The sequence below is a fragment of the Tachypleus tridentatus genome, chromosome 6 (assembly GCF_004210375.1).
Source record: "Tachypleus tridentatus isolate NWPU-2018 chromosome 6, ASM421037v1, whole genome shotgun sequence".
In the NCBI taxonomy this organism is placed as follows: domain Eukaryota; kingdom Metazoa; phylum Arthropoda; class Merostomata; order Xiphosura; family Limulidae; genus Tachypleus; species Tachypleus tridentatus.
The window spans coordinates 64,683,230-64,805,125 of NC_134830.1; the positions used below are offsets into that span (position 1 = coordinate 64,683,230).

General features: G+C 31.2%; 1 protein-coding gene across 11 annotated transcripts; it reads right to left on the reverse strand.

Annotated features, from left to right (window-relative positions):
- Nucleotides 1-1,541: 1,541 nt before the first annotated feature.
- LOC143252697 (uncharacterized) lies at nt 1,542-121,407 on the reverse strand. 11 transcript variants are annotated; one of them, XM_076505243.1, is made up of 29 exons: nt 120,726-121,407; nt 98,335-98,486; nt 94,371-94,456; nt 87,706-87,864; nt 71,590-71,646; nt 62,296-62,462; nt 60,546-60,660; nt 59,459-59,509; nt 58,764-58,954; nt 57,462-57,537; nt 52,794-52,832; nt 51,526-51,579; nt 48,594-48,702; nt 47,675-47,798; nt 44,628-44,651; nt 41,857-41,903; nt 37,298-37,434; nt 29,009-34,555; nt 21,125-21,201; nt 20,350-20,429; nt 19,832-19,966; nt 18,311-18,425; nt 17,615-17,725; nt 16,065-16,185; nt 10,338-10,389; nt 9,052-9,151; nt 6,253-6,350; nt 5,260-5,427; nt 1,542-3,617 (listed from the first exon to the last, which is right to left on the reverse strand). In XM_076505243.1, coding segments are annotated over exons 1-29 (8,292 nt in total). In that variant the 5' UTR covers nt 120,825-121,407; the 3' UTR covers nt 1,542-3,616. The 11 variants fall into 11 exon arrangements, with proteins under 11 accessions (XP_076361358.1, XP_076361352.1, XP_076361360.1 ...); XM_076505237.1 differs by having other exon boundaries at nt 60,423-60,660; XM_076505245.1 differs by lacking the exon at nt 120,726-121,407 and adding an exon at nt 106,812-107,126 and having other exon boundaries at nt 60,423-60,660.
- Between the last annotated feature and the right edge of the window lie 489 nt (nt 121,408-121,896).

The following is a 121,896-nucleotide window of genomic DNA, read 5'->3' on the forward strand; positions in this document are numbered from 1 at the left end:
CCTGCTATCAGGGTTCATCAATCTAGTACACAACAGATGCTAGTTTACCCTAGCAAATTGAAACTGTTTCTTCAGAACTTTTACACTGTTAACAGGAGTGAGTTGGTTGATTAAATTTTTCATCAATATTATTTAGGCTTCAGTACTCAGAACTAGGATAAGGTTTTTACAATTATATCATTTGTTTATCTTAGACCCATATATTATTAAGTATTGCACAGAATTAACATGGTTATTATTCAGTAAATCAGGCAAACAAATGAACCAACAAATCAGTGCACGTGATACTAACAGAATATTTATCCACAAAAATGTGAAAGGCGACTTGACTTTCTATATAGTAAATTATTTTAACTAAAATATTAAATTGAACTGTTTAAACCATATAAAACAAATATGATTAGATAACTACTGGTTTTCTCTGTTGTAAAAATGTGTAACTTTACAAAAAACTTTTGTTATGTTTCAGAAAAGTACATATAGTCAGAAATTGCTGTGAGGGTAGTTTTGTATTTTATTTTGATATTAAAACAAATGGATCCTATTTTTGATGTTTTTGTTTAAGGTTAAAATATATAATAGTGTAGTAGGACTGAAAATGGTCTTTAATTAATGCAATATTAGTTTAAATTGCAAAGTATTTCAAGTAGTGATTATTACACTAATAGTTTTAGTGCAAAGTGAGTGTTATATTGTAAACTGCTCGATCCTGTGGTATTTAAGAACACTAAGAATTTTGTGTGTCTTTATTTCAATACAGCATTTTTCTGAATGTCAAAGGTAGGTCAAGTGGTATCTTAAGATTACACTGCGTCTATCTCTGAATGAGAATGTAGTATCACAAGTTACCCAGAATAAATCCGATATTTACAGTTAAGTAATAAACATTAAAATCTGGTTTATGATCTCAAAGACGATAATAAGGTAGCTGAATCAGGGAATGTGTGTACATTATGTATCTTAAGTCCTGTTATTCTGCAGATATCTTATTGATGGAAACAAAATAAGCTTGACCTGAATATACAAAGATGATACTTATTTTGTTGTACATGAAAAACATTGTATGTATTAGTAAAATTAAAAAGATATATGTTTTAATTGGATTAAGTAGTTGATATTAGGTTTACAATCCCAATTGCCTTTTGTATCACTACATATAGGTATAATATAATTTTTTTTTTACTTTTACTGGTTTATTTAGTTTTGAAACACCAATATACATTTATAATGAAACACAAATAATAATGTATTCCCAATCTTGTGATAAAATATGCAAACAAAAGAAATAATTTTGTGAAGGTTTTACACTACCATGTCATAGAAAAAAAAACACTCAGAGAAGAATATTTAAAATCACTATTTTTAACTTAACTGTTTAATAACACAAACTTGGAAAACTTAACACACAAAATTGAACATGAATAAAATTAAAAACACTCTCCAAAAAGGTTATTTCAGACTATAAAAATCAATGTATTTCTTAATGCTACATTAATTATTAAGAGCTTTGTAATACTTACTAAATAAGAAAGAAAAACTTCTTTGCCAGTGTGTTATTGCATTCTTTATTGACAAACCTCTAAAACAATAAATCAACTTTTAAGGCCTTTTAATTAATTCACATGATTCAAACTGACATTCTGATAAAACATTTTACTCTTACAAAAGTGTGTTAATAATCAAAATAGTGACTTAAGTCCATTAAATTCTACTGTACAGTTTACACAAATGATTTATTACTAAAGCAAACTTAATATAATCAAATTTTAAAATTAAGCTTCACTCCTATGCATACAATTTGAGACAAGTAGCATGCCTCACTTACGAGAATAACATTGGTTGTTTATTTCATTTAGCTTAACGATAATTAATCATTCAAAGTACTCACAGTATTTTATAACAAAAAATCAACAAATACATATTAAAATCTCTTGAAAAGTACATCAGTGGCAGTTCATGATTTGTTTCTACTTTATTTTTGATTCTTAATGTTGGTATTGAAACATTTTTATTTTAAAACATTACTGGTTTTACTAGCTCACCAGCTACATATCATAAAGGCACAGAGTAAAACATGAATATACATTATATTTGTATTTATGCAAAAGGTAGTTTAATTTAGACGAGGTTCAATTAATTATATAGCAAATTTTAATAGTAAATCAAACAGAATTAGAATGGTATAGCTATCTAAATGATATGATTAGCAACTAATAAACCAATACAGTACTATTTTCATTTAAGTGCTTGCAATATTGAAAACTTAGTTTTTGATCATAATAACTTGAGATTTACAAATATTTTTGTAGTGGTGTTATTAATTTGCTGACCATGTTTTTAAGGTGACTTGGTACTTTTGATACAGACAAAAAGCTTGTTTAGAAGACGTATAGGTTGAACTTTTATTACTAACTATGCAAAAAACTTTGCAACACACTAAACAAGACACAATGTAACAAACTGTCATGCAGTCCTATGCTAAATAATGCTCCAAATCCTACTGTAGCATTAAATTTTTATACAATATTTTCTTGGGTGTGTACAAACAAACATTTGTTGACCTTTGTTATTTAATCATAGCAAAAACAAGTTTAAAGGCACAGCAAGTCTTGACAGTAGCTTAGCCAAGGTTAAATTCTATTCACTTTACTCAGAAAGCAAGGTCCTTTTGTCATTGTACATAATTTTATAATGTACTAAAAACCTGTAAAACATCCAATTTTCCTTTTTCAAAAACAACTCTACTTAGTTACATAAGAATTACATTATATAATTAGGCCATGTTACACAAAAACATATTGAATTGGAATATCTTTACACGTGTACAAAAAAAAAACTATCTTAGCCAAAACTATACTGAATAATACATATTTATAATAAAAAAAATGTTACAGAAGACAGATCTCTCTTGTTATTCGATGTATAAATAGTACACAAAATAATAGTCTGAACTATTTTAAAACACCAATATAAATGATATAGGATATGCATTTCCTTTGTCTGAAAACATTTACTCATCAAATAAACTTTAAAGAATGCATTAGAAACATCAAAAATGTTTCTTTAGAAACACCATCATTTACATAACATTGAGTTATGGGTTTAAACTAAGAATATGTTTTAGTTCAAAGCTTTTTATTATAATCAATTATAATCAAAAGTCAAGAAGTCTTAACAAAATATACTAAAAGATCATTCAGATAACAAACTTCTTCCTTGTTTCCATTAAAATTAGATATGATATCAGTATTCTGCCAAATTAATAAATTAAAAACATAGAAATATGTGGCTTATACATTATTTTTGATATATGTATATATACTATTAGCAACAAATTGGAGTGACCACATAATAGCATGTCTTTGGTCTCAACTTTAAGTCAAAATAACTAATAACATTAAACTATGTAAAATTATTCATATAAACTAGAAACATCCAACACTTTTTAATTATCATGTTGAAATACATGCAAAAGAAACACTGAAGATTTTTGAAGAGATAACTGTTTCCTACAACATTACCTTCATTTTTTAAGTGTTTGAAAGATCAGATTAATATTTTTTTTTCATTCCTTTTGGATGTCTTTATCTTCTTCCTCATGGTAACTAAATTCTTATCTAAATCAATATTAATGATAAAAAGTTAGATATATGAAAATAAATTTCTCTAATTAATATGTACTAATCAGTGTATATCATGTAGAACTAGGTTTTTAATTTTTATAACTTTTAGAAATATTTATTTAAACTAGATTACATGAAACAGAGAAACACATTTTCCACTTCTAGTTACTATTCATTATATGTAATAAAGATATGTTTTAAATTGTTTTAGTAGATTATTTTTGTTATTAATTTTCTGTGAAGTAGCATTGAATCCTGGTTTTATGGGCCAATCAAGAATTTAAAAACTTATATGCACTACAACTGATCTAGTTTTTTAAAGGATTTGCACCAACAATGTTTTCTTTGTAGAAGGTAAACAAACAATGTTAAAAAAAAGGTATAGAAGTAAATTGCTATTTAAAATTTAAATATGAATTACATTACTGTAATTACATTGCTCAAAAACTTACAATGAAATGTATCACTGGTTGTTTTAGCTTTGGTAAATGTTGAAAGACTTGCATGGCTCAAAATACTGTTTCAGCAGTGGTGAATATTTAATGTTCTAGTTTGTGTAGGTGTTCAAAGACATGCATTGTAAATCAGAAAATAATACTATTTAGCCAATGGTGGCAACTGCATCAAATGTTTAGAGTAGATCTGAAGGTATGCAGTACAAGTACTATTCTTCTACCCTAATAGTAGATCAAATGGGTGGTTTAATAAATGCTGAATATCTTTCTTAATTTGTAGCCATACTTTACTGTAATTGTAATGACTGTTTGCCATTGTTTCTCATTACTTTGTAGATAGGATGTACTATTTTTTTTCTTCTCCTAATCATAGAGGTAAGTTACATCAATACTTCCTGTAACTTTAGTAGGTGAAAAGCTACACTTATGTTTAACTGCAACTTTGGTCATAAATCTCATCTGTATTTTACAACAGTTCTGGTATTAGGATACTATAGAAATTTATTGTTAGTTTAGTGTTTGTCTCTTTGTTTTACTGTAATTCTGAGGGAACAGTTTCATTAGTATTTTCCTGTGTTTTTTAAAGGGTGGTAAAATATTTTTGTCTCTTCTATACATCATAAAGTATATTAAGTCAAGGCTTTTGTAAAATTTTTCAGCACAAAGCTCCCAGAGTATCCTACATTCTGACAGAGGTTGCCCCCTATGGGGCCCTTTGACCAGAATCCAAGTCTTTTAAGTTTAAAAAATTGTTAAAACAGTGCATTATTTGTAATGTAAACTTGATCGTATAACTATAAAACTCTTTTAACATCTACCAAAACTGTAACAAAATATTAATGAATAATAAGTATTTAAAAATAAAATGGTACAATGGCTAATAAATATGTGAAATAAGCTAATTTTTAAAGCATGGATATTCCCATATTTTTAGTGTAAAAGAAGAACTGAAAATATTGTTGATTTTTCAGTCATTGTATATATTCTATATTTTCAGGTCACTTTATTAGATAATCAGATAAGACAAAAAACACATTTATGATAAATTACTTTCATATTTTCTTACATTTTAATTAATTCTCCATACATCAAGTTCAGAATTATTCCACTTTGAACTCCTGCATTGTTAATTTTTTAAAATATACAAAAAGTTATTATTTTTGACTTTCAACCACACTTACCAGATTCTTTCAACATAATTTCCAGGAAATGTCCCAAATAGTCCCGTTCTTAATGAAGTGCCAACATACCATCCATCATCACACTTTTCCATGACATAGATTGTATCTCTCTCATTAAGCTCAAGCTCATCTTCATGTTGTGGCTTGTAGCTATATAAGGCTCGGTACCTGCCAACAAATGCAAGAAAAAAGGACCTATAAAGGATTTCCAGAATTATTAAACACAAAATTAATTAAACATGAATGCACAGTATTATTTTTGGCACTATTCAAAATATTAAGTTGAAAATTTGTTTCTTTGTTTTTTTCTAATTTAATGCAAAGCTACATTAGGGGCATCTGTGCCAGTCATCTCTTGTTTAGTAGTGTAAAACTAGAGGGAAGGCAGCTAGTCATCACCACCTACAGCCAACGTTTGGGCTGCTCTTTTACCAGGGAATAATGGGAATATGGGAATGACCATCACATTATAACATTCCCATAGCTAAAAGGGCAAGCATATTTGGTGGGATGGGAATTCAAACTCACGGCCCTCAGATTACAAGTAAAGTACCCTTACCACCTGGCTATGTTAGGCCTAAATTGAAAATATTATGAATACGTTTTCCTCCTTCAAAATGTTCTAAAACTCAAATGAAATGTTTTTGTAACTATATTGTTTGAAATTGGTCCGATGCAAAATCACCATCTAAGATGTACCAAACTAATCTTACTTGGCTATAAAAGATATTACATAATGTACATAATTTAGTTTTCCTAGTCCTAGGAGTGTAACTAAATAAATAGCCCTACAAGTTTTATAATTTTAATATACCATTTAATAAGTGGTTTTAAAGTAACTAACTTTAAGTACATGTAAAAACTGTGTTAAATGGGCACAAAAGGTAATAGTTTCTATTTATGCTGATAGATATGCACATTTCTTCACACACTGTCTGTGAAACTGCTTTATTTGTTACCCAGGAACATTTCAAAACATAGAAAAGCCCTTACGGTATAGGCTCACTGAATGTGTTTATGTGCAGACTTTCCATTACAGGTTGTTTGGTTTCTTCAAGTGAAAACTGACTTGTTGGATAGGTGGGAAGCTTCTGAAAGGAAAAAAAAAAAAAGAAGAGAAAAAAGAGAGCAGTAAAATTTCAACATAGATTTAAATACTCATTGATTTAGTTTTAAAATATATCTTAATACAAAACATTGAATTATTTCTCTTTCTGGATATATTCTTTTATATATTAAATTAAGTTTTGTGCTAACTATATTGAAACTGGAAGAAAAAGATTTACACTGTCATGTCCAAACTCGCTTCTAACATTTACTGTCCAAAATTCAAGAAAACATCTAACATTCCACTTCAAGATGTTCAAGTAACTCAAAATTAGCATGACTGGAATTATGTATACTCTATACTTTTATCATTCAGCCACATTGCCTGAAGTTTACTCAAGAATAAAATGATTTTATACCTATCACTGTCCCTAGAATTTGACACTAACTAACTGCTAAAACAAGAAACTATATACAAAACAGTGTATAGTGTAATTAATATATTATCTATGCAAAAGAATGAGTACAAGTATCTATTTATAATACAGCTTAACAAAACAAAACTATTAAAATGTAGTTCTAAATATTCAATAAAATTTCATGTTAAGTGAAAGTTTTACAGGAAATACCTAAATTTCATAAAGTCAGTAATTTTCTTAAAATCCTCATTTCCACTTAAACATAACTGAACAAGGGAAACTGGCACTAAAAAAAACGTGACTATGTATATATGTAACTGAGCTTTAAGAAGTAGCAAAAAAAGGAAAAACTGCTTCATATTTTGATAAATTAACAAGGCATTATTACTGCTTTAAAGTTAAATTACAATGTCTTGTGTGCATTGAGAATATAATAATCTTTACTGTAATAATTTGATAGAAAATAATTATTTTAGTATTTAAGTTTAGCCAAATCAATTTTTTTTGTGCATTAAAAACAAAATAATTTCATTTTGAATATGTAGTTGATTTTATCTACTGTAATCTATAAAACAATGATATCATTTTGAACATACGAAAATTTCATTTGATCATACACACACATACCCACAAATAAATCAACATATTTAAAAGATACGTCAAAAAATACTGACCTATTATTTCAGGATGAAAAAAATATTTTAAAAGAGAGTAGGGACTTGTTACATATAACTTGTATGTTTCTTATGCAATGTATATTGATACTTTTAAGATTATTTATCTACCTAGTAATTTTCAAGACTGGTCATTAAACAGACATTCATTAGCAAAATCACCCTACAACACTATGGTAGACTAAAATGTATAGAATTCGACAAAGTACATTCGTGGTTATATACTGACACATCTTTGGAAATCGAAGAAGGAACTCGATATACACTAAATAAGATAGAGGTTTCTATGTGCTTATGTAACTTAAACCACTTCACAATATTAAATTTAAGTAAGTAATTATACATATTAGTTATTTACAAATATTAACTAGATTTCTTAAATAGTAATAACTACATTGATCAAATGTGATAAGTATATTACATGAAGCTCTATCTTTCTTTGGTGTTTGAGAATTTTACCAACCAGACCAAGTTTAATTAGGGTTAAGGAAGAACATAAAACATTGTTAGCAAAGAGAGTACTCGACTGAAGAAGTGAGCAAAATGGTATTGGAAATTTTTTGGTTTCCTTATTGCTCATAATTAAGACTCTTTAGTATTAATTTCAATTATTATTGTAGAATTTTAGCAGCTCTGTTGACAAAAATTGTTAAGTAATTAAATGGATTTAAGATGAGGGTCAAGATAAGGGAAATTGAGAGTTAGGACATCCCTGATGGGCAATAAAAGGTCTCATGATGATGAAACTTAATTGAGTGGACAGCAACTGCTTGATGTAGAAACACAAGTGTAGAAGACAATGTTTCAAATGTTTTTCACCTTTTCATCTTTGGACAAAAGGCAAAAACCTTTAAATGTCATCCTTTATACTTGTGAAGTTGACATCCATTCAACTAAGTTCATCATAAATACTCTGTCTAAACAATTTAAAGATCTAATGATGTCCCTTAATTTAATTAAAAAAAATATAAAATTTATCTCTTTAGAAGATGTAGCATATAATACTATTGTATGTGTACTAAATATTCAAATAAATGATATACTTCAATTAGGTAGAAAAAAAAAAGATTAGATAAGAGAAATGAGAAATATATAATAATACTTTTATGTCTACAAAAACAGTAAGTTATACACAACACAATCCATAAAATAATAATCTAGGTAAGGCACATTATCATAACCTATAAATAAAATGTGTATTAAGTATAAATAATTAATAAAAAACTCTGAAATCAAAATACAAGTATTTTTTTCAAAATTTCTAGTCATTGAACTTTAACACCATAATTAAAGAGCTTCATAACAAAATATTTATCGATCTCTAGACAATGTAATATAACTGATAACTTACTCTAAGCCTAGTATAATTCTAGTATAATATTTTAGTCATGGCATAGTGACTCACAGAACAGCTCCATGTTTTTTTTTTTCCAAGTACAAACTTTTAGCTCATAGTTCCATCTCTTGACCAATTTGAGATCTATTTATAGCCACAACTACTGAGGATTACCTCTTTCTTATGTACTGCTTACAATTAAAATGTTATAGCATGTTAACTTCATCAAGAAAGTATAATAAAGAGTACTCTGGCCTGCAAAACCTGCTATGACAAATAATACTTAAGATATTTCCTATATAAAAAACATTCTTACCTTTGGTAAAGATGCAGCCTGAGTTTCAAGGTAACGAGTTTTGTCAATTGGGTAATTTGGAGTCTGACAAGAACTTACAGTACTATTTGTAATTTGGACACTAATAATCAGAAGAGAAAGATCAAATGTCATGAGTATATTTAAATATTAATCAAAGGAAAAGCATAAATAACTATCAGTGGAAAAAAATAATCAACAAATGGTTGAGTATAAATATGATTTCACAGATTTCCAAAGCTTTCAACTTGAAGCACAATATAAACTTCATACATTTAGAAGTCAGATATTTTTTCAGTGTTAACACAGAAGCCTGTGCAAGTAAAATGGTAAAATAAAAATAAATTCTGATTTATCTGGAGTAAATAAATAATCATTTTTCTTTTGTTTGTTTGCTTACACAAAGTTACACAAGGGCACATAAGCTACCCCTTATTTTGAAGTGACTGACTAGAGAGAAGTCAATCAGAGTCAACAGTATTCACTGTCAACTTCAGACCTTCTATTTTCTGAACAGATGACAAAAGTTGACCATTAAATATATAGCCTTCTCACAAGTGTGGACAGTATTTTTGGCAGTAATGAAATGCTGTTTTTAAAAAAATAGACCCTGGATTCATTGTAAGGGCACACCAACACCAATGAGCAAAGTCATGCCTAACAGAACATGATGGAAGCATTTCATGGTGTATATTGCCAATTTAGTTTTCAAACATTGTTTGAAGTTAGGAGTTATATTAAATGCAAGATTCACTGTTTAATCCCATAAAGTCTTTACTGTTGAAGGAACTATAAATTGTATCTGGTTGAAACTGTAATTATTTTTAAACATGTTATCAGTTTAAAACCTTATAAAAATGAAACTTCAGTATAGCTTTGAAAGAACTATGGATACTATAGCAAACTAAGTGAGTTGTTATACTATGAATACTTTATTTTTTAAAAATTTATCAAGAATATTTGCCATGATAAGTGTTTAGATGTTCTGCCCTTATTGAAGTAAAATACATTATATAAAATATGAAAATTATGCATACATTGGTGAGCTCACTCCTCAAGAATGCACAAAACAGATCCCATAATTCCTTAAAGAACAACCTAATAAATTTCAAACTAAATGACACAGTGTAAGGATCAAAGTTGGGTTATTTCCCACTTTTAAGGGCATTTTTTTCTCTGGTCCTAAGAAGTGGTTGTACCAATAGGTAAATAATATGATAAATTTGTAATTACATAATACATCACAGACAAACAAAAAATTCTCAAAGTTATGTATATTTCCTACTTACTGTACAGGACTTGCTGGAGGTCTTGGAGATTTTGGAGAGACTGATACTGAATCTAGAAATATCACCAAACAACACTATTATAAGCCTGAGTAAATAAAATATATTTTATTAAAAATTGGTTAAGCATTAGAATAACTTTCTTGTCTTATAGACACTTAGTATAACAAAAGAAATTAAAAAAATTATTACACTCAATATGACTCTTTTTAAATAAATGCTATCTGCTGTTGGCCTGTAATACACTTATAAGGTGATCAGTAAAGATTATACTCAGAGTACACATGGTTAGGCAGCAAAGTTTGATGACTTATAATGCTAGGAACCAGGTTTTGATAATTGTGATGGGCACGGCACAGATAGCCCATCGTGTAGCTTTGTGCTTAAATATAAACAAATAAATGTGTGGTTGAGTGCAAAGACACACACCTGCCAGTTTCTATGATGAAATTTTCTGCATAATGCTAAAAAAGCTATTCATTCTATTTGATATTGTAACAAAGAAGTATCAGAGAATTCAGATCTAAACAAATGTTTGTTACATTTCAGAAATTATCATCATCATTATGGCTGATAATTATTTCTAGAAAATTAAGATAAAAACATTCAAAACTTAACAAAGATGTGACAATAAAATCTGTTGAATACATAGATGGGTATTCAATTTCTAGTTTTGGTGAATTACACATCGCTCCAATGTTACTGGTGTTGTTTGTCATGGCTCTTAATTTGTCAATTGATGACACCTGCTCACATACTGTTAGCTCATTGAAAACCCAACTTCCTTAACCTGAAGATGACCTAGGAAGGTCAAAATGCTTTTCTCTCCTTATCAATAAAAGTGTTAATACCCATACCAGCTGTTCTGAGGCACATACAAAACCTAACTTTGTTTTAAGTTTTGTATTCAGTATGGATTATTTTTGGTAATTAGTTTGGGAAAACGAAAACAATTAACACACTTGTGAGGAATGATTTGGAGCACTTTTAAAGTGGTGACCTTGTGCTATACTAAGAGCTACTACCTTCTAACAAGTGGTATTAGGTTTCTCACTTTTAGTCACGACTGTCACTAATGCTTTCATGGTTCACTGGTTTTTCTGTATTTTGAAAACCTAGGTTTCAAATATTTCTTTATTTCTATGACTAAATATTATTTGTTACACATATAAAATACATATTAATAAGAGACTTTCCTATGAACAATTTTATTAAGAGCAGTAATGTGGCTGTACCTACTTATGCAGCCCACTTTTTCTCTTGCAAGTTCAGTATAAGAGCAATATATTTTATAGACTGCATGCTTTTGTTGATCTTGATATATATTAGTCCAGCAGGCCTATTTATTATTTCAACAACAATTATTCAATCATTGAAAGCATACAGCTTCTAAAAATAAAGAACTTACACACACTCATTACATTATAAATGCATACTGCATACATACTATATTATTTTAGTATAAAACTTCCAACACTAGCCAAGTAACATTGGAACAGTACTAATGCAGTACACAAACAAACTAAACGTTTTCTACTTTCCAATAGTATTAAGATATGTTTTGGAATTAGTTGGATATTCTGGTATGTAGAGTTGTCACAAAACCCATGATTAAGAATGTTGTTAAGTGAATTTGTTCCTTTGTTATTCCTTGATAGATAACACAAGAATGCTGTATGTTGTGCAATAATGTAGATAAACATGTACTTCAACTGTAGATCAGGTACTAACTCAAGGTTACAAACTCTCTTATGTTTCAATGGAATTGACCAAGACTGACATAAGTGGCATGTGTCTGGAAAATACTGTATTACATATAAATGTTGGAGATATCCCATACTATAAAATTTTAAAAAACCAGAAAACAGCTAAAGTGGGATAGAAAAATTATATGATTTGAAAACAAAGTTTTGTCATAGTTAATGTGGCATCATTAGGTACTTAGCATGACAATTGAAAAGATATAAATGGAATTGGTGATGTAATTAACATAAAATTAAGCTTAGCATAAATATAAACTTTTCCCTTGTGTTTTATTTACTGAAGATTTGTGTTCCTTTATTAAAGTAGCTTCTTTTATTTTAGATTTATTAATATTAGGTTCCCAACAAATAATTCTAAGAATTTTATTTTCACTACATTGTCTTAGATATTTAAAATCTTGGTAGACAAATGACAGAGCTTTCTATGTTTTGTTATTCTAGTATTTAAATTCTTAGAAGTCTTTCCTACATGAGATTCATATAGCCCACACATTTTACACTATAAACCTCTTCTTTCTCAACATTAATTGGTTTAATTCCATTTTTGAAGATTATATTCAATTTTTTTCCTGGTAAAAAATAAATTTACCTAAATTTGAAATTTTTACATCCTTTCTGTTTTTACCACAGTATTTTTATCATATTTGATAGGCTAGGTACATAAGGAATTACACAATAAACCAAATTATCTAAATGACATTTTCTTCTAGTCAACCTATCAGCTCTTAAGTATTTTCTAACCACATTATTAGGGTAATCACTCTTCTTCACCAATAACTTTTCCTGATAATATACTTCCTTATTAAACTTTTTTTGAACTGTAATTAGTTTTTACAATAGCTGATAAAGTTATTATAATTCCTATTTTTTTTTAGATTTGTGATGAGCTGATGACCAATTCAAGTAAAGACCAGTATGCATCTCTTTTCTAAATATCTTTGTTTTAAAACCATTATTAATCCTACTAACCATGACTTTGAAAAACAATAACTCACCTTTTTTTTCATTCTCATAGGTAAATATAATATTAGAGTGTAGTGAATTTCAAAGTATTAAAAACTATTCAACAGTATGCCCAGAAATAAAACTAGTAAATGTATCATCAACATATCTGACAAAAGCATAATCCTAGATTAACCACAATTTTAACTTTATAATCAAGCATGCTCACAAAAATGTTAGCCAGAACAAGTGCTGCTGGACTGCTCATACTTATTCCCTCAATCTGGTCATAAAATACTTCATTAAATTAAAATACAATTTATGTTGATGTAAAAAATTAACATTCATTTCAAAACATCTGAAGGAAGTTGTGTTCTTAGATTTTCATCTTATACAAAACATAATCAATGGATAAGTAAAAACTATAAGACTCAATGTACCTAATAACTTGGTGAAATGTTCTCTATTTTTTATAACACATTTTCTCTGTAATGAATAAGGTCTCAATATACAAGGTAATAATGTACCTAGAGTATATTAAAATGCACCTCTAGTGGATACAATAAGTCTGAAAGACACATCTTGTTTATGTATGTGATGATGCCACATTAAACTCTCTCAATACAGGCTATCTGACTGACCATATGACCTCTTGATACTCATTTGAAGTCTTTTTTAGATTTAATACTTCTGACTTTCGTGTAATTCCTAAAACCTTTTAAATGCATTTCAAACTTCTTTCAGTAAAACACTTTAGTGTTATTTTTTCCCTACCATATCTGAAAACAGAATTGGTAAATTCTTGTAATAACCAAAAATAAAAAAATCAAAACAAATCTAAATTACCCTTTTTTCTTTCATGGATGATTTCAAATGGTAACAAGAAACTACATTAATTTATCCAAAGATCTCTGAGTTTGTAACAGCATACATCTATTTACAATTAAATTTTATTTCTTAGTGCCTTTTGAGCTATGTTATGTCCAACTACTATCCTTGCCACTATAAGTTGTAAATCACTTGAGACATGTGCAGCTCACATTATACTATTAAATTACATTAACCCATGAGCTACTACAAGTTGCTTGGGTGCATGCTTTATGAAACACTTTTATTATATTATTGTTATTTATTTTACTTAACTAATCTAAAAAGATCCATATTCTTATACTTTAGTTACCTTTATAATTATACATAAAGAATAAACATGAAAAACAAGAAATGCTTAATCTTTTTTCTTCCTCTTGATTGTTGAAGAGAGTTAACCCTAATTTTTGTCGTATACTAATCATAATATTGCACTTAATAATTTTTATTTAAATAAATAATGTATAAAACAATATAGACTAAAAACATTCAAACTGGAGACAAGAATCGTTACAATTTCATCAAACCTAGTTGTTAACCTTCCCATGGAATGATGTTGGTACTTTGTGTGAAACTGACATTTAACCATTCAGAATATAATATTATACAATAAGTCATTTTACAGATGAAAACCTTGACTTTATGTTGATAATATATAATTAGACATAAGACAGAACCATTAACAAATTAGGAAAGAAAGAATGAAACAGGTAGGTGTGAAAGGAGAGGTGTGATTTTATTTTCAATAGCTCTATAACCAAACAAAATTAACACTATAATAAATGTGGTTTGTCTGTGCAAAGACAATTCTGCAATGTAATTTATGATTATTTTCATACCTTTTTGAGAGATGATGGATAAAACAAGAAAGATGGCATGTTAAAAGAAAATGGGTCATTATGTCACACTAGCAGAAATTTGGGATTTTTTAAAATATTACCTTGCAGAATTATGAACTTATAACTTGTATACTATTAAAATATGGGTTATTAGATAATATTTTATGCTATTCTGATTCATATAATGTAGAAAAAGGTTTTAAAAAATTTAAATGTAAGACATTAAAACCTTGTTTTATGCACAATAAAGGATACCCTTGGCAATAGGGTTAGCAGTTGCAAAACATTGTTTTAGATATTTTTTTCTATCTCATTTTAGTTTTTTCTGAATTTTAAAATAAGTACTATATCATTTGGTATATAATGCTGTGATCTATTAATTAGCTCTCTCTCTCACTTATGTTCAAGCCCTAAGTTTGGTTAATGAAGTTTAACTCTTTCCATAAACAGTAATACTCCTCAAAAACCTAACCTGTAAAATTAAGTAGTTCATAATAAACTTCTTTATAAGTTGTTACGAAATTCTGAAAGTTAACTATCAAGTGAAGACACCAGTTTTCACCTTATGAACTTATCTAACTTTGTTTTTGTTAATAAGGATAAAAAAATATTTTATAACAAATATCTTGTCAAATCTTCTGTGTTCTGTGAATTTCTGGGAAACTAATTTAACATGAATATACTATACTGCCATGCACAGTACACTGATGGGAAAAGAAGATATTCATAAGATGAGTACAGCTAACAAACAAGGCTATGGAGGCAGGCTTTTTCACTCTTATGTTGATTAGTCCATAAGCCCAAATTTTTAAAGATGAAAATAGCCTATTTCTCTTTCTATATAAAAAAACAACAACAACTAGGTATTAGCACTCCATAAGTTGTGATGAGGCAGGAATTTGTGACAAGATTCTTCTTTGTAAGGCACACAGTACATGTAACAATATGGTAATGGCTTGAGCTTAAGAAAAAATGCTCTATATAACTAACTATGAGTTAGATATAATGACTTCTACAGACAAAAACCATTACAAATCTTATAGGCTTTACCTTACCTTCTTAATAAAATGCACCAGTTAATTTAAGTTGCTTAATAAAACTGCTTTTGATGAAATTAACAAATTTAAGTCAAATAATATAAGGCTAAATGATGTGCTAATAAATAAAACATGATTCTATACAATTAGGACATTTTAAGATTTTGATCAGTCTTTCTGTAAGTACCACTCAAGTTAAATAAATGTAATGCCAGAGACCCAGGTACATATCATTTCTGTGTTAATGTTTTTACAGTAAGGTACCTATAGAGTAAAACTTACGCATTTCTTCAGGCTCACGGAATACTTCCAAATATGCTGATGGTACAATGCCCTTTTTATTCCCAATTCTTCCTTCATACCAGTTTTGATCCACTTTTCCAGTCAGGATTACAGTTTCACCCTAAATATTGAATTAAAAATGGCTGTCTTGGACACCAACCTAACAGAAATTCTTAGATGCTAGGTTTCTGTTTAAAATTCATTGTAGCAACAAAAAATTATATTTCTTATTCATCCTGTAGATAAACACCTGTTTAACCTCACTGCAACATGAACAATGACTTGATTGATAAGGTAATCAAAAACAAGTTTTAAATTGTAACATATAATACTAAGAAACAATGTGGCTAGAACAACAAACAAAACTTTTGATAACTTTTTGGCTTTAATACACAACTACAAGAAATTAATTTGATTCAGAGTGATCCTACAATTGACCCCTTAAGGCAAAATTAATGCCATGTTAATCAAAGAGTAAATTTTTCTACAGGGATATAATATCTTTGACTTGTGTCACCTCATGATTAATTTTACCCTTTATATATAAAGTGCAGCATTAAACTTAATTTACTAAGTTTGGAAAACTACAGTTACTATTACTATGCTATCTTTGTCATTCACAATCAGTGTCTACATAAATTTAGAAAAAAGTATGACTCAAGAATGATAATATCGACATTTCTCACCTTTCTATTATTTCTACATTAGCAACTAGATCATTTGACCTAATTATTACTCATTTTAAGTTTTAACAATTTTGAATACTCTCTTTAAAGAGGAGTAGCTTTACTAACTTACACATACTGTTATCTTCTATTATTGATCACTCTTGCATCCATCAATTTATGTATGACTTGTTTTAATTTTTTTTGTGAAATTTAAAACACATTAAACAACAAGTAGGAGGTGATTAAAAATCTACAACTGAAGTTTGGTAAAAAAAAAAAAAAAAAAAGAAGAATGAAAACTTTATCACATCAAATTAAAGAAAGAGGCCAGGTTGGAGATTAATATAGATGTCCTCTGTATAAGGATCTTCTTACAAAGTATGGCAGTAAGCAACCTTTTTATAATTATGTAAAGAAGTTACTCACTACTTCCTAAGATTGTCTAAGCTCACAATATCCTAAATATCCAGAGTATGAATACGATGGTTCAAGTGTTAATGATGATGATAATTTACTTAAAGACAAATTTAAGAGAACTATTTCATTAAAAGCAAAGCTGTTATTGTAGTGTTGTTAAGTAAGTTTCTATACTCTACATTATAGTTCAGTGTTGAGTGTGAAAGTTATCTGAATCCCGAAAACTGTTTGCATTAACCTTCATGGCAGAGATGCAGAGAACTCTGTAGCTGACAAAAGTACATAACCTAAACTTGGTGCCATAGTTGAATAACACTGAATGAGTTCATAAATATTAACACTATAATCTTACAAGAAAGATAATTTGCACAGTATTTCACATATCTATACCAAACAACCAGTAAAATGCAGTAACAAACATGATGAATATATAAAATTTTATATTAAACTTGTGTAGTAACATACCTTGAATACAGAAAGTTCCACTGACGTCTGGGCTCGAAAATTGTACTTTGCTCTTGCTTCACCTTCTGTGGCTTTTCGAGGCTGAAGATGAGCATTTTCTGGTGGGATAATCTGAACCAAAAAGAGTATATGTACAGGTTATACAGAAATTTCATAAACTCTAAATTCAGTTCCAATTACACCCATCTGACAAGTCAGAAATTATTTAAGACAACCTCAGTTAATTACTTTAGAACAGTTTTACTTGTGGCTGTCTAATAACTTTATTAGACCAATCATTTAAAATTCAATTTATGCTAAAACTTGTCTGATAATTCAAGAAGTGTCTAAAACACTTTAAGTTTAACTTAAATGTCTTCTTAAAAATGATTTTTTGTATGTATTTGTCTGATATTATTGGCACTACCTACCTTCAATTAATTTTATAATAAATTTTACATCAAAATTAATAAATACACATGCCTTAAGAAACAATTCATATAAAATAATGATAAGTAATTTAATAACAAAGGTATCATGAAAATATACTTGTACTAGAAGTTTAAAAAAAAGACATAAATTAACTTTGTGTATTTGCAAATATAAAGAGAAAATAATTATAAAAGTTATATCCAGAATTTGGTTTTTGGTGGCTAACTGATAAGTTCAGGGTTCAATCCCTGTTGTGGAGACAGATCAGATGGCTTTAGGTCTTACCTCTACGTATTTTATAGGAAAAATGCCAATCATTCCATGATGTTCACCTTGATACCAGTTCTTGTCAATTTCCTTAGTCACATACACAATATCTCCTTTATTCAATGATAGCTCTCTGCAAGTTAAAGAAATATATATGCATAAAATGTAAAAAATAAATAAAAACCTGAATCAGTTATAAAATTTATCTGTGTTTAGTTAAGACATACAAAAATATAAAGCAGCATTTTTCATTACTTTATAATAATTTAACAATGTTATACATACGAACCCATTTTTCCACATAAATAATCTATTGTGAAAGATACAACTTGAAAGATATTGTTTTTAGTTGAAAAAAACAACAATGTGCAACTTTAACATTTGTAGTTATCCAGTGTGAACAGCTATCTTTAATGCAAGTATTAAAATTAGAATATGAAATTATTCCTATCAATGTAGAGTCAAGTAATATCAATTTTGACTATTTCATCACAGAGACTGCATAAAATTACTACAGGAAAAAAATTTCTAAAAGTATTTAATGGAAAAGCCAATCTTACTTTGCCCTTGTAAAAAGGTAGAGTGAACTTTCTACTTTTGATCTACTTATGTGAGCATGTTTTAATAGATAGGTATGATACATTCTGCATTAAATGGTATATTTCCATATTAAACAAAAATTATGTATTTTAATTTAAAATGTAAAGAGCTAAAAAAACAATCCATTAATTTAATTACCACATAAGGATTACTACTTTCAATACATTATGAGTTTCTTTTATTTATAATGCAATCATACAATTTTTATTAAGGATCACTTGAAATAGAGGTAAATGTTTCACAAAACTACTGAGATCATAAGTTATCTATCAGCAGTGCCAAAGTTTGTTTAAAATGTTATCTGATTCACCTACTAAAGAAACTATTTTAAAATCTTCTCTGATATTACTTTCTACTCACCCACATATAATGCATGTTTTAGGACATTTAAGAAGTTTGCCCCCAGAGTATTTTGTGATGTATAATTTTTCAAAATGATAGAGGTTTAAGTACTTTGAAAACATTTTTGCATAGCTTTAGATTACATGGGAAATACAACTTACTGTACGTAGTTGCTTTTATAAAGTTACAGTTACTTTAATCAAAGCTTGTTTAGTTATACCTTTAGATAATCAGTTGATATAGAACCTGATTCAGTTCTGATTTGTATGAGGACACATGTAGCAATATTTAACATAAAAAGTTAAATGTCCAGCTAGTTGATCCACCTGCCTATGAAGGTCTTTCAAAATTTCACTTTCATAAATATTAGGAAAAGATCTTAGCTACAGTTTCTTTCACATATCTTCTTATTTCACTGCTTAGTGTTCACTTTGCGAGTAATTGCACTCTTTACTCAAATGACTTGTACATAATTCAACTGTAATTTCTTTGCATGATATACCTATACTTTACACTAGACATTTAATATTCAAAGCTTACTCACTTTCCTGTTGACTAAAATATCAAATGAATACAAAAACTGAACGTGAATTTTACCTTGGTGTTTGAGCTGTGAAGTTGTAGAGTACTTTTGCCATATTACGAACCTCAGGAGTCTTAGGAGGTGGAGTAGCTTGTGGTTCATATGGGTTGTCATATCGATCTAAAGGTATGGGAGATTTCTGTGATGGCCTGCAAAGAAGAAGTATATAAACAATCAAAATAACATGAATTATTGTAAGTCCAAGAACTAACTATTTTGTTCCATATAAAAGTAGATAAAACTGTTAAATGCCCATTCAGTAAAGAAAATTGGGCAAAAGACAATTATTTCAAAAATGACCGTATGTAGTTTTAAAGGTTTACTGTGCAAGTTAAAGTATAATACTTTAAATCAACAAACAATATCGTACAAACATGGCTGTTGCAGTTATACCATTATATATAAAATACTCCTAAAAATAGTCTGACATTTTCCAAAATTGTAAAAAAAACAACAATAAACACTTAAATATTTTGACAAACACATGCTCTTCTACAGATTTAGAGTGCAGATATAAATATATTCAACATACATGAAGTTATCTGTATGTCTCCTCATTTCAATCTCTGTAATAAGTTTCTTCTGCTTTTCCTCCTCCTGACATTTCTTCAGCTAAAATACACAAAATTAATTAACTTCAGTTGCAAAACCTATTCCATGAAGCACTGAAATTACAAGGTTATGAATTTTTGTTCAAATTGGAAAATATTCCAAAGATCAGCCAAACATTATAGGTTACTTAACTTAAAATTAGTCTGTGAAAAATTCAATAACTGTTTTGTTTTTATTTTGTATATGTTGTTGCTTTTTTTCAAGCAGGAAGCTACACACTGGACTAATTGCAGTTAATACAACTCTAGATGTTAAGATTTAATTCCTTAAACTTACTGCTGACCCAAGAAGAGACAATTACTTGAACAAGAACTGTTCTTGCATTAACATAAAACATGTTTAAAAGGAAAGTTGGCACATTTCAATGACCATTATAATATTCGATTTTAAACATAAATATATGCTATTAGAAAATAACGTCCTCATGGTTGTGTAAAATCAAAGATGTAAAAATGTATATTAATATTATTTATTACTCTTGTATCAAGAAAGTTTCCAAACAAACAAAAAAAGCATTTTCCAGAAAATTTTCTTAAAAAAATTATGAAATATAATATTCTGAATAATTTTATTTCACTGTATAATGCAACCTATCCATTAAAACAGAGTGTAAGTTTTTGTAAGCACTCAACATACATGAAAAACAAATATATATATCAATAATTTTCTAAACTCTTAACTTAAATGCAAGTCACCTCATCATCTTCAAAGGTAGTCTTAACTGGTTTGGACGACTGTCCTACCACAAGGTTCTGAAAGTTGTGTGAAGAATCTACCCGAGTATTTAACACAAGAAACAAAAATAAACACAAATTAACATTAAAAGTTAATTATATGTTTAATTAAAACAAAGAAGCAGCTACTTCCAGATATTGACAAAACTTAAAATCATGTTATCTATGTTATTAATAACAGAGTAATTTGAAAAACATATATATATATATCACTGTATATTCACACCAATTATTTCCTGTTTAGCTCTGCAAACATTTGTTTCAAATAAAAATATATGGTTGAAAGATCAGTTATATGGCAAAAACCAACTTTATTTATTAAAGAATGAGCAATCTGCATGGTGCCCATCATAGGTATCAAGCCCCAACTTTTAGGGCTATCTTACTGATGAGTCACAGAAAACTTTGCTAATGTAACTCATAATTAAAAAGCTTTGTTTTTTAAATCTAGCATAAGTTAAACATGAAAATACTTATTTAGGTTACATGTTTACTAATCTAAGTCACATGAAGAATGACAGTAACATACCAAGCTATATCAGTGAACTTACTGTTCTACTAACTGTTATGCAGCAGTATTTCCTTATTCCAATTATTGTTCTATATGATTTTTTTTCATTCACAGAGATTATCATTGTGTATGCATATGTATATAAAATATACAATTATATCAGAATACAGTTGGCTTTCAAAAGTACATATTCATTTTTAAAAATCTGATGCTTGCAATAAAAGTAATAAACTTTTAAAAGTATGATAGAGCTGTTATGAAGTTTAGAAATTCTAAACTTTTTATCCTAAATAAATAAAGAAGGGCTTTCTTGTCTTGAATAAAAAATTGAGTGAAGCCTACATCAAAATTAAACACTGAACACTAGTTAAACACTGAAGAGTAAATTTTTACAACAAAAATCATTTAAAAAAATATTACATATAAAACCAGATATTAGAGACTCAATACAGTCATAACTTAGTTCTAAAGTCTGGGTAGAGATTAGAGACCCTGAAATGACTCACATGAACACTGTTTATTCAGGATTTGGTGATAATGAGTGGTTATCCAGCACACAGAGGCTGCCATTTTCTAATGCTTACACTTGTTATGAAACAAACTGATATGTAAAACTTATATACAAATGTTTAAGAGGCTCTTTCTTTAAAGTACACAAAATAATGTATATGCTAATTTCCTAATTTTACTATTAAAGGGTCTTGCTGCCATAAATGTCAAGTGCATTTCCTGTTTGAAATAAATATGGTGCCCACCCTCTCAAGGACAAGTTGTAGGCCCACCCTTGGGCCTGGACAAAAACAAATGTTTGTACTTATATGTCCCAACCCCAGATGGGTGTGGTTGGATTTAGTTGTGATGTCATTTTTTTTTTCTTGGAAAGTGTTCAAAACTCTTAACCTCTTCCAATACTTTGTGCCTCTCTTCTTACATGCAACAAGTTATGAAGGTCAATTATGAAATACACACACATACAAGTCATTTATGTTTCTTTTTTTTTTAAAGGAGGTACCCAACATATCCAATATGTGAAAATCATACAAACTTAAAAATAACAAACCAAACACTTTAAAAACACTTCATAACAATTAGTAAACCTCTGCAGAAATAAAACTGTTGAATGTCAAACATTATGTGATTTAGTAAATATTATGAATTATTCTTACATTGCATTAATAATAATCATTTCTAAGTTTATGTATTTTGGATCAATTGTGTGGGTTATGTATAGTCCAATCAATTCTCTTCTTTTAAAGTTTATTGTTTTCTTCAGTTAATGTTTACACATATCACTCTTCTCTCTTTTGTTTAAACTTATTTTAAGTAACATTTATTTTTTAAATTTTCAGTACATCTTTAATGTTTTCTATTCATATTAATTTTTTTTCAATTCACACTTTATTTTCAGGAAAAGTAATTCATCATAAAGAATTTAAATTGTATTCTATAAATTATTTCTTAATCCTTTAGTTTACTCATTTCTTTTGTTTTCTTAGGTTTTTTTTAAATCTTAGCCAAACAGCTTTTCTCCCAGAAAATATTAATTTTTTTATTTAAAAGTTAGATGTTTCTTATACTATTTCAACTAAATTTTATTAATATGAAACTGTCAATTCATAAATCACTTCCTTTTAGTTGTTACAAGTTTTTTTATTCTTTCTTGCTTAATATTAATGTTCTTTTCTTTTCCTTTCCTATGATTAATTATTTGTATCAAAATATTAAACTTTAAAAAAATCATCGATACATGAAAACATTAATCTAATATTTAATATAAATCTTTCAGCAATTTGATTTTTATTTGCAATATGTTCTTTCTGTGTATAATAGTTTATTATTAATATTTCTTATTACTCTATGCTAAAGTGAAAATGAGTACTAGACCTTATTACTTATAAACAAGGCCAAAACTGTTGGTAACAACAGTGGTTTAGAATTTTAACTAGTCCCTTATCAGGTCGGTATTTATTTTTGCCCAACTGATTACAGGATATTATCAAAACACTGTGTTTTGGTTTGTAATATATTTAGGTACATGCTAAGACTAAAATGTCTTCTAAGAAATTATTTTGTAATTAATAAGTTTTTAACATAGTTATTCATAGTGTTTATTTCTGGCTGAACAGAGTACATAAACCACGTAAAACACATTTGCAATGATCCCACTAAATTCCAAAAACTTAACAAAGACCCAATTTTAAATTAGAGAGTCCTAATGTTCTTATTGAAGTTAGAGAAGAAATACTTCTGAATCTATTCATAATTATTTGTAAATTATAAGCTCTCATCCTGGAACTCCTTATAAATTACTGAAAATATATAAAGCAAATATACTATAACATACATATTATCTTGACCACTTACTTTTAATTACAAATTAAATACATTTTTAATTTACTAAATGCCAACTGAAGCATAGTACACATAATTACAAATTAAGTAAACAAGTGTGAACCCTAGTGAGAGAACCTTATAACTTTTTTATTTGCTCAAAGTTTCAACTTTATGCCTTCATGAAGGTAAAATATTGAGTCAATAAAACAACTTGTAAGAGTCTTTAGAGGTGATGATCATTTTATTTATTTGTAATTACAAATTAAATAATTACCTAAATTCTTTCTTAAAGAATTCCTATTCTTCAGAATATACAATATATGACAGTTTTAGTTTCCTAAACAAATTAGGAAAACTAACTTTCTTCGCTGTTTTCACGGCAACCTCTGATGCTGAATCTTTATTTACAAACATTCAACTCATGAAACCAACTGACCTAGCAACAAATCTAACATATTAAAATCATAGTCTTATCAAAGGTATTCCACAATATGTTTTCAAGAAACTAATAGAATTTGTTATAAAGAAATACCACTTTAATAATACCACATTTTTAATAATGAAATATATGAGCAGGTAGTAGGTGTGGTTTTGGGCTCCTACTTTGTCCCAAAACTACGATATTTATTCTCACCTCACCACAAAAGGAAAGAGTTGGCTAATTGTATAAACCAAATAAGACTTTTAGATTACATAAAATATGTTGATGACATTTTTAGTTTTCTTCACAATAACAATCAAAATATTTATTTTTAACATATCTAAACAAACATCCCAGCATCACTATCATTATTCTTTATCTAGGTAGTAACTCTTGTTATTATGGTCTAAAATTGTAAAATTAAATTCGTCCTATCCTAAAAACACATTAGATATGTTTACAGAAACTTCTTATTCAAGAAAAGAAAATCAATAACATTTAAATGTCTTTTCTGCTTCAAAGACTACTTTGAATCTACTATCAGATGTCTCTAGTAAAGGTTTGTAAAATATTATGCTTCTATCCAACTCATGTGTTTTATAGCATGCCAAGGAATTTGACTGTGATGTTAACATTTTCTTAAAACTCAAAAAGTATTTCTAGTAATACTTATGTAACTCTGCTGACAATATAGCCATTCTTCAACATTGGCTTTGCCTATCTACCTATCTATGCATTAGTCTCACACGTTCAAGTCTTTTATACCACACTTAAGTGCCCTAGGCAATACGTAATTTGCTACTTTCTCTGCCCTCATCAATGCACTCCCTATCCTGGTACTGTATATAAGCACCATACTTAGATAATCTAGTCACTTTTTTAAGACTTATACCAGATCTTATTAGGTAAGAAGGGTGGGAGAGTGTCAGCAGAGGTAAGTATTATTGGAAATAGATTTTCAAATTAGGAAAATGTTAATTTTCAAAACATACCATCTGCTGGCAATGTAACATTGAGAAGGTGAAGAGGCTGGTGAGAGCATGATCCATACAAAAAGTGTCTGCATAGAACAGTGTTGTACCAAGATAAAAGTGGCACACAAGTGAGGGAGCCACACTACATCCAGAATAGAGTGGAAAAAGGGTGGAATAGGACATGAGTATTCATTATCAAAGGCTGGACCTAATCAGATAGCTGAGGTTCCACAACTTGGGATTGAAAATAAGGGGTCTTGGTACCTATATCCTACACTGGTGTCTAGGGCTACTGGACCAAAATGTTATAGATATACTGTTGATTGGATCCCAACCTGTAGCCATAGTGATGTGTTTTGCACCACTAGAATCACAGTGATAAGCTTTGTTACAACAAAGTGAAAAAATTTCCTTCTCCACCTGAAGAAGTTCAAAACGCAATACCCCAGATTTTGAATGATAGGATTGTGTATGCCATACTCAACCAAAGGAACAGAACCCATCCAGTCTGGAAAAATAAACACTCAATCTCATTCTTCAACCATGTAAGGAAGAGGTATTCCACTTGCTCCTGGAATTATGGAGAAGGCATGGAACCTGTGCTCAGCCAAGAACCTGGGATGGGACCACCTTGTGTTCAGAATTATGAGGAGACAGTAGACCAACACTCTAACATTCTGGAAGAAAAGCATCTGTCCTCCATCCCAGTGATTAGAAACTGGGTAACTGGGTGTGATAAGGACCCCTCGTTCCACTAGTAGAACTTGGGGAAGGGGAATTTGCATTAGTAAATCTTCAGGAACAGTGCAATACATAAACCAAGTTCCCTAAATTTTTAAAAGCAAAGTGATCTCCATTTATTTTACATGATGATCAGTAGGGACATTTAGAATCCCCTTTAGCTTTACTCATGATAGTCCATGAGTAGCAGTGTATGAATAGGGTAGTACCATTTGGTAAGCAACTAAATAGTCTTATAGAACACCTCATTTCTACAGAGCATGTTGCAACCAGTAGTATGAATAGTAAAATTGGTTGTTAGTAAGAAACTAGAATAAGAGAAGAAAACCTGTCTGGGTAACACTCACTACAAAGTGGGATCCAGTGAAAGCAAGATGTGAGGGACCCTGCAAAATAGAGACAAGATTGTGACAAAAGTACCCCCTACTCCTTATAATCAAAAGATATTGTTGTAAACAGCCACGGGGTAGGGGTAAAACTCCCAGATAAAAGCTGCTTAAGCATGTAAAGAACACAAAAGAAAAGCATTGGAGAAGTCTAAATAGCAATCCATACAATGTCCCCCACTGGATAAATGAAATGGGCAACACAAGACAAACTGGCCAAATCTGATGAAATGGAACTCAGAAGATACCTCACCTGTAAAAACCAAAATTTTCAAAATGGATATTTGGGAATCCACCTCTAAGGAAATCAAGGAAACTGAAGGTTACCAATGTTTACACACTTGAGACAATCACTACAACATGAGATAAAGTGAGTCACTTAACACTCCCAGGCATGACAAGCCAAAACAAATTATCAGAGGTCAGAAATAGATGGCAAAAGAATCAGAAAGATGGATGTATCACTTTTCCTAATTGCCATAGACTTAGAAAGGATCTGTCAGGATATAGCAGGACTTAAGGGGAGAAAGAAAGTCCTATAAATATACCAGCTCCAACTTATGATACCAATATGTCATTAGCCAAAAACATATTTCCACCAGGACAAGGCAAGAAAAATAAATAAAAGAGGGTATAAGGCCAACTTTCCTTTCATGCAATAAATCAGTAATCTCCCAGCCAGAACCAGAAATTCAGGAAATAGGAGAAGGTAAATAGTCCCTTTCCTCTACCACCACCAAGGGAGGAGTAGACTCAAAGAGGACAAAGAATAACCCTACAATCTCACAAATTCAAATGATTAATTGAAGAAAAGGAATAGGATCCTAATTAGATTCAAAAGAAGTTGAATCAGTAAAGAAAACAGAATCCAACTATCCCCAGCATCAACAAAAAAGGAAACTTCAAAAGCCCTAGGAAAAAAATACTTCAGGCCAAATTAATGTCTCAAACTCTCAGCTGATAGGAACATAAGACAACCCCAACCAAAAGCTAAAAACACTAATACAGGATTCCACACTCCCACATATCACATTTATGTTTTTTTAATTATACTGAACTCCACAGGTTAGTGCAAAAATTGTAAGCTATAATAGGATGATGTGTAACACTTTGTTAGTGACCAGAGAAAACCATGACAAATACTTTGTCAATAAAAAGTGATTACATTATTTAAGGAAGGTACTTGTAAACAGTACCAGGACAGACAGCACATTCACAAGGGCAGAAAAATTTGCAAATTATATATTACTAGGGGTATTTAAGTGAGGTATAAAAGACTGGAGCATGCAAGATGACTGTTGATGTTGAAGAATAGCTATAGTGTCAATGGTTGGTAAGTATGTTTTAGAAATTTCAACAACTGACAAGTGATGAAATAACATTAAGATTCAAAGCAGTTTTGGCAATTACGCCTATCTAATGGAAAATATAAGTCATGTTAATTTCAAAGTAAGATTTCTAGATTAATATTTAACTCTGGTGATTAAATGAGAGTTTTTGACTTTATATCATATCACAAAGGCAACTTCTGTTTTTTTCTCTTTTCAAAATGTCAGAAACTGGTCTATATTTCCCAATTATTTGTCAATCCTGCAATAAGAAAATGCTAATGTTGAGCACACCTTGTACTTGTAGTTTAAAGATAATGTTGGTGAAGCTGATCATTCTTTGAAATTTATATTAATATGAATCTTGTATTTATCAACATTTTCCTTAATATTCTCATTTTGTTATAACCAAGATAATTTTTTTACAACATACCCAATAGCTAGAGAATACTGGAGAATTTTTCATTTTTTTTATGTTTTTATATTATTCTTGCTGCAAAGATGCACAATGGGTTATCTGTATTTTGTCCACTTTGGGAAAAAAAGCTCCATATTTTGGTGTTGTAAGTTGGTTAACATTCCAACAGGCTCATTGAGGCACTTTTATATTGTACTTATCAGCATTCAAACTACATAGTACTATATAAAAGTACTGACAGACATTTCATACAAAATCTATAAAGCAAAAACATCATTTTGCTGTAAAAACCTAATTTGTGAATATAGAACACAGCTATTATATCTTCAAAAATGTGTGAATTTTTAGGACAATAAAAATATTTGCTTTATAAATTTTGCATGAAATGTGTTTTTATACCTTGTTAAGATTAATCACATACAAAAATAAGAATTTAGCTACAAGTAGTACTGTTTAATAGCTAGTTACAAGGCTAAAACTACATTGATTTTAACATTGTATAACAGCTAGGCAGCTGAGTTAATAATACTGCTAACAGGCAAAACAAAGAATATAGGAAAAGCTTTCTTGACCTTCTAATACTTGTTGTTTAAGTAGCAGTACACTTACTTTGCATGAAAAGGTTAAAATAAAACAATAAATATATAACACTTGCACTTACATGCCACACAATTATTAAAAAATATAACACACAACCTTACAACAAAGTAAGCTAATTAGTATGATGTTAACCTTGGATGCATGCACTGCTACCTCCATTAGATTTCATGCCATTCACAGCTTGATTAGAGTTAGTAGAGCCTTTTTGTCTCATGGATTCAGGAAGCCCTTTCTTTGGTAAACTGAGATCCTGGGCCTCTTGGCTGAAACCAAAAAGTTTTGAATCCTCTGCTGTGCTATTCATGGAATGGTTATGTAATAGGATGTTGTTCTGTTTCTTAAGTGTTGATTGAATCATGAGCTGGCCAACCTCTTGCAACTTATGCAAGTTACAGTTTCTCATAGATGAATGATTAAGAACTTGCTTTTCTGGAAGACAGTTACCACATACTTCAGATTGTTGTTGGTTTTGTGGACATAACTGCATATTGTCACTAAATTTTTGCTCTGAATTCTTAGTACAGTAATGAGACAAGTGAAACTTTTCAAATCTGTTGATTAAGTTCTGTAACGTTTTACGTTTTTCATACTTACTTAGTAGATGTTTTACACGATTGTGTGAATTCTGTGCTAAGTATGTTTGCTCCCCAAACTTTACTTTTGCTTTTACAACACCCTGAGTGTTAGAGTGACATTTATTAGTTTTATGGAGCTCAGTTATTTTTGTAGGTTGACAAGATGTTTTAAAGGAGTACGGTGAAACATCTGAACGATATTTTTCACTACTGGAAATCTCTGGTGTACTCTGACATAAATCAAAAGGGAGGCTTGTGTTTTGTTCTTTGCTGTCATAATCATCTTTCACAACTGATAACGTACTTTTAAATTTAGATGCAGTCTTAATTTTTGAATTTACTGGATTATTAATCAAAATGGGTACATCTGGTGCAGATGTGTTGTCTGTGCATGCACTTAACATGGATGCTGATATTCGTTTTTCATTATTTGATTTTGTCTTTAAAATGTCATCAGAAATGGGTATGTGAGGTAAAGATTTGCAATACTTATCACTTAAGAGTGAAAATGGTTTTTCTATTTCATGATTTTCTTTAGTGATACATTTATCTGGTGAAGCCCAACCTGCAACTGCAATATTACTCATACTCTCAAACTTTCTGCACAATTTCTTTACTGATCCTGCCCTTCCACAGTATCTGGAAGATGATGTTGGATGCCAATAAACTCCATATTCAGTCTTTTTTAATGCAGTAGATGATGTCCATTTAACTTCATATTCTCTCTGTAACAACTGAGACAAAGGCTTCCACTGTACACCATATGCTGTTTTCTTGAAAGTGTCACTAATATCATTTTGTCTCTTTTTGTTCGTTTTATTTTTTATCTGCTTGTTTGGATTATTAATTTTAGTTTGCTTATGTTTATTTGTCAAATTACTGATCTCAGATGTGCTACAGAAATTATTTCTAGATAAATGTCTCTGGTTAAATGACTTCAACTGTTTCTTACCACATAAAAGATGCAAATTGCCTGTACTTTCAAACTTTTGTCTTACTCTTTCTACATCCCCAGTTTTCACATTTTTCAAGTAAAAACTTCCCACTATTCCTGGTTTTGAACACTTATTATCAGAATTATAACTTTTATAATTTAGGGAATTATTATCAAACAAAAGAGCTTTTGATGTTTTAGTTGATTCAGCATAAACAGCATTTATATCATGATTTTGAATTTTACCTTCACCCTGAGATATACCACCATTACAAATATCTTGTGACTGGCTCACTTTACATATTTTCTCATGCATTCGCTGAAAAGGTTCAACACTGTTGATGGATAAACTTAGATCAAACTCAGAGACTGTTCTTTCAGGAATATAATGGGGAAGAAAATAGTTATCTCTTGGAACTTGATTCTTTGACAATAATGTTTGTTGTTCATAACCCAGTTCATTTTCTCTTATATCACAGCAGGAAAGAATCCTTCTTGGAGGATTATATTCTTTCTTCTTTTTTTTTGTTTCTGCAGTTACTGTTGTATCATTCTTATGAAATGAAATGTTGTTTTTTTTATTTGCAGCAATTGTATTCACAAAGGTCTCGCCCCCTTCAGTTTCTAAGTTATGTGTAGACAAAGATAAGGGTAAGCCAACTGTTCTTGAATGGTATGGATTGGATATTATATCTTCTTTTACAGTTGAAATTATTTGCCTAGTTGGAACATTAGTAGATTCAAAAGATCTCATCTTTTCTGACACAATTCTATTTGTAATTTGTGGAATACAGTAGGAATTTTGAATTGTCTTTTCTTTATCCTTAAAGGCTGATTTCTCATAAAACTCTTTCTTATTGTGAATACCAGTTTCTAAGTATATATCAGTCTTAACTGACATTGTTGTGCTTTCTGTCTCACTAGACGAGGTTCCCTTTGCTTCACTCTGAAAGGACATCTGACTTTCAGGTCTTTGACTTCCACTTGCACTAGAGGGAGGATGAAGTAAAAGAAAGAAATCATTTTGTCTATCATTGTGACTGCCCTGAGAGCTTAGTTCTCCATCAAATGATCCACTAAGAGAGTAACAAGTACGTGGGGACTGAGGAGCAGAGTATTCACTGAGGTCTGGAGATTTACTTCTGTCTGTAACTATTTTCTGTGGGGTCAAGAAAATCTCAAGACTAGAACAATAATTAGGCTTATTGTCTTGAACTAGTCTTGTTTCATCATTACCATTTTTCTCTTCTTGAGAAACTGTGGATTTAATTACCATTCCAAAACCATTGTCAGTATGGGATAAAGGCTCATCATTTTTTCTAGTAATACCTTCAGAGGTCTGAGAGTTACCAAGAGAATAAAACCCAGATGGTATTTTATAATCAGCAGGATGACCATTTGGAAAAACCTTAAATTTCCCTTTTGATTCTACTGAACTTCCAAGTTCCTGAACCTTTGATGTTTCTAAAACCCAGTGGGTAATTCTTTGTTCTCTCCACCTACAAACAGAAGAACTAACATTCTCTTTTTTTGTCCAATGTGATCCTGTAGTGTATTTATTTTTGTTGCTGATACATTCAGTAGCTTTTGGACTCAAAAACGTTGAAGCTTCTTTATATGAATGGTTATATTTTATGTTTCCTTTTCTTTTCAAATCATCAATACTATTGTACTTTGCAACAAGATCAGCAACTGAATTACTTCTTACAATTTTTTTTCCCTTTTGAGCCATCATTAATGGTGAAATAAAATGACTGGTACTATTTTCATAGTGATTATTTTTGTCATGATTATCAAATAATTTTCTCAAGTTTTCAACAGATGATTTTTTAAATTTCAAAATGTGATCATCTTTTCCTTTCCATGGTAAATAAGTGGTTAGTTTTGTTTTTACATACTCCTTGGGTGTCTGAGTAATCTTGCTATCTACCTCTACTTTACTTGGAGCATTAAACTGCAATGTCCCATTTTCTGCAAGATATTCAATGCTTGAGTAGAAGTTTTTCAGCTTAAAAAATTGCTCAGATTTTGGAAAAGACTTTACAATCTCACAGATATATTTTTGATACCCTTCTGTTCTACTATTGTCAGAAGGTGATCCTGGTTCATGAGAAAGTTCCAAACTATTCTGGTTTATTTCAAGACCCGTCTTCAAGGTTAGAATATCTGATTTTGTTCTGTGTTTTGGTGTTAATATCTCAATGCCACCTCCACCTATCAAGTTGATATGAATTTCATTTTTCAAGTTATTTTGAGAAGCAGTAGCCATGGTATTTGACTCCACATAATTTAGTTGTTTGACCTCTTTTGCTTTTTCCAAATTAATTTTTTCTTGGCTTTTATGTATAAAGTTTTCTTGTTTGTTAGTTTCATTTTTTTCTGAATTATATTTTGTACTTGTAGTTTGAAAATTTGAGTCAGCACTTATAAATTTAAGCTCTGTCTTAGCTTTTACATCATCAACAGTAGGTAAGTCTTGTCTTTCTTCATCATGCTTTTTGCAGTCTGAATATGGAATAATTCTTTGAATGCCCATGTCATTTTTGTGCAGTTCAAGTTCTGCTTTACTGTTTGGCTTTTTATTTAAGATTTGTATATTTTGATCTATATACAGTTTTTGTTTATCTATTCCATCTTTTCCAAAGTCAGATAATACATTGATGTCTTGTAGTTTGTGGTTAACAGTTGGGAACATCTGTTTGCAGGTGAACCCTGAATTGGTAGCTTGTAAACTACTGGTAGTTTTCAGGAATTTGTGGTCATCATCAGAACCTAAATAAATATGTTTCATTGATGAGACATTTTTCTGAGACTGCATTTTTAATCCTTGTTCACCACTGAAAAATACATCCAGTTTATTAGCCATCTCCTTGACCTTAGATGTACAAGTCAAATCTAAAGGTTTGCATAATGGTGATGTAGTCTTGAATGGGCTGTCTTGTACAGTCAAAGACTGATCAATCTTATGGTTTACTGGAAGATTTTTCTGTAGTATCAAAGAACTATCATGCACATTCTTTTTTTCAATAGATTCTTCACTCAGTGTATGGTTTTCATTATCAGCCAAAGAAAACTGCAGTGAACTGACCAGTTGTCCTTGATTTGGTGATTTGTTTCCTCCTTCAATAAGACTATGATAACCTGTTTCAATACTTGAAAAACTGTTATCTAACTCTGAGATTGGACTTTGTTTCTGAGAAGGTTCTAAGTCATTTTGGGATGATACCGTACAATCAAATGAGAAAGGAGCATGACTTTCTTCACCAATGTCAAAATGTTCATTATCTGAGTATAGTTCATCATTATTTATGTTATTACATGTGATATCTATCCTTGGTTCTTTTCTGCTACCAGATACTTCACATGCTGCAGAAGTATCCAAGATTTTACCCAACTTAATCTCCAGTACTTTACTTTCATGATCTGTGCATTTTTTATTTGTAGTTTCTGCTTCAAGAGTTATCCCAGTGTCAGTATTAGTTATCTGCATTTCTTCAGAGCCAGTTACATCACTTGAATAAACTTCTGGTATGGTAGAGGATTCTAAATCTTGTTTCTTTGATTTTTGAACATCAGTGACCTTTGGTTGTTTTTTCAGCTTTTTGGAAGCAACAGACAGTGTTCTCCTAAATAATGATGGACTATTACTTGTTGATGTAGATTTAGCAAAAGATACAGATGATTTCAAGAAAGACTTTGAAGATTTTGATGATGCAGGTTCTTTATGTTTTGGTTGTAAAGGTTTATCCCCAGAAAGTAGCCAAGGATTTTTTCGATCTGAAAGCTTCACTTTGGACCATTTTATAAGCACAGGATTCCATCGAGATGATGTTCTACTTGGAGGCCGAGGGCTGGGTACAACTTTACTGACACTACTCTGCTGTGGGGATTCTTTATCCTTTAGTGATATCTGTTTGCATGGCTGTTTACCTTTTTGTTTTGATATGACTGCTCCAGATTTTGGTGAAGAATGATGTAATGGTTGGCCAAAGTTCCTAACAGAAGCTTTTAATGAAGATGACCCATTAATCAGTGTATTGCCTGAATGTTCTAAATGTTGTTTGTTTGTGTTAAGTGACCCATGTGTCTGATTATGGTTCTGCGAAGGCACAACAACAGAAGGAGTCAAGATGGTCCCCAGACTAACATGAAAGGTCGTGGCAAAAGTTTCTGTAAGCACAAAACACAAAAGCAAGGATGACACCAACAATTTTACAGGTCAAACATATTTGGCTAGTGCACATAGAGAAAATATAATAATTTTGCAAGGTTGCTTTCAGTTTATTATTCAAAGAAACATACGTATATATAAAATCATTTAATGCATTTATTTTCATTCCTAGATAGTTATTTATTGTCATAATGGATAAAGCTTGTAGTGACAGCACCCTAAAAGCATTGGGGATACCATATCAAACAAAATCCAAAACACTAAAGTTAAACAAGTTAACAATAGCAATAAATGTTGGGGCAAAGGTACAAACAATAAAAAATAAATCAATTTTGAAAAGTTTTTGTAAAAACCTAGATTCTGCTTCTGATAAATCTGATAATTTAATAAAATCCATAAGTAAACAGTTATTTGAATTAAAATACATAAATATTAGATGCTTTTTTTCAAAGTATGTGTTATAATATTCACATTTTTATCTTTACCCTACTTTATTTGTAAGTGTTCAAGAAAATATTTTTCCTTTAAAATCATTACAACCTACAGTCAGTTTCAAATACAACAAACCTATTGGACTTCTTTCTTTTTAATTATAAAAAATTCAATGAATAATTTAATCCTTCAGAAATAGATAAATTATCTTATACTTGTAGTAACTTTGAATTTAAGGACACTTTTTATAATCATATAGTAACAGGTAATTTAGAAGCAACAGCAGTTAATGGAGTAAAATTAATTTTAAAAAAATGGTAGTACATTTCAAATTTTAACAAAGACAAATAAATCTAAGATCTTAGAAAAATTTTAAATTATATTGATAAATATATTATTAAATGAGTAAGAAAATATATTTTCCATGGGGTTTCTTTTTTGACCAGATACTATAATACCTTTGTGATTGATACCTTTATGGTGGTTGGGAGTTCTGTACTATAAAAATTATTGGTGGTTCTGTTTCTACTTTTAAAACTGAGCAACTTTATGGGTAACTTCTTTCCCACATCTGGCTGCAGACAGCAAAGGGCAGTAGGAGGTGAGGTGTTGTCGCATTAAGCACTCATCTCCATACTCTTGTTTCGAAATTTGATGATGATCAATTTGTTTAACTTTAGCATTTTGGATTTGGCTTGATAGGCAAGATATTTTCAATGCTTTTTTGGTGTTATTACCACTAGCTTTATCCATTATCACTACAGATGACTAAACAGGAATGGAAATAAACACATTAAATGATTATGAATACTTTATTATTTAACAATGCTGATCTAAATCACTTATTAAAAATAATTGTGATTGATAATTATCAAGCTATTTGGACATTACTTGTAAAATTGTGTGTTTTTGAGAAATTCCAATTATAGTGTATCTCTTATAATACATTTTGAGACTTTGCATGTTTCTTTTTAATAAATAATGCATAAATATACATATTTTTGATACACAATTTTATGTAGCTTAAGTGCTTTCCAGTGCAGGAAGGAAAATATTATTGTATAACAATAAAATAAATGAAAAATTAATTAGCAAAAAATAAAAAAAAAACAATATAATTTTCAAGATATATTTTAGACTGTGCATTTCTTGTTTTATACAAGAAATACCACAGATATTACCCAGGTTAAACTGTTAGAAGCCCTAAAAATTATAAAAGTCGTATCTAATAAATCCACTGCACTTAACAATATTTGTGTATTTGTTTTTCAAATTAACAACATTTATTAACATTTTTGAAAGAACTATATTCCTCCCAGGTGTTGTTAAATGTGTTTTTTTTAAGGTTTTTCCAGAATGTGCAAATAGGCAAGGTAGAAACATACCATTAAGATGGATGCATGCAGCAGGTGCTCAAGTGCAATTCTTGTTTAGGTAGTGCTTCTGTGTGTCCAAAATGTGTCTCAGGTGCATGAAGAAGAATACCAACTTAATAAACATACACTGTAACATGCAGTGATCAACAGCTTAACTGAGTGGAATACAAGAAAAAATAGAGCATGCTGATACTGCTGTGCACAAAACAAGAAAGATTTTGCAATTACAGTACAACATGAACAGAAAGTGTCATGCACACTAATATAAACAACAGTTACTCTGTGATAATGCATGCATTCATGTTTAAATTCAAAGAAACAAGTTGTGAGATCTAAGCAACTTGCCTGCTCTGGGCACAGCATTTATAATTAATACCAAAAATCACATTTATAATACTTTATTAATGTTTTGAAATATAGAACTAATTATTTCCAAGAGATTTACACAGAAATAACATAAGAAAATAACATTGATTATGATATTCTAAACACATTGCATGTTTTCACATGTTTGATAGTACCAAAATTTGAAATAAATACATGTACATCTGTTAAGTATCAAAAGGCAGTCAACAATTATGTAAATTATCTGTTATCATCTCCTCTACTGTAAAACAATGTGAAATGTTCCTAAAAAGCACTTTGTTTTATAATATTTCATAGAAAAGACTGACAAAAGGCTTAATTTTTATTGTAGATAACCAATTTTACCTATTGTGCACATCAAATTTTTAAAACCCTACAATAAATACAGATAGAATTTATTCAAACATAAATTAACCTTTCTCTGTTATATCTTCCTGTCAATAAATAGAACAAATTCAACTAATAAACACAATTACAAACTGACTAATTTAATTATATAAAAAATTTTGTAGAGGAATAGAAGCTACTTAGAAAGACCCACAACAACAAATAAAAGGTTTTTACTACCATGATATCTTTCTTTGGGTGAAACCTTTTTTTGAAAATCTTGATACCAATTTCTTTGCTGTCTTGTTCCTAAAGAAGGATATTTTCCCATTTTCCTCACTAATGTAGAATCACTTTCATAGCCATCTGTGTAATAGCTGTAAAGTAGATCTATTTAAGTGAAAAATGTATCTGAGAATTAACTAAAACAAATTAGTAAATACCTTTTGTTTAATAATTTCTAATGCAAACATGCTTTGTATCCCTTATATTAATTTGTGATTTTGTTTAATGTCTGTGCAAGTTTTCAGCATGGTCTTTAAAATCACTTGTGTTTTCATCATTGATAAATAACAGTATTTCATAAGTTATATCACACCACTTGATAGTTAAAGCAAAATACAAAAAGGCAGCATTAAAAAAAATAAATAAAATTGATAATATGTTACACTTTTAGATGTTAGGATTACCAAAAAATTTATTTAAAGCTATATATTTCAAAATTTCACAATTATACAAGATTAATATGTTATAATCCATATGTTAGTTATCTTCACAATCATTTATAATTTTGTGCTTATAATTTAAACTTTATTTTGATCACTTTTGTTTATAAATATTTTTCTTATCAAAGGTACAATTTCAGTGGTGTATATTTGGTTATATCACTTTTTCCTTGTTAAAATGTATATTATTATAGCACTTAAAACAAAGAAAACTTCCAATTCTTAAGTATTTCAAACAAACCTGAACCATCTTATGATTTTTGTGAAAAAAATGCAGATCATAAAATTTGTTCAAATATACTGAATTGTCAAAACAATCAACAACCAAAAAGAACATGAACAATCAGACAACACAAAAAAGTCAATAAAAAAAAATAGCACTTCTATGCATTTCCAAATAAGGATTTTGAAAGCATTATAAATGTTATTTTCTAGTTTATATACCTTAAACAATACTTTTGATAAGGTTCAATAACCAGAATGAAAAGAAGTATGTACTTGAGAGTTTAAAATGTGGATTAGAAAAAATACAGTGGAGAAGCTTGGTATTTGCTTCAGGTCAAAAATGCAGGAATAATTATCATCAGACTGACTTGAACAACATCAGAATATCAGTTAAGAAAGAAATACCACTTTATAATAAAGGCAAAAGATCTGTATTTATTGTACCTCATAACTGCATTTTTTAAATTAATGTAATACACTAGAATCACAAGCAGAAACTACTATTTGATCCCCATTTTTAGGAATACCAAAGATGAGTGTCGTGTACTATTAATATAATGTAGAAAGGTGATAATTTGATTTGTTTTGCAGACAACAATGATTGTTGTATTCTACAACTTTTTTAAGTAACATTTATGTGACTCTCTTAAATAGCTACTGTTAAAAAACAGATGATGTATGCATTTTTGTTATTTTCTAGTGGCCACAACTTAAAACCTGTAAAATATTATGTAGGTCAGAATGTAGATATCCATGGAAGGTCAAAATGTTGAGCAGGAAACCTAAAGATTTTAAATAATAAATACTTGTTAAAGATAAAAAAAAAGAAGCATAAGTTCTAGTTACATATCTTATAGCACGATCATTCTCAAGATTTCATTTTCTTTGGTTACTAAACCTCATTCCTAAACTTCAAGGAATATTACAGACATCATCCTTATTATGTACAGATAACAGAACACTTTTAAAAGACAGAAATATTGAGAACAATTTTCATAGCACTGATATGTCGCACAGGAGACTATAGTTCTTTTGTTTCAGTATACAAATACTGTTCCACACTTTACAACAATACTAAGTGTACACATACAATTTTAACACTGACATCTCATTCTTGCACATTAATCTTAGATTTGAGCCATTTGGACCTTACAGGTTTTTTGAAGAAATTTTTATACTATTTTTGCATCAAATTGCTTTAGGAGTCATGATTACAGGATCTTTATTAAAATAGAAGTGACCTACTGACTTAAACTAAAATATCAACAATACTGCAATTAGTCCCACTAAGGACTACTGGAATTCCACTGGTGTAAGCAAATCAAATCAGCTGAATCGATTGATCTGATTAGAATTTTGAAGTTAATATTTTTTTAAAGACATTTTTGTAACTAAGTACCGATGCTTAACTGGTTTCATGATTAAACGTTCTGAAAATTACTATATTTTTGAACAACTGTCTTATGCTACACAAAGGCAAAGCCATGAACTTCGAGTATGGGGCTCATGTACCATAAGTGTAGAGTGGGGTTGGTGATTTTTTAGTGTGCTTTCTAACTAAGATACTAATTTTGAACTCTTATTTTTTCCTATAATTTTCTGTCAAAGAATGAATTGTAGTTTTCAAGAAACTAGAATTATACCTTCATGCCTGAGAGAGGTTCTGAAAAAAGTTGTAATTATGTTACCAACTGGCACAATACAAAAGTATATATGGACTCATTTTCATGGTATAATGTGTTAATTGTGATATACTATTGTTTCTACTATGTTATATATAGTATAAATTTACAAAGACAAAAAGTGTGCTTGTTTGTACCCTAACTCCTCCTAGTCTACAGGATCAATCTCAACCAAAAATTATATGCAAACACTATGAACTATGGGAAATGTCCTAAGAGGGAAAAATTGAACTTAACCCTATTTGAATTTTGTAAAACCTGTTGGTCAATTACTCCCAGCCTGTTGATTTAATCACAAACAACCTTGGCACATTGACATTTCAGAAAATGTTGACAATTCTTAAGGGATTCAAGATCAAACTATTAAAGATACTGGGCTGTTTTTCAAACAACAATGCTTTTCCCATGGTTAATGAGATGTAGGATGTTCAAGAGTGGGATCGCTTCAAAATCTTTATCCACTGATAGATGGAAAACAAATTGCAAATGTTTTTTATGAAGAAGCTTTGCTGTAATTTTAAAATTTTGAACTGAAGCTTATGATCAAGTTATTACTCTAAAGTATATGGTTCATGTTAAACTTACACTGTTTTAATTAACTTTAAACATTCTTGACCAGTTGATAGGCATTTCAGTTTGTCTAAAACAAAAGTTAAATGTCTTGAAGAAATAAAACATTTATCATTTGTTAATTGTATTCAAACTATCTTAAAATAAATACACTTGGCTAATTCTATTCAAAAATTAGTTAACTTGTGGTTTTAAATCTAAGCCTATATTAGAAGTTAATTTCCAGCCTTATCCATTTATAATATTTAGTTTGAAGTAGATATACAACATCACATCTGTTTATGACTTTTGATTATTTGGATTGTAGTTAGTGGCCACTACTTTTACAAACTACTAACTGCCAAATAATTGTCTTAAATCAATATGCAAGTTAGTTGTCCACACCAGAAACTACCCTTAGACTGCTAATGGTAGTTTCACCTTCCAAACCCTTTTAATGACACTGCTGATTTAAAAGTCTATGTTCCTGGGTCCCCTATGTAATTTACACAAATGAATTACTTTATCGTATTTTGTTTAGCCTGTTCTTTATACTGAATGTTGTAAAAGGCAAAAACACATAATTAGTTAACATGATGTAACATATTGATCCAATGGTAGTGAATGGTATAAAAATAAATCAGTACCTTCAGGGTTAAAGCAACAATATTTATTAATGGGGTTCTTAAGTCCTTTTTGATGACAAATAAAGCAATATAAAATAACTTGGGTATTTGAATAGCGTTAGAGCTCGTGCAAATCATTATTCCATGTTATGTGTGCAGACCAAGTATCTGTTAGATAATGCTTTTCCAACTTCACCAAAGGTAAAATTGAAAGGAGAATCTATGCACTTGGTTTGATATATAATGTGAAATAATGATTTAGGTACAAGCTCTAACATTATTCAAATACCTAAATTATTGTAGATTGCTTTATTACATATCGATTGTTTGTTTGTTTGTTTTGGAATTTCGCACAAAGCTACTCGAGGGCTAACTGTGCTAGCCGTCCCTAATTTAGCAGTGTAAGACTAGAGGGAAGGCAGCTAGTCATCACCACCCACTGCCAATTCTTGGGCTACTCTTTTACCAATGAATAGTGGGATTGACCGTCACATTATAACACCCCCATGGCTGGGAAGACGAGCATGTTTGGCACGCCTTAATGCGCTTGGTCATGCCGGGCCATTACATATCGAAAAGAACTTAAAAACCCTATTAATAGTGTACGTAAATTATAATTATAAGAGACCTAACTATATCTCTCTGATTTGTCAGCCAAAGCTGTGTAAATGAACTTTAAATAGGTGAAACTGCAGTCCACAGCAGATGGTATGGCCAATCAAAGAAAACATTAGGTCTCCATATCACAAATTCTCTTTTCAATTTTACCTTTGGTGAAACTGAAAAAAAGAGATCTGTAACATATATATACGTAATCATTAATAGTGATTACTATTTTGATACAAGGCAAATGTGCTTATAATATTTTACTGATGTTTTATAAAAATTAGACAAATGTGTCACAAAATATAATTCATGTTTTCTCTTCTTGATTATTACAATTATTATAAATAATATCTAGTTTTGTAAAACATTTGTACTTTATTACTTACTTCAGTGGTTTGGGTTTGTCTTGAGGTGATAAATATTGGCTTGCAAGCTACAACAATAATTAAAAATAAATCTATAAAGCAGAACACAAATAAGTACTATACCAGAGATACAAAATATTGATCATGTGCAAAACAAAAGCAATTATTTAATGTTCTAATAGACAATTTTATACTCACCAGTATAAATATGTACCTATGCACTTTGAGCAAAAATCAAACTAACGTTTTGTAAAATAATCAATAATTTTTAATTTGTTTTTCTCTGATATAATGAACTATTTCTAAATAGAGTTTGAACAAACTTTTAATGTTTAGGGAACTTCAACATAAACGTTTAAAAAAGTACTATATTTCTTCAAGAAAAGGAAACAGATGGATCTATATATTTCTATAATGATAGTTTTCAAAAAGTAGCTAAATTCAAAGACATGAAAAACTATATATCAAACAAATTTTTTTAACAATAGAAAATCATGCACAGTTCTTAATAACTGAACTTAAATTACATGTAACAATTGTTCCTCGGGTCCTTCAGAAACTTGTACACCTAATACCTGAATGAAGCTTAAATAATGTGAAGTAAATGATTCTTCAGCATATTACATTGACATAATATTACTTTCAGTATATTTTCATCAATAACATATAATTACAAATTATTATAAAGCAATTCCTTAATTTTGTAAGATACTTAGCATTCCAACTAATTTAAAAGTATTCTTGCCATTAAAAGTAAATTATTACTGATAAAGTTAAAAAACGTTTGAGGCACCATAATTGATAATACATGAAGGATAATATTTTCACTTTTAATATACTTGTAAGTAGCTATATATTGTTCCATTAAGATCAACAAAAACAAGTGATATATGTACATATACACTAAATATTTATATGACTATAACTGTAAATGTAATATATAAAAACCTATTTCAAATTATGGACCTTGTTTTACATTCAACATAACAAAAGCAAGAGTCTGGCTATATACATCTACAAATCAATAAAAAAAATAGTTTTCTTAGTGCAAAGTCTCTAAAACCAATTATTACAATGAATGAACAGAGTGTTGCTAATTTACAAAAGGATTTAGTTCATTTTGTGAGTTGGGGAAATAAATGGCAAGTGGGTTTTAATTATAAAAAAAAAAAGATAATGCATGTAAATTGTAAATTAAATTATACTTTGGATGGGAATAACTTTATCAGCATCATAAAAGAAAGAGATCTTGGTGTAATGGTCATCAGTCTCTTAAAGACATCCAAGCAATATGCTGGGGTAGAACAAATAATGAACACAAGTTTAAAGAGGTTATAATTTTATTGTACAGGTCAGTGGCTAAGCAACATTTGGAGTATTGTGTTCAGTCTAGGGCTTCTTATTCTAGGAAAGGCATTAAAATGTTTAGAAGAATTCAGAGAAGGGTTACCAGAACAGTGCCTCTGATGGAGGGGTTTATTTATATAAAGAGAGGATGAAATCACTCAAACTGTTTAAAAAAAAAAGAGTTAGGGGGAATTTGATTCAGGTATTTCAAGATTGTAAACCAAATTTATAGTGTTAACACATCATCTTTTTTTTCATAATTAACAATGAAAACAGTAGAACCAGGAGACTAGTAAAATTAAATTTTAGTAATGTAGGAATCATCACCACTCAAGACACTTTTATTTTTCTAACAGGGCAGTTGGTCTTTGGATGTTGTAGAGGCAGTTAAAAGAGTTTAAGAGAAATCTTGATAAGTGTATGAATGAAAAAGGCTGGCTTTACAATTCGTTTTTTCATCTTTTTTTTTAATTTATATATTAAGTTTTTTTATAGTTCAGAGGATGGAACAGCCAAGATAGACCAATTGTTCCTGTGTTATAATTTTTTAATACAATATAAATACATACCAGGCCTATACACTGAAAAAACAACACAAAAAACTCTACATTTTAAATATAATTACACTAGATGCTTAACAATAAGTGAATAGTGAAATAATGAATACATCATTTCATAAAATAAAGCATAACATTTAAGCATATACATTTTATATAGGGATGATACCTGGATTCTAAAGGATATCAACAATATTTTTGAGCTCAATCTGAGACATATTTAATGTTCATGTTTCTAAAAATAATCCAAGAATTCAATATATTACCCTTTGTTTCTTGAGTAAACTTCATTGAACTGAATTTATATTCACTGAATTATTTCAGTAGTTTAAAATCACTTAATATTACTGTTACTGTATTTTGTTCTTATCAAAATCTGTAAATTAAATCATACTAAGTTGAGCAGATGGCATAACATTCTAACACATGTGTAAAATCTTAATCGATGTAGCTGTTTGTGTAGAAAGTGAAAAAAATGTAATATATTATAACAAAGTTGTGATCACTTGATTAATGTTGATATGCACCTTTTAAAACATTACTATAGATCACAGAAAGGAAAATAACAATAACTTTCTACAACTAGGTTATTAAGGTGCAGAGAATCCTATTATTAGAGCTGTTTACAGCATTATTAACAGAAAAAAAAATTTATTTCACACACACTTTTTCAAAATTTTAGAGAATTTTTTTAACTTTTTTGAACCAACCCCTCCTCGCTGAAAAGTCTAAATTTCTTTAAAAAATTGCATAACTCTACATTAAAACAGTTGCTGTTTTAAATGTACAAGATTCAAGAATGGGATCATTACAAGCCTTTATAACTTAATATTAAAATAATCCTGATAAGTGTGATTAGTTAGAAAAATAAAAGATTACAATTCTAACCTGAACAGGTGTAGAATCCTCCTCCTACAGAAAGAAATGATTAGTAGGATAAAGAGATAAAAGAAGTTTTTGAAAGATATTAACATGAAAATCTACAAAACATCACACGTGCTACTCTATCATGTACTACAAAGTTAGAAAATTTTGGAAAATTACAGGTTATTGTTGTTAGTATTATTTGTTTCTACGTGTTTATAGTGTTACAAGTCTTATTACATTATTTTCTTTACATGCTACAACATAGGCACTGCCAATCCTATGAAGTCTGATACAAAGAAATACTAAAATTCAGAAAGGTAGACTTCTGTATACTGAATAAACTTTAAAATCACACATTTTAAGCATATCAAAAATATACATTTTCAATATCTTACATCAACACCATTTTGAACCCTTTTATTTTCAGTTTACATGTATATACATATAGATACAGAAACATTTGAAGTGCAGACTCAATAGATAATTAATTCTAGGAACACTTTTATGTCCTGTCTGAAATTTCACATTTTATAGAACACCTCTATTATATTGTTTATTGAGAAAAAATATTGCTTCAAAACATTGGTAAAATGATTATGAATATCTGATCTGAAAAGCAAAATTTTTACAATGAAACTTTTAAATTCTATTACATAACTAAACATATCTAACTTAATGTACTAACACACACACACACACACACACAAAACAAAAATATTATAAGAAGATCAAAATTCAAAATTATTCTTAAATTACCAGCCTTTGTTGTCATCCCTTCTCATAATGGATTATGTCTGTCACCATAGCAACCAAATGTGTTGTGGATACTTCATCTGTCATATAAAATCCTGATGCCAATGTCAAACTAACCAGCAACAAAGGAGAATCAGTTAAGAATTGGGAGTTGAGTTATTAAACCTACAATCTCTCGAGTATTACAGGCTTTTTTTTCACTGCCTAAAGCCAATTGCAGGAAGGCAGTTACTCTTGATATTTAGATATAACTTTAAAGTAAAATTAAATTATTATATCATTCTACAATGTAAACATCCAACCTTCACCTCCCTTTTTAATATTATAAAATATAAATAGCAAAACATTTCTTATAACACAGGAGGATAAGAGCTTAAGAACTATTAAATGAGAACTTGAAGTTCTGTTTAACATCACTGAAAGAGTAGAAGTTGGAAGTTTTGTAGAAATGTAAGGTTGTTTATTTCTAATATAAAATCTAAAATTTTTTTGTTCTTTTATATCTCATAATACTATTAAAAAAGGATGATTACTGAAAGCTTACTTTTTAGAATTTTTTAGAAGTTTCATTCTACTTTAAGGTTATATTTAAATATTAAGGATAATTATATATCTCAGAATGGCTGGTATGGGTATTAACATTTTTACTTATAAGCAGAGAACAACATTTTAACCTTCCTAGGTCATCATCAGGTTAACAAAGAGAGTCTGCAACTGACCTTTGCCATACAGGTACGTTGATGATACAATTGCTGGATTCACATCTACAGAACACATGTAGTTTTTTCAACTGCATTAACTTGATTCACCCCAACATTAAGTTCACCTGTGAACAGGAACAAACTAACCAAATAGCATTTCTTAACCTCAAGATGACTAGAACTGATACATAATTCAAAACAAAAATCCACAGAAAAATCACCCATACTGGATATACATTCCCTGGGACTTAGTACATGAAACAAAACAAAAACTCAACATATTAAGAAACCAATTAAACACAGCTACACAACTATGCTCACCTAATAAAATTAATGATGAAATCAACAAAATAAAAAAAAACACACTTCATCAGCATCAACATATTTTCTCAAAGAATCATGGAAAAAATTATATGCACAAACATAGACCAACAACAAACAAACAACAACATGATACAACAAAATACAAAACCTTATATTGCTGCATACCATATGTTCCTGACATCTGTGAATGAATAACCAACAATTGGAAAAAAAGTGATGAGAAAATGCAACATTCCAGTAAACACCAAATTTATACAAAAACCAGGTACAAAACTATAGTCTATACAATGTAAAAACTACACTGACAAACACAACACCAACATAATTTATAAAATACAATTCAACAATTGCCATGGCTTCTACACTGGTGAAACAAGCAGAAAAATGGAAACTAGATTCAAAGAACACAAAAAAACACCTTCACACGTTTTTGAACACTGCAAGTCATATAAACACAACATAACCAAACAAAACTCCCAGATACTAAGAAGGGAAAGAAATATAAACAAATGCAAAATCAAAGTCCTACTTATACAGCAACTAAAACCAAAATTAAACCAATGTAAAGGGACACCTTTATACCTGTACTAATTAATAACCTAACATCCAAACTGCAATGCCCCCAACAATCCAGTACCTGTTTACACTCTCATCCCTAAGATGTGTCTGACAACAATCAGTTGCAAACTCTCTTTGTTAACCTGAAGGTGACCTAGGAAGGTCGAAACGTTGTTCTTTGCTTATCAATAAAAGTGTTAATGCCCATACCAGCCGTTCTGTGATATATTTTTATTTCAAGTGGGTTTCTCATCACCAAGAATTAAGGATAATTGCATCCCACAACTGTCTGCCAACAACAAAAGGGCAGTTGGAGTTGGCACACTGTGCTCAACTCCTAACACTTAACTTATTCTCCTTCATAGCTGGTGAGTTTGGCAGTGGCATTGGGAATTTGTCTGATAGATAGAATATTCTCAACATGTTTGGGTGCATTATAACATTAGAATGATAATGAGGACTTGTAATGGAATAATAATACATATATAAATATATAATAATAATAACAACATATGTATTTACAGAGATATTTTTAGAGAATGATTGAACATCTCTGTTAACAAAAAAGAAGCTTAAAATATAAATATCATAAAATTTACTACTTTTCACTGAGGTATACAGGTTTCAGGCTTCACCCCTCATCAGTAACATTGAACAAACAGGATTGTTAAATGAATATAATACCTGTCAAAACATCTTATATCATGCTACAATTAATTTCATTTCTCCTACCAATTTAGTTTCTCTCTCAGCTAGAGAAGAATGTCCTGGTTCGTACTCTGCTATACTTCGTGGTTGATTCTTGTATATTTCTGTAGAGGACTTCGGTAAAGGTGGTGGCAGATATGGATTAGTTCTGAAAGTTACAGAGTCAAACCTAGGTAAAACTCTTACGCTTAAAAATATCGGTATTAATAATTCATCGATATTCATGAATTTTTCTTTTGTTGTGTAACCGTTATAAATGTTGATAATGTGACAAAATGTTTTAACCCACTAAAATAAACTATCTATAAAAATAAATTTTCAGAAACAATCACCTAATAAATATGTAAAGTCTTAAATCTGACACTTGGTAAAAAAAATAATTTCAAGAAATTCTTCATGCAATTGTAACCCTTTTGAGACAAAGCATTTTGTGTTCAAAGGAATTAGAGAAAATTAAAAAAAACATAAAGAAATATAAACAATTTTATACCTGATTGATTTATTGGATATTTTATTAAAGAAAAAAAACGTAAATTAAATGTAAAAAAATCCTTCTTAAAGCATGCTCATATGGTTTCAGAGAATAAAAAGAGTGGCAAACCAAATACACTCCTTGCCTATGTTAAACAAGGGATAAATATTATACAATAACACTATTATAATGATATTCTTTTTCTGATCATACATTATTTTAAATAATATGGTAGCAAGGAATTTTAGTAAGCCTGAAAAAAAGTCTTCAAATAGCTATCTCATATAATACATCATTAAAATTTTACAAAAGCATTTGGTAACTCCATGCAGTTAATTAACTTGCACATAAACCCCAACTGGTAATGCCACTACTTTGCTAACAAGCTGAAATCTCTAATAGCATCTGTCTAGAAGTCCACTATACTATTACTTTTACAAACAATTTATAATTTAATAACAGTATACTTACTGGTTGGTTGCATATGGAAGAGTACGCGACTTTGATCCTAGATTAATTTCTCTGACTGGATGTCGTCGATAATCAAGAGTGGCATACTTTGATTGATTAGAATATTCATCTAAATTTAAAAAACAGAAAACAATCTTAGATTTTTCTTTAACAGTGACAACACATTAGCAAGTTAGTATTATATTATTACTTTATGAAAAGTACTCAATTAATATGTTGTCATATTAATGTTCATTTGAAAAATGACTACAAGACTTCAGAAAACTATGAATTACAGTAACTTTTTGTCTTCCCTATTTTACACAATAAAGTTATTCAGAGAGTATCTTACATCATATTGACAAATACAGAGAGAACAACAACTATCATTTTGTGTTATCCTTGAAAACATGTTGAACATTTTAGGTTAATGTTATTTAAAAGATGTTCAATAAAATATTAGTACAGGTAGCTGATAAAGTAATATTTGTATAGTATTTCAAACTAACAAGCTAATAAAAATTTTAAAATATCTACAAAATCTAAGTTTGAATTGCATAATATAAATGGCTAGTAAACAACTAATATATATATTTTCTCTAGATATTAATCCATACATAATTTGTTTTTATCTATTTTAATATTTCAAATCCAAACTATGAAAAAAACATACTGAGGGTAAATTCACATGTGAGCTTGAAGAAATGTACATGTCAATTAAATAATATAATGACGATAATTGATAAAAAAGATTTCTTAAACCTTTTTCTCACTTATTCTTAATTGTTGTACCGTTATGAGACGGATGATCATGTAAAAACAAAAAATAAGGTGAATTTTTTTGTTTTCTTTATGAATTTTGCTCAAAGCTTCTCGAGGGCTATCTGTACTAGCCATCCCTAATTTAAATAGTGTAAGACTAGATGGAAGGCAGCTAGTCATCACCACCCACCACCAACTCTTGAGCTACTCTTTTACCAATGAATAGTGGGATTGAGCATCACATTATAATGCCCTCACAGCTGAAAAGGCGAGCATGTTTGGTGTGATGGGGATGAGAACCCGCGACCTTCAGATTACGAGTAGCACGCCTTAACCCACCTGGCCATGCTGGGCCAAATAAAGTGAAAGAAAAAAAATTGGATCCACCTAAACCACACCTCACCTTTAAGGAAATAGCATAAAATAAACATATACAAGTGTTCATGTACCTGTACAACAAAACTGAAAGTAATGTAAGCTAACAATGTACATCACATAATTTAGTTAGTCAATTCATAATAATTTGTAAATTACAGTGATGAAATTAAACCTAGGTTTGGCAAACATTGCGCATCTGCATCTAGGTTTACAAGCTTATATCTACTATTCTTATCACTCCAGTTATAATGTCCTATCTTTTCATTACACCATTCAATTAAACATCATAAGGAATGTTATTGAAATCAATTTCAATATTAAATATCTGAATCAAGTCACCTCTAGATCGTTACTACACACAAGACATGAATAGTGCACTTAATTCCATTAATCTGTCAGGGTTCCCTATGTATTTTATATACAAAATAAGAGATTTCACCCTGCTATTTTGACCAGTTCCTCTCATCAAATGCTCTGACAATTAAATACAAAAACTTGTTCATTATAATAATCTATGGCTCCAAAGTGGTAGTGGACAGTTTACCTAGGTTGGTAATTTGAGAGTTAGATCAGGCAACATACAAGTTACCCACTTTGTGTTGTTTGTTTGTTGTTTTGAATTTTGTGCAAAGCTACACAAGGGTTATCTCCACTAGCTGTCCCTAATTTAGCAAAGTAAGACCAGAGTGGAAGGCAGTTAGTCATCATCATCTACTGCCAACTCTTGGGCTACTCTTTTACCAACGAATAGTGGGATTGACCATCACATTATTATGCTCCCACAGCTGAAAGGGCAAGCATGTTTGGTATGACAGGAATTTTAATCCACGACCCTCAGATTATGAGTCGAGTGCTAAAACACTGATGTCCTTCCTGTATTGTGGTGAAAAAAAGTACTTTAAATTGAAGCCTCTACATAATATCATATTAAGCTAGCTTCTTGCACTTCAAATAAAAAATTCCTGTTTCTGAAGGCCACTAGTAGTTTGCTCTTTTTACACTTACTAGAGATTTAAAGAGTTCTAATCACAATTATCTTTCAATCTTTTCCTTCTTGCTTTGCTCTTGTAGTAAATGGAGTCCTTCTGAAATTTTCATACTTCATCTGTGTAACAATCCAAGTCTAACTATTACACATGTTTATGATTTTCTTGATCATCCCCTTATCCATTTTACTCTAAAAATATCAGTTACAATAACAATATTTTAACCCTCACATACTTAGCTTTAAAAGACTTTTGAGTAATAATACTTAATCAACTGGAATTTATCTCAGTAAGCTTTATATTAACTCACATTTTAACCTGTTGACTGCCAAGTATTTCAGTTGCTACGGCAACTCCAAACCAAGTTCAAAATACAACTCTAATGCTTCTTCATTTTGTAACTTTTTTCGTGACGTCATTTTGGATCGAAAGGGAAACAATTTGTAAGTAGGTCAAATACATGTATGGTGCTAACATCTAACGTTCAAGTTAGGTATTATTGAAAACGATTTAACTCGTCCGTGGCATTGTGTTACCGATCAGCTTGGACGAGTTATCTTGTCTATGGCACTGAATAGGTTAGAGTTATGAATGATGAAGAACAAGAAGAAAGATTTTTCTCATGAAAATGTCCAACTTAATACCAATCTTGTAGTTAATTTTATTGTCCAATTCAACATTCATTATAATGAATTGGATATTGTTGTTAAAATATAAAAAAAGTGTTATTTGCACAGTTCTGTCAGGTTTAATAAGCTCTAATGAAATATGCAGTTATCATATCAATAATCTTAAATACTTTGAAAATAATATGTTTTGGTACTTACCCTCTCTGTCAAATTCTGGCTCTGACATATAGCCACCAGCATGGGAGGCTTGACCTAGAAATCAATACAGTCTCCTGAACTACTATGCATTTATAATATCTGGTATATGTACAGTAGTTATTATCTCTAACCAAATAAAGAACTAGAAAACAAAATAAATTCCATAAATACAATACTGTAAAACAAATATAAAGATTACAAATGTGATCATAATTAACATTATGAAAGCTTGTTATCACATTATGTATAGAGAAGTTAAACGTATAGCCAAAAACATGATTATATTTTAATGTCTTGAATATATATGAAGACTTTAAACATTTATAATGCATTACTTATTTTTAATAATTGCAAATTCATGTACACGTATGCGCTAAAGAATAAATTTCATGACTCACAACTAAGGAAACTTTTTCTCATATTACAAATGAATAATGCATAAGTTTTAATGAACAAATAAATAAATGTGCATGCATACACACATATATATTTATACACAGGCTAGGGCAAAGTTGCTATAAGTTGGTACAATTACTATTATATGGATAGAACTAATGAAAATATTATAAAGACAACAGAAAATAAATCGATTATAATTTGTTTGGGATTCATAAAATTTAAACTATTTTTGAAATAAAACAACTGTATGGTATTAACTGTATGGATTAAAATAAGCATTAGTTTCAAATGCTGACTACTTTATAAAAATAATACACCATCATTAAAAAGGAACCAAGCACAAAACAAAAATATTAAAATATATCAAATATTTAAATTACTCTCTTTATTTGTTTCAAAAATTAAGCACTCAAGAACATGTCTTGTGTCTTCTCATACTGTGCTACATGCACTACTTGACTGCAATTTTCAGTCCTGTAATTACTGAGCATGCACTTCATACCAATGCACCAATATAATGTGGGCTCCACATCACTACACAAATATAATTTACTGTACAGTCCATAACATTATGTTAACAAACAGTGCATGAATTATAACATTTACATTTATACTGCAACATGTATACTCCACAGAATACTGTAGTAAATGTTTTGGCTGGATAAACTATATTAATAGTTTCACAGACTATACAAACAAAATACAGCTCTTAATTGTATTACACACCAGATGAATAGGGACAACTGAACATAAGCTCTTAAACAAAAATACAGTCTACAAGTTAGGATTCTAGTAGTTTCAGTAAAGTGCATTCTACTGAGCTTCTCTATTTTAAGCACAAAAAATTTAACACCAAAAGAGTAGGTAACCTTTTCGTTTCCTGTATCTCATAGTGATGAAATCATCTCCTGAAATATAAAACAGGTTCCTGTTTTTTGCCACTTGGATATTTTAAAGCATTATATAAACATATTACACAATTATACTGTATTCTAAGACAAAAGTACACATAAGTCAATGGTTTTGATATGTATCAACCAGTCTGGAAGGTTAAAACATTAACTCATTCCACAAGATCTATCATAGGTAAATCCATAATTATGCCTTCATGTGCATGTTTGCTGTATACAGTCACAATACATATAAACATTACATTCAGGGTTGTTTTACAGTGCACATATTGCAGTGGGATTTATGAAAGTATAAATATAGCAGAATTAACAAATCAATAAATATAGCTTTTCTGGCACCTGTTACAACACAGCATTTAAAATCCTTCATCTAATTTCACTAATGAAACAAATAAACACTAATACTTTTTCATAACCCACTAAGAGATATATTATTTATACCTGTGACTATAGACACAATGAATAAATCATTAGTTATACTAATAGTTTCTTCTTGCTAAATATTTCAGTAAACCCATTCATATAGTAAGTTATAGAAGCATAATTATATATGAAAGGAAACTGATAAATAATGTATAATGCCAGGTAATATTTGACAAGACAAACAAACCTTTTCAAGGAAATGTATAAAAATATATTTATCATAATTTTAAAACCTACAAATTTACTACAATCTTCAATATTTGTTATAAAACAATACTTTCACATTAACTGCATTTTTAACACACACTTGGAAAAGTCCTAAGAGATTTTATTGCATTTGAAAAAAACAATAATATTTATACTATTTCTTAAAACGTAATATATCTTATAAAATGTAAGCACAACAATAGACCAATTAATCAATCTAGGGCATCCCCTCCAACAACAGCAAGAATAAAAGACTTAAAGCCAGACCTTTTTATTCTAATATTTATCAAGCCTTCCCTAAAATTTACTACATCTACTATATCCTAAAATACACTCCAAAGGCCACTCACTCTGCTAGAAAAATAAAACTGGTTTAGTTGTAATGACTGCTACCCACTCAAAAGTTATTCTTCTGTTCCTTGGTTCAACCATTTTCAGGATTAAGTAGGAAAAAAGATGATGTTACAGCATTATCAATTCCCTTAACAATCTTAATCACATAAATTAGATCCCCTCTAATATTTTTATTTTTCAAGGGAAAATAATTTTATATACCTTAACCTCTTATGACAACTTTTACATCTCATGTATCATCTTACCACTGAACACCTTCCAATAATACAATGCCTTCCTCAGATAAGGAGCCCAAGAGAGAACACATTATTCAAAATGTTGCCTAACCAGTGCACATACAATAAAATTATACAGGTTTTATACTTGTATTCAGTAGTTTTGTAAATACAGTTTAAATCTAATTTTCACTGCCACTAGCAACAGCAATTTGCTTGGATGGTTTCAGAAATTGATAAACCAGAACATCAGAATTCTTTTTTCCATCATCATTGTTAAGATTATTTGTATAAAACTTTTATTTAAAATTATGGTAACCCACAAAAAGCTACCTTTCAATTATTAGAATTAAAAGCCATCTTAATTTCCATTCTGCTTGCTTTAGGATACCTGCATTACTTTTTGACAAATGTACTGCTCCCGACACTGTCCTTGGAAAAGATCAAGATGGAGGATGTAAGAGATCAGCACTTAGGACTAAAAAATAGGAACATTGCAGCCCACTTTTTGCTTCACCAAATCATTAACTGATTTCAATCATGCTTTGCCAACAAAACGTATTCACATCATAACAATTACTATTCTAACAAACGGCTTAAATAAATAGTGTTCCAATTACTGTTGTATTTGTTACAAACTAGCCAGCTTGATGAGATCTACTACTGAATAAAATACATAGCATTGTTACAATGCTATTATACTCTGTTCTTTTCAGAAACTAACCCATATAGACCAAATAAAGAATCTACTGTTTAAAAAAGATACAGTAAGCCTTAAACTGTTGTATCATGACAAATATAATTGGTTATAATAAAACTTCATCAACAAAAGACATTCACACACACTGAGTACACGTAACCTTCTTTTATATAAAAATATTTTTAATTAATTAAAATGCATGCTGTACTTAATATAACACTCATGAAAGTCCAGAATAAATTCAAGAAAAAATATTATACAAATTCATAACTGTTATTTTTACATGAGCTTTGGTTATGTACAACATAGTGCCAACAACATAATCCTGAGGAATTTACCATATTTAATAATTAAAACATCATACACTTACTTCAGAATATACATTTACTTTCTTTTGAGAAATGTATGGTTTGATATGCAAGCAAAAGGGGAAAAATATGACCTTCTCAGCTATATTTACTTTCTTTTGACAAACACATGATTTAACATGTAAGTAAATTATGACCTTTTCAGCTATATTATTTATTTTAAATACTATCATAGATAATTAATTTATATATAAATTTTCCTTAACTAATTCTTGTAGCAAAAATAGCTACATTCAAGGAGTTCCTGACAAGCACATATTAAGGACAAAACATATTTCTCTAAGTTAGATTTTTGTTATACAGCAAATACTATTACAATTAAACTAATTTATTATATTAATTTTTCCTTCCTATATATAACAAAAATAATAATTACAATAATTACATAAAAATATATCTGGTGGTCATGATAATTTAAAATAACATGATATAATTTAAAATATTAAACTTCACTTGAGGCTAACAATTCAGTTTTCTTCATTTTCTAGTTACAAAATTTATTAACTGCAGCAGTTATTATATCTTCATTATGAATACTGATGGGTGCTGTTGTTGTTGTTTTTGTTTTAAATTGAGCACAAAGCTACACAATGGGCTATCTGTGCTCTGCCCCCCACCACGGGTATCGAAACCCGGTTTTTAGCATTGTAAGTCCACAGGCATATCGCTGAGCACTGGGGGGCCTGATAGATGCAATGTCTCTCAAAATATACATAAAAAGATTTAACAAATTTCCTATAGACCACTCAATAATTTTTAACTGTGTGCTCTAATCCATACCAGAAAATTTCAAACAAGAAAAAACAGTTTTTATTATATTGATTTGTTTGTCCTTCTATTTGTCAGTTTATTGAGTTCTGTGTGAGTGTGGGTGTTATTTTTAATATTATTTCTCTTCCTTCTTTTACATTTTTATAAAGGGTGTCCAAAAAGTCTGACATCATAGGCAGTTTGCAGTTTTTTCTTAATTTCAGATACATGACTGATGATGGCACTATCGAAGTATAAGAAGGTTGAGTTGAAACTGCTGGACAGCAAATAAAGTTGCTGCAGAATTTAATGCACACCATCCTGAAAGAGAGAACAACATCACTCACAGTGCTGTTTGGAAGTTGTTAGAGATGTTTAAGAAGACTGAAATTGTGGACCATTGACAATGACACAAATATGCTTTGCAGTGTTCAAACAGGGATTCTCAGAGAACTTTAGTTCCTGGTCATAGAAGCACTTAAATATAAAATTGTAGTTTTGAATATATAACACATAAATATGATAGGAATGATTTTGCACCAAACAACAAGTGGAAAACATCTCCATTATTAACACATGCCAAATGGGCATGATATATTAAAAGGTAACTTCTTGTACTTGTTGAAATTGGCTTTTAAAAATTATCACTAAAGCCATCATCCACAATTTCTGAACAACCAGTGAGAGAATGTTAAAATCAAATCTAGCATGTCGATTCAAACTGGTTTGATCAAGAAAGACCACTGATACATCAAATGTTAGCTCTCTTCATGCTCTAATTTGGAATACTGAGTATCACAGTATTTCTAATTATCACCCAACATTATTACAAAATCTCTCCTTTACTTTCACAAACAGGTAAACTCATACTTCATTTCTAACATTTAGTTGCTGCAAATGTTAATTTCATTTACCAATATAATATGTACCCATATCTGTGATTTCATCATTTATTGACTTTTCTGGGACTATGTTTTATCTTGCCTTAATACAGGTGTATGTAGTATAAGGTTACCAATACCAGGTAAAGCAATAAAATAAATCACATTTTATTAACATTATTGCAATGAGACGTTAGCATGGAATGAAAGACCAATTTCCAGGTACGAATTTTCATTTTACTCCATTAATTACAAGCTAAATAATTAAACTTGCAGTGTAAATCTCTTAATTAATGTTTATGGAATCCAATGGTGTGTGAAGTTTTTGCTATTTTCATTATTTAAAAATTACCATGATACCATAGTTCAAAGGGAATGGAAATAATTCCAAATTTGTTTGAATTAGAAGGACAGTATGTAAAACATGTTCTGTAAAATTTGATGTAGTGCCTTTCATTACAGACTTTCTGGACATTCTATATATATGCACACACACACAAACACTTTAGATGTCAATTATAATTGATGACTCATCCTAGTAAATGCTTTACACCACATACTTTAATATCTCTTATATTTCTTTTTCCTGTAGAAGGGCACCTTTTGAATAATTAGTAATGTTAGAACATTTGTATTTCAGCTGGACATTGTTGTGATGCATATTTGTTTGTTTTCTTAGAGTGCTATACAAGTTTGTTTTTTCAAAGCAGTACTACTCAGTAACTTACTGTTTGGTTCTTCAGATTTGTGCAGTGATCGAAACATTGATTTGTACCAGTCACTGGCATGTTCCTTTTTCACATTCTGCAGCAGTATGAAAGGAAGAAAGAATAAAATGTTTATTATCTTGAGTAAAAGATAAAACTTTTATAATAATTTCATAATAAAAATTAAACATTACTCACAAAATGGCATTTCTTAAACAACTTTTCCTTATCACAATTTCACTGTCAATGTGTGCATATTTTTTTAAGCAAAACCACATCGAGGTATTCCTGTGTCCATTGAAGGGAACATGACCTCTGAGTTTACTATTATAATTCTACAAACTTAATACCATCCTATCAGAGAATTTCACTGTCAGATAATTATAAGTGATTACTGATACAATGTATAAATATTTGATTGTTACATGTAAGAAAAAGATAATTTATCAATCAGTATTATTGAAAACAAAAACATTTAGAAGGTTTATTGAGTAAACAAAGTCAACATGAAATTTGTTAAAAGTAAAGTGTTATTATGGTATGACAAACATTCAATTGTTATGACTACAAAAGAGGCCACAAATTATGTATGAAAAAAAACTCACACTGACTTTATTGAATTCAATGCAGCCAACAGTGACAGACACTATACCAGAATGTGCAGACTTTGGAAATATTTGGAAAAGCAAACCATACATTAATAACCCCCAAGAACAGCAAGCATTATTTTCATTGGAGTAATGCCTGTCAGAATTGGAAACTGGACAGTCAGGTCACTCACTGTGTAGAGTGATTAGAGCCTCTTCAACACTTTTAAAAGTAATGGAAGAATATGGCTGTGAATATAGGTAGACTAGCAATTTGTCTGTGATTGTGTTATAATCTGTGCAGGATAGTGAGTGGCAGGTAATCATAATGTACATTGAAGAGAAGGGTCAAAATGAGAAATGTATGCCAATTTACATTGTATTAAATATCAAGAGATCTGAAACAATATGCAAAAATCACAAAGAATTATTTATTCAGCAAGCCAATATGTTGTTTCAATAGCATACTACTGCTGGCAACAAAGTATATAATGGCTAATGCTTAAGCAAAAGTCTATATTATACAACACTTATACAGCAAAATATTTAAATTTTTGTTCACTTTTACCTCTAAATTTGTGACTGAAAATTAACCTTTTCATTGCAACTGGGAAGAAACTTTCTAGCCATAGCATAAAGTTTAAATGTCCTTTTACTTTTACCTCAGTAATATACTTTATAGTTAAGTAACTTGTATATGAAACATATTAAGTACAAACAATTTAGTTTTACTTACAGTCCTTAGTCCAACTGGAATTCCTTTTTCTAATGGACCAATGAATTCATACTTTGAAGGAGCTTTAATATTCACTGTAGTTGAAGTTACTTCTTTTGTTGGGATTCCATAATAACTATCAGTATGAATCTTGTCTCCTTCCACTATAACTTTCTGATCTATCAGTACTGCATCCTTGGGAAGCTCTTCTTCTATAGAAACACATTCTAATCAACAAGTAACTTGGAACATTCTAAACTCTATACCATTAAACTTACCAACTCTTACATAAATGATTGCCATTAGTATATTTTGAACAGTGTATCTTGAAACAAACACTCATAGAATGCCACTATAATTTACCAAAATTATTGATAAAAATATGGTGCTTACAAACTGATGTATGAGTAAAAGCTTGGAAAAGTTTTGATTTTTCAGACATAATCAGTAGGCATGTATATTAAAAACCAAAAATTTGTGAAAATTTTGTGTAGAAATATTAAAAAGTTGTTAAAATGAACTATTGTAACATTTGTATTGGAAACTTTCATATTAACACTTTCAAAACTTGCATAACTGACATATTTAATGAAAAATTAAATTTTTTTAAAGTTATTTATATAAAATTATTCATTAAAGTAGTTTTTAATCAATTACTACTAATCACACAACTAAAACTGACCAAAAAGATTCCTTATGATGTGTTATTTTCATACCTTTGGAATTTAACTTGTGATCTATGTAAATTGCTCCACGAGGCATATGGCCTAAGAAATAAAAAACGGTAACTATGTAGCATACTTGTGCATATCAAAAATAAAAAAGAGCCACATTATTAACTTCAAAGATACTAAATAGTACATAAAAAAACTGGTCACTTAAGCTCATGATAACAAACACAGATTAGCCATAAGAAATGTCAAAGGAAGCTAACAATTATTAAATTATATAAACTTCTGTAAAGCATAAAATACTCAAAATGGTCTGACACTCTAAGTATACTTTATATAACAAAATTAATTTGAAATTTAATAATCACTCAAGTATAGAAAACAACTAAAATACACTTATTAATTTGAACTTTTAATAAGCGTGTAAAAATTCCAATAAATACTACTATAGCAGTCACAAATACTTTGCTATATATATGAGTATTTAAGAAAATTGTTTCTTTTGAATAAATGTATTTGATAAAAATATATTGAATAAGATAGTTACTGAATTCACACACTCCATTAAGTTGAATTACCTATTCAAAAACATTGTCATATAAACCTAATAATTCTAAGAATGATTTTTAATGTAGAATAATTTAGGTTTATCTAATTTTTTAAATTTACTAGCTACCTCAAAACACATATATGCACTCTTTTTAACTGTCATGAATGAACAAGTTAAACTTCTCCACTACTTACAGTAAAAGAGCTTAAGGTCGTATAAATGTTTAATAACAAAAATAATAACTTATTGTTTAAATATATACTTAAAATCTTCAATGCTTCATATTTATGACAGCAAATTAGAATACTAAAATATTTTACATTTGATGACCTTTACATACTTTTCCTTATTTGTAGCAACATCATTTCTTTATCTAATCAATGATACTTGTATGTTCTACAATTTTAAAGTGTGTTTTCTAAGTTTTAACATAAGACTGAAACGTTTTTGTAGATATACCTGTAGGTTTATTATATGAAATGCCTGCTGAATCTTGGAAAAAATGTAATTGGTTAGAGCTGCCTATCCGCAATTCACTTTTATTAGTTAATGGAAAGGGATTCTGTGAATCTTTTTCCATACTTGGATAATTTTCTTGGCTTGCAGAACTGCTAACATTTGACAAAGAACTTTGAGGATTTTCAGAAGCCTTCCATGCAAATGTTTCTTCTGGTGTAAAATACTTTTGATATGTCTCCTGTAATGTCCAATTATGAAATATATCTTATACATATTTATCGCACAACCACATCTGAAGAAGATTTTTTCTGTATATGTATTACATAAATATAAAAGAATCTTTACAGTAATTTAACACAACTTAACTAAATATTGTAGATGACTAATAAAATATTACACAGAAGTTTGGAGCCTTATTTATCCATTTTTTAATTAAAAACATCAAATCTATTACTCTTGAAGTAATCAACAGTTTATCTAAAGCAAAGTTCCAATTAAGAAAAATGTGACAACTGTACAATATGACTGAGTTTCCAAATATACTTTTAAGACAGTTCTGTTTAGTTTATAATTTCTTTTGCCAGGTTTCTAAAACTTTTAAATTATTTAATGCTAAAATGTTTCTTAATTGTACAAAGAATATAATCTCAGATGAGCCGAGCATGGCCTGATGGTTAGGTTAGGGCACCCACTTGCAATCTGAGGGTCACAGATTTGAATCCCTGTCATTGAGCATGCTAGTCCTGTATGGTTGCAACTCAGATGTAAAAATTCTTGGCTTACAAAATTACTAGCCAAACCCAAGCTAAATGAGATTAATGTTATTAAACAAAACAAACAAAAAAAAAACTTAAATTTAATCACACAACTAGAAAGATAAAAATTTATACATTTCATTCAATAAAAGATTTATTTCGTGTACAATTCTAAGCAAAATGTAAATCCATATATGTCATAATGCAAAGAATATGAAATTATCAATTATCTATGATGCATTATGTAATACACTGTATTCTTACACAATTCTTAAGTTTTTAAATGCAGAGATAAAAAATCTAGTAATAAATATAAAACACTAAAATACAAGTTAAATATTGGTGTCAGTTTGCAGAAAATAATGAAAGATATAAAGATATAAAAGATATAAGTTCTACCTAGTTGCACAGGGTGGATAATTCAAGAATTATAAAGATGAATAAAAAACATCACAAGCTTCACAATTAGTTTTCTAATAGTATTCAAACAGTTGTACTTGTAAATGAAGTTTGTAATGCTTCATTTTTTTAATGATAATTCTTATGTAATGATAAAGACACTGGTGAACAATATATGCGCATAAGAATTATTTTGCATATGCTTAAAACATGTTCTATAAATAATACATTATTTAATTCCAATAATAACTTCTAGCTTCTGTTAATAATTAACCTTCCCCAAAAAATAAAATCGATTTCCACCATAGTTCAAACATCTGTATTCATTTATTAATTGAGGCGCAGTATGGCCAGGTGTGGTTAAGGTGTTCGACTTGTAATGTGAGGGTTGCGGGTTCGATTTCCCATCCCACCAAACATGCTTGTCCTTTCAGCTGTGGGAGTGTAATAATATAATGGTCAATCCCACTATTCATTGGTAAAAGAGTAGTCCAAGAGTTGGTGGTGGGTGGTGATGACTAGCTGCCTCCCCTTTAGTCTTACACCACTAAAGTAGGGGCAGCTAGCGTAGACAGCTTTGCACGAAATTCAACAAACAAACTTTCCAAAGTTGTACTTTTAAACTTACAAGTTATAGTTAGAGAATCTATAAATACAAAGTATTAAAAAATTCTTAATAGGTATATATTCCATATTACGAAGCGTACATAACAAATTACCTTAGCTTTAGGATTTTTCTTTTGGGCATCTTCGCTAATGTTTAGCCTCACACTTCTGAGCTGAGGCTGATGTGAAGGGGCGCTACGCTCGTCGAACCGCTCTTGATCATGTGCTTTGTGTTGATTAGTTTCCATGGTATTATGGGGAGAACGTCCTGGCATCCAAACTATTTCACGATAAAGAGAAGAAACTTTAATTAACGACAAATGTAGTTGTTTATCAAAATATCATACAACACTTTGGAATATGATAAGAGTATTTTAATACTCATATGAAACCATCAAACGAAAAAAACAAACAGAAAACTATATGAGATATCTCCTCCCTTCAACAATCAATGGCAAAGAAAAAAGACGCCACGTGACTATACATGCCGAAAGAAATCATTAATCACATCAGCTGTTTCGGGTTGACAGAGGCCAAAACGAGTTTGAGGGACTATGAAATATTTCTGAGAAGCATAACAGTCGGAGAAATGAAACATGCTAGCATGAGCCTAAACCAAACAATTAACTGCCAAATAACAACTCTACATCAGGCTCCCGTTTGTTCTCTATTAAGTTAGTTCAAAATATAGCATCATGTAGCCACATCTATATTTAACTTTACCAATTACGAGTGAATAGCCCACTAGTGGCATTGTGGTATGGCTCTAGATTTACAATGCTAGAAACCGGGTTTCAATATCCGTGGCGGGAAGAGTACATATATGTCATTGTGTAACTTTGTGCTTGGTAATTCATCGCTCCTTGAGGTTCAAATTAATTTGGTAACTTATGTTTTACGATACTGGCTTTTCTTTTAGACATCTTCTGCATGTGTATCTATATAAACAATACGCTTGTGTTTATCTGTCCAGAACATTTCTTGTAAATTTCTCGATGAAACACTACAGATTTCAGGTCATTAAAAAGGTCTCTGTCCAATAAGTCCGGATTGCATACTGGTTATTCCGTTCAGAATCATCTGTTTTTTGTTTAGTCAAACTTTTTAATGCAACAAATGGCACAATTTAATTGTCATCACGTAACGACTAGCTTCGATTTCAACTTTAGTTTTTCTATTTCCTAAGTATTTCATGGACACAACACTTAACCTCCATATACTTTCTTTAAATAATAAATATTACACTAAATAAATTTGTTGTTGGCCTTTTCGATTTATTTAAATCTAAAATAAGCATGCACAATTCGTTTAAACTCATATGCTTATCACTTTGGTACATACACATGCAATCGTTTTTGCATAATCAGTTAAGTTTGCTTTCATAACAAGTTTGCTGTCCTTACATTTATTTGACTGCAATAATTTAGCTTCGGTTCGTTTCTCAGACTGCTATGAACACCTTTCGGCTACTTTTTATTGAGTATGGGTTTTATTCTTAGATTTTGTGAGTTTTTTTGTTTCCACTCATAAAGTATCATACACTGTACATTCATAATTATTCCACACTCTTTACTCTATTATAAATAACATCACTAAACTTTATTGTTTACTTTACGTGTTGTTTTATTGAATAAAGTTGCGTCTACGTGAATTTGTTTACCTGACTACCTAAGTTGTTGTTTTTTTAAATTGACAATAATTTATCAATCTAACACATAATGCCTGCAAGAAAGCATAGCTTAATTACTGTGCTTCAAAATAATAGAATAAGGAAGATTCAAGTGAAGGACACGAAAACTACCGCATATGTTTTGCGGTTCGTTGCTAGTATGTATAGGTTAAGTCATGGCAGAAAAGCTGTAGTGATGTTTCCTATTATAAGCAGCAATTGTTTATTTTGTTTTAAATTTCGCGCAAATGTACACGAGGGCTATCTGCGCTAGCTGTCCTTAATTTCGAAGTGTAAGACAAGGCAGCTAGTTATAACCACCCACCAAATAGTGGGATTGACAATCACATAATAACGTCCTCACGTCTGAAAGTATCAGCATGTTTGGTGGACGAGGATTCGAACCCACGAACCTTAAATTACGAGTCGAGCGCTCTAATCACCTGAGTAAACGGACCTAACTTGTTTCAAATTTGAAATAAATCACAAACATTTACTGTAGACGAATCCTCAGTCCAACACATCCATATATTTACATTACTATATATACTATTAAAATGGGATCTGACAGCCATACTGTAAATTTCAAAGCCTAAGGTTCTATGTTCAATATGCTGTTCAACAAGTTTACCTTTTCAACTTTGAAAACGTTGAAACTGGCAGTCAATCTGGTAACACTTGCATGTGTCAAGAGAGTCACGTGGATTTACATTTACTCTAATAATGTAAGCTTCATACATACTCATGTAAAAAATGAAAGAAAGTTTTCTGCTGCTAATCACCATCCACAAAGTATTCATTTTTATGTACATAAATAACATCAAACATCTTGAGCTAAACATTCAAACGTGATGTACAATATTTTTTATTTTTTAACAACTACTATGGAGATATTTTACGAAGAGAAAAATACACGTTTCTACTTACTTAATGAGTTACTGAAACTCCTTGAAGTTCTGTGCAAGAATAGACTGCCTGCCAACTTATCACATTCGCGAAGTTACCAAGGGCAGTTAGCTACATGAATTTAAAAAAAATGAATTGATCCACGATCGTTTTAACTAAGTATAGTGTCCCAAGTATTTGCACGTTTTAGCTACGCATAGTGTCCCAGTATTTGTACGTTTTAACCACACATAGCGTCTCAGTACTTGTACGTTTTAACTATGCATAGTGTCTCAATATTTGCACGTTTTAACTACGCATAGTGTTCCAGTATTTGCACAAAGATACTATTTTACATCAGCAGCAGCACAAAAGGTAAAATAAATCCTTATTAGACAGATATCAATGTTTTTATTTCCGACCTAATTGTGTGTGGTTTTATATATATCTATATCCGTAAGTATGTTTGCGTGTATGTGTCGTTGATAAATTTTACGCAATATATAGTTATATAGAAAAACCTACAATAACGACACAAGTTTTTAGTACCCAATCGCAATCTTCAGAAAAATTTGTAAATCCTAGGTTTGAAAAGATCAGGCAAACTTGTTAAAATCATATTTTTACCAAATAAATAATTATTTATATTTCATTTTTTTAATGAGTTGACGTAACTACAGACTTTCCTATGGGGTAATTTTACCATAATAGTTTGAACTGTTAAAAAAATGCCTTTTACCAACTTAAAGGGAATAATTATTTAGCTCAGTTAATAAAATACTCGCATACGGTCCGAGCCAAAGAAATATTTTAAAAACAGATTTGTTTGTTTCTTTGTGTGGAATTTCGTGCAAAGCTACACGAGGGTTATCTGCGCTAGCCGCCCCTAATGTAGCAGTGTAAAGCTACAGGAAAGGTATCTGGTCATCACTACCCACCGCCAACTCTTGGGCTACTCTTTTACCAACCAATAATGGGAGTTACAGTAACATTATGATGCACCCACAGCTGAAAGAACGAGCACATGAGGTGTGACGGTCACTTTTAAAAAGTGTTCATTGTATGACTAAAAAGGAAAATTTTTAAAAGATAGCATGATAGAACACTATCTCCATATCTTTCAAAAACGGTGGACTCAGCAGATAGTCCAATGTGGCCTTGCTATAAGAAAAGCATATCTTTCAAAACATTTGGCCGAAAACAAAGAATGTCGAACAAAATTATGTAACATATATGTAATTAATTAGGAAACAAGTTACGATTATTAAACAAAATATTCTGACTAAGGTACCTTTAAATGTGATTTTAAAACTAATTTAGATTTACGGACTGAATATATTTTCTATAAGTTGTATAAAAGTATGAAGGCTACTAATACAACAGTTTAGCGGCCCGGCATGGCCAGGTGGTTAAGGCACTCGACTCGTAATCTGAGGGTCGAGGGTTCGAATCCCCGTCACATCTTCCAGCCGTAGGGGCGTTATAATGTTACAGTCAATCCTACTATTCATTGGTAAAAGAGTAGCCTAAGAGTTGGCGATGGGTGGTGATGACTAGTTGCCTTCCCTCTAGTCTTACACTGCTAAATGAGGGACGGCTAGCGCAGATAGCCCTCAAGTAGCTTTTCGCAAAATTCAAAACAAACCAATACAACAGTTCAATACACTTAAAATGTATTGAATGATATTGTAAAATGATGATATTGTTTATGCAGTTTATCTAATAACGCCCAATACAATAAACGCCTTTTTGAGAATTACGTACATAAGATCTAAAAAGTGTTTGTAACATACGCGGTTGAGTAATGTTATATTAAAACAATTTTGAAGAATACTGCCATAGCTGGTCATGTTACATCTGACAGCAGTGCCATTTGATAAACAAAACTCTTTCTGCACAGTTTTTATCGCAAGAAAAGCGCCATCGCAAGGCCGTCACATTCAAGGCACATCCATTTTGTATAGTAGCGGTCCATACCGTTTTCTTTTCGCGAACAGCTTGAGTAAATATAATTTTCGCAGTAACAAATTTTGTTAAATTACTTTTGGAAGTGTTGAATTTATTAACAATAATTTTTTGTAACACATAGTATGTAACATCATTACAATCAAATCTAAGTACCAGATATTGTCATCAGTTTGTAGTTAGCACCTAGTAACAACTGAAAATACAATTCTCGAAACATACTAAAACAAGTGAAAATCCGCAATAGCTAAATTTTTAAATCTTCGGATTTACAACCCTAAAATCAAGGGTTCGATTCCTTTCGGCTAAAACTGATGAGACTTCTGAGCTTGTTCATTATCTAACATTTAAATTATTTTAGAAGAAAACATTGCTTCAATATTCGGCTCAAGAGAAGAGAGATATAGTCTTAAACATCGCTCTGCATCAAGCTATTTCTTTCTATAATTATTTTGTTAAATTAGTAGGAAGCTAAAATATTGGTAAGAACTGCAGAAACAGGAAAATAAAAATGACCCATTGCCAAATAATTGACGCAAACGCCTCAGAATTATCTCTCGAATTCGTAGGAGCTTTCAAACCACTGATTAGAAAACGTTGCTCTTTAGATACTTTCCGTGGCACATATATGAACAAAAATTACAGTTTTAGCTGTTCAATCTTACAGAAAGCCATAGGTGCTGGGTCTAGCGACTTGAGTGACTCGTTTTTCTATGATATGGCATGAATACTAATTTCATTCAACAGTTGCATGAGATAGGCAGCTTTTGAATGGATATGTCTGAAAGAAGTTTGTTTACAAGTGATTTACATTGCTTTTCTAGACGGAGATTTATCTTGATTGTGTTGAGTACTGTTGTTTGTGGCATTTGAACAGCCTTTGCCACTGCTTGTTGCAAATGTCTTTCTATATATATTCCTGGTGCTCCAAAATAATCAATGTTCCTTAGTCTACCAATGCCATTAAGTATAAGGAGCATCCACGTCTTGAAAAATCACTGATAGGAACATATATTTATGACCTAAATGTACAAGTATTTTGAATCGGAAACAACTGTTACATATCTTTTCACAAGCGATTATTTTCGATGACATCACACTGCTTACATAACGCGCACAACAATGTCAAAATGTAGTTCTGATACATTTAGTTCCACCATGACTTTATATAGTAAATGGTTAACACCTTATTTTCTTATTTATGTACTATAACATATTAAACCTTCTGCACATGTCTAGAAGACATCCACAAGCGAACTAATACAACTAATTTTAGTCTTATTAAGCCTAAACAAAGCACTATATGACAGAATATTACCTTGTTATCATAATTTATAGGTTAAGAAAATTACAAATGGTTTTTTTTTAGAAATTGGTTAACTAAGACACTATTTTTCAATATATTTTCCATAACCAGAAGCTATGTAACAACATTATTTTAATTCATTAAAAACAAACTTAAATAATCATCCTTTTGTTAAAAAGAAAGAAAACACCAAAATTATGTTTACTTATGGAGTAGTATATCACATTGATTTGATTAATTCGAAGGTTTTTCAGGTGAAATTTATGTGCGGAGACGACATGTAAAAATTTGATATTCTTTTCAAAGGTGTTTTATAGTAAAGTTTCTATTATAAAAAACAAAGTTATTGCTTGTTCAACACAACTTCTTGTACAGATCATGATAAGTTGGAAAGTTAGGGGACCACAGGGTCTGTGTATTTTAAGAATGAAGCTTCTGTCGGGCTATATTTGGACTGGTAGAGCACACTCTCAACGGTACAAGCCCCTACCTTGAGGACTCAGATTTTGGAGCTGTCTTTTCACCGCCTACGATAGAGGGTGAAATAGGGTCTGTACCTACTATCCGTAAAATGACATAATAAATATTATTTATTATTAATTAATTTATACAGTAGCATCTAGGAGTGGATTTTCAGAGTACATAACAAACTTTTTTTTAAACACAAGCACATATTCCAATGTAAACTCAAGTAATTATGTACAGCCATGTTTCTTTAATTGCTTATCTGTCTATCCGCTTAGAAGTTTCGCGTAAAACTACACAAATGATATATGTTCATAACCGTTCCTTGTTTTGAACTGTCAACAGTACTCAATGTCAGCAATAAGATGGTCTTAACTAACCAGATAGTGGTATTTTTTCTCACTCTTATAACACACCCACGCCTCCACAGTGTGAAGCACACTTTTCTCTACTTTTATTTTTCTATAACAAGACTCGAACGTTGAACCTACAAATCTGTATCCAAACGTTCATCACAGCGACACGCTCAACCACAGCTAAGGTATAAAGAGAGATTTATATATCATTCTGTTATCCCACTGGTTTCTAAGTGCACAAAATAACAAATCACCAGATTTTACATATTTTTTAAATTGCTTTGTTTTTTTTTGTTTTGAATTTTGCACAAAGCTACTCGAGGGCTATCTGTGTTAGCCGTCCCTAATTTAGCAGTGTAAGACTAGAGGGAAGGCAGCTAGTCATCACCACCCACCGCCAACTCTTGAGCTACTCTTTTACTAATGAATAGTGGGATTGATCGTCGCATTATAACGCCCCCTCGGCTGGGAGGGCGAGCATGTTTGGCGCGACGGGGATGCGAACCCGCGACCCTCAGATTACAAGTCGCACGCCTTAACACGCTTGGCCATGCCGGGCCATAATTGCTTTGTTAATAACTTTGTATTTATGCGACTAGCGTAATGAAATTTTACTACTTTTTTTAAAGCACCAAATAACAAACTGGCTAAATTTTATGTTTTATTTTAGTATTCTTTTTTAAATAATGGTTTATATACTTGACTAGTGTAATATAAATCCTAGTGGTTCCAAAGCACAAAACAACAAAATGGCCAAATCTTATATTTTATTTTAAAACTACTTTCTAAATAGCGATTTATTTATGTGACTAAGGTAGCGAAATATTTAGGAATTTTACAACATTACACACTTAATGCTGCGTTGTGTTTGTAACTGCTATGTTTAAGCCCTATATCTGCGAAACATACTGTACCAGTATTTGTGAAACAAATATTATGTTACATATGAATGTGCGTGTCTACGTATGCACAGATACGTAGTAATTAAAAACTGCAATACATGCTTACGCACACCTCTATCTATAACACATAGAACGATCTTAATAGTGATTTATCTGATGTCAGTAGAAAAATAAATACATTTTCAAGATATCTGTAATTGAACTTGGACTAACATATAAGCAGGTAACTTACTATTTCTCTAATAAAAAAGTAACCTTGTACTGTACTTATTTGATGGAAATAATCATAAGAAACACTGGATTTCTAATACTACAGCATATCATTGTAGAAAACAAATTTATTACGTTGCACGACTCTGTCCTTGTTGATGGATCTCTGGAAAGATCAGTAATTTATATGTGTGTCTTCTTATAGCAAAGCCACATTGGGCTATCTGCTGAGTGTTGTAAATCCGTAGACTTACCGCTGTACTAGCGGAGAACGACATGTGTTCATTTATTTATGTAATTTATTTGTGTTATACTATTAAATAGTGTTAGTTACATCAATCTAGTATTCGTAAAAATGTTTTCAATTTTAGAAAGCCCTATGTTTTGTCTTAATTTATTTCCTGTATTCCTATGACTTTTTATATGATACGATTTTTTTTATATTATATGCTAAGTTTTTACTTCATAACAGTCTGAACTTTCTAAAAGCAGAGAAAGAACAACAAAAAATGAAAAATGTTTTTGCAGATGTTGATCTTCCTACAAGCTTGTTTATTTTTCTATTAAACGATTCTACATTTATAAAGTGAATAAAGTTTTGCTCAATATATGTTACCATATAAAATATGACCTCAGGAAGGTGCTTAAAGAAGATTTGATTCACAAATACACAACTTTGAATATAAAAAAACTTGTTTAAACATTAGGACATCGAAGTTTGCGAGGAGGTTAAATTAATAACTATCATGTGGGCAATTACATCTGCGTAAGTACCTAATTTACGTTTTAATGGTGCTCTCATTAGAGCTATGACGTCAACATTGTAATTTTTTGTGTGTGGGCATTATCGTTACATATTTTAGTGTGCTACACTGCAATTACTAATCTATGTTAAAACTGTTTAAAAAAGTCTAGAAGTGATCTTAATATTTTTAAATTTGTAGAACTTATTCCTAATCTCCACTTTTAAGTTAATAGGTTTCCTCAAGTTTATGAAGCGCGTGAAGTTGACGTCTTACACACACAACTGTTAATGCTACACAGTTACTTCACGTTCAGATTTAATCTATTACAAAACCATTCACCCTTTGCAACAACGATAAAATTTAGTTTATGTGACAGACCTATGAAATAAATCACGTGTGTAATGTAAACACAGTAGTACAACTTATTTCGGAATGAAAAACATTGTATATATATATATGATATAACTTGGAGGTTTCACACAGCTGTATCTTTTTTAAGGTAATCAAGCTAAGATGCAGTTTTCATAAGCTAGCCATCAATAGAATTGTTTGGTTGATGTTTAGTTAAGTCAGCTTTTATAAAAGAAAAAACACTTTTATTTGAAACATAAAACACAAAATTATACTAGAAACGAGAAACTGTTTGATTAATTCTTTTGATCTATTATTTCTATCATCTGTTATCTAATGCCAGCTGTTTTAAGTTTTCACTTGAACAAATGTTATAAATAGTCTACATGGGTTTAAATTACTTTATGTTTAAGCTAAAGCAGGTATTGTTGACATAGATGTCAATACACGTTTTAAAGTGTAATTATCCTTCATAAAAATTAGGCATAATAAATTAAAATAAATGTTAAACTTCTGTGAATGCAACTTTCATTGAAAACTAACACAACTTACCAGCTTTTGGACCTGTAGCTTTAAATGTAGGCCCTGCCGGCACTCCTGTGAGACTTCCTGAAACAGACATGATAAAACATAGAAAAAACAACAACAAATATTTATCAACTAGGTTCTGATATCTCAGCAAAATCTTTACACGTATTCCTTGATATGAGTACTGTTTTTGCGGCCAAACTCACGAATAAAGTTCTTGTTTCAGATTACACACAATTTTTGTTCACGTATTACTAAACACGTCATTACTGCTTAAGATGTAAACTTCTATTAAAATTTCGCAATCGTGTTGGATAACACGTTCGATAACAAGTAAAAACACACTGTTGCCAAAAAATGAGCAATTAACGACAAATGAAACAATCGTTGAATCTAAATAATATTATGGTGTGTCCATAAAGTCTGAATAAGATGGAAATTCCTTCTGCCAGTAGTATTTCCAAAATCTGACCCAGGAACGACACTGAAGTGTTTGGGAATTACACAGTCGAGGCAGAAGGTTTCGATCGCCAGTATACAAACTCACGAGTCATCAGCTAAATTTAACGTGAGTTCCTGTTCACTGTTTCTCTTGACTTTAAACCCTGCGCGTGCTCTAGCACTCATCATATACACAACTTACTTCCACAAAGATCTCTCTTTCTCCTTTAAAAAAAAAACACAATAAAAAACTGGTCTCTAACAAATTTTTATACCTGCACAGCAAAGCCCGGAACTGGTATACAGGCCGGATATAGTGTGGTTGAGCAAGGAGAAAAAAAATCTGAATAAAGAAGTACATTTTTATACGAAATGAACTGGTCCTAAAAATACATTAACAAGGAAGGGTGGGTTTATAAAAATGTTTAATATCCTTGGAGACAAAAGGAGTGGTTTTATTGTCAAAAATAAATAAAAATCTACTGCCCTATATCATAACAGTGTAAATATTAACATAAATTGGTTCTGCTACTGTATATAGGGGTTGGCACAAAGCTGAGTTCTACTTCATATACGTAATAAAAAGTGATAATATTTATATATATATGTAAGTAATAGCAGGAAGGCTAAATACTCAGTAACCTGAGTAAGTAAGAGATCTGTATTCAAACAAACTTTATTTTCAATACATGCCCTGAATAACGTGTAACTTTTTAGTTTAATTAAACATGAAAAGTTCTATAGTAGTTCATATCATTGTAAAGCATATTGATTTTAATAAAATTATGTATGCGTTTTGTTTACCCTTTCAAAACTTCTACGACAAAGTTGTTAACATTTAAACTTATGAAGACACAAATAATTTCCGTTAGCAGAACAGCCTATACTGACGATCACTAAAGTTTGACAAAACCTTATTATTTGTTTTAAATCTTTATTAATAATTGTAAACCGATTTTGACACCAATTTGTACAGGGATTTGCTACCGATTTGTTTCAATTGTGATTTACTTAAATTTCGCTTTACCTTCAATTTCATTACTGTTTTATTGATCCCTAAAAGAAATTGGCCTATATTAATATATATAGCACATTTCTGTTTATTACTTCATGTAATCAACAACACACAGATTTTTGACGAGGTTATAATGGCGGCATATTACTTCTTTCTTTCTCTCTCTATCGCTTTATTTCACCTCTCTCACATCTCCTAGGTTTCTGGTTTTTCATTCTCTTCTGAGTGTGTTTTACTTTAATTTTGTTTTTTCAAAAACTATGTCAACAGGCTCTTTATGGCCTAATACAAGTTTTTCGTAATTAGAGTTACAAGCTTCAAAATCACAGGGATTTTTGCACCTTCTAAGTCCGGCTAAACTTAAAATTAGTAGTAATTAGTAGTGGTATTAGTAGGAATACTTACATCAGTGGTGTAAAATAATTTTTAAATGATACCAGTCGGAATACTTACAGAAGTGGTGTAAAACAATTTTTATATTATATTAGGAAAAATACTTACAGAGTGGGTATAAAAAAATTTTAAATGATATTAGTGGGAATACATATAGAAGTGGTGTAAAACATTTTTAAATAATACTAGTAGGAATACCTGCAGAAATAGTGTTAAGCAAGTTTTAAATAATATCAGTAGGAATACTTACATAGATGGTGAAAAACAGTTTTTGAATGATACTAGTAAGAATACTTACAGAAGTTGTGTAAAACAATTTTTAACTAATATCAGTAGGAATACTTACATAAGCGATGTAGAACAATTTGTAAATGATATTAGTAAGAATATTTATAGAAGTGGTGTAAAACAATTGTTAAATGATACAAGTAGGAACACTTACACAAGTGGTATGAAACAATTTTTAAATAATATCAGTAGGAATACTTACATAATTGGTGTAAAACAATTTTTAAATTATATTAGTAAAAATACTTACAGAGAAGGTATAAAACAAAAAATGATATTAATAGAATAGTTACAGAAGTGGTTAAAAACAATTTTTAAATGATATTAGTAGGAATACTTAAAGAAATGGCGTAAAACAATTTTTAAATGATACTAGTTGGAATACTTACAGAAGTGATGTAAAACAATTTTTAAATAAGAAAAGTAGGAATACTTACATAAGTGGTGTAGAACAATTTTTAAATGATATTAGTAGGAATACTTACATAAGAAATATAAAACAATTTTTAAATGATATTAGTAGGAATACATAGAAAAGTGGTGTAAAACATTTTTTTAAATGATACTAGTAGGAATACCTGCAGAAATAGTGTTAAACAATTTTTAAATGATACCAGTAGGAATAGTTACAGAAGTGGTGTAAAACAATTTTTAAATTATATTAGTAAAAATACTTACAGAAGAGGTATACAACAAAAAATGATATTAGTAGAATACTTACAGAGGAGGTGTAAAACAATTTCTAAATGATACTAGTAAGAATACTTACAGAAGTGGTGTAAAACAATTTTTAAATTATATTGGTAAAAATACTTACAAAAGAGGTATACAACAAAAAATGATATTAGTAGAATACTTACAGAGGAGGTGTAAAACAATTTCTAAATGATAGTAGTAAGAATACTTACAGAAGTGGTGAAACAAGTTTTAAATGATATTAGTAGGAATACATAAAGAAGTGGTGTAAAACATTTTTTTAAATGATACTAGTAGGAATACTTACAGAAGTGGTGAAACAAGTTTTAAATGATATTAGTAGGAATACATAAAGAAGTGGTGTAAAACATTTTTTTAAATGATACTAGTAGGAATACTTACAGATGTGATGTAAAACAATATTTAAATAATAAAAGTAGGAATACTTACATCAGTGGTGTAAAATAATTTTTAAATGATACCAGTCGGAAAACTTACAGAAGTGGTGTAAAACAATTTTTATATTATATTAGTAAAAATACTTACAGAGTAGGTATAAAAAAATTTTAAATGATATTAGTGGGAATACATATAGAAGTGGTGTAAAACATTTTTAAATGATACTAGTAGGAATACTTACAGAAGTAGTGTAAAACAATTTTTAAATGATACTAGTAGGAATACCTGCAGAAATAGTGTTAAGCAAGTTTTAAATAATATCAGTAGGAATACTTACATAGATGGTGAAAAACAGTTTTTGAATGATATTAGTAGGAATACTTGCAGAAGTTGTGTAAAACAATTTTTAAATAATATCAGTAGGAATACTTACATAAGCGATGTAGAACAATTTGTAAATGATATTAGTAAGAATATTTATAGAAGTGGTGTAAAACAATTTTTAAATGATACAAGTAGGAATACTTACATAAGTGGTATGAAACAATTTTTAAACAATATGAGTAGGAATACTTACATAATTGGTGTAAAACAATTTTTAAATTATATTAGTAAAAATACTTACAGAGAAGGTATAAAACAAAAAATGATATTAATAGAATAGTTACAGAATTGGTGAAAACAATTTTTAAATGATATTAATAGGAATACTTACAGAAATGGTGTAAAACAATTTTTAAATGATACTAGTTGGAATACTTACATAAGTGGTGTAGAACAATTTTTAAATGATATTAGTAGGAATACTTACATAAGAAATATAAAACAATTTTTAATGATATTAGTAGGAATACATAGAAAAGTGGTGTGAAACATTTTTTAAATGATACTAGTAGGAATACTTACAGAAATATTGTAAAACAATTTTTAAATGATACTAGTAGGAATACCTGCAGAAATAGTGTTAAACAATTTTTAAATGATTACCAGTAGGAATAGTTACAGAAGTGGTGTAAAACAATTTTTAAATTATATTAGTAAAAATACTTACAGAAGAGGTATATAACAAAAAATGATATTAGTAGAATACTTACAGAGGAGGTGCAAAACAATTTCTAAATGATACTAGTAATAATACTTACAGAAGTGGTGAAACCAGTTTTAAATGATATTAGTAGGAATACATATAGAAGTAGTGGAAAACAATTTTTAAATGATATCATTTGGAATACTTGCAGTAGTGTTGTAAAATAATTTTTAAATAATATCAGTAGGAATACTTACATAAGTGGTGTAAAATAGTTTTTAAAATAATATCAGTAGTAATACTTACATAAGTGGTGTAGAAAAATTTGAAAATGATATTAGTAAGAATACTTGCAGAAGTGGTGTAAAATAATTTTTAAATAATATCAGTAGGAATACTTACATAAGTGGTGTAAAACAAATTTTTAAATAATATCAGTTGTAATACTTACATAAGTGGTGTAGAACAATTTTAAATGATATTAGTAGGAATACTTACAGAAGCGATATAAAACAATATTTAAATGATATTAGAAGAAATACTTGCAGAAGTGGTGTAAAACAATTTTTAAATAATATCAGTAGAAATACTTACAGAAGTGGTGTAAAACAATTTTTAAATGATATTAGTAGGAGTACTTATCAAAGTGGTGTAAAACATTTTTTAAATGGTACTAGTAGGAATACTTACAAAAATGGTGTAAAACGATTTTTGTTACACATATTATATATTAGTGATATTCTCGCTAGAATAGTTTATATCTTGAGCAATGAGATTCTCGAATCATAAAACCTGGTTACGCTAAGATTTTTATATTTTGAAAATGGGACTTTCTTCTTTAGGAAAAATTACAAATAATTAATTCTGCAAATGATAAATCTTATCCAGTTAAAAGCAATATTTTTTACTTAAATTATTTTATTTTGAATTTTGCGCAAGGCTACTCGAGAACTATCTGTGATAGCCGTCCCTGATTTTGCAGAATAAGACTGGAGCAAAGGCAGCTAGACATCACCACCCCCTGCCACCTCTTGGGTGGTCATCACCTCTTTTATCAACAAAGAGTGGAATTGACCGTGACATTATAACGCCTCCAAAGCTAAAATGGCAAGTATGTTTGGTGTGACGAGGATTCGAACTGCAGCCCTCTGATTACGAATCGAGTGTCTTAACCACCTGGCCATGACTAGGTTTTTTTAAATTATTTTCACCACAGACATTTTCGTGAAGAATGAATTTTTTTCGAGCATATTCTTCTTAGTCAGAAGTTTTTTCTACTATATACATAACTTTGAACAAATCTCATCCATCTTCACTCTTGAGTTAATGTTAAATAAATGCTTCGTGACTTCGCAAGTCTAAAATCCGTTGTGAACAGTGCCTATCAGTTGCATTGAACTGTTTTTTTTTTTCATTCTGGCGGATGGATAATCATATGCTCCGTGATGTATACAATAGTAACATCACGTCATTTGCTACAGCTTGCCTTATAGCCAACTTTAGAAACAGCAGAAAAGGCCATGGTACATCATTCCGAGCTGTGTAACATTTAACTATTCAGAAATATCTTTACTGATATACAGTTGTCGGTATGGAAGCAAATAGAAAAAAAATGAAAGATTTTACTTATAAAAATGAAAATCGGACCGTTTAGATGTTCCCAAATTATCTATTGGGACACTGAGACAACATTCCAAAATTTTGGACTGTTCTGGCCAAACGTCTGTTCACCATTTTAATATTTTCATAAGGGTGCACCGATCATTAGTTTGAGCAATAACAGCAAATATTTAGACAAGAAATTAGTATCATGCTTCTAAGGATATTTGCATATTATTCTCTTTTCATTTGAAATTATTTTGCTCCATATTGTTTTTCGATATAGTGTAACATCATGAATGGCTCTAGGTGCAAATAATTAGCGGAGCTCTAACCAAGACGTTTTAGTTTATAATCCTATTTATTTATTAACTTATTCTACATAACATGTGATACTACTTTGATATGATTATTATGACTGAATTATGTTTGATTGTTGAATTTCGCGTTAAGATACTCGAGAGCTATCTGCGTCCACTACCCCTAACTTAGAAGAGAAGCAGTTCATTAATATCAACTCTTAGGCTGCCGTAATCGAATAGTGGAGTTGGTCGTTATAACATAACCCCCCACCCCAGACCTGAAGATAGCGAGTCGAGTGCCCTAACCTCAGGCCATACTAAGCCTTACTGAACTCTGAAAATTTTCTGATTTTGAATGCAGAGTTATAACGTTAACATACAAAATTAAATTTACAAACGTATTATGTGTTTGTGCATATCTTACAATACTAACATATAATCTATCCATATTCTCACGCATATAAATATGTTCACAACACTTAACAGACAAACCATCCTTTATCGGAGCTTTGTGTGACTTAGGCTGAAATATGTTTAGTAAAACTTTTGCTGGTATTGTATTTGCTGGCTAATGATCACCTACGTCGTTAAACAAAATATCCGTTCTCTTCCCCAAAGAAGCAGCAGAAAAAACAATCTCGAACTAGGTGGAGGTAAAGCACGTGAGAACATGTCAACTTGACAAAAGAAAACAACAACAAAATTCTGATGTATTTCCGTGACATTTCGTGATTTTACTAATGAATGCCTTTCGTAAACCTTTTCCTGTTGCCCTGTGAGAGCTCATCACTGACATACATCCCTTTATCGGACTGTTTTCTTTTGCAGATGGCCAACCACGGAAGTACCACTATTGTCAGACACTTCCGCGCATTTCATTAAGTGTCGCTAAACTTAACAGCTAATAATCATACACGTATATCCGCTCTATTATTGCCCATTAAATTAATCAGTTCTGTCGCAAATAAAACGTACCTTCTACAAATATCATATGTAGCAGAACTTAAAATGTGACCTTCGACTAAAAACGTGTGAATATTCGAGTATACTGCTTCGTGTATAACCTTAAATGTAATGCTATTTTTGCATAATAAATTGAGAAATATGCATGAAAACATGCAACCCTTCTATATGAAAACGAAGTGCTTTTCTTTAGATCCATAGGTCTGTAGACAACCCATCAAGTCGTTGCCATAAGGAAACGTCATGACGCTAATTTTATTTCGAGGATGCCCAATCCCTTGATTTGGAGCAAACGTGCGTTTGCTGTTAACTATACATAAATTGTATGACCATCAGCGGAATGACCATACAGTCTTCTTTTAAAGTAACTAGTTTTCTTATCTGCTTGTTTGTTTGTAGTTAAACACAAAGCTAAACAATGGGCTATCTGTGCTCTCCCTACCACGGGTATCGAAACTCCTATTTTAGTCCGCAAACATACTGCCCTGCCACTGAGGGTGGGGGTTAAAATTGTGTATTTGTTTACTTGCACACTCAAAACATATATTATAATTAGGTTTAGTCATCTGAAATGAAGAGCAAGTGTTAATATAATCCAAGTATCCGTGTAATTGTACGTTTAGTAATGCATTAATGTTCAGACTTAAATTAGGTATGCACCACAACGTGATACCCCGTCTCAAAGCAATTATCTTATCTCAGGACGTCATCACAAATTACCTTATAAGTTTAAGGTATGACAAATACTAATTTAAATAAAACATAATTTGTGTGCGTGCGTGCGTGTGTGTGTGTGTTTGTGTGAGGAAAACGGTTAATACTTTCTAGATTCTGTCTTAATATTTCTTTTATGAACTTTTACATTAATGAACCACTTAAAGGTCCTATTCTGGTAGTAGCAGACACATTTATATCTATTCTAATAATTCTGGCCCAACATGACCGGGTGGTTAAGGTGCTCGACTCGTAAGCTGTGGGGCGTTATAATTTGATGGTAAATCCCATTATTCGTTGGCAGTGGGTGGTGATAAATAGCTGCCTTCCCTCTAGTCTTACACTGCTAAATTAGAGACGGCTAGAGCAGATAGCCCTCTTGTAGATTTGCACGAAATTAAAAACAAACAATCTAATAATTTTAATTAGAGACATTTGAAGGTATCTTAGTGTAAAATGAATAAAAAATAAGGTTACATACGTTTAATATCCTTTTATTTCTTCACTGAGAATTGAAAAAATTCATTATTTCTTGCTATCACTTTTTACTGGTTTTTTCCTCCTGTTCATATCTCACTAACTTCTTTATATCATAGTTCAGCCTTAACTAAAATATTTGTGTAAGCTTCTGAATTTCGTGCAGAGCTGCATTAGTGCTATTTACGTACAGCCGTCTCTAGTTTTGAACCGATGTGCTAGAGAGAATGAAACTACTCAACAACACCCAACACTAAATTTTGTGCTGTTTTAATCGTGTAAAGGTATCTGATCATAATTTTTATAGCGCACCCACAACCCCATTGTTGTGACAACTAGCTTTAAACCGTGTATCTTCGGATGCACAGTCAGGGTACGCTAATCCCTATTTCACGCCCGGATCAATCACATAGATGAAGTTCCATGACTGTGTAGTGTTTTTTGTTGTTTTCTTTTATGAGGGTCTATAATTAAGATAACTTTCTCAATATTTTTATGAAATTAGGTTTAAGATCATTGATTAGAGTTGAGAGAGGTAAGAGAACGGATGACTTTTCATTACTCCCTAAGGGTATGAAAACGACCCAAACTTTAGGTAAATAAACGTAGCGGTTGAAAAACTAAATTTAATTACGTAGAAACTTTCCATGAGTTTCTGTACTGGCTAACTGTTAAACCGTGAATTTTAACACTTTCCAAACTGTTATCATAAAAAATGTATTTTAACTATCTGAAGTAATAACTCCATAACATAACCATTACCTTTCCTGCTCGCACTAGTAATCGTAATGTTTATAGGTGTGTAGTTCCCGGTGGTAACAGCCGGATAGGACAGCACGTTCCTGTATATTTCCTGTCTTTTGTGAACAAATAAACAAGTATCCACAAAAGTACGGTCGAACTTGCTCGAGAAACAAGCAGAGTAGCTATATGTATTTAAATGACACTAAAATACGTGCAAATGTATACATAGTTTTAAAAAATTCCAGCTGCTAAAATATTACAGCTTATTTTACAACTGTAAACGTATATCAGAACAACTGATGGTCAAATATGACGGAGATTGCCTGACAGGTAGCGCAGCTGTGGATTGAAAGGTTTAAGATTTGGGCCATGCTATGTTACTAAACACACTCTATCTCTTTCAGTCGCAAAAGTGTTTTATCTGTGACGGTCAAGTGCATTATTCGCTTAAAAGCACGAGAATAAATAACGGTTACTGCTGACTGGTTGCTCTCTTCCTGGTTAGCGGTTACAAATTAAGGATGCGATAACTGATTCTTAAGTGTCTCTTACCTGACCGTCTAGATTTTGTGTCACAAGATTATTTAGCTTGTAACATAGTCACTTTTATTACTTCGTTAGGAGAGAAAATTTGGAATCATAGATGGCACTGCTAGTCGAAGGTTGTTACTCTGTCACGTATGATGTTTAAATCATTATCAGGTCCTCATTCACTATAACGTAACGTTTACTAGATTATACACATTTAAAAACAATAAAACGTTCATAAAAACCTGTATGTCAAACGTGTCCTTTGCGTAGTATGAAGGAGAATTTATATTCTAATTTAAATTCGAATTATTCATTAATGTTCTATACACACACACACACATAAACATTTCTCCTGTATGAAATAAGGAACAACAAAGGTACTTTACATATCACAAATGAAAGAAGAATAAATAGTTTTCAATACTTTATTATTATTATTATGGAGAATTAAAAAGCAAAACACGTGCTGGATATAAAATGATGGGCGTATCAGTGGTACTTAAGTACCAGAGTACCAAGAATAACGTCTTCGGTATTCAACTTCAAAACTTTCCAACTGCAATTCCTATAATATTTTAGCATTTTAATTCAAAGTCTTACATTTCTTTGTCAAAATATATTTTTATGGTTGTAAACCAATGAAAAGTATTTGTAACTTTTAGCATAATATACTGTGTTTTATAAGTAAGATACTTATGAATAATATTGAATAAAATAAAATAATAACTTTTAGTACTTTCTTAAATTACTCGCGTCTTGGTAATCGCTGAGTATTGAAAAATTAAAATTTGATAGGTTAACACAGAAACAGTGCTTTCACGTTCTTTGCGCAAAGGAAATATATACAGGCAAATTACTTGTTTGTCGAATTGTTTTAACAGTCGTGTTTTCGTTTCTTAAATTTGTAAAAAGCAATGGTTCAGTCGTAAAGGAACAACACTACATCATTTTAACTTGCCTGTACAAGTTATGGTGTTAGGAGGGAAAAACTTGGAATGACATATAGTACTGTTTGTCGAGGTGGTTACTCTATTGCCTATCATTTTATAATTATTATAAGGTCCCTCATTCTTTATAATGTAATGTGTAGTATATTATAAATATTTTTGACATTTGACGACGTTTATTAGAGATAATAGTAACGTATCAACGTAGATATTAGTAAACATTGTTAGTGTGGTTATCATCGCCTCAAATTACAGTAGTCTTAAACTTACATTAAAGATAAAATGCGATCATAGTTTGTGAATCACAGTCGTCTGTCATTTTCTTATCATAGCTTAGAGAAAGACTCACATGAAACATATGAAGTGGACTATGAAATGCTTACATAAGAACCGCGAGCGTGTTAATATGGTAGATTTTTTGTTTGTTTGTTTATTTTGGAATTTCGCACAAAGCTACTCGAGGGCTATCTGTGCTAGCCGTCCCGAAACTAGACTAGAGGGAAGGCAGCTAGACATCACCACCCACCGCCAACTCTTGGGCTACTCTTTTACTAACGAATAGTGGGATTGACCGTTACATTGTAACGCCCCCACAGCTGGGAGGGCGAGCATGTTTGGCGCGACCGGGATGCGAACCCGCGACCCTCAGATTACGAGTCGCACGCCTTAACACGCTTGGCCATGCCGGGCCGATATGGTAGATATTCTGTTCTACAAACGAGTAGCCAAAGACACGAAAAGTCGAGAATTTGGGTAAACTGAAATCTAAACCAGGTTATCATTCTAAATTATTGGTAGAAAAAGCACTTGAAAAATTATGTATGAATAAATAAGTTTAAGAAAAGGCCAAAATAAAACTCGATAGCTTTTGAGAAATGGCTTCTTTAACAGGAAGTAAGAAAAAAGTAATTCGGAACTTCTATTTAGATAATATATATTGAGCTTAGTTACAAAAATAAGAAACAAATCAGCGTAAGTTGAGCTTAGTGTAAAGATAACTAGTAAATCAGCCAAAATTAGGGATTGTTTGTCATTAAACATTTTACCGTATTAAATCTATTGTGAACCTTCACCCTAAACACAGAAAAAAAGAGAAGAATTTTCCGATAGAATTATGATATAATTGTTACACATTCCTTTTTTTTTTTCAAATTTATAACAACGATAATTTACAACTGTTTTTTTTTTTTTGGTTATTAATAATTTTATAATTTTGCCACTACTTTTATAACATATTCAGTTGATCACCAAGAAATTTTCTAAAGACATTGCAGTTCTCTTTTACTGTTTTTGCAGCAAGCATATTTAATTATATACTAAAATTGTAAGGGGCGGCCTAGCCAGATGGTTAGGAACGCTCGACTCCTAATCCCCGTTACTCCAAACATACTTGTCCTTTTAACCGTGGAAATGTCATATTGTGAGTAGCTTAAGAGTTGACGGTGGGTGGTGAAAACTAGTTGCCTTCCCTCTAGTCTTACACTACTATATTAGGGACGGCTTGTGCAGATAACCCTCGTACAGCTTTGCGCGAAATTCAAAACAAGCAAACTAAAAATCCAAGATAGTTATATGAACGTGTAAAGTAAATGTGAATGGGGCCCACTCAGGGTCCTTCAGGAGTCCCACAAGGAGGGGTAGTTAGCCCTATCTTACTTATCATGTATGTGAGTAATATGCCACTGTCGGACCTAAGCTTAAGTTTTGCATCACAATTTGCTGACGATGTAGCGGTCTGAAAAGTACACTCACTCCTTCAATAGCAGCAACAAATCTCCAACCAGTCCTAAATAATATAGAATAATACTGCCAGAAATATAGAATAAAACTAAATGTTCCGAGAAACCAAGTAATACTATTCACCAGAATAAATAAACTAAAAAACAATCCACCAAAGTTATACATGAACGAATCACTTTTACAGACTGCTACCTCGGCTAAATTTTTAGGATTAATTTACGATACCAAATTAATGTGGATACAGCATATTAACAATATCCTGACTAGAATCTAGAAAAGAGCAAAGTATGCAAGAAGCCTATCCAGTAAAAATCAATGCACATCACCTGATAATATAATAAAATCTACAGAACACACATTAGACCCATTATAGAATACGCATGTCCAAACATAACACAAAAACAATTACATAAACTACAAAAATACAAAATTCAATCGTAACCTCAGCTTATAAAATACCCCGCAGTACTTCATCCACATTTACGCACAAGTAAGCATATATGTAGACAGTATCCGATAGACTTTTGCATAATGCACGAAATTATTTTAATAAAAATTGGCATAAAAATGATTTATTAAGTGATCTATGTACATGAGAAACATACTCCTAAGTACCTCTCTCTAATGAATATATATTTAAGAAATATAAATCAAGCTGGCTACCTCGCACTAGACGCTTAAAACTAGTATAATATTCATAGCTTTTGTGTGTGTGTGTATTATTATTTTTCCTTCATTCTCTTTTTTGGTTAAATATATATAAAATTTAAAAAATTGAAGTAAAGTAAAATAAAAATAAGAAATAAAAGTAATAATGAAAAAAACATAAATAAAAAATAAAAAACGGGCAAATCAAGACAATACATGGACATTGCCCTGAAAAGGGCCGGAGTACTCTGGGTTACTCTGGCCCAAAAGCACTACAACAACAACATAGTAGTAGCCGACATGAAAGTTAGAGATGGAAGAAGAGGTCTTGCGCATCTGACCCTCCTGGGTATTTAAAATTCAACATACCCAAATACCCACAAAGAAGAAGCGAAGATAGTTATGTGGAAAATGAATGTATATTGTAGTTTTACGTCACATGCGTGGATATAAAATGTATATAAAATTAGCAAAAGTACGCCAGCAAATGTACGAGTAATTTTTGTGTGGTGTGTACTTTACTGAGTACAGATTTTATACAGCTACTAAACTAGACTCGTTCAATCATTTTCTTACTTATTTAGGTTTTCACCTAAGTTTCTCTACCAAACTTAACCGAACTTGATGCGACAGTTACTCAATACAAACTTGTGACCCCAAAACGCTTGCTTGTGACGTTTTATCAGGAAGGCACTGATAGCACTGCCTATGTAGGGATATCTCGAGATGTTCACAGAAGTGGTATTTTAAATATTTCCCAATAAATCATCAGAACTTTACTGTACTGTACAGTACTTCCTTTTATAACCATATCAATGTAAAGACAGAGTCACAAGTTCTGGTAATGTCTGTAAATATCATTGTAAAAAGTTTGATTTTTTTGTTCTTTATTCTGCTTCTTACTTATTACATGATAACTCAAGAACCAAAACAGTGGTGTCAACGAGTTGCACTGAAGTGACATATCTTCAAACGGGGTATCCACTTGTATAAGTATTATTAATAATAAAGAGTAACTTGAGAAATCATAACTCTAGTGTAAATGATGTTATAATTACCTCTTGAAGTTAGCTTTCTTACGAAAATTTGGCGTTACTTTAAAAAGTTCAAGTACAGGGTGAAACAGGAATTACTATAAAATAAAACATTGATAAACAATAAATATTTCATTGTATTTATAACTTAGTTATAAATATAACCTTCCTGTGACTATTAAAATACTGCATTAAGAAAAAAGTAAAGAAAAACTTTTCGGAAAAGGAGGCAAATGAAGGGATGATTGATTGATTTATCCTTTAAAAAAAATGCACAGAAGATAGCAGCCGTGGCATTTTCATAATGTAGGGATGATTCAAATGTCATCCCTACTATTGTGTTTGGATTGCATTTGAAAGATTGATATTAGCCATCCCTACATTTACTTCCCTTTTTGTTTTTTTAAGTGTTTCCTTATTTGTTTATGTGTATATATATATAGACTAGTATGGCATGACATTTGCTTCGTTAGCTTCATGTAGGTAAGGATGATCAACAAAGAAACCCGCGCTACATGCTGTATTAGACGTCACTTTCGTTTGGCTTCGGTTTATTGTTGTAAAAATTGAATTGGTTACCCAAATCGAACAACTCGTCCGATCACTTAGCCACTAAAACTTTTTTAGGGTGGTCTACCTGAGTTTCTCTAGCAATGTAATCTAAATTGGTTCTTACTGTTCTTCGCTCGAGATTGTTAAGTGAAGGTGCCAGACAAACAAAACGAACATTTGTATTCTGTATGAATATTTATACATTATTCCGGAGGACAACATGTGTATCATTTAACATGATTTAACGAAGTGATAGAAAATACCTATGATTCATAATACTTGCTATTACCAATAATAAAGATTTGTATTTCTGATCTTCTAAAACTCATACAGAAAGTAAGTTTTATACACTTAAAGCTTAAAGTTCAGAGCTTTACCATGGAATGTGTAGAGTCATCAGAGCATGAACTTAGTAAGGTTGAACTATGTCATAAATATTACCTGTTCAATATGAACATAACGTAAAGCCGAATAAAAAGCCATAAATATTTTATTATTCGAGCATTCTTCAAATAATTTTTCAGCTTTGAATGTATACAAAAGTACAGAAAGTTACTATTTAATTAAACATCGGTCAGTTTGGTTGTTGGCTATAGACCACATGCATCATAACTCAACAAATAGAGGAGAGATCTAATTCGCTAGGCTGAATTTAAATAATGTCGAAAATAATTCAGCTGATAATAATCAAGTTTCAAAAAGTGCCCGACTTGACGTTTCAAAGTGATAATACAAAAGTAGTCCTAACAATTTATGATAATACTTAATGCTTTATTACAGGTAGTATTCTGTTATGCACTGAATAAGTGTTAAAAGATAACAAATGTATGCGCTTATTATACTGACAAACTGACTGGAAAGTGCATTCACAAAGTTATTCACAAAAATAGATAACTCTGTTAACATAATTCTCAGACACCCTATATACGTGAGTGTGTGTACCCTAATTAAAATATTTCCATTACATTATGTTATACGCTTTTTTAAATACAGGCGAAATACAGAATTATAGAAGAAAAACATAAGAAATGAACTATACTAATTTTAATAATTTTATAGCAATATCATATTTTCCATAAAGATATGTACGTTTAATGTTATGCTGTTTTATCGTCCATTAAATCATCAATATAATAACAAAAAACAAACAACAACGAACGTATTGTTAAAATTTCATTTAGATTTTTCATATAGATGCGTGTAAGAAAAGTATAACAGAGATGAAAGACAAAGACTCATAAGGCAATAAATATTTTCTTGTTTTTTTAGAATTACAAATGAGAAGTGTAACCTGTTTTGTGTGTGAATATTTCACTGTTTATAGGTATCCCAATTATACCAAACTTTGGATCTTCTGATTCACTGCTTGAAGAAAGCCAAGCATCATTACAGTTTATTTTGTTATTTTCGTATTTAAACAAATGGCTTTTGGGACAGTTTTTAAAACGAAACATTTAATTGTATTTTTATCTGAGCAAAACTTAGAAGTAGATATTATGAAGTAAATCGTAGTAGTCTGTGTAACGAATTGTTTATTTTTTTCAATTAAACAAGACTCAAAGCAACTTCGCGGAAGTATTGTTGTAAAAAAACAACAAAAATAAATAAAAGAACAACATAAGAAACTCACTTTGATCACCCTGTGTAGCTAGTTTTGTAGTTGTCAACGAGCCCAGAGAAGGATTATTCGTTCCATTATTTCTACTAGGGGATGGCTTATGTGAAGTGTTCACAACAATGGTCGTCGAACAAGTTTCAGTAGAATTCGTTGATGTTGGTAAGGTGTTGTCTAAAGAACAATTATCCTAACTGAATTATCATTCCTTTTATAACATATATATTCATATATATGTTAAGTTTTTTATATATGCAAAATTAATAAATGACTAACAATGTCGTAACATACTGCAAGAAATCGAAATCACAAACATAAATTACGTTCATTAATGGAAAGTAGTATTACTGAATTCCCTTTGATTTTTAATATACATGATTTATTCATATATAATATAAAATTTACTTTAAACCTTTGGTTTTCGGTCAAATTGTTTTGCTGAGCTTGGATAAAAAAGTGCAGTGAATATTTTCATTATTTTATATATAATTTTCTGACTTTCGATAAAGTCATAATTAACGAAGTTAACTGGAATTTTAAAATACATAAGGAATTATATAATTACAGAAATTACAGTTTGTTTGTTTTTGAATTTCGCACAAAGCTACTCGAGGGCTATCTGTGCTAGCCGTCCCTAATTTAGCAGTGTAAGATTAGAGGGAAGGCAGCTAGTCATCACCACCCACCGCCAACTCTTGGGCTACTCTTTTACCAACGAATAGTGGGATTGACCATAACATTATACGCCCCCACGGCTGGGAGGGCGAGCATGTTTAGCGCGACGCGGGCGCGAACCCGCGACCCTCTGATTACGAGTCGCGCGCCTTACGCGCTTGGCCATGCCAGGCCCCAGAAATTACAGAAATTTTAAAATACATAAGGAATTATATTTATATTATTACAGAAATTACAGGAATTTTAAAATACATAAGGAATTATATTTATATTATTACAGAAATTACAGGAATTTTAAAATAATAAGGAATTGTATTTATATTATTATAGAAATGATAGGAATTTGAAAATACATAAGGAACTGTATTTATATTATTACAGAAATACTAGGGCCTACCTCTATGACAAAAAATTATCAGCAATATTGTTAAACAGTATTAAAACATTATTAATATTCGGAAATAGTTATACCCATTTATCATTCACATTAAAAATTATGATTGTTTTTTTTTTTCTTTCTGGAACGTTGCAATACACGCACAACTGTACTTTTAAGGTTACTGAAGTCATAATAAAATTGCTTTTTTTCATTTTCAGCTGAATAATTATTTTAAAACATGCTGTTATTTGGAATTATGATATGTCTAAAAGTAGCTTTAATTACGATATTCACATGGAAAGCCACTGTATATTTTTGAATAAATTAAGCTAACCCATGTCATCCTTAACCCTTTGTTTTAAAATTGATTTCACCTGTTACGGCTTGTTTAGTGTATCGAAAAGAGTAGTGTATGAATAAATAAAACATATATTATATTGAAACTATTTATACCATTAACGCTATATTTATAAAACATCAAATGCATGACAAGTTTGATAAATGTGAACAAGTACTTTAGTTTAGGGGTTTCATGTTTATTTAATACGGATACGTATATTTTGGGATATGGACAAAGTCTATCACTCAAATATTTTTATACAGTTTATTTTTTTTATTTAACATCTCAGTGGCAAACCGGTATGTCTGCGGACTTACTGCGCTAAAAATTGAGCTTCGATGCCTGTGGGGAAGAGAGTATAGATGGCCCATTGTGTAGGTTTGTGCTTAATTCAAAAACAACTTTTTATTACTTATTGAAGATATTTTGAAGGTTTGTATGTTCGCAATTTTATGTTTGTTTGTTTCAGAGTGACAACTTAATTATGTCAGGAAAATTACTTCAAAATAGTGTTCGTTTCCAAGTGAGAGTCTAACTAGGTAGGCTTGGTAATTATAGCTTGTATTTTGCAAGATGAGAAATTACACTTTGTTACATAAAATTGGCATCTCATTAAAAAGAAATGGTTCTGTTTCTAGTAAACAATTGTCAAACACATTTTTCAGTCGAATACAATAGACTAAAAATTTTCAAAAATGACTGTAAAATACAAAGACATACGTATAGGAAAAAACAATTTTGTCCGAACACAAAACATAAAACAAAAATATGATGATTTAATTCATGTTGAGAAAAACTTAGAGCACTTGTCTACAATTGAAACATCGTTCATAAACTTCTTGAATATTTATAAACATTAGAGAAATTTTGGTGGTCGATTTCATTTGATTTTCACATTCAAGTCTTATAGTTATAATTTTTCACAAAGTTTGCATCTTATGCTTCATCAAAGTAACGCCAAATTTTTGCAAAAATCTGTATTTATTAATAAAAATGCAACACCGAAAGTTAGTTTGTTTTAAAGTGAGAGTTATTAAGGAGGTGATAAGGTCAAATCAGACTTTGTCGTAGATCCGTATATCTTCAGTACTTTATGTGTAAATTTTTGTAAATAAATGTGTAACAAAACCTGCTTGATACTTCAATAAAACTGAATTTTTTATCTAGATGTCTACTATTTATACATGTTTAAAACTTTGCAAGTTAAAGCAACTCATATTCACCACTAACAAAATTCTAGTTAAAGAACTTAAAGTAATTGTGAATATTTTATCTCTGACGCTAACTACAATTTAAAAGTCAGATTAAGCAGTAGAAATGGAAAGTGAGCAGTCGAAACATTGTGTAAGCAGAACACGTGTACTAATTTGCTAAAAATTCCATCAGGTTAAAATGATGGGGAAAAATACGCAACAATTCGTCGACACTGTTGTCAACGTTTGAATGATTTTTCTAACAGTTTCTTTGTTTTATTAAAATATTTTTATTATCATTTTATTATTTGTGGTTATCGCCTTTCCTGAATTAACAGTTTAATAAACCTGAGTTATCAGTTTAGAATATCATATCAAAATTTTATTTGTACCCTACACTACATGTTTGCACAAACTTTTGAAAGTAGGTACTTTATGTCAGGACTGAGATAGAAAAAGATACGTTTTAAGTTATTCGTCTAATTTTTTTCTTCAAGAATTATGTATAAGGTACAGACTATTAAATAATGCAGTAACCGAAAATTTAGTGTTTTTCTAACTCGGATGCTGTACTTAACACCGTGATTATTTCAGGTTTTCGGAAAAACTGATATGTACGTTATGGGCATTGCAAATACTATCACGTTAAAATCCGTACCTTAAAAAGAATGCAGTTCAAATGAACATTGTCTTTTCAAAGCACCAACGAAATTCGGTTTACATTTAATATTGTTGACATCGAATAATTCTAATTTAAATACCTGTACTAATCAATGGACAGTATACAAATATATGGTATAGTTCCTGTATGACAGTTAGAATACTTATTATCGAGTCTATACTAATACATACCTCACAAAAAAGATATATACTTTCAGTTCAGCTTCTATATTATTACTGTTTATACAATTATTTCCCCTCTTCCTCAATATAAAACATTCTAGTAACGTGTGAACCCGAGTTTGACAAGGTGGTTGATTTTCAATATAATTGTCCACGTGACGTTTTACTCACGTGATTTACTTCATGCACGAGAATACCTCACACGTTTTAACTCTATAAATTAGCAAGCATTGTTTCACTAATTTAAAATTAAAAAAGAAACGGCACACTAGTATATTATAATCGTCTAGAGATACTACAGACGTCGAATATGTGAAACAAGGCATTTTTATTTATAATTCTTAGACATTACTCCCAGTTTCTCACTCTATTACACTAAACTTCTATTCACCGTAGCGGTTATAAGCACACGCTCAGTGTCTCTTACTTTTAATTTAAGACCCGGCACGGCTAGGTGGTTAAGGCACTCGACTTGTAATGTGAGGGTCGCGGGTTCGAATCCTCGTGACACCAAACATGGTCGCCATTTCAGCCGTGGGAGAATTATAATGTTATGATCAATCCCACTATTCGATGGTAAAAGAGTAGCCCAAGAGGTGGCGGTGGGTGGTGACGACTAGCTGTCTTCCCTCTAGTCTTACACTGCTAAATTAGGGACGGCTAGAGGAGATAGCCCTCGAGTAACTTTGTGAGAAATTCAAACAAATGTTTTATTTACATAAGCACCAGTCGAACTACAAATGAACATCAGACATTGATAATTAGGACTCGACGTAATGTAAGTAATAGAACTTAGCATTGGCTACAACTGACATGGGTAATCGAATATTTAAAACATCAAAGAAAGAAAAACAGATTTAGTGAACAAATATCTCAAGCAACCTTTCAGGCTTTTGACGTGAGTGCTTATATTTGTATGAACTTATTTATATGGACCATTACCAAATTTGTTTGTTTTTAATTTGTTATGCTTGTGCATTAATAAAAAAAACACACACACTAAAAACGTGGTGATAGTCCAAATAAATTGCTTAATACAAAAACATCAAGTATTTACTTTCATGATCATATACTTTTCAGTAGCTAAGTGTTATGTAATCTAATCGCATTAAACACACGCTGGTACAGCGGCAAGCCTACATATTTACAACGCTAAAATCAGGAGCTCGATTCCCCACGCGGCTTTATTATAAGAAAAAACAAAACAAAAAACACTAATCACGTTAGACTTAGTGTTGGGTTTATAGCATAGGTTTATACGTTTAGTTTACAAACTTGATATCACTAAGATTCTACTTGAAATAGAATATAATACGTTTTATACAGTGGAGCGCCATTAAGCCGCGGACCAGTAAACCGCGAAATCGCTTAAGCTGCTGTAGCAAGTCTTGTGAGCGATGTGAGCGAGGATTGTCGCGGCTCACAGCTAATTTAAAAACATGTAAAAACGCGGCTTACGAATTTAATATTGGCTTTATAACTTCAAGGGGATATTTAAAAAGGATTTGTTTTAATTGGGGAAATAAATTAAATCAATAATTAAAGTATTATTTTTAATTCGATAATCCGATATTTTTATGGAATTGTATAAATATTGGCCACAAACCCAACAGAAATCACTTCATTTTCTGAATTAATAGTGAGCATATCATGTTGATAAATTCCTACCACATGAGTACCAAACGTAAACATGCATCGTATGACGTTCAGCAAAGGCTAAAGTTAGTAGAGAGTTAGGCATACCTGAGTCTAAATTGCGTGGGTGGATTAAAGATGAGAATAAATTAAGAGCATTTCTTGATGAATTTGATGAGGGTGGTTTGAAACGCAAGAGAGCTAATAATTTATGCAACTGCGCAACATCGCTACCACGAGATTTCAAATGGCGGCCCGCATGCAACACGGGAAGACGAAATTTTACAATAAAAAGGTTTATTTTTATTGTAATCTTTATATTATTAATAAATCTTAATCAAAATTGTGTTGTATATTTTATTTATTAAAAAGGGGAAAAGCGAACCATCGCAATGCATTGGTCGTTTGTGTTAAAACGGCACTTGTTAATTGTATCTGAATAGTCTACACATTAATATTATAATGATCACGCAATGGCCCGGATGAGGATCCTCGGCGGAGCTGTTGGCGACTTCGGCTTTTCAGTCACAAAGGTTTAAGCCGCGGTAAAGCAGGTTGACCCCCCAAATACCGCGGCTTAACGGCGCTCCACTGTATGTTACCATTATTACAAATATTTACTTTATATTCATATTTTGCAGGCTTTACGTTTTGATCTCTGCAGCAACAAACTACGTTTCACTCTCTAGTGAGAAAAGATAATATTAAATAAAGACAAATATGTATCTTTATGGCGATAGCAAATTAGTTTAATAATTAATTAAATTGCTATTTAGATGTAATTGAAAAAAATTGTAACGCGCTGTTTTCATTAATTCCAAAGCTTATTTACGACATAATTTATTTTGTTTCATACCTTACAGGTTACCATTCAAAGCTACACTAACAACGATATTGTAATAATTATATCTCGTGCAGCATATCGATGCAGTTTACACAAATAACTTACCTTAAAATATTTTATAAATTAATCAGCGAATTTCAGAAAATAAAAGGCAGTTTTATATTTATGTATTTGAGTGCTTTTATAGCCTGTTTTCATCCCAATTTCGGTATTTATTTTCATTTTCACACAAACGACAAATACGTAATAAGCTTTGAACACTGAGAATCGTAGTATTATTATTGTGTTGAGAAAGCACTTACAATTATAAAGATGAATACATATCATACTAATTAGAACAGAAACATAATATGAGTATGTAAACAGGCGTAAATAATCCACTTATGACAACTTTCATTTCTTTTTGGTTCTAAGTATTTCTTTTTTTCTTTCTTTTTGTTCACACTTTCCCATTCTGTTTATCTTTATACGTACATACATATAAACCTATAATTAATTTTTGCTGCGTAATAAATTAATTGTTATATATATCGCGTATAATTCATTCTTATTTATTAAAAACGTAGCTGTTTTTTACCAATTTCATAATATGAGTTATGACTAACAACATACTTTTAAAAGCCTACTTTTAATACCCCTCACCCTCCAGTGATCCAGCGATAAGTTTGAGGGCTCACAGCACTAAAAACTACGTTTCGATACTCGTGGTGGGCAGACTAGCTTTGTGCTTGATAAAAAAATAATCTTCAGATCGAAGGAAAGTTTGCTTACCTGTAATACGTGTAGCCTTGTTTTCTTCGTTCACTTCAATCGTTGTGCTTGATTTAAACATACTTTTGGCTGGAAAGTTTTCTTCTCTGCGAATAAACATGTGATAAATGCTATTGTTCTTAATATGATAGCATAACCTGCGTCAAATTTTCTTGTACTTTTTTATTATTATTAATTCAGATATACAATATGCATATCACGTAAAACAACAACTGTTACAAGCTACTTCAATTATTAAAATAATAGCTGAAAATAATAAAAATTAAAAATGATTCAGAAACTTAACCTGGCATCGTGAACATTCCTTACATTTACAAATACTATTTTTTTTTTGTAAAATTACTGTAGTGTTTTTGTCAAAGGTAAACACATTGTTCTTGACATGTTATTTGTTATTTACATGCGCAGCAGAACTGCGTATTCATTATTTATATTGTATTTTTGTAAACCTAACTGAATTTTAAAAAAATATTAACGAGAAGAGAATGTGTGTCAAACACGATATAAGTGGCATCTATATAAATACCTAAGCTATTAACCTCATATCTATATAAAAAAAAATATTAAGTTCATAATAATATTTATGCTGTATATTTTATTTTGGGGGGCCAGCATGGTCAAGTGGTTAAGGCGCTCGACTCGTAATCTGAGGGCCGCGAGTTAGATTTCCCGTCACACCAAACATGCTCATCCTCTCAGCCGTGGAGCGTTATAATGTGTCGTCAGTCTCACTATTTGTTAGTAAAAAAGTTGCCCAAGAGTTGGCGGTGAGTGATGATGACAAGTTGCCTTCCCTCTAGTCTTATCCTAATAAATTAGGGACATCTAGCGCAGATAGCTTTGCGTGAAATTCAAAAACAAACTTTATTTTTCATTATGTATTTATTTTTCCATACCTAAATCAAATTCAAACATCCACCGGCTTATGTTATATGACAAACCATTGCAAAATATTATTTTTCTTTTTTGCCGTCAAATAGCTCTTTAAAATCAAAAGATTGTTTTATTTTAGCTGTAAGTTAGGGATTATTTTTCTCTGATTAAAACCTTTTTACATTAGAGTTCGATCCTATAAAAATAGCTGGACTAAAAAGAAAGACATAACTCATTTCATTATTCTTTTTCATTGGAATAAAATATTGTGTTTTTTTTTCAATTTAGTAATTATTATCATTAAACTTACAAAACCCCTTCTGCTATTCCTGAAAGAGGTTTTGTGTTCTGGCAATACTCAGACTTCACAATATTTCTAACAAACAGGCTCATATATCACCCTCTTAACGAAACTATACAGACTGTAACTTTACAAAAATGAAAGAACAAAAGTTACATTGTTGTAAAGCGGGTAATATATATTTCAACATCTACATTATCTAGCACGAAATCTTCTCTAACCAATATAAAACAATACACTCTATACCCAATGTCTCGACAGAGATCACAAAAACAAAAACGTTTTCAAATATAAACGTATAACAATTGTAGAACGGAAAAAAAGTTTTGGCTTACAGCCCTTTGTTGTTTGTTACTCTGTTTGCACAATAATTCACATCTGTAAGAGTACTATCTCCAGCCTTAGAATTTGGAATGGCTTTCACATTTTCTGGAAAAAGAAAGTGTGTATGTATGTTCCCCCCAAAAATAGGTTGATGCTCAAAATCACAGTCAAGGCCATACTGCTCGATAGAGGAATGTGTCACCAAACTTGGTATAGAGTGCCCTGAATACACGTTATTCGCAACGATTAAATTTCATTTTTAATTGGAGATGAAAATCTTGGAGCGTGAAAATGATACCGTTGTTTTTGTTTTGTTTTGTTTTTGAATTTCGCGCAAAGCTACACGAGGGCTGTCTGCTCTAGCCGTCCCTAATTGAGCAGTTTAAGACTAGAGGAAAGGCAGTCAACTCTTGGACTACTCTTTTTCCAACGAATAGTGGGATTGACCATTGCATTATAACACCCATACGGTTGAAAGGGCGAGCATGTTTGGTGCGACTGGGATTTGAATTGTTCTTCTTAACTTACCTTATTCAAATATAACGTAGATTTGTTTCTGGCTCATAGCTTCATAATGTAATAATTAAAACAGTTTTCATGATCTCCACATTTATTTATTTTTCAACTTGTGTTAAGATATTTCTGTAATTGAAGTTTATCTAAAGATTGAGAAATTATAGCTAAAATATTAATACATCCGAAAGGACTTAGAATAATTATAATAATGATATATTATATCATGTTCTGAAGGGTTAGTTTAATTGTTTTGATATAAAATATAAACACAATATCTTACAGTAAGAAGTATCTGAAAATTTCCGTTTGGTTATCAAACTCCTAAACAGTCTGATCTGTCATTTATACAAATAGTTAATAGCCCGAAATAAAAACAGTCTGCATATTCTAATACAATAGCATGTTATACGTCAATGTGTAGCATTTATTTAGCATGAATCACAGTAAATTTCTGATCATTCGACAGTGCAGTGTTATCATAGCTTATGACATGATATTGTGTGACTTTTCTTTACGAAGAAAAATATTCATTCACACAGCAATTGAATAACGTAGAGTCGAAGCAAAACTGTGAATAAATGAACCTTCAGTTTTTCCAAGAAAGTGGAAACCTCGCACGTCAAAGCATTTTGTACCCCACGATGGACCCTGAAACCATATACCAAGTCATTTAGGAGCAATGCTATTGTTCTCAAAGATTGGTTACGAAAGAGAATCATTCAGTCCCCCAAAAAAAGTTGCAATAAAGGCTGAGAATGAATATCTTCTGTTACTGTTAACAAAATAATAAACAAGGATTTGAAGTTGATGAAGTTTAACAAGTTCCCAGCTATGCCTTGAAAACAGTTGCAGTTTTCACGATAAATATGTCAATCCCATCAAACAACATACCTTTCAAGTCTCCTGATGAAACTCAATGGAGTTTTCTTTTAGTTCTATTTAAATATGATCTTGGAAGTTGATTCCCAGAAAATGTGTTGTCAGACAGTGGTGTGTAACCATGATTATAAAAATGAGTACGATCGAAGATTACGAAAGTGTATGGTAACTAAAAGAAAGTGCCCTATCTAAAATGTTAATGTTTAAAAATCTGCTTATTCTAATGAGCAATTTTTCTCCAAAACATATAAAAATCCTAATTTTTTGACATTTTACAAAGTCTTGTTGTCCTCAGCGTGCTTTTGGTAATAGTTAGATCTCTTAGAAATTGTCATTTTAAATATAAAAATTTCTTTATAATGAATCACTATATAGTTCCAAGAACAGTAGCAAGCAGACTTGATACACTGTTCATATAAGGGCAGTTAACCCTTATTATATGTAAATTTGTACAGGTGACGGTTTTTCCAAAAACAAGAGATTTTACCGCCTAGAAATTATTTTTTGTTGCACGTCACAATTATAGCAAAATTGAGGAAAGCGTAGTTTAATAGCAGCTTTCCTAAATATTTAAGTTTATTTAGGTTTTTAACTGTTTTATTGCTGATGGTTTATATTTTGATCATTTTATATTAATATTCACCCCCACAAAAAAACAACAACACAACAACAAACAAATGAAAAAACAGGATATTGTAAATGTTTTAATCTTTCAGAGCAGTCCTCAGTGATTCAATGGTATGTTTGAAACTTTATAATGCTAAAATTCAAATTTTGATACCCGTTATTGGAGAAACACAGATAGCTCATTGTACAGGTTTGTGCTTAACAACAAGCAAATAAAATTTTGAAAGGTTTTTAAGCTATTAAAAAGTTAACGTACATTCATCACAAGTCTTTTCATTGCTACTGTTGCTTTAGGCTTGTTGTAGTGAATGCTTATTAGTTATAAAATACTCTTAACATCCAGCTAGCAATGTAAAGAATGGTTTTTTAATAGGTGGCACAATCAAGTTTTGAAGTAAATTACTGTTATAAACATATATCATTTAGGCCTAATTTTGGTCTTACCTTCGTAACGTTAAGTTTAAGGTGTCTCCAGTGGTTTGTATTAATTGGTGTGCCTCAGCTTGAGTCAGAGAGACAATGGATCGTCCATTAATAGCATCTAAGACATCTCCTTCTCTGATTCCTCGCAATGCAGCTTTGCCTTCTCTTGTCAACTACAGATTATTAACGAAACAGTTATATAGTTTCTCAAACGTCAATAACATGTTTACAACTAATTAAAATAGAAAGTACTTTTAAAACGTTAGTGTTATATTTAAATAACATTGTGGCTTTAGCATTATGATTCCCTTCATAAGCAATATAATTTTATAGCAAGTGATTTACTGGTTTTTAACTTTTAATGGTGTTTATAATATCTAAATTAAGTTATAGTTAACATGTTACATATTGCAATTCATTACTTCAAGGTTTTCCTGAATCTTTGTTTCAACCACAGAATTTGTAACGATCAAAAGATAAGTCTTATCTTGCTAAACCAATGAAACGAAGAATCAGCTTAAAACTTCTGGTTTGTTTTTAATTTTGCCTAAAGCTACCAGATGACTATCTGGACTGGCCTTTCCTAATTTAGTAATGATAGACTAATGTGAAGACAGATAGTCAACACCAACCATCGCTCACTCTTGAGCTACTCTTTACCAATGAATAATGGGATTGACTCATACGTTATAACGCCCCTACAGCTAAAAGGTTGAACATGTTTGGTGTGAAGGGGATTTGGACCGACGACTTACCCAGGTGGCAAGTTGATCGCGCCCTAACCACCAGACTTTAAAGCTTTTCAAAACAAACTATTTCGGATAATTACATCCACCCATGAGAGCTGTTTGGTTCTGACACAGACAGAAGTTGATGTATTCGTAGAAATCACACAAATAAAAAACTTTCTACTCAAAGGTGTTGCAAGCAGTAATTTTCATTACTTCTGCAGAATTTTCAATGATTCAGGGTTATTGCTTATCCTACAAAATCATTGCAACGAAAAATCAACATAATTTAACGATATTTATTTTGAATAGTTACATCTGGCTTCTACGGTCTGTTTAAATGTGACTTGAATAAAGTTTTCAGACATCCGTGGATATTGTGCAAGTAAGAAACTTGTTATCCAGGGACGTAGAAAGGAGCTTTAAAAGTAGTATAACCCAATAAACTTTTTAAATTTCTAGACAAATAACAGGACTCAATTTGTCAAATATTAAGTAAACACTCAGAATGATATTCTGAGCATTATTTTTTAAGCCTAAATCGATCAAAAAAAGCGATTTGGGTCGAGATATGCCAGCTTCTTCTCTAAACTAAGTAAGAAAAGTCCTTTAAGGCCCTACCTGGTAGTAATGAAGTTATAAATATATATATATACACACATACATAAACAAGAGGGAATGTTCAATAGTCGTGGCACTTCAACTTTTTTTAGGCAGGATTAGATTGCTTGTTTTTGGAATTTCGCGCAAAGCTACACGATGGCTAACTGCGTTAGTCGTCCCTAATTTAGCATCGTACGACTAGAGGGAAGGCAGCTTGTCATCACCACACATCGCCAACTCTTGAAATATTTTTCTACTAACGAATAGTGGGATTGACTGGACATTATAACGCTCGCATGGCTGAAAGGGCGAGTATGTATGATGTGTCGAGGATTCGAACTCGCCACTCCCAGGTTACAAGTCAACCACCCTAACCACCTGGCCATGTCGGGTCTATGGAAAAATAGAGTAAATTTATTTATGAGACCTTGGACATGGTCAAATATCAATCGAAAGGGACTGACCTCCCAAGTTCAAAACTATAACAAGATCTCAAAGCGGTTAAGATATGACGAAGCTATAAGTCAAACGTTTGTAATTGAATTACATAAATAAACACTCATAGTATCTCAATAAGCCGCTATGCCTCGGATGAAAAAAAAGAAATTGATATATTTCATATTGTTATTACCTATGCGAGTATGTTTACAATAGTTAAAAATAGGATGTAGGGCTTCATTTTTGAATGAATGACAGACTGGCTGCTGGTAGTTTAGAGTTATGTGAGATTAACGGCTTTAATGTTTTGTCCAAAAACAACTCTACAGCCTTCCTCGTGATTTCTTATTTTTAACTCTTACGTGATAGTGACACCCAATGTCGACTGACAATAACATCCAAACCATTGACGTTTTGCTACGTGTTAGTTTTAACTTCTGATTCATCAAAGCTATAATAACTTTCCTGTCTTACACGCAGCGAAACCGTTGGGGTGGGAGCACGTGCCCCCTCAAACTTCTATCCGGTAGCTAAATGCCCCTTTGTTAACATAATATATAATGTGCCCACAAACGTCGGTATACCCCCACCTCCAAGAAACAAATCTGTTTCTCCGTCTGTAACGGTTTGGTGATAACGCTTCTTTTTGTTCCAGTTTGATGGAAAAACCATTTTAAAAGGAAATAATACAGCGTCCCTGTTTCTGTCTGGTTTTTACTTATTGTGCAATTTTAGCAATGAATTGCAGACGTGCTGGTGCGAATTGAAAACACAATTATATTTGTTCTAAAAGGTCAGATTTGGTTTACTCTTTTAGCAATATTTTGCAATAAAAACCAATTAACAACTGAACGAAAAAACAAACAAACAAAACAAGTTACAAGTGAGTTTCAGAAATAATAAAACAAGATGTAATACTTTACTACAGTTAAAGTTGGTGAATCTAAACTTGGTTGGATTTATATACTTTTATAGTGGTATAATTTTTATACTGTATTACCAATGCCAACTTATTAATTTCGGCTTTTACCACTTTAATGAGAACTGCAATACCAACGTCAGGAGGTAAGGTTAATTTACTTACCCCCCATCCTATGGTTTATTTGTTTTTTAGAATTTCGCGCAAAGCTACTCGTGGGCTATCTGCGCTAGTCGTTCCTAATTTAGCAGTGTAAGACTAGAGGGAAGACAGCTAGTCATCACCACTCACCGCCAAATTTTCGGTTATTCTTTTACCAATGAATAGTGGGATTGACCGTTACATAATAACGCCCCTTCGACTGAAAGAGCAAGCATGTTTGGTGTCACCGGGATTCGAACCCGCGACCCTCAGATTACGAGTCCAACGCCTTAACCCACCTGACCATGCCGGGCCTCCATCCCATGGTAAGACCTTAACTGTTTTTCTTTTCTCTCATATTCCACAACTATCTGTGGGCAGTCAATGGTGATATACATGTTGAACGTTCTGGACTTAGTCACCCACACCTTGCTCTCCTAACGTAATCTGTTTTCTACTAGTCTCACGTGTCAAGGAAAAATAATCAAAATATGATGCTGCATATATTAAAAACGTCATCAGGGAACAGTCTATAATGTGGGATATAAGATATGCCTTGTCAGCGTTTTTGTTGTATTTGTTTATGTTTAAATAATTAAAATATTTTTCATCATAGGTTTGGTTTTTGCTGTTTTTATTGCAGTTCTTCCTTTTGATGTTAATATTTAATTAACTGTTGACAAAATGTTTTTACATACACGTATATACATATATATATATGACTGTATCTTTGTTTTTAGAATAATTTCTTTCGTTATATAACGTGAGCCAACGCCTGTTTCATTTTGCACACGGTACACTTTCGCCTCATTCACGTGGAATGTAATCATGGTCTACTTTCCTGGGCTATTTTTGGCAATATATATCTAAGAGGTGTAAAGCTAGTTCACGACGTTTTAACATGGCCTACGGCTTTTTTAGCAAAGTTTCCAAATTACGATTCTTCGGCATACAAGTTATACAAATAAAAAAAGCCAAAAACTTCAGATGTGTGGAGCTATAGATAAGTTAATAGATTATTCTTCATATAATACTTAGATTAAGCATTTATAACTATTTCCATATACCGAGTTTCATTCTGATACTAACTTCATCTGTAACAGAAAATTTTGCAAATGGTAATGCACTTTCCAAATGAGGTCCAAAGAATATATAAATATATATATAACTAAATGTGTGGCTGTCACGTTCTGTATATCCTGAATGGTTGATCGTAGAGTAACTTTTTTTTTAAGAATACATTAGAGGAGTTTTTTTTGAAATTCCTAAAATTTTTCGCATCAATCCATCAGTTTTTGTATGCTTTTAATAGTTAATTTGGAGAAAAAACGTATTAAGAACAAAAAGCCCGAGTTCTTTTGTCGACAGATAGAAAGAAATCTTTCGAAGATAGGAGTATGAAAACACATGCGTCTTTATGTAAAAAGAGAGACTTGTTTGAATATATGTTTGTTGTCGTTCGGTTTATATATCTATATTTTTCGTCTAGGTATTATATACGTGCATGATTTTGTTGTGTCATGTAGAATAAATGGATTTGAATTGAATATTTCTCTTTTGACACTTCTTATAGAAATGACAATGGCCACAAATGTGCTTACTTCCGAAGCAGCATTTCCTTGCACCCAGTTAAATGACAAGGAACGGTGGCATCTACAGCAAAATAATCAAGAGGCTATTACCGAAGCAGAGCGCACTAATACGTTTGATGTGCCTAATGCATCGAAATGTTTTGCCAAGAATGCATTGTATTCAATTTCTTTTGCTCAGAACGAATACAAGGCAATTGTCGTTACTGAAAGAACAGGTGAAATGACAAAAGACGGTTTAAACTACCCACTACACAATCGTGTTGCATACAAGCCATGATCCAAGAAAGTGAAATGGTTGCACATTTTATGTTTTATTTATTCATCACTATTTTTGAGAAAATTATCATTGAATTCTTTGAAGGTACGTCTTATAGTAATTTACAAAACGCCCCCCGCTAGTACAGCGATAAGTCTCTGGATTTACAACGCTAAAATCAGGGGTTCGATTCCCCTCGGTGGGCTCAGCAGATAGCCTGATGTGGTTTTGCTGTAAGAAAACACACACAATTTACAAAATTCACTTAAAACTACGGTATCAAACTGGTAAGTTAATAAGATTTACTGACAAAAATATTGTATTATCAGATTCTGTTGTAATATTATTTCTATTTTTACTTCTAGTGGTTAAGTTTTTCAATTAAATCTTACGCTAAAATAAGCTTTAATTTAGTTAAACTGGTCTTGAAGCTTGCTTTGAAAAAAGAAATAATAAATAAACAGTTAACCTTTATTATTAATTTTTTTTGCATAACAATAGAAACATTTTACTGCATACGCATACGAATACTATTTTCTACCGTAATATTATATGGTATGTTACAGTAAGTGTATAGGGAATCGTGGTAATGTGAATGTCTTATCGTCGAAACGTTTCAAAATCATACCTAACGCCACGCATATTGAATGTACTTTCTAATTATCAGGTCACGCAACACATGCAAAAGTTACTTTTGCAAACAAATGTCATCGTGAAGCGGATGGGAGATGGAACGCACCGAAACTGACAATGGACTAGTTAACCGGAAACGTGATTACGAGAGAACTTTGGCGGTTTGTCAAAGGTAACAGGATCTTGGCATCTTGATTACCCTGCATATTTATCTGTCTTCAGATATTTGGCTTTATTTGTGGCCTTTGACCGTATCCAATAAATACGTGTACTATTACTACTTTATGTAGGTGCTGTTTATAAGTATATCGTTGACACCCATTAAGAAATACAAGTTGTTCCATGCGTTATATATCCACCCTGTTTGTCATTCAATCTAGTATTTAATGACCTAATACAAATTATTTATTGCATACCAATTAACAAAACTGTTTTATTGAATTAGATAAATCGAGTGAGGAGAAATAAGAAATGATATAATGTAGATATCGATAAAAAAAAAACACTCAGCTGTAACAAACAAATTAAACTGCTGAAGAGACTTTCTTGGAATAACTGAGTTTACAGATCTACATGTTAAAATGTGTTACTTCATGCAAAGAACGTTAAACGATGTCGACTGGGAGCATAAAGAAATGCCTCAAGATGTCTTTCAGTTTATTAAATTTCAATAAAAACTGATACCAAATGTAAAAATCACAAATCTGAGATTTCTTCAACGTTTCAAACATGTAAACGAAACGAATCAAGGTTGTTTTTCCATCATTTTTACTATTTTTCTGGAAACAAAAGTATTTTCGCGAATCTGTATACTTTTGTGTTCCAAATAATAGTGAAGGGCAGAATAATAAATAGGATATAAATGTTTGATGATTGTAAAGGTCGAAATATAATGTGAAATACGATTTTGTATCTTTTTCTTAAAGGCAATCGAAAAAATATCGCGCGGGCCAAAATAAGAGTCGTGCATGGCGGAAAATGTCTCCAAATTTACTAATCGAATAGGTACGAGAGTAACTCGATTACCGCGTTTCACTTTTGTGCTGGTTCATTCTTGTTTGTGGAAGGATTTTCGGGGTATAGAAACATAATTATTAACTAGAAAGGACAAGCAACTGTTTAGGCATCCAGAAAATGAAATAAAATACAGAGAGTTCCCTTCTGTAAAGATTTTTTTTAATTTCGCGCAAAGCTACACGAGGGCTATTTGCGCTAGCCATCCCAAATTTAGCAGTGTAAGACTAGAGGGAAGGTAGCTAGTCACCACCTCATGTCGCCAACAATTGGGCTACTTTTTTACTAACAAATAATGGGATTGACCGTCATATTAGAACTCTCCATGGCTGAAAGGGCGAGCTATGTTTAGTGCGACGAGGATTCGAACCCGCGACCCTCAGATTACGAGTCGAGCTTTAACCACCTGGCCATGTTGGGGCTGTTCTTTAAAGAGACATGCATCTATACTATCTTCTGATATATAACACAGTATACATTGTGTTAAAAGCATCTGTTTAAAATTAATGACCCTTTATAAAGTTTGTTTAAATACGCCAACAAGTCACTCAAAAAAGTGTCATATAGGACATTCTGAGTAATCTTTTCCAATTATATTTATTATGACATTGTTGAACTTTTAAAACAACGTTTCTAAAGAGCAAGAATGGGATAAATCTTTATCAAAACCTTTTGCAACGTTCATCTGTATAATCGCTCTCGTACTGACATTCAACTCTACAACATACTTAGAGTCAAAAATAGTATTATCTGTCATTGAAGGCTTAAGGACTTCTAGGTTTACTTTAATATCACATAACAAGTAGAAGTAATGGCCAGAGTTATACTGTGGTTTCCAAATGGGAACGACAAGAGCTGAGCTAAACTTAGGCTTAAGTAGCACACACTTCTAAACATATCTTCACACTAGAAGAACGACCACAGCAGTCGGTATAGTAACTAGCGCGCCATCATCAATATATATATATATATATATATATATACTTTATTACGAAGCAGAGCTTTCACAGTAAACAATTCTATAACTTGTAATAAACTAATATTTAACTAGTAATTAATGTTACAATAAACAAGGCTCGGCATAACCATGTGGTTATGGCGCTCGACTCTTAATCTGAAGATCATGCGTTCGAATCCCGTCACACCACATATAATTGCCTTCCCACCTTTGGGGTAGTTATAATGTGACTATCGATAGTGAAAGATTAGCCTAAAAATTGGCGGTGGGTAGTGATGATTAAATTACCTTCTTCCTTGTTTTACACAACTAACTTAGGAGCGAATAGTTCTCGTGTAGCTTTTGTGCAAAAACAAGCAAAACGAAAATATTGAGAAGTAAAAGTCATTTACTTAATTTTAGTTATCAATAGTTATAGAGAGAATGAAAACTCTCAACGATCTAAGTGAAATGTGTTGGAGAAGGTTTTGTTGTAATGTGTCAAGTGTAAAATCTTCATTAACTATTTTTATCATAAATTACACATCATGAAACACATGCAAAACAAACTGCTTTCATAACACCAAGAAAAACACTTGTCTCTTCGATCTCTAAATAACAAAGTATTTCATTTGATTTGAGCTCAAAACATCTATTTTTCTGCCTTAATAAAATATGCGCACCACGTTTTCAAGAAATCATATGTGAAGTACCTTGAATATGGTTTAACGTGTAGAGTTTTTTAACCATTTATAATTCCCGCCACAGAAACCTAAATTAATTTTAGTGTGTGAATAATATTATAACGTTGCATCTAATTTATTATTCGATATTATACAGTGGACCAACCGTTTAATTATGATACATGTAATGTGTAACATATAGAGATATATCATCATCAAACACTTGAACACATACAGATACATCATTATTAAACACTTGAACACATACAGATACATCATTATTAAACATTTGAACATATACAGATACATCATCATTAAACACTCGAATGTGACAATTGATTTCAGAAAGTATCACCTGAAGTTCGTAACGTTAAAAGATAAAAACTAAGGTACAATGATTTTCTCAGTTTTAGGTTCTGTAATATATAATACATAAAACACACCACTTACATAGCCCACTTTCAAAATATTAATATTCAGGCCTTAATTTTTGCTTAATATAGATTTTGTATACAATCTAAAAGAGTTTGCAATCACAAAGACAACTCTCTTACCCATCAACTTCTTTGACAAGTTTTAGAAGCTCTCTCGAAAGGATGATTACGCTTTTGGAAGCTGGAGTTGAAGATTTTTCAGATTCTTCCTCGCTCTGACGGAATCACTTCCCGCATCCGAATAAGTGAAGCATGTTACAGATAGCATCAAATGAAACATCAACGTTTTATATAAGTTGTTAAAGCATCCTTCCGAAGTGTTTTGCTAGACAAATATAACGGTTCTGATAACTCTACCAATCGTTCCACAAACGCTGTGGAACTACTTTGGGCTGAAGAAACTACTAAGATTTCCTTCTTCTTCGTGAGTTACGACTTCTAAAGATAGTTCGTTGTCGACTACGTTAAATAGCTGAGGTTATATATTGGGTCAACTTGAAGAAAGTTTATTGAAGAAGACAGTTATTTGCTGTTGTCCATGAAACAGTTTTAATACCGTAGCCGTCCTAATTAAATTCATGTAGCTTACAAACTTAGGATAATTTAGAATATAGAAAACAGCTTAAAAACTTACTTTTTTTATTAAAATGTAAAAAACAGTTGAAAACTTAAAGTGATTTATTGAAGATACTTAAATACATATATTTTCAATCGCTTATAAGAATTATCAGTTTGTTTTATAAAATAGAGAAAAGCTTCTTTCCAAATAGTTTACAGATCTTAGTGCAATAATTTTGCAGCTGTCAGAAAGATCAGATGGTCGTAATTAAAAAGAAAATTGGTATTTTCTAAGAAAATCCTATTATTTCACTTTATTAGGCTCAGTACTAGTGTTTCTGAAACCTATTTTGTTCTAAATAAGTATTGTTTACCCCCACTTTTCATGACTTGGTGAGCAGAGTGTTGCAGAACGGGCTATCTATTACTATTACTAAATAGTTTACAGATCTTAGTGCAATAATTTTGCAGCTGTCAGAAAGATCAGATGATCGTAATTAAAAAGAAAATTCTATTATTTCACTTTATTAGGCTCAGTACTGGTGTTTCTGAAACCTATTTTGTTCTAAATAAGTATTGTTTACCCCCACTTTTCATGACTTGGTGAGCAGAGTGTTGCAGAACGGGCTATCTATTACTATTACTAAATAGTTTACAGATCTTAGTGCAATAATTTTGCAGCTGTCAGAAAGATCAGATGATCGTAATTAAAAAGAAAATTCTATTATTTCACTTTATTAGGCTCAGTACTGGTGTTTCTGAAACCTATTTTGTTCTAAATAAGTATTGTTTACCCCCACTTTTCATGACTTGGTGAGCAGAGTGTTACAGAACGGGCTATCTATTACTATACCTAAACCATGGATCGTACTATTATTAATATTTGAGTATTATAAGCTCTCAAGATTCTTTCTGAGCGACAGGGGTCGTTTTGTAAAATAAAACAGTTGGATTAGAATTTCAGTACTGAATTATTTTTATGATATGTAAATGTTGGGTATATAATGAGTGTAAACAGCTGGCAAGGGAATTATGTAATGTAAATAGTTACAGTTATGGGTATAAAAAAATTACAAGAGTCTTTATGTTCTAATAAATAAATATGTTGTATATAAGGTTTCGCAAAACTAAGAAAATTATAGTATCAACCTATTTATCATTTTAGAATTATATATATATTAAACACAATTTATTTTATTTAAAATAAGGCTAAAAATAAACAAAATAATGAAAATACGACGTTCTTATATTTAGAGTTGAGTTTAAGTTGTAGCACAGAGCATATAAGCTGGTTAATACGAAACTCATTTACAGTCATGTGAAAAGTTAGGACACTCTATGAAAGCCTGTGTATTTATGTAACATTTTTGAATATATAGATATTTAATCTAAATTTCAACAATACTGAGAGATTATAGGAATATAACTAAACAATTAAAACTGAAGAAAAGACTTTTCAAGATCTTCTATAAATGTAATTCTACAAAAATGCATATTCTAACTGAGGAAAAAGTTAGGACACCCTACCCCCTAATAGCTAGTGTTACCCCCTTTGGCTGAAATACCTGCAGTGAGACGCTTCTTGCAGCCATCTACCAGTCTCTGACATCGGTCTGAAGAAAGTTTGCCCCACTTCTCAATGCAGAATTCTTTCAGCTGTGAGATGTTTGACGGGTTTCTTGCATTTACAGCCTGTTTCAAGTCACCTCACAGCATCTCAATGAGATTAAGATCTGGGCTTTGACTCGGCCATTCCAGGACTCTCCATTTCTTAATTTTCAGCCAGTCCTTGATTGATTTACTGGTATGTGTTGGGTCATTGTCGTGTTGCAGGGTCCAGTTCCGCTTCAGTTTTAATTTTCGTACAGATGGTCTCACATGAATCTCGAGCACTCTCTGATACACAGTAGAATTCATGGTGGATTCTATTATTGTAAGCTGTCCAGGTCCTGCTGCAGAAAAGCAGCCCCAAACTATGACACTTTCACCTCCATGCTTTACAGTTGGTATGAGGTTCTTTTTCTGGAATGCTGTATCTAGTTTACGCCAAACATGTCCTCTGTTCTGGTGTCCAAATAATTCAATTTTGAACTCATCTGTCCAAAGAACATTATTCCAAAAGTCCCGGTCTTTGTCTAGATTCTCTCTGGCAAACTTTAGTCTGACCTTGATGTTTCTCTTAGAGAGCAAAGGTTTTCTCCTTGCACACCATGCAAGTTACACTTGTGCAGTCACTTTCTGATTGTAGAAGCATGCACTTTCACATCAACAGTAGCCAGAGCCTGCTGTAGGTCCCGTGATGACAGTGGAATGGCTGATCTCAAAGTATTTTGGAATCTTTTTAAATCCCTTACCAGACTGCTACAATTTTCCTTCTGAAAGCCTCAGACAGCTCTTTTGCTCTCACCATGGTGCTCACTCTCACTTCAACAGTCAGGAGCACACCACACTAAATGTCTGAGGTTTAAATAGGGCAAGCTTCATTCAAAATGCTGAGTAACGATCTTCTAATCATGTGCACCTGGTGTAATACACCTGTGTGTGAGTTGAGCCATTTTAAGTGGGAATAAATGGGGGGGTGTCCTAACTTTTTACTCAGTTAGAATACGCACTTTTGTAGAATTACATTTACAGAAGATCTTGAAAAGTCTTTTCTTCAGTTTTAATTGTTTAGTTATATTTCTATAATCTCTCAGTATTGCTAAAATTGAGATTAAATATCTATATATCCAAAAATGTTACAAAAATACACAGGCTTTCATAGGGTGTTCTAACTTTTTCACATGGCTGTATGTCAATATTTTACAACAAGAAGACGTATCAGCACAAACATCATGTTTGAAAGTATTCTTTTTTTCATAATCTTTGCATTAACTTATAGCTCAAAAGCGCATTTTCCAAGTTTGTATTAAAATATTTTAATAGTTTTCAAGGAAGAATCAAAAGATTTATTTTAATAAATATTCCCAACTAAAATGAAAGAATTAGGTAGAGTTTAATTTTGAAAAATAATTTAATACGTGAAAAAATATTGCAATTTCTAAAACAAATTATGTTTAAAAAGTTTCACTTCTTTTGATAGCTATAGAGTAACTCTAAGCTGTATCATACTGTCATGAACACGTGTAGAGATCCTATTCGGAAATTTAAAATTTTGGTTCAAACAGTTCGTGCGAATAAAGTAAAAATCAGTATATGCTTGCACTAATTATTATTGTATATCTGCAGTTATCTTTATATTTCACGTCAACTGCTTGAAGTCAAAGTTAAGGTGTATTTTAATACAAATCCTACAAAAACATTTACCAGGCTTATTGGAAACAAATACTTTATATTAACTATCTATAAAAGAGCTACGTGCCTAATATTTTGCATACTTTCAAATTAAAAGAAATATACAGGCAACGTATCAAAACCTTCAATGTTTCTATTGGACTGGTGAATAGCGAAACAAAGAGTACATTGTTATACACTCTTCGTGAATACAGATAAAAAAGGAGCCATGTGGGACTTTGTAACTTTTTTATTTTACTCACTGAGATAATTTATTTAGTAATAAGATATTTTGTTATAAAAGACCAAAAGAAAAGGCTCGGCATGGCCAGGTGGTTAAGACACTCGACTCGTAATCCGAGGGTCGCGGGTTCGGATCTCTGTCACACCAAACATGCTCGCCCTTTCAGCTGTGAGGGCATTGTAATGTGACGGTCAATCTCACTGATCGTTGATAAAAGAGTAGCCCAAGAGTTGGCAGTGGGTAGTGATGACTAGCTGCCTTCCATATAGTCCTACACTGCTAAATTAGATATGGCTAGCGGAGATAGTTATCGTGTAGCTTTGCACAAAATTAAAAAAAAAAAAAGAAGAAATTGAAAACAAAAAGGTTGTGTCAAGTTATTATTATTTTTAGTTTGAATAGAAGTCTTATAGGCAAGCAGGAATGATGAAGTTGTATGTGAAATCGATGATACAGGGTTGAGTTCTCTGAGAATGTGACCCCTGACATCAAGATGTTTATCACCTCAAAGCTGTCACCTGGAACAATTACTAATAAGACAATAGTATGTATTGTATATTTGTTCTCGTCTTGGTTAATTACCATTTTTTTACAGTGCTTGCTAGTTTCATGGCTTGATGAACAAGTTACAAAGCCCTAAAATTCATTCTTAACGTGATGTATAGAATCAAGACACTTATTTTCAATGACCTCATACAAAAAAGGTCAATTGAAAAACAACAACACAATCTGCGGCATTCTCTAAATTAAAAGTCAAACAGACAAATCATAATATTCATTGTTACAAAGCAGATAATAGAATCCAGAATTTATTTGAACTTCAAGAAATTTTAACAATACATCATATTATTTATATGTATTGTTGAAGAACTACCTTCTTTTAATACTACTTTTAACACAATGAAATGACCCGATGCTCACAAGAAAGAAAAACCGTTAACAGTAAAAAAACGAAAAAATTACCATATTTATATGGCGTGTTTTAATATATATTTTAATAAATTTTAATATTATCAGTGAGTACTTTCCATTCTTGCATACTTTTTGTATTTTTATACTTGGTAATACGCGATCTAAGTCAAGGTTTGCATGTACCATACTCAATTTTACACATTGAATGCTCAAAATAAATTCGTTAGAGTATTCCATATTTGTTTCACAGGCGAAACGAGAAAAACAACTAAAATATTAATACTACTATTATATTTATTAAAATAATAGTTATTATTATTTTTGTAACAAAAACCCTCAGTAGCACAGCGGACTTCCAACGCTAGAAACCAGGTTTCAATATACATGGTAGGCAGCGCACAGATAGCCCACGGTGTAGCTTTGTGCTTAACTTCAAACGAACAAGTTTTTAACAAAATATATATGAAAATAAATTTCTTGCATTTTTCAAATTTAGTAAAAGTTGCTAAGAGTGAATTTATTGTGTCAACTTGTTACATTAAACGCTGCAACGCGAGTGTCCTAAAATTAGCAAACCTGGGTTTGAGTTTAATGATTCATGGTTTTTGTCCTGTTAAAAAAAAAGGACTCCTCGCTTTGAAATACACATTAAGAATGATTGTCAAATTTCGCTATTCTGTCAAGAAAAAAGAAGAGTAGTTTAAGAGTTGGTGGTAGGTGCTATTTACTATTTGTATGGCCCGGTTAAGGCGTTTGACTCGTAATCTCAGGGTCGCAGGTTCGAATCCCCGTCGCACCAAATATGCTCACCCTTTCAGCCGTGGGGGCGTTATAATGTACGGTCAATCCCACTATTCGTTGGTAAAAGAGTATCCTAAGAGTTGGGGATGGGTGATGATGACTAGCTGTCTTACCTCTAAGTCTTACACTGCTAAATTAGGGGTGGCTAGCGCAGAGAGCCCTCTGTAGCTTTACGCGAAGTTCAAAAACAAACAAACAAACTATTTGTATATAATTTCAAATCAGGTCGAAATTATGGATGGTCACATGCAGAGAGCCCTTTCTGTGACATTTCGTGAGGACTTTAAAGCAAACAAACATTTAACACCAGTGTACATATCACACGTTAAACACTATAAAAACATCCAGAGTAAACTGGTCTGTAAGGATCACTAAACAACAAAATAATAAAAACAACAAACATACTTTTTATATATGTGTATTAAATACTTATTTTCTGTTTCAACACAGATGAAATTGAGAAAAGAATCTATGATGTAGGGCCTAATTAATGCCTTCTTTGACTGGTGGTACCATCTGCTGTGGTCTGCAGTTTCACCTATTCAAGGTGGCAGCAAATCGAAGAAATAACATTAGGCTTTTAAAAACGCTAAATTTATACAATATCTTTAAGGTTTTGAGCCTAAATTAATTTATAACCGCAGGAAAAATACGGAAAGGGTTAAAAAATACGAGCAAAACTATTTTACTAAGAGCTAACCGTTTCCGATTTTGAAGAATCAGACAAAAGACAATTTGTCAACACCACTTTCCGACAAGTTATGGCTATTCTTCTGAAATTGTGGGATATGGCCGTTTCGCTTATAACGTACCCATCATCCCACAGTTCAGTACACGGTTTTTGGAAGTAGTAATGGGATGCAAACCTCAGTCTAACCACTGGACCACGATCGGACCGCAATTTAAAGAAGTAACTAGCTTATTCACACACATGAGACAAAGAAAGATGTTAAACATAAGAAAAAAATAGTATTTTAACTTTATATCAAACTCGAGTTAACCCTTTGTCACTTTTATGATTTTTTAATTACGAAAATATTACGTAATGGGTAATTAACACGATCTCGTTCTAGTTCTGTTTGCCATTTTTTGCTTCATTCTAAATCGAATATTTCAGATCATTTAATCATTTGTCACATAAGCAGATAGGGATATGACTAAGATGTATTAAGTGTTTTTTATATAAGCAGAATAATTTAATAATATAAACTTTGGTTAGTTTGAGGTTTCGTTTGTTACGCATTTCGCGCAAAGTTATACGAGAACTATCTGCACTAGCCGTCCATAATTTAGCAGTGTAAGACTAGAGAGAAGGCAGTTAGCTATTATCACGCACCGTCAACTTTTGGGCTATTCTTTTACAAACGAACGGTGGAATTAAACGTCGCGTTATAACGCCCCCACGGCTGAAAGGGCGAGCATGGCCGCTGGGAAGGAGATTCCAACCTGCATATTGCAAGTTGAGTGCCTTAACCTCATGGCCATGCTGAGCCGATTTGTTTTAGAGTTTCATGCAAAACTACAAAAGAGTTATCTGAGAAAGCTGTTACTAGTTTTGTAGTTATAAACCAGAAAAAGACAGCTATAAAACAGCACACACTGCCAGTTTTTAGGCTACTCTACTCGAACTGTGTGATATATAACATACTAAGCGGCGTAAGATGAGAAACACATTTATGTATAACATACCAACTGGCGTGAAATGAGAAACACACTTTTTTTTTTTTTTTGCAACTAGGAAAGACCATACATCTACAGTCAGGCATGCTAAATATTATGCCACACCTTGTCCAAGACGTGAAAAAGAGTTCAAAAGGAAAACATGTGGATCAAAGAAAATAACAAATGAAATATAAACAAAGATTTGGTATGTTTTACAAATAAATCTATTTCGACCAATTTTGTGACCTTTTCAGTGACTATTCTGTTGAGTGTAATATTTAAAAAATGCAAACTAATACCACATAAACATAATGAACTGGACAGTGTAATGTATCTCTTATTACAAATTATTCATCTCATATAATATATGAGAGTATAAGTGAGTATAACTCAGTAATACCACATAAACGTAGTGAGTTGGATAGCGTAATGTCTCTCTTATTACACATTATTTATTCCATATAATAGCAGTTTTGTTTCATCAGCGCACAAACAAGTACATGCATGTACGTTTTATTTTTTCGTGTTTATTTAATCTTGTAAAATGTTTAACATCTACTCTAATGTCGTGCAACATCAGTAAGACATAAAACATTTCCAGAAAAACACAGATCTTTGTTTAACAATTTCGAAGCTTACGTAACTTTTCTCTGGTTTCTCTGAGGATTGGGGCCTGACATTGTTAGGTGGTTAAGACACTCGACTCGCAATCTGAGGGTTGCGGGTTCGAATCCCATCGCACCAAACATGCTCGCCCTTTCAGCCGTGGGGGCATTATTATGTGACGGTCAATCCCACTATTCGCTGATAAAAGAGTAGCCCAAGAGTTGGCGGTGGGTAGTGATGACTAACTGCCTTCCCTCTAGACTTACACTGCTAAATTAGCTTCGCGCGAAATTTAAAAAAACCCAACAAAACAAACGATTTCTGAGGATTGATAAGCTAAGGAAAAACGATTACATGTGTTATTTTAATATAACAAAGAGCAAAGAACAGCAGTATTCTGTGTATTTTATCAACAGTATAAAATACACAAGTATTCTAGATTCTCCTCTGATAATTACATAAAGATTTCTCACTAGTAGTTAATATATTGAATATTTTTTTCTAATTTTGATAAGAAAGAGATATAATTCAATGCTTATATTCTACAAATGCCAATCTTTAATTTTAGAAATTTGAAAATCTTTCTACCAGCTCAATAAATGATAATTCCCTCTTTATACTACAAAATTATTTTTTTTTTGCAGTATAAAACATGCTAATATCTAAACAAGTGGCATTCTGAAGTTTGTTTTCAGTTAACAGACCCTTTGATACAAGTATCATAGGCGAAACTTCCATCCCCCTAATTACCTATAAAATAAAAATACATTAAAAGAGAAAGGCACTTATTTCAGGTCGCGATATTTTATTTAACTCAGACTTTAAGTTATATGTTTTCTTTAACTAAGTGTGCTTGTCAGTCTGTCCTATAAGTTCGTACACGTACACGTATTAAAAGCTTGAGCCAATGCCAACGAGAATCTTCATCAGGAGAGCAGGAAATCATCATTTAAACGATTTATTTCAAGGATCACTGTCAAGTGGCTTCTAGCAATAGTGTTGTGTATGAATTAATACATCAGAAAGTTTAAATCAGACCATAGTCAACACCACTTGATAATTATGTAATTTCCCATTTATTTAGGTAAGCTACAGACATACCATGTTTTTCAAGTAGTTCTTGAGTGCTGAATACCACGAGAACAAAATGCTGCGATATTGAAATCAAATAAATGAGTTTTCGCTGCTTGACACAAATCAGTAATTGTCAGATATATTTGCTGTTAATCTTATTAGTTATTTTCAAGATACAATCCCACAACTTTACATCTGTATGTAAAAGATTATTTAAATAAAGCAAAATTACTGTAATTACACAAAAAATTAGTACAGTGCATTAAGTCACTGCAAGCTAAATATGTCTTTAAGAGGACGAATATTATATAGTTCGTATGTTCAAATACACCTCTACTAGATTTTGAACCAGATTTAGAAATTTATTTATGTATAGATTTGTTTGTTTGTGTTGAATTTCGCGCAACGCTACTCGAGGGCTATCTGCGCTAGCCGTCCCTAATTTAGGGGTGTGGACGAGAGGGAAGGCATCTAGTCATCACCACCCACCGAAAACTCTTGGGCTACTCTTTTTCCAACGAATAGTGGGATTGACCGTCACATTATAACGCCTCCACGGCTAAAAGGAAGAGCATGTTTGGTTTGACCGGGAATCGAACCCGCGACCCTCGGATGACGAGTCGAACGCCTTAACACACTTGGCCATGCCGGGCCTTGTGTATAGAATGTTAGAGTTTAAACTAAGGAATATAAGATGCAGGAATTAAAAAAATCATTGGCACGTAGATGTTTAAATAATAACGTTTTGTATATCAATGTCGAAAAATATAGACGTTGCAAAAAAAAACAGTTTTCGTAAAATGGAGTATACAATTATCTTGAGGAGAAACAAATATACGTGAGGACACAGGACTCTGTGCCTCAAACAAATATGTGGAAGCATATAATAGAATACGCCATTAAAGTATGAGAAATGGAAACAAAGTTTAATAATATTGATAAATACATAGGTTTACCTATATTGGCTTTATCCACCGATATAAAAGTGATGTAAAACTGTAGGATTTAGTTCACATTGAAATTGTCGCCAAAGCCAATATCACTTTTTATAAGTGACATTTCATAAGTTGAACTTTTATCAATATTTAATAGTTGTCCACTGTTTTATTGCAAGTATCTTATAGTTTTCATTGCTTTTCTCAGTACTTCGGAGTTGTTTATTGTTTTCTTATCGGTATTTTGTAGTTGTCGACTGTTTTATTATCAGTATTTTGCAGTTGTCAAATGTTTTGTTATCAGTATCTTGTAGTTGTTGATTGATTTGTTATCAGTATCTTGCAGTTTCAATTTTTGTTTTATCAGTTATTTCAGAGCTGTCCACTGTTTTATTAATCAGTGTTTCGTAGTTGTCCGCCTTTTTGCTGTCAATATTTCGTAGTTGTTCATTGCTTTATTATCAGTATTTTGTTATTGTTCACTGTTTTATCATCAGTATTTTGTTGTTGTCCACTATTTGGTTATCAGTATTTCGTAGTTGTCCACTATTTTACAGAAAAAAATAATCAAAAGAATTAGAGGAAATAGAAAACTATACAAGTGGAGTAACTGTCAGAAAAGCTGGATAGAGTTGTTATCTTACTGTTTGGATAACAGTAAACGTACTTGTAACTTTACCTTGCTGCTTTTGGATAACTGTGTTGCTTTTTGGTACTTCATTGCGCTGTGTTACGTTTTGGTTACCTACATTGTTCATTGTACATTTTTCACTATGTGGTAGTTCTTGTATAACTGTATTGTTACTTGTACATTACTTACCTTGTGTTTCATCAATGCGCTCAGAGCTATACTGATATTCATTTCACTGCTGAACTTTTACAGAAGTTTCAGATTTAACAAATAAAAATTACATAAAAGGAGCGAGTTTCAAACATAAAACAATCAAATGACAATTAATATAGAGAACAACGTTTTGTCCTTCTTAGGTCATCTTCAGGTTAACCGTTGTTCTCTTCTTTATTTTAATAAAAGTTTTAATACCCATACCAGCCGTCTTGAGATTGGTTTGATTTAAATTTCGCGCAAAGCTACCTAAGGGCTATTTGCGCTAGCCTTCCTTAATTTTGCAGTGTAAGACTAGAGGGAAGACAGCTAGACATCATAACCCACCGCCAACTCTTGGGCTAATCTTTTACCAACAAATAGTAGGACTGACCGTAACATTGTAACGCCCCTACGGCTGGGGCGAGCATGTTTAGTGTGACGGGGATTCGAACCCGCCATCCTCAGATTACAGGTTGAGTGCCTTATCCACCTGGCCATGCCGAAACTCCCGTCTTGAGATACATTGTTTGATAAAAGTATTGCGTTCTCCATACAAAAAGAACCTTGTATTGTTACTGTTATATCTCTATGTAAAGATAGAAAATCATTTCTCAGGCAACGCTGAAGATGCTACAGGAATTATAAAATGATAATTAAATATAACAAAAGTACAATACTGTAGCTTACAATTCATCGCGATATATATGTTTACTCTTGTGGTATTATTCACGTTTACTGTTACCCTTAAGATAAAAAAAGAATGGAAAACCACTAATGCTATACGAGTATTAAGTTATACCTATGTGTATGAAGCATGTATTCAGCAAGTCATGAATATTACGTTTTGAAATTTTTTCATTAAATATATAGGAGACGAAGTAGTTTTATTATTAAGACAAAAGGTTTAAACTTCCAACACTGAAAATAATTACTTTGTCTTTCTCTTATTTGGGCGTTCGACTCACAATCTGTGGTTCGCGGATTCGAATCCCATCACCAAAAAGCTCGCTCTTTTAGCGGTGGAGACGTTATAATGCAATTATCAATGCACCTGATCAGTTGGTAAAGAGTAGTTCAAGAGTTGGCTGTGGTTGGTGTTAACCACGTGCTTTCTCTATAATCTGCCACAAGTCTGGCATGACCAGGTGGTTAAGGCGCTCGACTCATATTTTGAAGATCGCGGATTCGACCCTCTGTCACTCCAAACATACTTGACCTTTCAGCCGTGGGGGTGTTATAATGTGACGGTCAGTCCCGCTATTCGTTGGTAAATGAGTAGCTCAATAGTGGGCGGTAGGTGATGATGACTAACTCTCTTCCTTCTAATCTTACAATGCTAAATTAGGGATGGCTAGCGCAGATAGCCCTCTTGTAGCTTTGCGCAGAATTCAAAACATACATACACTAATATATCACTTTCAGTTTAGGGATGGCTAGCGCAGATAGCCCTCAAACTTGTTTGCGCGAAATTTAACAAAAACAAACTCTCTTACGTCAAGAGATATATTTTTATTACAGAAAATACACAACGTTACAGCTACATTTGTTTGTTAGCTGATTTATAGGGAAATATAGAACCTGTAGCAAAGTATAAACAATGGTATTTTCAACTCGAACAACATGTGACTTTAACGATTAGATCAGTGACGCCCAAGCCTCAGTCATGACCATCCATCATTTAAAATTTTTGATCTGAGGGAGGACAACCAGTCAGTAACACCATTTACCTACGTTGCTCTTCGTAATGTATAAATGAGATTGACTGTCATGATTATAACATTCTCATAGCTAAAAGTGTGGAGCGTTTTTAATATCGTATCGGAGATGAACCTTTAGCATTCAGACGGGCAGCTTGTCACGCTAATGAATGGGCCAAACCCAGCTCGATTAAACAGAGAAATCTGATATTGTTTTCAGTGATAAAAATGTACCAATCATCAGGAAACTTCCCAATTATGTTTTAGGTTTCGCAGTACTGCTGTGTATTGTCGAAACCCAATCTCACCAGGGGACAAAGAGTAAATGAACAAGCTGTAAAAATTTTATGTAAAAAATAATAATAATTTAAATCTATGTTGTTGTTCTTTTACTGTTAGTCCCAGCTCATATAGACAGGATCAACATTACTGAATAAAGTGAACAATTTACTGTTTTATAAAAATTACGCAAAGCCGATAAAAACAAACAACCAACAGTCGATTGTAATAGTAATAATAAAATAGATTGTTCATAATTTGATAGTAGACTAGTTCGTTCTGATTTTGAAAAAAATATGTCTTAGGTAACACAAAATTTGAACTCATTACCCAATTACATTGGCAAAACTATACGCTAATTGTACCTGCGAGCCTATGAGCTTATGTGAATGTCAAGCAGACCTGGTAAGCAACCATCAAACAGACCAGATTCCATAATTCACACACACATGGAATACAACAACCATCCCGTCTTGATTATGAATTTCAAAGTCATCTCATTTGGATTATTCAATAATGAAGTTTAAATTAAATGAAATTTATCTATTATAAATGAACTCTTCACTTTAAATAATAACAAAACTTTTCTACAATTACGTATCTTCCAAATACTTGTATAATTTTGTGAAAATTATTGCATTATCTTATTGTTTGTTGTTTATTTGTCTTTTAATTTACTTCATCTTTTTATAAAATGTTAAATCTTTATAAATATTTGTACCTAATAAGGTATGCTGTTTAGTATTACTTACTAAAGATGGAATATGTGTATCCTGAAACGTTCAAGAACTAAACTTTGTTACTGTACACACACGTTTCAGAATTTCACTTTTTCTGCTGTCATTCTACCATTCATATTAAACTCCGATTCCAGTCGAAAAGCACGCAAAATTATGATGTGGCTTGAGGATACGTATAGTCTTGAAAAATACAGATATAAACTGAAACAACTTTTAACAGTTACTGCCATATGATACAAATACTCTAACAACTGTCGCCATGTGCTACTATTGGTGGTATTAGTAACATAATTGAAAGTTATTTAATTTTGTTTCTGATAGATATTTTAAAATCTGTTTCATGATTAATGTGACATTATAACAATTTATTTATTTATTTACTTTTACAAAATAAACTGGATAGAAAACTCATTTAACTTTAACTTACGCTAGAAATCCGTATGGGCTGACGTGCCTGCCGTCCTCCTTGAATACGAAATCCCCAGGGCGATCCTCCGGCAAGCCTAACATGGAAGTAGCTTTTCATTTTCGAAACTTCGGATAATCCGTTCACATTAGTTTTAAAGAAAAATTTAAGACAAATCGAATTTAAGTGAAATAATTAAATAGCTGGTAACAAATTTCTGGGCTTGTAATCTAGAACCGAAGTTTAGACTTTCTGCTTTAAAATTAGAAGCTCGAAAAGTCGTCATTTAAGGCCAAGTGTTTACACCCATTCACAACATCAGATAACAGCTCAAAATCTAACTGTTTCAGGGTTCTCTAATGTTGAAATAATGACATTTATATAACATGCTCCTTTTAATTTTCGTCTTCGTCGGATGACGCACGCTATTACATTTAAACGTTCCGGATGGTTAACTTGACAATCTCCGAGCATTGAGAGGCCTACTTACAGCAACGTAAAATAAGTAGTCTTCTTCATTCCTAGCCAGTTAACATCTAGACTCAGTACGAGACGAGTAACGTGTATATCTTATTTTTCACTCTTTTATTGCAGGAAAATTTCATATCTATTTGATTAAATATAATTTAGCTGGATAAGTTGAATAAGTCAAAATCCGTGAGTATTTCGACTATTTACCAAATTATGAAATTCAATCATGATTAGTCTTGTTTTTAAAATTTTAAAAAGATGTATATCATATACTGGGTATTTAATGCCATCTGTTGACAAGTAATAAAACTATCAGTACAATGTTTTTATAATAATTTGATATTTCAAAGATTTTCTCTAGCTTGTAAAGTTTTATAAGAACCAAGTTGCTCTAAGGGGCAAATTTAAATTATTTTAAAATCTCAAATTTTCGTTAAGTACGCCAAAATGTCTGGCAGATAACGAGATGAGACAGCCTTCTGGGGAAATAAAATGTCGAATGATTAGTAAATGAAATCCTATACGAATGCAGTTTGTTGGAAAGGTAACAAAATGGTTAATATATGAAGGTCTTAAAAGGAATTATTCTGTTTAAAAATGAAAATTACTGAACTTTTATAAGTTGATAAGCGCAATTCTTTAAGGAATTAAAGATGTGAATGACTAGTTAGTGAAATCCTAGTGAGACGTTATCTGTTCAGAAAGTAAAATGTTTTAACTA

Coding starts and splice junctions, on each gene's coding strand:
- LOC143252697 (XM_076505237.1), bottom strand. CDS start 120,824: ATGAAAAGCTACTTCCATGTTAGGCTTGCCGGAGGATCGCCCTGGGGA. Junction 51,580..52,793: donor GAGATACAGGAAACGAAAAG/GTTACCTACTCT, acceptor ATTGATTTCTAG/GTCAAGCCTCCCATGCTGGT. Junction 17,726..18,310: donor TTCCTATAAAATACGTAGAG/GTAAGACCTAAA, acceptor TTTTTGGTTCAG/ATTATCCCACCAGAAAATGC.